Source organism: Lycorma delicatula, chromosome 13, assembly GCF_047948215.1.
Source record: "Lycorma delicatula isolate Av1 chromosome 13, ASM4794821v1, whole genome shotgun sequence".
Taxonomy (NCBI): Eukaryota; Metazoa; Arthropoda; class Insecta; order Hemiptera; family Fulgoridae; genus Lycorma; species Lycorma delicatula.
Window position 1 is genome coordinate 35,917,281 of NC_134467.1, and position 144,179 is coordinate 36,061,459.

The following is a 144,179-nucleotide window of genomic DNA, read 5'->3' on the forward strand; positions in this document are numbered from 1 at the left end:
TCTGCTTTATATAAAGCAGAAAAGAATAAACAGTTATAGGTAGTCAACTATAATGGAAATTAAAGTTAAAAACAGACAGAGAAAAAACATAAAAAATAAATATTTAAAGCTTCATCAATGAATGAAAAAACAAAAAATTAAAACAAATTGCTATGATGATTTTATTTTGAAAATTATTTTTTCTTGTTTTCTCTCTTCTGACTGGTTAATATTACATATTTTACTTTATACTACAAAAACTCTTTATTAACAAAGTTTCACTTAAAAAACCTACAACAACAGTTATGTGTTTAATTCAGCATCTTTCCGTTCTTTAATTGTTTTTTACCTTCAACATTTCCTAACAAAACCATAAATCTGAATACTTTAATTTGTGTTACACTAACTTGTTTTTCTTTTTTGTTACAAACTTTCTTGTTTCCAATTCTTTTTAAAACTTATTCATAATACAGTTCGATTAATTTCCAACAGCTTCTCAAAATATCACATTTCGTTTCCCTTCTACTTTATGAAGGGTATCTCAACAAAAACCGGTATTTATAATATAAAGTAAAATGTAGGAGAATAAATATGGAATAATATGTCAGGCTATTGACTGCTGTGGCTGCATCGGTAGGTGTCCGTCCACTCTTTTAATAAAATTTCCAAGTACATATTCACATGCCATAAGTCAATTTCTTCAGTACAGCGACGAATATTGTTCTTCAACTCTAAGAGTGTTAATGTATTATTATCAAACACCTTACTTTTCAAATAACCATAAGAAAAGTAATCAAAAGATGTTGAATCGTACAACCTTGTTGGTCAGTTCAGATCTCCAAAACAAGACCTGGAAATACGGTGTGCCATAATTGAATGGTTTCACGTAATGTTTGGCTTATCACAAATCATCATGATGGAAAATATATCTTTCCATATCATCTCGATAAAAAGAATTCTCGATCATCCCACGCTATCGATCAGTTTCACTGTAACAGTAATACCAATGTCGTTCTCGAAGAAATAGGGCCCAGTCACTCCCTTTTTTTCCTGTTTAGCCTCTGGGAATCACCGTCAGGTATTACTTCAGAGGATGAAGGAGGGTAATATGTATGAGTGAGTGGAAATGAAGTGTAGTCTTGTACAGTCTCAGGTCGAAAATGTTTCTGATATGTGTGGTTAATTGAAACCCAATTACCAAAGACCATCGGTATCTACGATCTAGTATTCAAATCCATTTTAAAATAACTGACTTTATTTGGACTTGAATACTGGAACTCTCAACTTTCAAACCAGGTTCACCGCTAGACCAACCTGGTGGGTTCATTTTGATTCTATCCGGATATTTTTAATTTATAAGGTGATCTTAACTTTTTCAAAACATCTCTGCTCCGTCAAAGGAGCCGTGTCACCTGGTAGAGCCGGGATTCTCTCGCCCTGTAAGGCCTTTGGGGAGGACCAACATATTCGGGTGAGGGCTGCCGGTGGCTCGGCAGAACAAATCCGTCAGGAGATCTCTATAAAGGTGGAAAGATCTCTATAAACTGTGCTGGCGGGGAGGGACGGTCGGAGGATCCACATCCTGGTCAAGGATGTGGACGTGCCGACGACAAAAGAAGAACTTATTGCGGAATTTCGCAATATGACAGTCGAGTAGGTTACGGTGGATATCATGTTCATGCGGCCGGCCTATGGGAGAACACAAGTGTCACAGTATCGGTGCCGCTCATTCTTGCGGAAAAATTGGTGTCAGATTAGCGGATCCGTATTGGCTGGGTGGCCTGTCATCGATGACGCACCTTCGATGACCTATGTTTCCGGTGCTGGAATCCGAGCTATAGGGCTCAATCTTGTTGCGGCCCGGACAGGAGTGACCACTGCTTTATCTGTAAAGACACTGGCCACTTGCGGAAGGACTGCAAACGCGAAGCTCGCTGTCCTTCTAGCAAGTTACATGGACATGCACTCGGGGGTCGAGGTTGTAAGGTCTGTGTAATGAGTCGGTATTGCTTGTATTAGCGTGGTTTTTGCGAGGGTCAGCCTCGTCTGGGGAACCCAGACGAGGCTGACCCTCGCAAAGAACTTCAGGGGAGATGGGAATAAAAGAAAAGACCGAGTCCCGGCCGGCGGTGTTTCTCCCTGCGAACGTCTAGGCGCTTTGTGGGATGGGTACCGTCGGTTAGAGGCATAGGCGTAAAGACCGAGACCCGGTTCCCTGCGGAGGGGCTGGGGGACGGCATCGCCGGACCTTGGCCCTAACGCGGGGAATTAGAGGCAGGCAAAAAGTAAAACAAAAGATCCAAGACCGGGGGGGTCAACCTGTCGTGCCAGATGTAAAGCCGGTGGGTGGGGGACGCCCCCTTTGAGTAGAAGGAGACTCTCCCCGACTGAGTATACTTAAATGGATATCCGGTCGGGGAGAATAGGGGGAAAAAAAAAGAAAAAAAAAAAGCCTCGTCTGGGTGGTGGGGGAGGTCCCGTCGTCCCATCATCTATGATCGGAAGGGGACTCCATTGCAGCAGCTTTGGGTGGGAAGGTAATACCGTAGTCCCGGTAGGAGATCCCTTTCCCCTTGGGGGAAAGGGATCTTCATTAGAAAAGTGTTTTTCATTAGAGGCAAGGCATAAAGACCGGAGTCCCAGAGGGGAGACCCCTCTGGAGGCTCATTATTACAGGCATGGCATGATAATAAATGACCCGGCTGCCTGGGTAGGGCTTTGTTCCCGCTGAGGTAATTTGAGGCGATGGCACCCCTCGGAGCTAAGTTTATTTATAATTACGTATCCCGCTTTGGGGACGGGGGAAATAAAGAAGCGGCGTAATAAAAAAAAAAAACAAAAAACAAAAAAAACCATCTCTGCAATTACTACATCACACCTGGATTGTATTTTTTTTTAATTATTATTCCTTCTAGAGTACTTAAGAAAACATTATTAAAACACTGAAAGATTTTTATTTTTTTTTATATTTTATAATTATATTTTACTTATTAAAATTTTATTTATAAATTATAATATTTTACCTAGAATTTTAATTTTATTGAAAACTGCAATTAAAAAAGAAAAATAAATTAATTATAAAAAATAAAAAGAAGAGGAAAAAGAAAATTACATACTTTTTTCTAATTATTAAAAAAAAAAATTAATATGTAGAAAAAGGGACTGTAACTGATGGATTTAAAAGTACTGGATAAAAAGTCAACTAGATGAGATGTCGTCAAGATGACAAGAAAATGATTTTAAAAAAGAGAATCTCAGACGTATACCAGTGAAGTAGTGATAGAAACAGGTCAACTCAAAACAAAATAAATAAATTTATCAAATAAAGAAAAAAAATATATATAAATAAAACGACATTCGTTTCTACCTCTAAAGAAATTTATAAATAAGAATATTTTGCCAGATTAAAGTGCAAGAATATATATATATATATATATATATATATATATAAAATTCAATAACAAAATATATTTGAAACTTTTTATCGAGGAAAAGTTTTTTATTCTTTATTTATGATACAATTATTTAAAATTAAAACAGCATTTTGAAATTTTTAGTTCTTTATTCAAAAATGAGGAAAAAATTCGTATAAAATTAATGTTCTTATAATTTTAGTTCATTAGAATATATAAATTTTAATTAAATTTCTCTTTTACAAAGGAAAACACTAAAAACATATTTAATTGAACACAAGAACACCCAGACAAAATAGCGATAAAAGATGTTTTTATCCGGTGCAACAAACATGACTATAATAAATAATAAACAGCAGAATGTTTTGAAAGATATAAATTGAAAATTTCTAAATTAAAAACTACACGGTTCGTAAATCTAAATTTAGAACGTGAAAAATACTACGTAGATTTTTTACGTTCCAGTTACTTTTACATCCACCTCGAAAAGATTTATTTTTTATTTTTTTTATCTAATTAAAAATATCTAAATATATACAGAGTGTATCACGAAGTTCTTCCGGGTTTTTCATAACATATTCTATTCGTGAAAATAATGGAAAATGTACATAAAAAACATGTCCTAAAATTCTTCGTTTGTGAGTTACGGCTAGTGAAAGATTTCACTCGGATTTCAGATATCCCGGTGAAATGAGGTCGTACCGAAATCTTAATATGATAATTTTTAAGGGTTTATAACCGGAAAAATCTAATAAAATAGGTCAGAGAACCGGGTTGGTCTAGTGGTGAACATGTCTTCCCAAATCAGCTGATTTGGAAGTCGAGAGACCCAGAGTTCAAATCCTAGTAAAGGCAGTTACTTTTATACGGATTTGAATATTCGATCATGGATACCGGTGTTCTTTGGTCATTGGATTTCAATTAACTACATATCTCAGAAATGGTGAAACTGTGACTGTACAAGACTACACTTAATTTACACTCATATATATCATCCTCTGAAGTAATACCTGAACGGTAATTCCCGGAAGCTAAACAGGACAAAACAAAGAAGATCAGAGAATCGTATTTGATATAGTTATTGAGAAATCTGGGATGAAAAAAACCCCTGTTATTTTTTAATGTTTGACCTACAATAACTTTTTTAAATGGGTAATAAACACATAGAAATTTTAAAAGAAAACTTGTAGAGAATTTAATGCTGAATAAAATTGGGTAAGAAAGTTGAATAAAACAAAGAAAAATTAGAATTTTATTTAGAAACAGTACCTTAATATGTTTTTCAGAAAATACTTATGTAATATAAACAAAAACAAAATTCTCTTTTTATGATGCGAAAGATTTGTAAAACATAAAATTTACAGTTAAAAATTGTAAAAATTGAAAATTACACACAATTGTAAAATAAAAATTACTTAGATAATAATTTATTTATTAATGATAGACATACAATAAATTATTTGAAAAATTATTGTTTTAATGTTGGCAATATAATAACAACAGTTGATTGATTTACAATGTGCAACTGTATTAGTGTTTAAATAATTTTATAAAGTTATTGGATACTGTTAAATGTGCTTCGTTGTCGAAGGATTTCTGTGAATTTTAATTTGAATGTGATCAGTTTTCCATTGAAGTAATGATGTACATATCTACAACAGAGAAATTTACTGATAAGGTATTCATTTTGGGCGTGTGTAATGGGAATGCTAAGTTGCTGCAGTAGGCCTCTGTGGCGCGAGTGGTAGCGTCTCGGCCTTTCATCCGGAGGTCCTGGGTTCGAATCCCGTTCAGGCAAGGCATTTTAACACACGCTGCAAATTTCGTGTTTAAAATTTTATTTGCTTTCTGTTGACATTATTTACATCAATCTTCTTATAATTAAATTCTCTACCATTTATGTTTAAAAAATGTATGATTTATTGCCAGTTTAACAAAGTCATTGTACGTCAAACGTAAAAAAATATGTTTTATGACCCTATTTTTGGCGTTTTACATGGGATATCTTAGAAACTAAGAGAGATAATGTTTTGGGACCTATTTTTTTCGATTTCCCAGCTCAAAAACCATAAGAAAAAATTGAATTTGCCCCTCAATTGATATTCCCAGAATTTCAGAAAGCCTTAATTTACCCGGAGGAACTGAAACTCGGGCGAAATCTTCCAACCTGTATAACTCGCTAACGAAGCGTTTTCGGACCTATGTTTATATGAACTTTTTTCTTATTTTTAGCCTCTACAATGAAAGTATTGCCCTATCCTCTTGAATCACTCTGTGCATATATATATTTGTGTGTGTGCACTCTATACAGAGTGATTCCTAATTACATGACACTATCTCGGTAGATGATTCTATAGGAAATAATAAGAAAAGAAGTACATATATACATAGGTCATAAAAAAATTTCTTAGCGAGTTTCGGCTTGTGAAATATTTAACTTGCTCTCTACTCCCTCTGTGAAATTAAACCGTAATAAAATTCTTGGGGGTACCTTTCGAGGGGTAAATTTGGTACCTGTTTATAAGTTTGATCTATGAAATTGAATAAAAATGGTGCTTCTATTGCAGCACCACTTGAACTACTGCAGCAATTTTTTTTTTTTACCTCAGGGACCACCGTTAGGTATTGCTTCAAAGGATGAGATGAATGATTTGCAGCGTGTGTTAAAATGCCTTGCATGAACGGGATTCGAACCCGGGACCTCCGGATGAAAGGCCGAGACGCTACCTCTCGCGCCACAGAGGCCGACTGCAGCAACTTAGCATTCCCATTACACACGCCCAAAATGAATACCTTATCAGTAAATTTCTCTGTTGTAGATATGTACATCATTACTTCAATGGAAAACTGATCACGTTCATATTAAAATTCACAGAAATCCTTCGACAACGAAGCACATTTAACAGTATCCAATAAACTTAATGTATCTTACAAAATGATTTAAACACTAATACAGTTGCACATTGTTAATCAATCAACTGTTGTTATTTACTCGGAGGAACGTTAAGAAAGCCTTAATTTACCCGGAGGAACTGAAACTCGGGAAAAATTTTTCACCCTTTATAACTCACTAACGAAGCGTTTTCGGACCTATGTTTATATGTACTTCTTTCTTATTTTTAGCCTCCTGAATGAGTTGTTAAAGTATTGCCCTATCCTCCTGAATCACCCTGTATATATATATATATAATTATTGGGAAAGGGCAAAAAAAACTAATATTAATCAAACACTTTGAGGACATTTAGTGTAAGACGTTACAGCTAGAAACAAAAGATAAAGAAATGTAAGACGCAAAAAACAAAAAACAGAGAAATCAGCATGGAAGAATAGGATAAGCGATAAAAGAAAATAATAAGGACTTCTGTGAACAACATAAAGAAAAATCTGAAGAAGAAAGAAAAGTAAGACACCAAGAATAAAAGGGAAAGAAAATAAAATAAATGAAGTCGAGGGTGAAAATTAAGAATAAACAGCAGGTTAAGAAGAAAGAATTAAGTATAGGAAAAGGAAGTAGAAGAAAGAAACCAATTGAGTAAGAAAAGAGAGAAAGAAAAATGTAAGGAGTAGAAGGGGTAAAATTTAATAGAATGAATAAGAAAGAGGTGGATGAAAGAAACGAAGAGTTATATTGGAAGTAAAAGAAAAAGGAAGAAGAGTTTACGTCGACTTAAAAGTACAAAAATTAATTATAAATTTTCAATTCCCTTTAATAGCAATACTTTATTAGATTTTGTTAAATCTGCTTTTATTAATATGTTTTTTTAACAAAAAAACATTCAATTACTTTCTATATAATTATATTTTCATGTGGTTCACAAATACATAGAATTTTTAAAGCGAGTTAGGTTAGGTTAGATTTAGTCTTCGTGATTAAACGAGATAAAGGATTCACATTTAAATGGTTATTTTTTTTTTTTTTTTTTTAAATATCGTAGAATTATAATAGCATCAATATCGTCTATGAAACTTTGGTATTAATTTAATTATTATTTTAATTTAAAAGCCATTAAAATACCATTAAGAGGTTTGTTAAACAATTACTCTCTTACATCCTAAATTCTTAATATATACCATTTAGATAGTAATTCTGTATATTATACATTTTCTTTAAGTTCTTTTACTTTATAGGACTCAATAACATTGCAATATTTTAACGTTCTACATTTGAGTACGTAGTAAAACTCGTATCGCGTTTACATTTATATATATTTTTTTACAATTTATAGTGTAGTAAATATAAATTACATTTTTTTTTTTTTTTTTTTAGTTAAAAGTCCTTTTATTTCAAGATTATATATTCTCATAATAACCGTAAACGTATCATTTATCTCCTTGACTCAGATTATATGAAATTCAACTAATACACCATGTCATGGATTCAATTCTCAATTTGTCATTAGTTTATTAATTAACAATTATCTCTTGTAAGAAATATTTTTTAAATAATCACCCATAAAAATACACAAAACAAATATATATTTCAGTTTTTATTTTCTTGTCTACTTGTTCAAAAATTTCTGATATACTAAACGGAAGCAATACGTAAGCGAAGACAAGTTTTATACGGATAAATCCACCGGGTTGGTCTAACGGTGAACGCGTCTTGGCAACTCAGCTAAATTCGAAGTCGAGAATTCCAACGTTCAAATTCTAGTAAAGGCAGTTACTTTTACACGGATTTGAATACTAGATCGTGGATACCAGTGTGCTTTGATGGTTGGGATTCAATTAACTACACATCTCAGGAATGGTCGACCTGAGACTGTACAAGACTACACTTAACTTACACATACATATCATCCTAACGTCATTCTTGACTACGATGCGGGACTACACACCGTATCCGAGGTGGGAGTGAGGCAGACACGCAGACAGTTCAGGAGAGCGGCCGTGTCCGAACATGGCCATTTCCGGGACATCTGATGAGAGGACCCTACTCCACTTGGTATAAGAAAACGGCCTCATGCCGTATTAAACGAACCAGAGTGAAGAGGCGGTACGGGAGTCAAAAAATGACGAAAAGGCTTAGGAGCATCTATATCGCGTAACTTATAAATGGAAACCGCGCGAAGATTCCGGCTGCGAAAGTGACAGTTTTCACAATTACATTTTTTTTAAACTATAATAATCTAAACAACACGAAGAGGAACTCTTCATGTTGTCACGAAGAGGACTCTTCGTGGAAAAGTGGTTCCACGAAGAGTCCATAATTTAATTCAGTCAGCATATGTAACTCCCTCCAGAGATGGGAACGCATTGCTCCCTCCAAATAACTAGGGCCGCAGTAGGCGTATTCCTGCTGGTACCGAAACCCACCGGGTTGGTCTAATGGTGAACGCGTCTTCGCAACTCAGCTAATTTCGAAGTCGAGAATTCCAACGTTCAAATTCTAGTAAAGGCAGTTACTTTTACACGGATTTGAATACTAGATCGTGGATACCAGTGTGCTTTGATGGTTGGGATTCAATTAACTACATATCTCAGGAATGGTCGACCTGAGACTGTACAAGACTACACTTAACTCACATATCATCCTAACGTCACTCTTCACTACGATGCGGGACTACACACCGCATCCCCGAGGAGGCCCCGGTAGGCGTATTCCTGCTAGTCCATAAGGTTCTGGTACCGAAACCCACCGGGTTGGTCTAGTGGTGAACGCGTCTTCCCAAATCTGCTGATTTGGAAGTCCAGAGTTCCAGTGTTCAAGTCCTAGTAAATTCCGTTATTTTTACACGGATTTGAATACTAGATCGTGCATACCAGTGTTATTTGGTGGTTGGGTTTCAATTAACCACATACATCTCAGGAATGGTCGAACTTAGAATGTACAAGACTACACTTCATTTACACTCATACATATCATCCTCATTTACCCTCTGAAGTATTATCTAAACGGTAGTTACCGGAGGCTAAACAGGAAAAAGAAAAAAGGTGCTGGTACCGAAAGGACATCAGCGGATGGACTGGATACAAATAATTTATTCATATTAAAAGACATCAAAAATTCGAATGATGAAAAAATACGTGTAATGAGATATTTATTAGTTAAATTTTTTTAAATATTTTATGACAGACGATATGTTACAGATTACGGATTAATTACTCTTTTTTGTATTGTACAAAGAGAAAGTAATGGTGGATTAAACAGACAGAACAATCCGATCGAATTCTTTTATTAATACTTGAATATAAACAAAAATCTATATATACATTTAAGCTTTAAAAATTATTTTCCTCTGAATTATTTCGCTTGGTTACTTATTTTCGTACTCTAAATAAACATTTAAAAAATCAATTCAGATGCAGGATTTACTATTGTTTTATTTATAAAAAAATTCATGAAATTTTAATTATATCTGTACATCTATACTTTTAGAGATTTTGCTAGCATTATTTTTTCATGACTGATAGATAGATTGTTCCATTTAGTTACGTTGAAAGACATTTCTAGAGTATATATATATATATATATATATACACTCTACAAATACGTTTTAATTTTTAATTTGGCAAGACTAATAATTTATTTAATCTAATAAATCAGGGGGTAATTTCATTAATTTTTATTAATCTTTCAAAGAATATTCCTACTAAATTACTTTTCTGGTTAATTCTACTTATGGTTATTAAAATATACGTAGTCTCATTTACAGAACTGAAAATTGACAGTGTTATATATATATGCGAAAGGCAGGTGGATTGATTGGGGATGTTGGTTGATGGGTCCGCAGAACCTATGGCTAGATGAATTTCAATTTAACGCAGCTTCTGTTTGGTCATAGGAACTTTAGAATCTATACATATATAGATTTGGGCTCGATTATACGGATAGTTGCCCTGTTTGTTGAACTGAAGAGATGACTTTTGAAATAGAACGTGGCGAAGTCTTGGACACGTTGAGCAGTAGGGATATAATCTTACCTGAAGACTTCGAGCAGATTACGTTAGCGAAAAAAGAAAACTGGAACGCAGTGATGAGATTTGCCAAAGTAGTTTAGACAAATGCGTGTCGCTGAAGAAGGCCGAAGGGGAACTACGAGCCGAATGGTTGCTATGCGGCGGACAGGGCTGTGGTCGACGGTCTATTAGACCCCTCGTCCCTGTGGGGGTTGACTGGATACAATGAAACCGAGGTAACTCCGTGGCACAGGCCCGTAGGTAACTTCCCCTCTTCTTAAACTTAGACTGTAGACGTCCTGGTAAGTTCTGTGTAAGAATGTGGTAAGTACCTCAGAATGTGCATGATGTTGGCTGTGTACGCGCGTGTATGTGAGTGGCATGTATGTGTACCACAATTTGTTTGACAGTTTTGTGTATGTGTGAGTGTAATTATGTTTTGCTGTGCTTTAGTGTTGCTTGTGTTTTATATCTTTGGTTGCGTTGTGATTGTGTGTCCCTTGATTGCGGTGTCCGATTGTGTGAGAGATCGTTTCCCACTTCCTGATGTAATGCTGCATAAGCGGTTTCAATGAGGGTTATATAGCCAGGGGTGGAGGTTTAGTCGGTAGTGCGCAGGAACACATAAGCACCTAATAAGATTTTGCGAAACCTGTTAGCGAGCCCGACACTGCCAAGGCGCTCGTAAATGGGGTTTCACCACCTCCATATAAAAAAGAGATTAGTTGTTTAAAATAAAAATGATTTAATTACTAGACAGTGGATAATGGTGGACTTTGGTGGTTTGGGTTCAATTAAATACACGTCTCAGGAATGGTCGGACTGAGTCTGTACAAGATTACAACTCATTTACATTCATCCTTATCTTATTGGGTCTTGGTAGAGGGAGGATTTATTGTTTACTACTTCAAGAAATTACAACGTAGACTTTAGGGAAAGAGTCTTAAAATAGTGAGTATTTTGACTCAAATCTTTATCTTTTACCAAGGATTTCTCGAAAACTATTAAAAATTCAGTTCTGGGACCTTTTTGTTTTTTTCAGTTTTTCAAGTCAAAAACATTAAATTTGGGTATATTGGATCTTAAGAATAGCCTAATTTTACCGTAGGCGAAATCTTTCGCCAGACAATGCTCGCTAACGAAGAGTTTCTAAACCTGTTTATATGAAATTTCTTCTTTATTTAATTCGTAGAACATGTCCTGGTAGTTTTTTACATTCTTCGTAAATTACGCTCTCTCTCTCTCTCTCTCTCTCTATATATATATATATATATATATATATATATATATATATATATATATATAATTTATTACATGCTATTCTGATATAAATCAGAATATAAGATTTATTTATTTGAAATATTTATTGCGAAATAAGAACAATTTTTATTAAAACGGTATGAGCCTATGCCACTTACTAGAGTACAGTCTCTTCAATTAAATGTTGAATAAAAAAAAAAAACGTAAAATATTACTTTCATCTCATTTTAATAGATACATTTAATAAAGTTCAGATGACAAGAATGCTTTTCCGTTGTAAAGAAGCCGTGTTATTATTTTATTAGGAAACCGAGATTTCCCGTAGATGTAATAAGGATTCTTTTTTGTACACAAACGTTTTTTCCTTCCCCTTGTTAATTAAAATTATTATCGTACCGCAACATTTCTGTAAAATATTACAGTATAAAATAAAAAAGAAAAATTTTACTTTACTGAAAGATGAAATACTAAATAATTAAAAAATTACACGTTACTGAATATCAGAAATTTTCTTTTCTTTTATAAATTAAATGTTTAAAATTGATACTTACAGTATGTATATTTTTTTATTTTATAATATTTCCTGTAAGATTATTCTGAATTTTAAAATTATTAGATAATTAGGTTTTCCAAAAAAAAATTCAAACACGTTTCGATAACCAGCCAACATCTTCAGAACTATTTTACATTGAAATAATAAAATTTTATTAAAAAGTTACAAACTTTAAAACAAATTTCATGCGTTGATTTAAAATAAATAAAACAAAAGATTAAATACTTTTTCTTTTACTTCCTTGTACGAATTAAAGGAAGTATTGTGATCGCGAAAAATTTTGATTTTCAAGATTCAACGGAAATATCCACTTTATCTCTGAATCCATTTTGACTAGTTTCAGCGTGACGTCTGTACGTACGTAATTATCTCCTCAAAAACGATTAGCCATAGAATATTGAAATTTTAGATTTAGGACTGTTGCAACATCTAGTTGTCCACCTACCCTTCTGATTGCAATCGACTGGACCAAAAGAGCCCAAAAAAGCCCAAAATTCAAACGTTACTGGATTTTACACTTTTTCTTAACTGTGAGAAAAATTACTTTTTCCTCATATTCAACAATATCATAAGTGGTATTTACACTCATTAGTTTCAGAGTTATAGCCAAATAAAACTTTAATTAATGAAATATTTGCGTCTTGCAAGAGGAAGGCACATCGGTTCAAATCCGACTTCATCTCCTTTTTTTAACTCTTTTTTTTAAATTTAATTATATTGATTTATAAACCTTCGATTAAAAAAAATCAGAAGTTATTAGTGAAATAAAATTTTATGTACTTATCATTTTAATTCAAACATTTTTACAGAGGTTAATAATTTAAATCAACAACATATTTAAATTGAAAAAAAAAAATAGTTAAAAAAAAAATATATATATATATACACATACCAAAAAGAAGGCCAATGGTGGATTATGCCAAATGAGGTGGTGTATCGAGAAATATAGCCTGTTACTGATACTATGCGGAAAAAAGTATATCTTTCTTCGGTCATCTCATAAGGACACCGGAAACAAGACTGTCAAGAAATATCATTGAAAAGCTCTGGTTCCAAAAGCTAGAAGTAGGATGGATCAAAGAAATTAGAGAAGATATGAAAGAATTAGTAATTTCCCTGACTGACCTACAGAATAAAACTGGAAAAATTACAAGGCTAAAAGACAAAAGCATTAGATTTAAACAAAAGACAGACAAACGACAAAATACAACGAAGAGGGTGTTTACGGATGAAGAAAAGAAAGCAAGATGAAGAAATACTGGGCAGCTCGAAAGAGTAAAATAACACGCTTTTTTCAGAAAAGATCCAACTAAAATTGACTTAAGTGGTCCCATGTTGGCCGTAAAAGCATAATAATAATAATAATAATATATATGAAGTCGAATTCAAACGTTCTCACTTGCATCACATAACTACTTGAGCGACGTGAAACAGAATTAATATATAAATTAATACAAAATACTGGCACGGATACTACAATAAAATGTGATTCAATGTGGTGTCCACCACAATACAAATTATTTAACTTTTTTTCCGATGTGTCAAAAGAATACAATTTATGTACTGAGTGTCGGGCTCGATAACAGGTTCCACAAGATATTATTAAGAGTGAGATGTGTTCCTGCGCTGTACCGACTAAATCTCCTATCTCACCGATCCTCCCCTCCCGGAGCCGGTCCAGCAATTAAGCATTACTCAGTCACGGGGGTGCCTTCGAGCTTAGGGGTTCAGGAATCCCCGTGCCTCACCACCGACACCCATCCTCGCAAGCGTGGACAAACGACGGCTCCGCAGAGGGCTGTTCTTTACCCCTTCGCTGTTCAGTTTGATCTTTTCATATTCAATCTTCAAAGTCAGCTAATCAGCACTCCATTCTCTATCCTCTGCTTCTTGGGTTTGGATGATCCTCAGAATGCATTTATCAACCGAATTCCATTATTCTGGTCCTGCAAGCATGTGTGCCCAGCTTCTGTCTTGATTTGTAACCACCTCGGGCAGACGAAAAATGTATATACAGGGGAGTCCTTCTCCCCACAGTATATAAAGTGTGGAGAAACGATTTAGATACACACCGAACTTCCCATGCCCGGACAAGAATTGTGTGAGGTGGTAATCCACCTCATCATACCGCCTACCAATCCACGGTTCTAATCTAGGTATCAGCTTTCTACTCCAACTACTCTTGGTTGTGGTTTCCCACTCATTCTGCCACTTCTGAATGAACAGGTTTTTTGCCTCTGTTTTGGAAAGAGTAGATGCTAGTTAACTGAGAGACTCTCAAGTGGATAGGTGAAAAAAAAAAAAAAAAAATTTATAAAATATGTATAAAAATGTATTAATATACTGAAAACTTACAAGAGGAAATTGTTTTTTGTTGAGGGGAAGCTGATGATGGAGCTCTGGTTTGTAGGTTTTATCGGATAAGTGGTGAAGGAACTTATAGATTCTTAAACTTTGTGTTTCTTATATTATAAGTTTATAAAAATTTGTTAAAAGATACTGGAAACTGTCATAAGGTAACTGTTTGTTGTTGACGGGTAATTTAAGGTGGTGCTCTTGCTCGTTCGTGCTTGCGTGGATGGGCAGAGAGGTGAAGAAACCTGAGGACTCCGTGGCTTAAGTTTTAAACTAATTGGTTGGGTTGGTATGATATTATATAAAAAAAAGAGAGAGATTAAAGAATAGGGGTGACTGTTGCTGAGAGAACAAGGGTGGTGGACTCTCAGTAATCAGTGTATGATGAATATCTATAAAAGAAATAAAAGAGCTAACCGGTGAACTGACCTGCCGTGCCGGACATACAGCCGGCGGGCGGGGAGGCAAGCTAGAGTAAAGGACACTCCTCTGGCGCGAGTCAAACTTGATTGTAGATCCGTTCCAGAGGAGTAGGTGGGAATATAAAAAAAAAAAAGTGGATAGGTGGTATTCCTGTCAAGACCTCAGGTGCTTCTCTGTAGTCGTCCTGTATGCCATCGTAATTTTAATCATAGCTCTCCGTTGGATTGAGACCAATTTACTTCTTATATTTTTCATCCTGTTTAGCAATTCCGAGCAAACGGGTACAGCACACAAAAGTACCGATGTGGCTGCTATCGTAATCAGTCGCCTCTTAATTTCTCTGGTACACCATATGCTTCCCATAAGTCTGCCCAGTATATATATCACCCCTTTCGTTTTTTGGTGACTTCCTCAATATGTTTATTATGGTGGAGGGCCTTTACAATCCACACCACCAGATATTTGGCATAACTAGACAAACTGACCGTAGCGTCTTCAACCCGAATATAAATATCTTTAATTTTTCTACCTCAGACCAGGGTGACCATTGTAGTTTTCTTAGGTGCAATTTTCATGTCTCTATCCTTGATCCAATCACTGACTCATTGTACTGCCTCTGTAGCTACTTGTTCAACTTCGCATTCGGTACGTCCTGAAATTAGCAGAGGTAGGTCGTCGCATACGCTATTAAGACAAATCTCCTTTGAACTCCAGCCTCAAGTGCTCGTCAAAGGTTATATCCCATAAGACAGAGCCCAGAACAGAGCCCTAGGGGCCCCACCACACATTTGGAATTTCTCACTCCCTTCCTCTGTCCGGACTTTCAGATTTCGTTCACATAGGTAATTGTTAATTACTGCTATGAGATATTCGCTTGTTCAGCGCCTTCAGTATTACTGGCCAGCGCACACTACTATGCATTGTGCACATCCAATAGAACAACAAGGGGAATATTCCTAGTCCGCCATGTCTCCGATACACGGGCACCAGCCCAGTCCATGACACGTTTAATGGCGTCAACCGTGGACCTGCCCCTGGTAAACCGGTACTGACAGGGCGAAAACTCCTTTCTTTCTTTTTCCTGTTTAGCCTCCGGTAACTACCGTTTAGATAATACTTCAGAGGATGAATGAGGATGATATGTATGAGTGTAAATGAAGTGTAGTCTTGTACATTCTCAGTTCGACCATTCCTGAGATGTGTGGTTAATTGAAACCCAACCACCAAAGAACACCGGTATCCACGATCTAGTATTCAAGTCCGTGTAAAAATAGCGATCTAGTATTCCAATCCGTATTTTACTAGGACTTGAACGCTGGAACTCTCGACTTCCAAATCAGCTGATTTGGGAAGACGCGTTCACCACTAGACCAACCCGGTGGGTCAGGACGAAAACTCCTAGTCGCATCTAAATCCTCACGTAGCTTCTCTGATAACATTCTTTCGTAAAGCTTTCGTAATGCGTTGAGCATGCATATGGGTCTGTATTGTACGTTACGCTCTAACGATCTTACTTTAGGAATTAGGGCCAACATAGCTTCCTTCCAAAGTTTAGGAAATCAACCCTCTCCTAAAGCCATTTTTAGAACGTCAAAGACATTCCATGGATATAATATCATTACCAATCTTTTCTTCAAGGAACCCAATACCCTATCTGGGCTCAAGCACTTACACTAATCCTACTCGCTGCTCATTGTAGTTCATTCATTGTAAACCTTCTGTCTTCATGATCTACAATGTCTGTATTTGTTTAATTTCCACCAATGGGAATAGGATTGCACATAATGTCTTAGCTCTTGATAGGGGCGGTAATAGCCTCCCAAAACTTTAGTAATAATGTGTACAAGGAAGTCACGTGGTGTTCATATAAGATTTTTTTATTTAACTTCTGGAACCCCCGTTAAGTATTCCTTCAAATGATAGTTTTTGTAGCATGAGAAAATGTCTGACCGGGATTCGAACCAGAGATCTTCCGGATGAAAAGCCAAGACGCTACTACTCGCACCACGGTGGCCAAAAAATATCATTTTATGTTTAATAATTCATAATATTATATATTCCTTAAAAATAATTACGAATGTTTTTGAAAATTAATTAACTTAAAATCAATTATACACAACTTAGTCATTTTATCTTACTTTTTTTTCTGTAAACCTGTGTAATACAATTTAATAATTAGGTGAAATCTTAAAGAGTTAAGTCTTACATAATTTATTATCGACGTTATGAAAAGTTTAACTTGGTATATCTTGAAAGTAGATGAAAACTTTATACTTTTTTTTACTTTATTTACTTTAATTTTTACAAGTTTTTTTTTTTTAATATCGATTTAAAACTTTAAAAAATAACTTTCATAAATTAACAAGACTTAATATAATATAAAAGTATATTTTTTTTTACATCAAGTATATATCTTTACGAAATAAAAAAAAATGTATTTATTCTATAATTCATATTAAAGTGATACTGAATCTTTTCTAATTATTAAAAAAAGTAATATTTAAGACCGAATTAAAACTGTATGTGGTGATAAATCAGATTTGAAACTATTTAGCCGATCTCGGCGTTTGGCCTTTCATTCAGAGGTCCTGGGTTCGGAGGAATCCCGGTAAGAAAAATGGAATTTTTCTTCAAAAAATCCCATTTACATATTCCCTATACGAATTTCGAAAATTCTCTGTAATTTTATCAACCAAAAAACCAAATATTTTTTGTTTTATTAAAAAGATTTCATCTCACTGATAGCAATTTTTCGAATCAATAACCGGCTTGGTTTAATTCCTCGGTTTAATTTAGTATTAATTATCTTAATTTCGCTGGTTTATAATTCAAATAAATAATAATCATTCACCCATGATAAATATAATATAAAATTTAAATTTTACACTATAAAATATTACATTGTTTAACGCGTCTTCAGTTGATTTGGAAGTCGAGAGTTCCAGCGTTGAAATCCTAGTAAAGGCAGTTACTTTTATACGAATTTAAATATTAGATCGTGAATACCGGTGTTCTTTGGTGGCTGGGTTTCAATTAACCATACACCTCAGAAATGGTCGATTTAAGACTGTACAAGACTACATATCACTTACACTCATACATATCATCCTCTTAAATAATAAGTGACGGTAATTCCCGAAGGCTAAACAGAAAAAAGGAAATTGAATATAAACAAATTTCTCTTACAAATGAATAAGAAGAGAGAGTTTATATATCTGTTTACATTTAAAAATGAATAAGAAGAAAAAGGGATATGATTCTGAACAGTAATGATGACAGTCGTAATTTATTCAGTATTCACCGATTAGCGCGTAAATCTTTCATCTATACTTTAAATTATTAAATACTATTACATTTGCTTTAAAAAAAATTGTGGATTGAAAGAGATGAGATAACAAATACAAGAACTTCAATTATTCGTTATTTTGTTTTGTATAACATTTTTTTTTTTAAATATTATTTTTGAGTGTATATACATGTGTTTAGAGTATCTATCTTTCAGTAGAAATGAAGATTAATCTGATTTTAATAATAAAAAAGTAAGAGAAATTAATATCGTTAACTGAGTAATAAAACGAGTTATGGAATTTTAAATAAGATTTTTGGAACTGATAATATAATATTTAATTGTTACTTATTACGTAAAATGAATAATAATTATAAAAAAACCATAGTAGATAATAAGTAATCGAAACTAATATCTAAAACTATCGATAATAAAAAAATATTTATAATAATAATAAAATTTAATCAAAAAAAAAGAAAATGTATTAAACATAAGACATAAGAAAGTGTTGTGTATTATTTTTATAAATATATATTTTCTTTAAAATTTATGTGAATATAAAAACAAATAATAAATTATATTTTTAATTACAAAAAGGAAAATAAGAAAAATATATTATTTTAGATAAATATAAAGAAGAAAATCAATAGAGGAAATGATACACGGTTAAATAATTAGAACCTTGTGTGAGTTTCAATTAAAACAAAATCCTTCTACAAAAGAAAAATAAACCAAATGGATTACAAAATAATAACAGTTTATATGAAAATAATCTTAAATAAATTTGGACTTACTCAAATATAATATTTATTATTAAAAATTAAAAATAAATAAACAATAATTAATTAGTAGTAATAATACAAAAACTACGTAAGATGATAAAGACATGAAAAAACTTATAGTGCTATTAATTGTACTGTTAATTGTAAATATTACAGCGCCACCACCATGTCAAGCGGCAAGAAATTTAGAGTGGAAAGAAGAAAAACGTCCAAAAATGGGCTGGGAATTTATAGGAAATGTGGTGGGTACAACTGTTTTTTATTTTAATTATTTACTATTATTATTATTATTATTATTTTTTAATTCATTATATTTTTATTCAAAACGAATTTTGATAATATTATAAATATCGTACTTGTTTGATTAATGATCTTTATTTCAAATTCTTTGTTCGTTTCTACGAATATATTTTTATTTAACATTTTTACAAAATAATAAAAATTATATTTTGAAACCTATAAAAACGTGCGTTACATTTTAAAAGAAAAACTGGTTTAAATATATGTAAATATGTTTAAAATACAATTGATATATTGTAATCTTTTAAAAATAATTTAATTATAACAGCACATTATTAATTTATACTTATTAATTATTATAAATAACATTATGATATACAGGAAAATTCGTTGAATAGGTTTTTTTCCCCCTGAGGGTCTAATATGAGTCACGATCAATTTTTATTGAGGGTCAATAATGTGTCACACTTTTAAATTGATCGACAAATTTTTACCTTTGTGTAAAACATTATTCGGAAGTATAATTACTATTAAAGGGAGAAAGAGAGAGAGAGAGAGAGACCTTTTAAAAAATTTATTTTTAAAAATTGTTACTTATATGATATTAAAAAAAAAAAATGTTTTACTTAACAATCTACTAAACTTTTCAATGAATTGGATGTAATTCACATTGAATCTTAATAGTAAAAAGGATAACTAAAATCGCAAAATTATAGCAAACGTACAATTAATTAAGGTTTAGAAATAAAGAAAATGTAAGGTAAGTAGCAATTTTAAGGGATTTTTGTTTCATGTTAACTCATGAAATTGTATATTTCGAGTCACCACTCAAAACTTCAATTTAAATATATCTCTTACATAAAAGATAATATCCTGACTGATTCACTGACTCATAATCAACGTACAACCAAAACTATTATAGGTAGAGACTTGAAATTTTCAGGGTACCTTTGTATCTTTAACTAGGCGTATACTAACAAAGGATTTTCCAAAATTTTGATTTTAAGGGGTATAAATCGATAAAAAACTAAATTTCGTGTTAACAGCGCTATCTATTTGGACGTAAAAGCAACATAAGATATACTAAATATTTTACGATTCCATTACAATACTTCCGATATTTGTGTCCGTTATAAACTAAAAAAATTACTGGACCGATTTACGCGCGGGGAAGAAGGGCGAAAGGGAAAAAGGAAATAGGGAAATTGAAAAAAAGAAAATAGGGAAAAACGGAGAAAAGTAAATGGAAAGGTAAAAGAGGAAAGAGGAAAGGGCAAGGAAATGGGGGAACAGAAAGGGAAAAGGAAAGGGAAATGGGAGAAAATGGGAAGGGAGAGCGAAGCGAGGCATGACCCTCTGATCGTGACGGGAAGCGCATTCCCATCGCGTGATTTCGGGATGGGAATGCTCGATTTGGGATTGTAATAAATTTTTTATTTATCATTATTGGAATTTTATATTGAACTATTTTAATTCGTTCATAAAATGGATCGGTCTAACAAATATTGTTCAATTTTCTTATCTTCCTTTTCCTTTATTTAAGTTTTGGGCAACAATTCATTGTTTATCGTATATTCCTTCAGTATTTTTCATAAAATTTTTTATTTACCGTTTTATCAGGATTTAATGAAAATCTAAATATAATATTGTTGATTAAATATTTTTTATTTATAAAAAAATAAGTTTGCTATTAAAAAAGCATTGCAAGTGAAGCTACATCTTATAGGCGAAGTCGCAACGGAGTACGCTTTAATATTTATTCAATGAAATTAATTTACGTTTAATTTTAATTTTTATATAGTACATCCTAAAAAAGTAAATTTTTTATAAAAAAAAAAATCAAGAGCATTTCTAGCTTAAATTTGAATAAAAAAATGAATGGTTTTTAAACAAAGTTCCAGCAAATTTAATTTCTTTCACCAACGAAAAATTTTTATTTTATTAAATGTAATTTAATCTTATCAATGAATGGAAAAAAATTAAAAACGTTTTTATTACCTTAATAAAATTTACGTCATCTTGCATCAAAAAAAAAAAAAAATTATCTATTAAATCTACGACAAAAATCTATAGAACGCCAACCCTCAATTTTATTAAATGAGACATTAAAAAAAATATATATATATTCAGACAATTATTAAATTTTTATATATGACAACCAAATAACTGAATCTATTTCTTACAATAAATTATTTATCAAGCTGTTAAAAAAAAAAAAAAATAAGCTAAAAAATTAATTAATTTTTTACATAAAAAAGCATTCGTAGTAGATTAGAAATATTTTGTCTTTCATATTTAAAGTTCAGGGTTCGAATCCCATTCAATTTAATAAATTTATCATATAAGATAAAAAATTATTATATTTGACTTTATACTTTTATTGGAAGTAAGAATAACTAACTAATTTTGAAATTATCAAGTTAAATTTGTACAACTTTTTTAAAATTAAAATACAATAAATGTAATTTATTTGGCGTAGATTAAAACATACTGACAAATATTATTATGTATATATTATGTTTTTATGTACTATATATATATATATATATATATATATATATATATATATATATATGAGTAATTAACACTATTGCAATTATATAAAATTTAACCAGTTGGTAATTTTAACATTCTGTTATTTTGTAGCAACTTGTAACATCAATACTTAGTAGGGAGAAAAAAAAGAACTCGTAATTAATCTTATAATAATAACAACGGTAATATGATATAAGACAGTAATTAAACGACATTGAATCTTAATAGAATCTGTTCATAAGTATTTTATTCTTCTTTCGTTTCTATTTCGTTTCTTTAAATTATTTATTTGAAGCATTAAACTAAATATAATAATTAGAATCGTGAAATTATAGTAAACGTACAATTAAGATTTAAAAATAAAGAAAATATAAGGTACGGGGTGATTTTAAGAGATTTTTGTTACTTGATGATTCATATATATTAATAAATTAATTATTCTGCTATAACTAATGAAAAATTTTCAGGATTTGATTTTTCGGGATTGAAAATGAATTAGTTAAACCTGAATGTTTTTTTGTCTTCAGTCATTGGACTGGATTGATGCAGCTCTCCAAGATTCCCTATCTAGTGTTAGTCGTTTCATTTCGATATACCCCCTACATCCTATATCCCTAAAAATTTGTTTTACATATTCCAAACGTTGCCCGCCTACATAATTTTTTCCATCTACCTTTCCCTCTAATATTAAAGCGACTATTCCAGGATGCCTTAATATGTGGCCTATAAGTCTGTCTCTTCTTTTAGCTATAATTTTCCAAATGCACCTTACTTCATCTATTTGCCGCAACACCTCTTTATTTGTCACTTTATCCAACCATCTGATTTTTAACGTTCTCCTATAGCACCACGTTTCAAAAGCTATTAATCTTTTCTTCTCAGATACTCCGATCGTTCAAGTTTTGCTTCCATATAAAGCGACGCTACAAATATATACTTTCAAAAATCTTTTCCTGACTTTTAAATTTATTTTTGATGTAAGCAAATTATGTTTCTGACTGAAGACTCGTTTCGCTTGTCCTATTCGGCATTTTATATCGCTCCTGCTTCGTCCATCTTTAGTAATTCTACTTCCCATAACCCTATAACCCTATTCTTCTACCTTCATAATCTTTTCTCTTCCTATTTTTACATTCAGTGGTCCATCTTTGTTATTTCTACTAGATTTCATTACTTTTGTTTTGTTCTTGTTTATTTTCACGCGATAGTTCTTGCGTAGGACTTCATCTATGCCGTTCATTGTTTCTTCTAAATCCTTTTTACTCTCGGCTAGAATTACTATATCATCAGCAAATCGTAGCATCTTTATCTTTTCACCTTGTACTGTCACTACGAATGTAAATTGTTCTTTAACATCATTAACTGCTAGTTCCATGTAAAGATTAAAAAGTAACGGAGACAGGGAATATCCTTGTCGGACTTCCTTTCTTATTACGGCTTCTTTCTTACGTTCTTCAATTATTACTGTTGCTGTTTGGTTTCTGTAAATGTTAGCAATTGTTTAGTAATATTTGCAACCTGAATTTGTAAAATATTATTAAAAAAACACCACGCCTCTTCTTTCGATAATAATACTTGACAAATGTCAAAGAATTTTCAAAATTTTTTTTTTAGATTTGGACAATTATTTATAATAAATAAATAATTAAGACTTTTGTACAAAGTTTCAGTTTTAAATATTTAAATTTTATATCTTGTGTCCCATGAAAAAGTATACCCATTTGATTTAGCATCACACGCCCATTCTCCCATCGATTTTATTGAAACTTTACAAATCATTTAATGAAGGTCTAAAAATATTTTTTGAATGTTTCAACCTTCTAAGATTTATACAAACAAAATGGCGGCTTAAAAAATATAAATTTCAAATAAACCACACTGTTTATTCACTACAAAATAACTGATAAAAATGATTAAAAAGAGATGATAATTAGAACAGTTAGATAATAATTAGTAATGGTTATGCCTAATTGGGAAGTAAAATTACTAAAGTTGGACAAAGCAGGAGCGATATAAAATGCCGAATAGCACAGGCGAAACGAGCCTTCAGTCAGAAATATAATTTGTTTACATCAAAAATTAATTTAAACGTCAGGAAAAGATTTTTGAAAGTATATCTTTGGAGCGTCGCTTTATATGGAAGTGAAACTTGGACGATCGGAGTATCTGAGAAGAAAAGATTAGAAGTTTTTGAAATGCGGTGCTATAGGAGAATGTTAAAAATTAGATGGGTGTTAAAGTGACAAATGAAGAGGTGCTGCATTTGGAAAGCAATTTAAAGAAGCATTTGGAAAAATATACCTAAAAGAAGAGATAGACTTATAGGCCATATATTAAGGCATCCTGGAATAGTCGCTTTAATATTGGAGGAACAGGTAGAAGGAAAAAATTGTGTAGGCAGGCAACGTTTGAAATATGTAAAACAAATTTTTAGGGATGTAGTATGTAGGGGGTATACCGAAATGAAACTACTAGCACTAGATAGGGAATCATGGAGAGCTGCATCAAACCAGTCAAATGACTGAAGACAAAAAATAAAATAATTAAACTAATATATTTTTACAGAATAGAATTAAATTACATTTCCCTATCTAATAATTTATATTTTATGTAATAATAAATACAATAAATCAATTTATTTCTTATTGATAAATCAAGGAATCCTAAATACTTGCATTTAATTAAAGCAACGGTATCTTAAATTACCCTTGCAAGTAGATAAAGTTTCAAACTTCATTGAACGAAAGTTTCTCAATAGCGTAGGAAGATAGAAGAAGCAACTATAAAGTTAGTTAGACTTCAAGCTTAATAAGAAACCTAATCAACATAGCTAGAAATAACAGTTAGTTTAGTTAATATTGACCAACTATAGTAAAAAAAAAATATATATATATATATATATATACATACATACAGAGTGTTTTAAAATGACGGGCTGGCTGTACTTTTTTTGATTCTGCTTATAAAATTAAACAAAAAATATCCTTAGGAAAAATGAAAATTTCTCCTTTGTTTAACCACTGTACGCCATTTTTTTTATTTTTATATAAAAATTTTCTGAATTTGAAAATAGGAGAAGGAAAGATTATGGAGGTAGAAGAATTTTGTTATTTGGGAAGTAGAATTACTAAAGATGGACGAAGCAGGAGCGTTATAAAAAGGCCGAATAGCACAAGTTAAACGAGCCTTCAGTAAGAAATATAATTTTTTTACATCAAAAATTAATTTAAATGTCAAGAAAAGATTTTTGAAAGTGTATGTTTGGAGTGTCGCTTTATATGGAAGTGAAACTTGGACGATCGGAGTATCTGAGAAGAAAAGATTAGAAGCTTTTGAAATGCGGTGCTATAGGAGAATGTTAAAAATCAGATGGGTGGTAAAGTGACTAATGAAGAGGTATTGCGGCAAATAGATGAAGAAAGAAGCATTTGGAAAAATATAGCTAAAAGAAGAGACAGACTTATTAGCCACATATAAAGGCATCCTGGAGTAGTCGCTTTAATATTGAAAGGACTAGAAGGCTAGAAGGGAAAAATTATGTAGGCAGGCCCCATTTAACCCACCGGGTTGGTCTAGTGGTTAACGCGTCTTCCCAAATCAGCTGATTTGGAAGTCGAGAGTTACAGCGTTCAAGTCCTAGTAAAGCCAGATATTTTTACATGGATTTGAATACTAGATCGTGGATACCGGTGTTCTTTGGTGGTTGGGTTTCAATTAACCACACATCTCAGGAATGGTCGAACTGAGAATGTACAAGACTACACTTCATTTACACTCATACATATCATCCTCATTCATCCTCTGAAGAATTATCTAAACGGTAGTTACCGGAGGCTAAACAGGAAAAAGAAAGAAGACGAAAAGAAAGAAAGGCAGGCCCCATTTGGAATATGTAAAACAAATTGTTAGGGATGTAGGATGTATAGGGTATACTGATATTAAACGACTAGCACTAGATAGGGAATCTTGGAGAGCTGCATCAAACCAGTCAAATGACTGAAGACAAAAAAAAAAATATAAAATTTTATATCTGAAGTTCGGATTGAAATTAAATTAATATTCGGTAATCCTCTTGGTAATAAAGTTTTAAAATTAGGAAAAAAGGAGGACTTAAATTCCTTTGCAAATTACAAAATGGCGGCCATGTTTATTTTTCAATTCGTTATATCTCCATAAATATTAGTTTTATAAAAATTTATGCTTTATTAAAATATTAAGCTTCTTATTTTGAACAAAATGGCATTTTACTTATGAAAATTGGTTAACAAATAGTAGAGTTATGACAGAAAATTAATGTTGTAATTATGTGTCTGTTTTCATGTCCTCCACTTTACGTTCAATTCGATAAAATATTAATTGTTTTTATTTATTGTTAATTCTAGTATTGTAAGTTAGTATCAAATTAAAGTAAATAATTTTCTCACAATAGTAGACTTAATAATTATGACTCAAAATAACGATCCTAAATTCTCTACAAGTTTTTTTATTAAATCTTCAGCATTTATTAGTTATTTAACGTATTGTATTATAAACCAGAAAAAAATTTGGTTTTTGACACAAACTTTTGTGTTTTATGTAGGATATCTTAAAAACTTAAGGAGTTACAGTTCTGGAACCTGTTTTATCCTATTTTCCAGCTCAAGTTACATAAGATACTACCATTTTAAATTGGGTCCGAAAAAGGTTTATTAGAAGAGCTGAAATTTGTGAACAATTTTTCGCTAGTCGTAACTCGAAAACAAAGCATTTTCAGAACTGTATTTAAATGAATTTTTTCCATTATTTTCACGAGTAGAACATGTTCTGAAAGTTTCTTCGTGGGACATTCTCTGCATATAAAAAAAAAATACAAAAAAATATATTATTATTATTATGCTTTTACGGCCAACATGAGACCACTTAAGTCAATTTTAGTTGGATCTTTTCTGAGAAAAGCGTGTTATTTTACTCTTCCGAGCTGCCCAGTATTTCTTCATCCGTTCAAATCTTGCTTTCATTTCTTCATCCGTAAACACCCTCTTCGTTGTATTTTGTCGTTTGTCTGTCTTTTGTTTAAATCTAATGCTTTTGTCTTTTAGCTTTGTAATTTTTCCAGTTTTATTCTGTAGGTCAGTCAGGGAAATTCCCAATTCTTTCATATCTACTCTAATTTCTTTGATCCATCCTACTTCTAGCTTTTGGAACCAGAGCTTTTCAACGATATTTCTTGACAGTCTTGTTTCCGGTGTCCTTATGAGATAACCAAAGAAAGAGATTCTTTTTTTCCGCATAGTATCAGTAACAGGCTCTATTTCTCGATACACCACCTCATTTGGCACAATCCACCATCGGCCTTTTTTTGGTGTTTTTTATTGATACACTTTCTGACAATTCTCCTCTCTATTTTCAGAATTTTATCAATTCGGTTTTTCTGAGGGATTTTGAAAAGGGTCTCGCTTCCGTAGGTGACTTCTGGCTGTACTACAGTTTTATAATGTTTAAGTTTTGTTTTAGCAGAAAGGCATTTTTTGTTATATGTTGACAGAGTTAATTTTTGGGATTTAATCATTTTATTTGTCTTGTTTTGCCATGTCACTTTTTCACTTAAATTATAAGTTATTATTTCCCCTGAAATAATAACAATTTTCTGATTGTTTACCGTAATGTGCTCTATTACCAGAGGATCTATGGCCATTAGTTCAGTTTTTTCGAAAGAGATATGAAGCTTTTGTGCTAGGTTTTAAAGACTCATGATTTGTGTTTTGGCTTCTTGAATATTATTTGCTAAAAGAGCGAGGTCATCTGCAAATCCTAGGCAATTTAGTTTGATGGAGTTTTTCTTAGTACCCATTTTTATATTTTTGGGATTTATTTCATACCATTTATCATGACAAATTCGAGGGCGCAATTAAAAAGGATTGGTGAGAGGCCGTCTCCTTGCCTCAATCTAGTTTTTATGTAGAAGGGTCGACAGAGTTCACCTCTGAATTTCACTCTGGACTGGGTATCGGTTAAAGTTAATTTTATCATGTTTACGAGTGTAGGGTGAAGGCCCAGGTTTCTCAGAATATTCAGCATAGATGGTCGGTTTATACAATCATAGGCCCTTTTAAAGTCGACGAAGGGGATTATTAGTTGTTTTTTTCGTCTTTTGTATAAGTCCATCATAAGTTTTAGGGATATTATTTGCTCCGGGCAACTTCTCCATGTCCTAAATTCTCCTTGGTACTACCCAAGTTCCAGTTCAAGTTGATCTTTGCTTCGGTTGTATATGATTCTCGACAGGATTTTGTATGTGCAATCCAGGAGAGATATGCATTTGTAGTTTTCCGGATTAGTTTTATCCCTTTTTTATGTAATGGATGAATTAGGGCTATGTTCCAGTGTTCTGGAAGTTTTTCTTCGTTTCATATTTTTACGAGGGATAGAGGTAGAGAAGTTTTGACTGAATAAACTGATGAGTGTTTCCAGAGTTCGGCGAAAAGCTGGTCTTCTCCGCTTGCTTTGTAGTTTTTTATTTCATTTAAGGCTGCGAGAACTTCTTGAATTGTTGGCGGGTTGATAGTTACCGGTGAAGTTTTAATTGGAGTTTCAGTGTCAATGTCAAAAAGGTGTGGGGGTCGTCACAGTTGAGGAGTCTATTGAAGGTTTCTGCCAAAATTTCAGCGTTTTCTTTATTGGTGTGGGCCATATCACCTCTCTGGATCACATCTAGGGTTGTAACTCGGGAATTTATTCACACCCAACGCTGACTTGCCTTTGAAAGTCAAATATGGAAGGTCTTTTAAGAAAAAAAAATATTATTAATACATTTTTTTTTTTTTTTTTTTTTATTTCCTTGAGGTTATTCGAATTTCAAACTACATTCGTTTGGATTATCAGATTTTATTGTATATCTATATAGATATTATTTGAATCTTTCAACAACATTGTGTAAAGCAAAATAACGAATCGTATAAATTTAAAAAAACACACGTAATAAAAAGTTTACCAATAACTTCGTTTTAATATCTAATTTTTAATAATGAATTTATGACAAACCAGTACAGTATGTTCCATATATAATAAGACTTGTAGTTACTTCGATAATAAAAATAAATAAAACATATTATAAATATTGTAAAAACAACTACAAACCCATAAGAAAAAGGTTAGACCTTTTTAAAGTTTAAAGTGAGAAGTTTTTAAAAGTTAAAGTTTTTAGAAGGATCTTTTTACTATTACTTTTAAGTTATATGTCTGAAAATATCATAAATGTAATAAAAGTTAAGAGAGTTTTGTGTATACTTTGTGAAAATTTGACATTCAATTTTTGATTAATTTAGCTTCAAACTAGAAAACACATAACTTATAATCATAAAGTAATTAATTCATTTGTTATTAATAATTATTTTCCAAACTAGAAATAAAAAAACATTTATAAAGTTACAATTAAAACAAATAAGTTAGATATAATAAAATTTAATTAGCTTCCCAGCTAACAAAAAAAAAAAAAAAAACATATAATAAAAAGTCTTTATCATGGAACACATAATTCTGATTCTATAAAATTGTGATAAAGTAGAAACGCTAAAACCGTGCAAAAAAGGTGTACTACAAAATCTAACAAAAAATATTTGTTGTGGACACCACATGACTTCTTTGTTCCCCTACTAAATTAGATATACTCGTTTTTTTTAAAAGAAAAGTACGTAAAAATTTATTTTATTAATAATTTCTGAATATTTTTTATATATAAGGGTGTCCCATGTAAAACGCAACCCTATCTTATATTGGTAGGTATTGAAATAATAAAAAGGTATGTGTAAATGTAAATGTAATTTTTATTATTACCATCCATTACCTTACATTTAGAGTAAATGTTGGAAGTGGACTCCATCTTCTTGAATACAAACTTCAATTGTTTTTACAGCGTTTCTTGCAACTTTTTTTCAAAATTTGTGGCTGGATATTTAATACAGCTTGTTCAATATTGACTTTCAATCGTCCAAGTGTTCGTGGTTTGTTGCTGTAGGCTTTTTCTTTGAGGTAACCTTGTAGAAAAAAATCCGCCGCAGTCAAATCTGGAGATCTTGGTGGCCACAAGCCTCGACCGATAACACGATTACCAAAGAATTCCTCGACGAAATCAGAAGTTGAACCTGCGTAGTGCGATGTCGCACCGTCATGTTGTAGCCGGCAGTGTCTGTCTTCCTCTTCCAAGATTCAAGATTCAATATACAGAGTGTCCCATATAAAACGCAACCCATCAATCACTCATCCAAGAAATTTCAAAAGTCAAGATTACTTTCCTACTCGTTACTGAAAAAGAGTCGTCCAACATCTGAACATCGAGGCGACACAGTAGAACACTACCGATAGTAACAACAATGCAATCATAACGTTCAGTTATGCTAGAGAGAAGACGGGGTTTTCGCTAGATGCACGTGTTTTCATTGTCGAGTCGTACTTCAGTACGAAATCAGTGGTTGTAGTGGAAGATTTGTTTCGCCATAAGTACCCAGATAAACCGGATCCTAACAAAACATCAGTATTAAGGTTAGTCGCAAAATTTCGAGAGACCGGTTCTGTTAATAACAAGGAACACAAAAGATCTGCGTCAGTGTTGAATACAGATACAGTCACTGAAATCAAAGACCGATTACTCGCCAAATAAATCGATCAGACGTTTGTCTGCTGAAATTAATTTGTCTAAATCTACTGTTCATCGGGCGACCAAACGATTACAATTACGACCTTATCGCATTCAAACGGTTAATCAACTTCTTGAGCCCGACAAAGAAAAACGGCTACAATATTGTCAACGGTTCCGTCGATTTCTGCGTGAGAGAGTTAATGTTATGGATTCGTTATTTTTCACAGATGAAGCACGGTTTCATTTTGATGGCTACGTAAACAGCCAAAACCGTAGAATTTGGAGCGCTGAAATTCCCCACGTTTATCACGAAAAACAATCACACCCGCAGAAGTCGGGCGTGTGGTGCGCGATATCGCGGAAGAAAATAATCTGTCCTATATTTTTCGAGTACACCATTAATGCAAAACGATATCAGGATATTTTATTTCAGTTCATCCCACTCTTGGAAGAGGAAGACAGACACTGCCGGACAATATGACGGTGCGATATCGCACTAAGCAGGTTCAACTTCTGATTTCGTCGAGGAATTCTTTGGTAATCGTGTTATCGGTCGAGACTTGTGGCCACCAAGATCTCCAGATTTGATTGCGGCGGATTTTTTTCTACGGGGTTACCTCAAAGAAAAAGCCTACAGCAGCAAACTACGAACACTTGGACGATAGAAAGTCAATATAGAACAAGTTGTATTAAATATCCAGCCACAAACTTTGAAAAAAGTTGCAGGAAACGCTGTAAAAAGAATTGAAGCTTGTATTCAAGAAGATGGCGGCCAGATCCAATATTTACTCTAAATGTAAGGTAATGGATGGTAATAATAAGAATTACATTTACACATACCTTTTTATTATTTCAATACCTACCAATATAAGATTGGGTTGCGTTTTATATGGGACACTCTGTATATATTTTATTATGTAAACGTCCTTTTTATTAGAAAAACGTTTTTTATTTATGTATTTTTTTATAACGAACATCTTATGTAAATGTATCATGTACTATCTAATTAACCTATATTAAAATTTCTCAGGGGAATTTGTGAATGAAGGAACATAATTTTACAAAAACGTTCAACAAATATTTAAATTTATGTAAATATTTAATTTTATTTTCAACGAAAGAAATAATTTTTTTTTTTATTATTATTATTATTAACACCTTATTATAAAAAATAAATTATTAACTTATCGCAGTGAAATGAATAATTTTTTTTTATAAAAAAAAACATTAAAACTTTTAGTTGAGTTCAAAAATCATTTAATATTAACAAAAAATTAAAGGGTTTTCCTCTCAAGTTAAATTTCTTTTTTATTTAACCCATTGATTCTCAAAGTTTTTCGTCCACATTGAGAAATAAAACTTTTCTAGCGCTCTCTAAAATTTTTAAATTTACCATCTGTTAAAAATAATTATTACAATCTCTGTTTTTAAAATGTGCTCTTAAAAACAGCAATTAAAGGGTTTTGATCTAGCTTTAATGACAAATTGTAAGGTCTTTTTTGTAGTTTTTTAATTTTATTCATTTTGTACCGAGGTATGGAAATCTTTAAAGATTGAGACTGTAACATGATTTTAGGTTATGCTGAGAGCGGTTGATACAAGTTGCAATCTCAATTTTAAAAGATTTCAATACCGCGGTACAAAATGAACAAAAGTCAAAAACTATGACGTTACATTAAAAACTTCACAATTTGTCATTAAATCTAGATCAGTTAGATCAAAAATTTTCAATTTCCATATTTATTTGTATCGATATGTTGCTTACATCGGAAAATATGCAGCATTACACAAAATTTTCATTTTCCGTTTAAAGTAGAATATTTCGGTTCAGAAAAATCGTAGAGAGACATATAAAAAAAGAAATTAAAACTAAAGTCTTAAGGTTTTAAAGGATTTTAATACAGTTTACTGAAAAAATTTCGTTTCTCCCATACGCTTCTCACTAATTTTTTTTAATTTGATGATTTTTGGAATTCTGTCAAAAAGTGGAGTATTGAAGCTGTAATTTTTTTATTCGTCTCTCTCAGCTTCTTTTGGTTCTAAAGTTAAAGTAGTTTGAATATAAACATTTTTATCATAAATAAATGTGCCTTTAATTTTTTGTACTAGTGTAGTAGATATTTAGTTTGAAATATCAGGAAAACATAATTTTTGCCATTTTTTTAATCAGCAATCGCCTTCCTAGACCGTCTGAACATCCCAAAATTTCTGTGGGTCTTCTACCTCCCCCCTGAAGGCCTCTAGCGCTCACAAGGGGGGGTTATCGCCCACTTTGAGAACGAATAATTTAATGCACAATGAAAATTACTGCAAATATTTTATTTCAATTAATTATATTGGTTAAATATAATTATTGTATGATATAGTTTCGAGTTCGATTCCCGGCAGATAGCACTAAAACAGATCTATAGCTCTTAAAGGAAAAGTATTGTAATCGGTCGAATTTGGGCATATGCGGTTTTCATCCGATCTTGACCTTTTGACATCTAAGGGACCTAAAAAACGGGATGGAAATTTTCCGCATGTTAATGTTCATATGTACGCACGCGCGCGCGCGTGTTTGGTCTTGCATTCCTTGTATCTCAAGAACTACTGGCCCGATTTTGACCAAACTTAATCAGATTACTTTTATACAAGACGCATTAATGCCATTAAAATTTCAATTTAAAAGGTTAAGGTGGTGCGGCTGTAAAGCAAAGTCATCCTCAGTATCACGAGAATTCGCCTAATTAAGGTCTTATTTTTCTTAAGCGTATTTTTTAATTAAAAATTAATAATATTTACAAAAAAAAAGTGAATACCGCACCACCACCCCAAAAATTATTCTAAATTAGTGTTTAAGTGGATGTACTGCATCAATAGTACCTCCTCTTACCACATGGAGAGCTAGTATAGCACTGACCTACAGCTGTTGTAGTTGTCCGATATGTCGTGACGTCACGGGTGAGCGGTAGAATTAAATGAACGAATAATAAGTGTAAAAATTATTTGACGTGGCCGCTATTTCCATCACACCCGCGGGAATCAAATAAGTTATGCGCGGGTGATTTAGTTAGAATAATTAAATGAAATAAACAAAAAATATTATATTTAAATAAACTTATAAATATTTTTAATTAAGTTTTGTGTGTGTAAGTCGTGCATCCGGAAAAAGCCTCGTGAAGGGAAAGTCCTACAACTCTGTTGTCAGCTTTTTGGTTAAAAAAAGTATATAAAAAAAATTGCTACTACATCGGGTTTTTAAAATACTGTCATAGTAAAAAAAAAAATATTAATATTTTTTAATTTGGTAAAATATTATTTGAATAATTTTTTTTGCGTAAGAAATATACAAAACATAAATTAAATGAGAAAAAAAGAGGCAGATTTCCACCTTAAAGTTAAGAAAAACTTCAAAGTTAGTCAATACGACAATGGTTGCTTGTAAAAAAGTTTTCATATATTTAGCATACGACAAGCCCCATTTTCTTACAATTCCAGCAATATTTTGGTCATCCCTTGCCGTAAGGGTTGATCAAATAAAAATTTGTTACAGACTGATATTAAGTATGTTTAGAAGACTAGAGACCATTTAAATCGATTCGATACTGTCCTTATTAATGGAGATATGATTTGTTTCGTCTTTGAAACCCCATTTTCTCTACATATGGCAAATTGATGATGTTATCAAAAAAATTTACTTACATAAGTTTTAGGCTCTTAGACAAAGAATATCGATTTCGTTTAAAGTTTACAACTTTAAACGAATTCGATATTTTACTTAATAAGAAAGTTATAGTGATATTTTTTTTCTTCAGAAAAGCCCCCCATTTCCACCCCCATGATCCGGTTTTGGCTATTAACGAACTCGATCGAGATTTTTGGTCGTTACATTTTATGTATAAATTTGAAAGTGATTGGCGCAAAATTACGGCAGTTATCGTGTTCACAAGAAAGTGAAATATATACTCGTGTATGTACGAGGGTTATATTTTTTCAAGGTTCGCGAAATAAAAACCATTGCAAAAATCGGATGAATCTGTGCGCATATGTGTTGCGCAGCGTCTCTAGTATGGCCTGAAATCACGCCGCGTCCCTTCGTTTAGTTCTGAACACGCAGCTAGCACGTAAACATATCTACAACAATAGAATCTCCCGCCAAGTGTGAAGTGCGTGCGGTAATTCGATTTCTTCAGGCTGAGGGATGTAATGCGGCTGAGATTCATCTATGAATAAGTAATGTGTACGGTGAAACTTCAATGAGTGACAGCAAAGTGCGACAATTGTGCAGGAACTTTAAATCAGGTCGTACGGATGTTCATGATGCAGGCGGTCAGGGAAGGAAGCGAGTGTCAATCGATGATCTCGTTGAGCGAGTGGATGAGGCGATTCGAGAAAATCGTCGGTTCACAATTTCTGTATTGCGTGATTCTTTTCCTGAAATTTCAAGGTCAGCTCTCTACACCGTTGTGATTGAGAGACTTGAGTACCGCAAACTGTGTGCGAGATGGGTTCCCAAGATGCTGTCCGACTATCGCAAAGCAATGAGAATGGACGCCTCCCTAACGTTTCTCCAGCGCTACCACAATGAAGGAGAAGATTTTTTGAACAAAATTGTCACAGGGGACAAGACGTGGGTCCATTTTGAAACTGAAGAAACAAAAGAACAATCCAAACAGTGGATGCATTCTCATTCACCCAGTAAATCAAAGAAGTTCAAGCGAACCTTCTCCAACAGAAAGTGTATGACTACTGTGTTCTGGGACCGGAATGGAGTTCTCTTGGTGGAATTCATGGAACGTGGCACGACCATCACTGCAGCCTCATACTGTGTGACTCTTCAACGTCTACGAAGGGAAATTCAGAATAAGCGGAGAGGAATGTTGTCATCAGGCATTGTCTTTCTCCATGACAATGCTCGGCCGCACACTGCAGCTGTAACAAAGAAACTCCTGCAGCGTTTTCGTTGGGAATTGTTTGATCACCCATTATGCAGCTCGGACTTGGCTCCATCCGATTTTCACCTTTTTGCTTACATGAAACGCTGGCTAGGAGGACAACATTTTGGCACAGATATCGAGCTAAAGACCAACGTAGAAACATGGCTGAAAACACAGGCGGCTCAGTTCTATGACGAGGGTATTAGAAAGTTGGTACCACGCTACGACAAATGCCTAAACCGGAGTGGTGACTATGTAGAGAAATAGCGTAACTATGTAAGTACTTGTTACAAATAAACAATTTTTTATTTTCACTGTGGTTTTAATTTCGTGACCGACCGGACCCTGAAAAAAAATAACCCTTGTATATGTATATGTAAACTTTTGAACTGACGGTGGTTTTGGGATCTGGAGGATGTGAAACACCAAGATATGTCGAAATTTTCCGGAATTCGAATCATGGTATCCATTCCAATAGGTATAGCCAATAGTGTTGAAAAAGCACCCTGGATTTCACCTACAAATCTTTGTTTCACACAGCTCATGTAACTTAAGAAATTATCGAGAAACTTCATCGGCAAGTACTACCTCACTCCTCATTTAATTCTTACTTGATACCATCAGATTTCCATTTGTTTGATCAACTCAAGAAACCGCTATGTGGCATGAATGACAATGACGGTAGTTTAATAACAATGACGTCAATAAAGATATGTTAAATTGGCTCCGATATCAGGACAAAGATTTCTTTGCAACGGATGTAAATTAGCTTATTCATAAATGCGATAATTGTTTTAATATTCCTGAAGATTATGTTGAAAAGTAAAAAAATGACAATTGATTATAAAAAGTGTTCAAAAACTGACGCAACCTTATGGGAAAATAAGTTACATGGTTGTTGAAAAAACCTCCATTATGCGAATCACATAATTGAAGACAACGTTGCATACTTTAAACACATTTTGTAACGTTTGTTAAAGAACTGCAGTGTCACATCGTTGAATTTCGCTCTGAAATTCGGGAACGGTGTGAGGATAAGTTTTGTAAACGAAATTTTTAAGGTACTCCCACTAGAAAAAATCAGGGAAGGGATAAATCAGGAGACCAAGGGAGCCACAATCTCTTCAAAATCACTTGTCTATGAAAACACAGATCCAAGAAAGTCATGGTGTTTTTGGCTGTATGAGCCGTAGCATTATCCTATTTAAATCTAGTAACATGTAATCTAGTCGGTCTGCGGGTATTGTGTTTACAAATTGTTGCACCATCTGTGTAAGTAGCACTCACCGTTCATTGTCTCATGAAATAATGTCATAAAAATTCGCCTACGTGAAATTGCAAACCAAATACCCACCTTTTGTCCGTGCAGCTGATGATGATGTGGATTTTCCCGTCACCAAATGCGTGAATTCTTTGCATTTCCGTATCCATAGAGGTGGAACCATACCTTGGCTGACCGAAACTAATCGTTGAGTTCTTCCCCATCTGTCATTACAGATGAAGAAAGCTACATAATTTCCATTGTCTGCAGATGATAACTCATGAACAAAACAAATCTTTACGGATGCATCTTTAAACATTTGTGCAATTCCATGTGGGGACTATCATCAACAAAAAAGAATTGGCTAGATAGGCGTCACAAAGACTTCTTGGGACTAATAGAATATGTAGCTTGCACGTCTGTCAACGTTTCTAGTGTTAGCACTTTCGATCGACCACTTTTGGCTTCATGTGGTTCATTCCGTTTCTTGGAAATTGTCATAGAGTCGCTTGATGGAGGGCTTGTTTGGAGCATCAACACCATACATTTCCGTGAAGGGATTCTGTATCTGTGCGTAATTGGCACATCTAATATATTGGGAGACAATGAATATTCTCTGCTGCATTTTGTAACCCATTTTTCCTCAATTAAATTAGCAATAAAAGAAGGAAACAATCTTAAATATGGTTGCGTCATTTTTGAACATTTCTTTTTTATCTCTACAAACAAATATATCATTTTTTTATTGTAATCATGTAGATTATATTAAATAAAATTTATTGTTATTTTATTTATTTTTTTTTTGTCTTCAGTCATTTGACTGGTTTGATGCAGCTCTCCAAGATTCCTTATCCAGTGCTAGTCGTTTCATTTCAGTATACCCTCTACATCCTACATCCCCAACAATTTGTTTTACATACTCCAAACGTGGCCTGCCTACACAATTTTTCCCTTCTACCTGTCCTTCCAATATTAAAGCGACTATTCCAGGATGCCTTAGTATGTGGCCTATAAGTCTGTCTCTTCTTTTAACTATATTTTTCCAAATGCTTCTTTCTTCATCTATTTGCCGCAATACCTCTTCATTTGTCACTTTATCCACCCATCTGATTTTTAACATTCTCCTATAGCACCGCATTTCAAAAGCTTCTGATCTTTTCTTCTCAGATACTCCGATCGTCCAAGTTTCACTTCCATATAAAGCGACACAACAAACATACACTTTCAAAAATCTTTTCCTGACATTTAAATTAATTTTTGATGTAAACAAATTATATTTCTTACTGAAGGCTCGTTTAGCTTGTGCTATTCGGCATTTTATATGCGCCTGCTTCGTCCATCTTTAGTAATTCTACTTCCCAAATAACAAAATTCTTCTACCTCCATAATCTTTTCTCCTCCTATTTTCACGTTCAGTGGTCCATCTTTGTTATTTCTACTACATTTCATTACCTATGTTTTGTAATTGTTTATTTTCATGCGATAGATCTTGCGTAGGACTTCATCTATGCCGTTCATTGTTTCTTCTAAATCCTTTTTACTCTCGGCTAGAATTACTATATCATCAGCAAATCGTAGCATCTTTATCTTTTCACCTTGTACTGTTACTCCGAATCTAAATTGTTCTTTAACATCATTAACTGCTAGTTCTATGTAAAGATTCAAAAGTAACGTTGATAGGGAACGTCCTTGTCGGACTCCCTTTCTTATTACGACTTCTTTCTTATGCTCTTCAATTATTACTGTTGCTGTTTGGTTCCTGTAAATGATAGCAGTAGTTCTTCTATCTTTTGAACCCTAATTTTTTTTAAAATGCTGAACTTTTTATTCCAGTCTACGTTATCGAATGCCTTTTCTAGGTCTATAAACGCCAAGTATGTCGGTTTGTTTTTCTTTAATCTTCCTTCTACTATTAATCTGAGGCCTAAAATTGCTTCCCTTGTCCCTATACTTTTCCTGAAACCAAATTGGTCTTCTCCTAACACTTCTTCCACTCTCCTCTCAATTCTTCTGTATAGAATTCTAGTTAACATTTTTGATGCATGACTAGTTAAACTAATTGTTCTGTATTCTTCACATTTATCTGCCCCTGCTTTCTTTGGTATCATGAATATAACACTTTTTTTGATGTCTGACGGAAATTCCCCTTTGTAATAAATATTACACACCAGTTTGTATAATCTATCAATCGCTTCCTCACCTGCACTGCGCAGTAATTCTACAGGTATTCCGTCTATTCCAATAGCCTTTCTGCCATTTAAATCATTTAATGGTCTCTTAAATTCAGATCTCAGTATTGTTTCTCCCATTTCATCCTCCTCAACTTCCTCTATAACACCATTTTCTAATTCATTTCCTCCGTATAACTCTTCAATATATTCCACCCATCTATCGACTTTACCTTTCGTATTATATATTCGTGTTATTTTATTAATACTATTAATGTATATATGTGCTCGCGCGCGTGCACATGTTTGTGGATGTGTTCTATAATGTTAATCGTTATTTTAATAATAGAAATAATTTTATTTAACATTTTTAATAAAGATAATCTGAATTACTTACTTGTTTTACGTAAAAAAGAGGGAGTAGTTTACTGTTACACCTTTGCTAATAATGATCATAAAAGAAAAAAGAAAGTGTTGAAAGTATATAGTGAGTAATACATAAAGAAGAAGGGTTTATAAAAACCCTTTACCCTATTGACTTTCTTCACTTGAATCTTTTGCTCCAAAGGAATTTTTATCTTTAATTATTGATATAAGGTACTAATATTAATAAATAGGTCTATATTTGTTTAAATTAAAATACTTTTAAAAAATACATATATTCTTAAATAATAATAAATTTTACAGGGAAGTATTATTTTTATTACAGGGAAATTCAGGAAAAACCTTTTTCAAGAATAATAAAGTATTGGTTACAAGAAACGGTAGAATATTTACAAAGTTTTTTAATATTTATAAAACAAATCTATTTTTTAAAGAATTCAAAAATAATACAATTAAAAATATTAAGAAATTCAAAACTGAAATAAGTTGTAATAAATTAAACAGAAAAGAAACACAAATTTTATTTAAAATAAACAATAAAATTAAAATAAATTTAATAAAAAATAATAATAATAATAGTATTATAAATTTTCAAAATTATAAAAGTACTAATATTAGACTGAAAAATAAAAAAATTACAATAAAAAATAATAAAACAATGGATTATAAAAGAAAATTGTCTTTATTACACTTTAATAAAATTAAAAATAATAATAAAACAAATAAAACAATTATAAACAAAAGTGAAATAAATATAAAAAGATTAATAAAAAAAGAAATGATATTACATAAATTATATAGGATATTTACAAAAATTGAAAAGAAATTATTAAAAAAACGAGAAAATTATAATAAAATATTAAAAAAAAAAAAAAGATTAATTATTGAAAATAAATTAAGAAATATTATAAAACACAATGATTACAACGATGATATATATTTATATTTAAAAGATTACTTAATAATTCAACAAAAATTATTTAACGATACAAAAAATTATTTAAAGAACAATTTATTTTTCAATCATGATAGAGAAAAAATAAAATTAAAATTAGATTTTATTTCAAAACATAATTTAATAGAAAAAATATACCGCGTTATGAACTTTAAAAAGCAAAAATTAAAAAGAAATCGCGGTTACGTAAGGTGGAAATTGTCAAAAATATTAAATAATAAAAACCAATACGGTCTCGTAATAAAAAATATCAATAAAAACTATAAATTAATACCTAGATATATAACAACAACAAAATTTAATTCTCGAGACAAAAAATATACTAAAAAATTTAAAACAAGAAAAAGAATTACTAGATTATATAAATTTTTTTCTAGAAAATTTAAAAAAAGAAAAAGAATTACTAGATTAAAAAAGTTTACTAGAAAATTTAAAACAAGAAAAGGAATTACTAGATTAAAAAAGTTTACTAGAAAACGTAAATCAAGAAAAAGAATTACTAGATTAAAAAAATTTACTAGAAAAAAACACACGTGTCACCGAATAACAATATATTACAACAGAATCAGAAAAATTACCCGAAAAAAATTTACTCGTCGCAAACAAAAATCATTTTATTCTACAAAAATCATTAAAAAAAAATTAAATTTTTTTAATAGTTATAAGAAATTTGGAAGAAAAATTACAAGGAAAAGACAAAAAACAAATCTAAAAAGAAGAACGCATAATTTTTTTCCAAAAATTAAATTGAAAAATTTATTTAAAAGAAAAATTAGCCATCGAGTAGCAATTACAAGGAAACCCTATACTCTTCGGAAAAATGAAAAAACAAGATATAAAATAATTACGCGTAAATTTGCAACAAGAAAAAAACATACACGTAAAAGACCAACAGGTGTCACCCGAAAAAGAAGACGGCTAGGAAAAAGAACAATAAATTTTACAAGGATTAGAAAAAACCCAACAATTATCTCAAGAAAAACCCAATTATATAAATAATACATAAAAGAAAAACCGACGTTTTTCGGTATATTAAAATAAGAAATTTATTTAAGAATAAATTTGGTACAATAAACATTACAAGGAAAAACTATATAAGACGTAAAAGACCAACAGATTTCTACGTAAAAATCCTTAGAAAAAAATATAAAATTTGTAAAAAAAGAAAAAAAAAACGTATTAAATTCACAAATAAAACAATAAATACGAGAAAATCTGTTATAAAAGTAAAACAAGCCGGTCATCTAAGAATTATAACAAGAAAACCCCTAAATACTTTGGTGTGTTAAACCAAAAACTGTTAAAAAATTAAAGGATAAATATGGGAGAATAATTACAAGAAGAAAACATACACCTCGTAAAACACCCAAAAGATTTATATATAAAAATCTCTAGAAAAAAATACACTCTTGGTAGAAGAAGAACAAAAGAAATATACAGATTTTGAACAATATTAATTATAAAAAACAACATTCTCGTATACAAACACAAACAATAATTTATAGCAAAATACAGTGGCGGCTCGTACCAAAAATTAGTGGGGGTGGTGCTCTACAAATTTTTTGTGGATCTTTTCAAGTCCATGGTTAAAGTTTTTTGTAAAATATAAGAACCAAAAAAAAAAAGAATCAAATAGAATAGCTGGAAGCAGAGTGATAATTTAATTCTACACTTTATCAGGTTCAAGAATATGGTGTTTTTAAGCACATTGTGTTTAAAAATCGTATTCAGTTTAACCGAAGGAATAATAAAATGTCAATACAGATGTTATTTTTTTGGTATTATTAGATAATAACTTAAAAAAAGGACCGCTTAAAAACCCTATAGATCGATGGTGCTTAATTTCTATGTACACAGAAACAAATACATAATTAGTTTTTACTAATTGACTTTTCTTTCGTCCTTCCAGCGTAATTTTGGATAGATTTGGAAATCAAAAAACCCTTGCTTTCCGTCATCTTCTGATAACTGCTGAAAAAAACAACTTTCATATTCCTTCCACCGACTAAACTAGAAAAGGAAAACGAACAAGGAACGTTCCATACATACGCGGAGTAAAAAAAAAAAACTACCTTCCACTAGCACGCCAGGGGTTGGAACTGCGGGAGCGACAGTGCTCTTTCTCCCTCTCAGCTTCGCTTACAGTTTCCTATGTACGCATGCGCACAACAACCTAACATCACGCCGTTAGAAAGCAAATAATTCCATACAAAGATTTTTTAACTTTTTCATAAACTAAGGGATGGTTACCGATATTAAGCTTAAGGATTATATATTGTATAAATATGAAGAAAGAATTAAAACAAAAATAACTTATTATATTAAATGTTATCGATAATATCAAGTAGAAGTAGGGGGTGCTGCCATTCCACAGTACCTATACGCGAGCCGCCACTGGCAGAATAACCAAACAAAAATAAATATAAGGTTAGCTTTAATTGGAAAAAATTAATTTTGAGAAATAAAGTAATTTTAACGAAATTCATCCTCCAACAAAAATGTAAATTTACAAATTACAATAATAAAAATTACACGGTTAATAATTAAAAAAACAATGACTGAAACAAGAGATAAACATTAAAACATAAATAAATGACTGCCTAAAACTATTACTCATTAATATAATAAAATTAAAAATATAGAATAATTAACAAGCGCGCGGGTGATAATTATGTATATCGTATATTTTAACGTTTGTTAAAAAATTATTTAAATATATATACGAGGTGTGATCAAAAAATACGGTGAATAGGTTTTTATTAAAAAAAGGAATAAGGTAACATAGAATTCGATTTAATCTCCTTCAAAGTACTGACCTTGGCTAGCAATGTACTTATCCCAACGTTGACTCCATGACTGGAGGCATTTCTGGAAGGCGTCTTTCAGCTGCTCGGTCGTGGCCCTCTCAATATCAGCAATGGTGTCAAAACGTTTTCCTTTAAGCACAGTTTTAATTTTTGGGAAGAACCAAAAGTCGCATGGTGCTAAAAAAAATCCGGTGAGTATGGCGGATGTGGACAGACAGGAACACTTTTTTCGGCCAAAAACTCGCGAATGAGAAGCGAGGTGTGACACGGCGCGTTGTCGTGGTGAAGAAGGAAGCCATTGGTCCATTTTTCTGTTCGCTTTCTTCGTACGTCGTTAAAAGTTAAAATGCTTTGAACGGATACGAACGAGATGTTAAGGTCTTCCGATAGCTCTCGAATAGTAATTCGCCTGTTTGAACGAACCATTGTTTCCACTTTTTGAACATTTTCAATGTTTTTGAGATTACTGGACGTCCCGCACGCTGCTCGTCTTCAACAGACTTATTTCCGTTTTTAAATCGGTCATACCACTTGTACAAAGTCTTCAAAGTTACCACATTATCGCCGTACACCGATTCTAACATTTCGTGAGCTTCTTTGGCAACTTAAAACAAAACTTAATGTTAATGCGTTGTTCAAAATCCATGTTGCGCGATAGACACGATAAACACAACCTCACTCTAGCGGCTCTGGCAGCTGACTGGCAAGCTCGAACGTATTACAACTTGTCCCTGCCTGTCTCAGTTGATCACCCTATTGCAGAAATTACAGCATATGGATGTAGCGTCGGCAGTTGCCGCTATAAAAATTCATTCACCGTATTTTTTGATCACACCTCGTATATGCATATTTATATAGACTGTGACAATCCTCATAACGTAAGGATTACAATTCGGGGTTATACAACTAAATTGCTTCAACTGTTGACGTGCCACGGTGGAACAAACAAACACAGATACATCCTAAATATATTATACTCATTTTCGGGTAGTTGAGGCAAAAAGTTAATAGAGTATAAACCACAGTGAGTATTTTTTTAAGTGAATTAAGAATATATTATATTTTCAAAGATCTAATTATATTGTGCTAAAAAAAAAACAGCTGTATTTAATTTTTACATATTCATAAGATTTTTTGTTAAAATTGTTATTAATAAAAGTTTATTTTTCTTTATTTTTCATAAACTTTATTGAATTAATTTTCTCAAAATAAAATAATCTACACGTTTTGATAATAACATTTTAACATAGTAGTTTAACAAAGTTATTGTATTTCAAACCTAAAAATATATTTATTGTCACCGAATTTTTATGTCTACGATCGATATCATGAAAATTACTGGAAATAGAGTTATGTTTTATTCATCTTATCAGGTCAAAAAACATAAAAGATCATCAAGTTTACCACTAATAACTGAAATTTCACCGGGGAAACTGAAATGTACGCGAAATATTTCGCTAGCCGTAACTCAATAACAAAGCGTTTTCCGACATATGTTTTGTATGAACATTTATACTTGTTTCAAGTTCTAGACTCAATGTCCAGATAATTTGGATCCCTTTCCTTTTGGATGTCCTTCGCATGTATATATATATATAAGACAATCTTCGTTTTATATGAGCCCTAATAAATAAAAAAACTACTGAACCGATTTCGCTAAAAATTTCAAATTTTTTTTTTTCCGGTAATGTTTACGTATTATTAGTTTCATAATATTTAATCACGTAATAATTGTCTGAGGAAGTCGATATTAACATAGACAACGAACGATATCTACAGAGTGTCCCATATAAAACGCAACCCAACCTTATATTGGTAGGTAATGAAATAATAAAAAGGCATGTGTAAATGTAAATGTAATTTTTATTATTACCATCCATTACCTTACATTTAGAGTAAATGTTAGAAGTGGTTCTTCTTGATTAAAAGCTTCAATTCTTTTTACAGCGTTTCTTGCAACTTTTTTCAAAGTTTGTGGCTGGATATTTAATACAGTTTGTTCAATATTGAATTTCAAGTGTTCGTGGTTTGTTGCCTACAGCAACAAACCACGTAACACTTCTCACTTATTTTTCTTTGAGGTAACCCCGTAGAAAAAAATCCCCGCAGTCAAAACTGGAGATCTTGGTAGCCACAAGCCTCGACCGATAACACGATTACCAAAGAATTCCTCGACGAACCTGCGTAGTGCGATGTCGCACCGTCATGTTGTAGCCAGCAGTGTCTGTCTTCCTCTTCCAAGAGTGCGATGAACTGAAATAAAATATCTTGATATCGTTCTGCATTAATGGTGTACTCAAAAAAAATAGGACCGATTATTTTCTTCCGCGATATCGCGCACCACACGTCCGACTTCTGCGGGTGGGTGTAATTGTTTTTCGTGATAAACGTGGGGATTTTCAGCGCTCCAAATTCTACTGTTTTGACTGTTTACGTAGCCATCCAAATGAAACCGTACTTCATCTGTGAAAAATAACGAATCCATAACATTAACTCTCTCACGCAGAAATCGACGGAACCGTTGACAATATTGTAGTCGTTTTTTCTTTGTCGGGCTCAAGAAGTCGATGAACAGTTTGAATGCGATAAGGTCGTAATTGTAATTGTTAGGTCGACCGATGAACAGTCGATTTAGACAAATTAATTTCAGCGGACAAACGTCTGATCGATTTATTTGGCGAGTAATCGGTCTTAGATTTCAGTGACAGTATCTGTATTCAACACCGACGCAGATCTTTTGCGTTCCTTGTTATTAACAGAACCGGTCTTTCTAAATTTTGCGACTGACCTTAATACTGATGTTTTGTTAGGGGCTGGTTTATCTGGGTACTTATGGCGAAACAAATCTTGCACTGCAACCACTGATTTCGTACTGAAGTACGACTCGACAATAAAAATACGTTCATCTAGCGAAAACACCATCTTGTCTCTAGCGATACACTGAACGTTATGATTGAATTGTTGTTACTATCGGTAGTGTTCTACTGCGTCGCCGCGATGTTTAGATGTTGGACGAGTCCATTTCAGTAACAAGTAGGGGAGTAAGCTTGACTTTTGAAATTTCATGGATGAGTAATTGATGGGTTGCGTTTTATATGGGACCCCCTGTATATAGACGATATCCTAAATATATATATATAGACGATATCTCTCAGTATATACAAGCAATTCGTACTTTAACTTCCTGACCATACTTCGTCTGAACCCCAGGATGCCTGATGAAGGTACTTGCGCAATTATATTTCCCACAATCCTAATCGTTGCCCTTTTGGTTTATCAGCTAATTATCATGCATTTTATCTTTTTTATATATATCTTCATCCCATATTCCTCGCAGATTTGATTTATTCTTCACAACATTTCATTCATCATGTACTCACTGTCTGCCAACACTGCCATGTCATCAGCGAATTTAACGCACTCTATCCTCTTTTCTCCAATATTTACACCCTTATTACCAGCTAGACTCTCTTTAATTATCGCTTCTTGGTAACAGTTGAACAGAGTCGGTGACATGCAATATCCCTGCGGCACCCCTCTCACAAGTCTGCTTTTCTCCGATAACTCATTCCCAATACTTATTTTTACTTTCTGTGACAAATACAGATTTCTTATTAATTTCCTTTCTCTCCAAGGGACTCCTTTTTCCTTTAAGATTCTCAGTAATTTATCCTGTTCCATCCCGTCAAATCCCTTCTTCAGATCTTTGAAGACCAGATATAAATCTCTTTGCTTTTCAATATATCTTTCTCCGATCACTCTTATTAATCCTATGTCATCCCTTTTCCCCTCCATCTTCTAAACCCGAACTGATCTTCCCCAATTGATCTCTATAGTCTTCTATAAAGTCTTCCATTCAACACTCTAAGCAGTATGTTATCTGCATGCGTTATAAGGCTAATAGTACTATATTCCTCACATTTCAATATATTAATCTTCTTTACAATTGGGAACATAATAATAGTCACAAAATCTTCCGATCACCATTAACAGTAATGTATTGATTATTTAAATAATAAATTTATTAATTACTGCTTATAGTCGAATTGTTATTTTAATATATAAAATGTCCGGCATATTTAATAAAGAGAATATTTATTAAATTCTCCAACAATGGAGGCGGTAAATTCACCGGTAATTATTCATAATTACCGGATTAATCAAATATATCATAATATAAAAATTAATTAACATTTAAACCCTGTTGGAATATTTTGTGATTTATTTATTTTTTTTATATCGTAAGTTCGGGGATTCGAACCCCAAACCTACGGATTAATTTATTTCGCGTTTTTTTCTGAATTAATTGATACTTTTATTATGTTGTATTATTTTTTATATATTTATTAAAAAAATAAATATATATATATATAAGTAAATAAAAATTTTATTACAACTGGACGCGTTAAAAATCATTGAGGTCAGAAATTTAAATTTTTCAGGAAACGATAACAAGAAAAAAGAAAGGAATTATTATAGTAAGAAAAATTATAAAACGAAAATATGAAAACAGAATAGAACCATTTCATTTTGGAAAAGTATTTTATTATAGAAAAAAATTATTAAAAAATTCATCTTTATCAAGAAGAGACATATATTTAAAAGTTCGTGATATGAGAAGAAGAATTAGGTTAGGTTTAAAAAAACCAGTTAAAAGTCGTAAACCGGCTTCATTAAAAAGGATAAGGTCATTTAGAAAGAGAAAGAAACTATATTTCTATACACGTAGAAAACGTTACCGTGGAAAAAGAGTTACATATTATTTGAAATCTATATTATATTTAGAATCAAGAAGAAAAAGATTAAGCTATAAACCTTACACAAGAAGAAGAAGAATAATAACTATTTTTTTTACAAAACGTAAATGCAAATGGAAAGTTACAAGAAGATTCCCATATTATAGAACACGTAAAATTTATAATACTGAAAATATATATATTTCAAATCGAATCACAAAACCATCGTTACAAGGTCTAAAAAAAAGGAAACATACTAGGAAACGCCCAACAGGATTTACTCTGATTAGATCACCTAGACGGCAATATACACATAGACATAAAACGCCTATCTTCATTAAAACGAGAAAAAAAAGAAAGTTTACGTTAAAAAAATACACGCACCGTCCAAAACTGACAAGAAAATACTATATTTTTCGAAGTCCAAGATATACAAGAAGAAAAGGATATACATTTACAAGAATAAAAAATACTAAATCGTAAAATAATTATGGTACGTTATTAGAAAAAACGTGAATCAAGACATGATGATGTTCTCATATTTTTTACAAGGAAATATTATTTTTTAAAAATGCGTTTTATCATAGTAATAATTTTTTTAAATCTAAAAAATAAAATAAACACATATAGGCTTAAACAAAATAAATATAAATATATGAAAGTATACTTATACGTAACATAATATATATTATTGTTATAATAACAATGAAAGTTTTTTTGATACATACAATTATTTATTGTCTTCAATCAATTGACTGGTTTGATGCAGCTCTCCAAGATTCCATATCTAGTACCAATCGTTTCATTTCGATATACTACGTGCACCCTACATCCCTAACAATTTGTTTTACATATTCCGAACGTTACCTGCCTGCGCAATGTTTCCCTTCTACCTGTCCCTCGAATATCAAAGCAAATATTCCAGGTGGCCAATAAGTCTTTCTCTTCTTTTAACTATATTTTTCCAAATGTTTCTTTCTTCATCAATTTGCCGAAACATCTTGTGATTATTCACTTTATCTACACATCTGATTTTTAACATTCTCCTATAGTACCGCATTTTAAAAGCTTCTAATCGTTTCTTCTCAGGTGCTCCGATCGTCCAAATTTCACTTCCATTTAAAGCTACGCTCCAAACATATACTTTCAAAAATCTTTACCTGACATTTTAATTAATTTTTGATGAAACTAAACTTTCTAAGAAAGCTACCTTTCTGTAGTATGTACACTTATCAACGCACTCATTTTAATGTTTTTGGTCTAGATAAAATAGTTGGATTCTAAAAGGTAAAGATTTTCAGAAAATCCGATACCCCATTTTTCACATGATCACAACATGTTCCCTTTAATTCTATCCTGTATACGCCGGGAAAAATAAAAAATCTTTACAGTCTTTTGTATTTCAAAATTTACATAACCTTTAATATTTTTTTTTTTTTTTTTTTTTTTGTCTTCAGTCATTTGACTGGTTTGATGCAGCTCTCCAAGATTCCCTATCTAGTGCTAGTCGTTTCATTTCAGTATACCCTCTACATCCTACATCCCCAACAATTTGTTTTACATACTCCAAACGTGGCCTGCCTACACAATTATTCCCTTCTACCTGTCCTTCCAATATTAAAGCGATTATTCCAGGATGCCTTAGTATGTGGCCTATAAGTCTGTCTCTTCTTTTAACTATATTTTTCCAAATGCTTCTTTCTTCATATATTTGCCGCAATACCTCTTCATTTGTCACTTTATCCACCCATCTGATTTTTAACATTCTCCTATAGCACCACATTTCAAAAGCTTCTAATCTTTTCTTCTCAGATACTCCGATCGTCCAAGTTTCACTTCCATATAAAGCGACACTCCAAACATACACTTTCAAAAATCTTTTCCTGACATTTAAATTAATTTTTGATGTAAACAAATTATATTTCTTACTGAAGGCTCGTTTAGCTTGTGCTATTCGACATTTTATATCGCTCCTGCTTCGTCCATCTTTAGTAATTTTACTTCCCAAATAACAAAATTCTTCTACCTCCATAATTTTTTCTCCTCCTATTTTCACATTCAGTGGTTCATCTACATTATTTCTGCAACATTTCATTACTTTTCTTTTGTTCCTGTTTATTTTCATGCTGTAGTTCTTGCGTAGGACTTCATCCATGCCATTTATTGTTTCTTTTAAATCCATTTTACTCTCAGCCAGAATTACTATATCATCAGCAAATCGTAGAATTTTTATTTTTTTCACCTTGCACCAGTAAAAAGTTTTTAAAATGTGAAAATTTAAATTATTAAATAATGATATAGTTTACGCGAAATGCTAATATAATAAGTAACATTTCGAAAGAGAAAAAAAAGCTGACAACACAGTTGTAGGACTTTTCCAGAACTCGGCTTTTCCAGGAAAGTACTAGAACTGTAGGTTGTTTCTAGCTTACACATAAATACATTATTTAAATATAATATTTTTTCCGTTTATTTAATTCGAGCGAGTGTATCGATACTAGCAGTGACGGTCGGCACTTAATTAATGTAATTTTACACATACAAAAAATTTCGCTTGTACGGTTGGGAGACTGAAGTAGCTGTAGGGGTTAACGCACCAGTTACCGATTCAAACCACCGGTTTTACCACCGGGTTGGTGTAATGACGCGTCTTACCAAATCAGCTGATTTGGAAGTCAAGAATTCCAGCGTTCAAGTCCTAGTAAAGTCAGTTATTTTTACACGGATTTGAATACTAAATCGTGAATACTGGTGTTCTTTGGTGGTTGGGTTTCAATTAACCACACATGTCAGGATTGGTCGAACTGAGAATGGACAAGACTACACTTCATTTACACTCATACATATTATCCTCATTCATCCTCTGAAGTTTAATTATCTGAAAGGTAAATAATTACCGGAGTCTAAATAGGAAAAAGAAAGAAAGGTACTGATTCAACCTTGCCATCGAGTTCCAAGACCCAGCCAGACCGAAATTACTGTTTATACTTAATAAATTATTAATTTACTTAATTCTACCGTTCACTTATGACATCACAAAATAGCAGACGACTACAATAGTTGTACTTCAGTGCTACCAACCTTTGAAATATTAACTAAATTATAATTAATATTTAAAATGTAAAAAAAATCGGAGGGAACACTGTGGAATTTCAATTTTCCCGGACGAGGGATAAGGGAATTTTCTACAGAGAAATTCCCTTATGGCGACTGCAACACTAGTGCACCTTATGGTGACATGGGGTACTATTGACGCAGTATGGAATTTTTTTGGTGCGTGGTGCAATTTAGCTTAGCAAATATTGTTATTTTTTAATTGTCAGTAAATACTCCTAAGAAAAATTTCGAGGTACTGAGGGTAACCTTTGCTCTACAGCCTCACCCAGTTAACCTTTTAAGTAAAACATTTAACGGCATCAATGCCCCATATATAGTAGTAATCTGACGAAATTTGGTCAAAATCGGTCCAGTAGTTCTAGAGATATAAAGTGAGGTCAACATCCAACATATGTACATACCAACATTAACATTCGGAATATTTTCATCCGGTATCTTTGGATTCCTTAGGTATCAAAACGTAACCCACCGGGTTGGTCTAGTGGTGAACGCGTCTTCCCAAATCAGCTGATTTGGAAGTCGAGAGTTCCAGCGTTCAAGTCCTAGTAAAGCCAGTTATTTTTTTACACGGATTTGAATACTAGATCGTGGATACCGGTGTTCTTTGGTGGTTGGGTTTCAATTAACCATACATCTCAGGAATGGTCGAACTGAGAATGTACAAGTGTAGTCTTGTACATTCAACTGAGACTGTACAGACTACACTTCATTTACACTCATAAATATCGTCCTCATTCATCCTCTGAAGTATTATCTTAACGGTAGTTACCGAAGGCTAAACAGGAAAACAAAGAAAAGGAAAGGTATCAAAACGTATGACCCACCGTACGTATGTATGTAGTAGTAATGTAGTAAACGTATGTGTGGTCTAGTAGTGAACGCGTCTTCCCAAATCAGCTTATTAGGAAGTCGAGAGTTCCACCGTTCAAGTCCCAGTAAAATACGGATTTGAATACTAGATCGCGGATACCGGTGTTCTTTGGTGGTTGAGTTTCAATTAACCACACATCTCAAAAATGATCACCACCTGAGTTACGTCGTGACCTATACGCAGTAACGTATAAACGTAACGTGCCTTTACTAGGATTTGAATGTTGGAACTCTCAAATTCGAAATCAGCTGATTTGCGGAGAGGCGTTCACCACTAGGCTAACCCAGTGGGTTAAATTGGCCTCCTAGATCATCAGACTTTACAAGCAAAAAGTAGACACATATGATGATGATGAACTGATCACTTACATTCTCATTTATGTTGCCCTCATCAAGGAACGCGAACATATAATTAGGTTGGTGACAGACTGTGAGGAAATCGAGTTGAAAATTTCATCAATTGTGAATAATTGACAATAGTGAATTTTCGAAAATTTATTGTAAATTAACACAGTATAAAAGCTTTGTTTGTTTATTAAGACTAAAAAAAAGTAAAAATATTTCTTTTTACACATCGAAGTTACATACGTGTACCAAATTTCAATCATTTTTATACGATAGTTCATGAAAATCGAAAATTTTCAACTAAATGCATGAATTTAGCGTAGAGGTAGTGCGTGGTGGCGTGGGGGTGGGTCATATCAAATTCAGACACCGTAGTGCTGTATTATCATCGATTTTACATACGTGTACCAAATTTCATTGATTTTCATACGATAGATCAAAAGATATAGCAGTTGTAAGATTTGATTATTCCTATAGCGGAAATTTTGTTCCGCGATATCGCGATATGTGGACCTTTTACCTGCTGATCTTGTTGAGAGCCATGAATTTCAAATTTGGCCAGACTTGCAGACTACAGTCTGGAATGAAAACGATTTCATGTCGCATGTATATCGCAAAAAAAATGGAAGCAATATCAATCAAAGTGAATGTTTGGTTTAAAAACTTCATGTGTTTTTCTATGAAATGAGACCTCAACTGAATCTGTAAATTATCTCAATAAATTTTTATATACTTTTAAAGTTGTGAAGTGCTTTTTGAATGACCCTTCTATTTGTAACTTGCAGATCCGGCAATGCTACGCTATTGCTAGATTTCAGTGTGACTGGGTGTATATACAGAGTGTCCCATATAAAACGCAACCCATCAATCACTCATCCATGAAATTTCAAACGTCAAGTACGAAATCAGTGGTTGCAGTGCAAGATTTGTTTCGCCATAAGAACCCAGATAAACCGGCTCTTAACAAAACATCAGTATTAAGGTTAGTCGCAAAATTTAGAGAGACCGGTTCTGTTAATAACAAGGAACACAAAAGATCTGCGTCAGTGTTCAATAAAGATACAGTCACTGAAATCAAAGACCGATTACTCGCCTCGCCAAATAAATCAATCAGTAGTTTGTCTGCTGAAATTAATTTGTCTAAATCGACTGTTCATCGGGCGACCAAACAATTACAATTACGACCTTATCGCATTCAAACGGTTTATCGACTTCTTGAGCCCGACAAAGAAAAATGGCTACAATATTGTCAAAGGTTCCATCGATTTCTGCGTGAGGGAATTATTGTTATGGATTCGTTATTTTTCACACATGAAGCACGGTTTCATTTGGACGGCTACGTAAATAGCCAAAACAGTAGAATTTGGAGCGCTGAAAATCTCCACGTTTATCACGAAAAACAATTACACCCGCAAAAGTCGGGCGTATGGTGCGCGATATCGCGGAAGAAAATAATCGGTCCTATTTTTTTCGAGTACACCATTAATGCAGAACGATATCAGGATATTTTATTTCAGTTTATCGCACTCTTGGAAGAGGAAGACAGACACTGCTGGCTACAACATGACGGTGCGACATCGCACTACGCAGGTTCAACCTCTGATTTCGTCGAGTAATTCTTTGTTAATCGTTTTATCGGTCGAGGCTTGTGGCCACCAAGATCTCCAGTTTTGACTGCGACGGATTTTTTTGTACGGGGTTACCTCAAAGAAAAACCCTAAAGCAACAAACCACGAACATTTGAACGATTGAAAATCAATATTGAATAAGCTGTATTAAATATCCAGCCACAAACTTTGAAAAAAGTTTCAAGAAACGCTGTAAAAAGAATTCAAGCTTGTATTCAAGAAGATGGCGGCCACTTCCAACATTAACTCTAAATGTAAGGTAATGGATGGTAATAATAAAAATTACATTTACATTTACACATGCCTTTTTATTATTTCAATACCTACCAATACAAGGTTGGGTTGCGTTTTATATGGGATACTCTGTATATTGCTGATGTACGCAATCTGGATAGTTAAACTTCAGGGAAATCGATGTTCGGACAATTAACATCTCATGTTATATGGTATGTTAATTAAAAATTTACAAGTTAAATAATTCAACTAATAAAATAACCAATTGAATTTAAAAACAAACTAAATATATTAATTAAATAAAAATTAAGAAGAAAAAACATGTAATTGATTTAGTAAGAAATCATATATTTAAACCAACAAAAGCCGAATACCTTTTCTCTTCGCAAAATAATTTAGGGATGGAACGGAAGCTTTATAATAAATAATGAAAAATATAAAAAAAAAATTATATTGAATAAGCAAGAGATTAAACAGAAAGCAAAATTAATGAAGAGAACATTGCAAAACCAGGTTAAATAACGATAATATAAAATATTAAACGGACGCGTTTTTCTCTACTAAATTCATCATGAATTATTATCTTTATTAAATATACGTAAAACAAAAAGAAAAATAACACAAAGATTTTTGCAGTAAATTATCTATACCAGCGTTTTCATTTTTAAATATCTTATTCCTTGCTAATTAATACCCGGTCAGACCTTGCTTCACGCTGCCTTTCTATATAGCCAAAGACTCCGCCCCTTGATCTCATACTATATTTATTATTTTCATGCTTTTCTTTTGTTATCGAAAACTCGGGGAATTTACAAAACCCCCATAAAAAGGAGAGATATTATTAAGAGCCTATATGTACTCGCACCCTACCGACTAAAACTCCCATCTTACCGTTTCTCCCCCACCAGGGCTGGTCCTGCAGTTAAGCATTGCGCAGCCCGAGGAGGTGCCCTAGGGTTCAAGGGATCTGCAAAGGTGCAGACGCGGGACGGCTCCACAAGGATATATTTTGCCCCTTCCTCCTCAGGTCCCTTTCTTCTCCTGAAACTCAGGTCTTTTATACGCAACTCTGATTCCTTGCTGGTTCATCTTTAATCCTCTTATAGATCTGGGTTCTAAATCATGCTCCAACCCATTCTCAAGTTTCTCTCGATTTAGTTTTCTAGATACTTGTTGCTAGCTTTACTACCTTACCTTATTCTCCTCTTCGTGTCAACATGCTTGTGAGCATAGTAATGATAAATAACAATTAAAGTCTCTTTCTTTCTTTCTCCTGTTTAGCCTCCGGTAACTACTATTTAGATAATTCTTCAGAAGATGAATGAGGATGATATGTATGACTGTAAATGAAGTGTAGTCTTGTACATTCTCAGTTCGACCATTCCTGAGATGTGTGGTTAATTGAAACCCAACCATTAAAGAACACCGGTATCCGCGATCTAGAATTCAAATCCGTGTAAAAATAACTGGCTTTACTAGGACTTGAACGCTGGAACTCTCAACTTCCAAATCAGCTGATTTGGGTTAACCTGATTGTTACCACAAGCAATTAAAATGACCATCATCTTGAAACGGTAATACATTTCGTAACGACAATAGCCCTACGTTCTTTTCAGATATAAAAAGTATTTTCATGCAAAATTTAAACTCAATCAATTGGGAATATTTTACGTGAAAATATAACAGACTTTCTGATAACACGAGATTTATTAATATACGAGAAGTTTTCTCTAAAATAGATAAAAATTGAAAAAGTATTTATTCTGAAAACTTTATAAATATTTCTTTTAAACTACATACCTTTAACTACTTTTCTATATAATCGCCACATGAATTAAGATATTTATCGTAGCGATACACCAGCTTCAATATACTCTCGTCGTATTCTTCTACCGCCAGACCACTTAGCTACTGATTAACAGAATTTTTAATTTCATCGTCACCGGCGAATTGCTTACCACTCAAAAATTCTTTCAATTTCCAAAACAAATGGTAATCAGAAAGTCCGGACTATATGGTGAGTGTAACCATCTGACCACTTATTTGTAATCTTATCGTTCACCCATGCAGTTAACATAGTATGTATATACCGATCGCCCCTTTCAATTTATAAAATGCTGAAAATTTGATTAAACTATTTTTTTTTATAAATGCTGTGAATTTCATTAATCACCTCCAGTGTTGGAGAATAGTGTACATAAATTGTATATTAACGTTGATTAGAACGAGGTTATCGAGCGAAGCGAGCATAGGATATGTTTCGCTTAAACTTCCTTTTTTCACGAGGGTTTCTCGTAACCTATTTACCTTAGAGATTAATTGAGTGATTCTTTTTTTTTGATTTCTAGTTATCGTTTCGACGCTCACCAATGTTAATCGATATATACCGGTTAAGGTCCGAATAAGCAAATATTTCGGTGACTGTAGACATTCACTGAAGATTACTGACATACTCCAATTTCAGTATTTACGGTAACATACATGTATAAAAGTTTGTTCTTGTTTTATTTTTGATTAATATTGTGGTATATAGAAAGAAATACTCTAGAAAAATATTATTTTTTTTTATATTTATTTATCCGGTTTCGTATTTACGTTCAAAAAAGTATTACTTTTTAAATTAAACAAAATGACATTTTTTTTAAATGAATTTCGATTAATCGAGATGGATGCAGTATTAAAACAAATAATACTCTTTCGATTTAATTTAAAAAAAATAAACGTTTTTACTAGCAGAAAGGATCGGCAAACTTTGTTTAAATTTCTTTCTGATGTAATAAATTTAGAAATTTAAACAAAGTAATTAACCAGGAAGTTGATGTACGAGTCTATATATTTATGAGATGTTGTCCTTACTATTAAAGATTAATTTCAGGCCATTAAATTCATCTGAACAAATATCATATCTCGCTTCATTTTTCTTTTACCCGCCGGTTTGTATTTTGTTAATAAAAAATTATATCATCGCAAACAACGATCCATTTTATAATATCTTAATATTTTAATGAAATTGAGTGTGGATTTACTCAAAAACATTTATAAAATAAGTTAAAAATTTTACCTTTGTTGCTAATAATTAAAAGTATTTAATCATTTATATTACGTAAATACAAGGGTTATTTTTTTTCCAAGGTCCGATCGGTCGCGAAATAAAAACCCGTGCAAAAATCGGATGAACATTTGCGCATATGTGTTGCGCAGCGTCTCTAGTATGGCCTTCAATCACGCCGTGTCACTTCGTTTAGTTCTGAACACGCAGCTTGCACGTAAACATGTCTACAACAATAACATCTCCCGCCAAGTGTGAAGTGCGTGCGGTAATTCGATTTCTTCAGGCTGAGGGGTGTAATGCAGCTAAAATTTATCGATGAATAAGTAATGTGTACGGTGAAACTTCAATGAGCGACAGCAAAGTGCGACAATTATGCAGGAACTTTAAAGCAGGACGTTCAGATGTTCATGATGCAGGCGATCAGGGAAGACCGATGATCTCGTTGAGCGAGTGAATGAGGCAATTCGAGATAATCATAGGTTCACAATTTCTGTATCGAGTAATTCGTTTCCTGAAATTCCAAGGTCAGCTCTCTACACCATTGTGACTGAGAGACTTCAGTACCGCAAACTGTGTGTGAGATGGGTTCCCAAGATGCTCTCCGACCATCACAAAACAATGAGAATGGACATCTCCCTAACGTTTCTCCAGCTCGTTGGCTCTATCCGATCTTCACCTCTTTGCTCACATGAAACGCTGGCTAGGAGGACAACATTTTGGCACAGACATCGAGCTGCAGACCAGCACGGAAACATGGCTGAAAACACAGGCGGCTCCGTTTTATGACAAGGGTATTGGAAAGTTGGTATCACGCTACGACAAATGTATAAATCGGTGTGGCGACTATATAGAGAAATAGCGTAATTATGTAAGTATTTGTTACAAATGAAAAAAATTTATTTTCACTGTGGTTTTAATTTCGTGACCGATCGGACCTTGAAAAAAAAATAACCCTCGTATTAGATTTATTGAATTACGTTTCATAAGGTAAAGTGTTAAGTCTTTTATTATAACACCTGTTTAGTTCAAATCGGTTGATAAACAAGTGAAATGTAGTTGAAAATATTAAAGTTTATTGCAAAAATTATGCTGAAAATTTTATACTAGTTCTCTTATTACCTCTGCTAATAATAGAAATTATCTTCAATTCAAACATGAAGGAAGTGAAATCAGACACAAAATTGTAAGACCGTAAAATTGTTTTCCCGAAACACTTTTTAAATCATTCAACCAAATCTTAGGTGTTTATTAACTGATTTTAACAATTATGGAATCATTTTATTCACAATAAAAGACTTAAAATGTTATTTTACAAAAATAAAATTTGTTTAAATTCTGTTTGGTTAATTGAAAAAGCCCAACTACCAAAGATCACCGGTATCCACGATCTAGTATTCAAATCCGTATAAAACTAACTGACTTTACTAGGACTTGAACGCTGGAACTCACGGCTTTCAAATCAGCTGATTTGGGAAGATGCGTTCACCACTAGACCAACCCGGTGGGTTAGCCTCTAAGACCTTTCTCTTCCCATCCCGCTATACGTCCCCCACAAGGTACGTATGGGGTCTGGGGTGATTGTAAGTGGGGTGAGGAGAAAATTCAAATAATTATTATTATTAATTTCTTTAGGAAAAATTTAATACGAAAACATTTACTGAATTTAAAATTAAGTTAATTTTAGTATATAGAATATAAAAAGTTAACTTTTTTTTAAAGAAATTTATATGTTTAACATTAATATATAAACATTAACATTTTAAAGTTATACACATCAACATAATTATTATTATCATATAACAGAATAACTTTTATTCGACTACGTATATATAAAATAATTTTATAACCCCATTTCAACAATGTATAAACTCTTTTTTATCTGACAAATGATTAAAATATGTAAATTTACTTTATATATTTAAAAAGAAACATTGTTTGACTGTATACTGCATCATGTAATATATATACATTTTTTCCCCCTTAAAATGCTATCCCTAATGGATTTACTGAGTTGTTTCTTTTTTCTAAAGTTTTTATTGTTTAATTATTTAGACTTATGGCACTAAGAATAATTTTTATTATTGTAAAAATGTATTATATCATAATAATAAACTAAGCTCGAGTTTAAGTTGATGAAATGAAAAGGTTCATAACATTTTTTTTTTTAACATATACATAGTATGAGAAGGATATATGTTTATGTTAGTAAGAAACAAAAAAATAAATATTCAAAAAAAAAAACTAGTAAAATACTGCATGACGTTACCGGCTACGTTGGTCAAACATTTCATAAAATAACCACAAAAAAAAATTGCTTCACATTTTGGAGCAGAAATATATAATATAGATATCAAAACTACTTTAATTTCAATAGTCCTTTACGTGATTAGAAAAAAAACAATTTTTCTAATCAGAAAAACCTTTCGGCAAGCAGGAAGGCGGAGGTAAATTTCACCGATACGAAGTAGTAGATAAAAAAGATTTCCACCTTAAAGTTAAGAAAAACTTCAAATTTACTCAATACGACAATGGTTGCTTGTAAAAAAAAAAAAATTTCACACGTTTATACGACAAGCCCCATCTTCCTACAATACTAGCAATATTTTGGCCATCCCTTGTCTTAAGGGTTAGTCATATCAAAAATTGTTTCAGACAAAAGTTTTAGGTAATTTTTTGAGGACTTATGACCATTTTAAACTTATTCGATAATGTAATAATTCTTATTAAGGGTGGTATGATTTTTTGTCATCAAAACCCCATTTTTCCATCCCTGGACCAATGGTTGGTGATATATAAAAACTTTATTTTGATAAGTTTTAGGCCCTTATTTAAAGAATAGTAGGAACTTTCGATATTCGATATTTTACTTAATAAGAAAGTTATAGGGATATTTTGTTTTTTTTTTCGAAAAAAAAACCCCATTAACACTCACACGGTCCAATTTTGGCCCTTACAAACTCTACTGCTATTTTTGGACGAGTTATTTTTAAGGAACAATTTGAAAGTTATTGACGTAAAATTACGGCAGTTATCGTGTCCACAAGAAAGTGAAATATATATATAAACTTTTGAACTGACAGTGGTTTTGGGATCTGGGGGAAGTGAAACGCGAAGACATGTCGAAATTTTCCTGAAATCAAATCATGGTACCCATTACAATAGGTAGCTTTTTTATGAAATCTACCTAATTAAAAGAGTCCGAAAAGAATATATATATATATATATATATATATATATATATTTATTTATTTATTTTTTATAGGTGGGAATAAATTTTAAGACATTTTTTTTTGTAAAAATATTCATATACCAAATCTGATTAAGTAATTTGTTTCTAAATCTAACATCACCTCGTATAAAGGCTAAAATAAGAAAAAGAAAAATTTTAAAAACTTTTTCCACATTTTAGGTCCAGTTTCTGCAATTGAGAAACTCTTTTAGACTTAGTTCTATATATAAGATATAAACTTTCAAAAAAATGTTTCAATAATATTTAAACCAAAAGGAGATGAAATAAAGGAACAAAAATTATATAATTCAATTTTAAAAGATGAGTGTTGATTTCTTGAGAATAAATTTTCGGATTATTTATTATGCACTGAAGGTAACAAATCTGATTTAATCAAGTTTTTTTCTAACCTGCCTCTAAAGAAAATTAAATTGTTTTTCGTAATATTCCTCAATCTGATAACAAATTAAAATAGAAGCGACAACCCAGCTGTTTATGATGCATGGTGCACGGTTTACACACACACACACACACACACACACACAGAGAGAGAGAGTGCGAGAGATTGAGTGAGAGGGGGGAGTGAGAGAAAGACAGACAGACACACACAAAAATACACACACTCCACACACACATACACACACACACACACACACACAGAGAGAGAGAGAGAGAGAGAGAGAGAGAGAGAGAGAGAGAGAGAGAGAGAGAGAGAGAGAGAGAGAGAGAGAGAGAGAGAGAGATTGAGAGAGAGAGAGAGAGAGATTGAGAGAGAGAGAGAGAGTGAGAAAGAGAGATTGAGAGAGAGAGTGTGAGAGATTGAGAGAGAGAGACAGAGGGGGGAGTGAAAGAAAGACAGACAGACACACACAAAAATACACACACTCCACACACACACACACACACACACACACACACACACACACACACACACACAGAGAGAGAGAGAGAGAGAGAGAGAGAGAGAGAGAGAGAGAGAGAGAGACAGAGAGGGGGGAGTGAGAGAAAGACAGACACACACACACACACACACACACACACACATACACACACACACACACAACTCAATTTAAAATATATATCATTTCATTTAAATATAATATTATTTAATTCAATGATTCTAACTAAATCACGCGCGCATACCGTATTTAATTCGCGCGGTTGTGGCGTTACTAGCGGTGACGTTCGGCACTAACTAAACTAATGTAATTTCACAACTCATATAGAAAAAATTTCGTTTGTACGGTCAGCGAACCGGTGTAGCCGCGAGGCTTAACGCACCAAGTACCCAGTCAACCGGCCGATTGAGTTTTAGACTTACCCAGACCGATTTAATTTTTTACACTTTAAATATTATTCAGTTATTTAATTCTATCGCTCACCTGTGACTTCATAACATAGCAGACGAACTCAAAAATATTTTTTGTTTTGGGGGTGCGATTTTTTAAAAATATTTTTTGAAAATATTGTTATTTTTTAATTGTTAATAAATTTGCCTAAAAAAAATATGACCTTAATTAGAAGAAATCTCGAGATACTGAGGATGACCTTGCTCTACAACCTCTCGTGAGGCGAAGCGAAATCTTCATTAAGGTTAATTAGTGAACAGATTTAAAACCATGAGAAATTGAATAAAAAATAAATAAAATATTTTTTATAAAGTATTTTTACTTCCTTGTACGAAGTAAAAGAAGTAATGTGATCGCGAAAAATTTCGGTTTTCAAATTTCAACAGAAATATTCATTTTAACTATCCCTAAATCCATTTTGACTAGTTTCGGCGTGACGTCTTTACGTACATATGTCGCATAACTCAAAAACGATTAGCCGTAGGATGTTAAAATTTTGGATTTAGGACTATTGTAAAATCTAGTTGTGCACCTCCTCCCCTTTTGATTGCAATCGACTGAATCAAAAGTGTTCAAAAAGCCAAAAATTCAAAAAACTTTGAATTTTTTACAGCAGTAACAAGTGTTTTCATTGTGGCTTTTCAACGATATATCATAATGATACTTTTGTCATCGGTTCCAGAGTTATAGCCAAATGAAATTTTAATTAATCAAATATTTGCACCTAACAAGGGTAAGGCTCATCGGTTCGAATCAGACTTCAATTCCCTTTCTTTTTTTTAATTTAAATATATTGATTTATTAATAATTATTAACATCTGATTATAAAAAAAAAATTACGATAAATTATAATTCAATAAACAATATATATATATATATATATATATATATATATATATGAAAAGAAATCAAATGTTATTAATAAAATAAAATTGTATGTACTTTTCATTTTAAAAAAAGGGGTACATGTAATTTAATAGCGTACAAGGAAGTCATTTGATGTCCACATCAGAATTTTTAAACGTATTATTTATTATAACAAGATACATTATTTTTAAATAATATCTACATAAAAAAATTATATATTAAATTATCCGTGGTAGAGTGGTAGCGTTTCGGTTTTTCATCCGGAGATCCCGGGTTTGAATCCCGGTCGGTATGTTATTTTTTATACGCTAAATAAATTTCATTTCACATCCTATGAACAAGCTTCAAACTTATGTGGTGATATCAAGGTTTTTTTTTTTTTTTTTTACTAGCGAATATAATTAGTATATATAAAAGGATCAGTTTGTGATCATATCAGAAATTGGGTACCGAATTCGTTTTTATTTTTACAAATCTTTACGTTCTAGATTATAACTAGTTCATTTAGAACTATATAATAAAGGTTAATATATGGTTCAAAAAACCATATAATATATATTTTTGTCGCAATGTTTTTGGTCTTATTTCTGCGAATTGACCAAACCGATTTTCTTCAAATTTGGATCAAATATCTCTATTTATGGAGCATTGATCATATTATTATTTTTTTCAAAATTTCTTAATGGGTTGAGTGATATCACGAAAAAAACAATTTCGAGTTTCTTTAGAGATATTTTAGAGAAAATTTTATTAAAGCAAATTTGTTACCTAAGAGGCATAAACTACAAATAATCCAAAATCTTCTTTTTTTTTCAAAAAAATCAACTCCAATTTCTTAAATTTTTTGAAATATATATTTTTTGCTCTAATTCCCTTTGGTTTAAATATTTTTTTTTATTTTTTAAAAAGTTTTTTTCTGTATATAAAAAGCTAATAAATAAATTTTTACAATTATTTATTTTTTTTAAATTATTTATATATATTTTTTTTTGTTTGGGGGCGAAAAACGCCTGAGCGTTATCATCCCCCGGAATTTCTATTAATAAAAGGGTAAAATAGCTCCAAAATAATAAAACTTATAAGATGTAAAATTAATATTAATTATATAATAAAAATTTATTAAAACAAAAGTCAAAACTCAAAACTAATTTGTAACTCAAAAATTTTTAATTATAGACCTCGTACCTACAATAGAGACAATGATTTTGCAATGAAAAAGCTACACAAATTGTTCAACTTTCCTGGGCTAACAACTACTTTGCCATTAGTTTTAACCATCATTTACGTTACAAAAAATATTTTTTTTTACAAACAATATCAATATTTAAAAATATATAAATATTATACCCACCGGGATGGTCTAGTGATGAACGCGTCTTCGCAAATCAGCTGATTTCGAAGTCGAGAGTTCCAGCGTTCAAGTCCTTGTAAAGGCAGTTGAATACTAGATCGTGGATACCGGGGTTCTTTGTTGGTTGGGTTTCAATTAACCATACAACTCAGAAATGATCGACCTGAGACTGTACAAGACTATACTTCACTTACACTCATACATATCATCCTCATCTATCCTCTGAAGTAATACCTGACGGCGATTCCCGGAGGCTAAACAGGAAAAAAAAGGAAGCATTTAACAATAATTTACTTATGCACACACCTAGACCCGGCTACTGGTGGGAGAAATATATATATAAATAATTAATTATCAATACGTCCTTAAACTCAACAGCAATATATACAGCTATTATATTAATAACCTCTTAATAAATGTGTTATATGAGTGGCGAATAATAAGTTGACATATTTAAATTTTGGATTACATATTTATTTTTAAATACGAATACAACTTTACATACCCAATACAGTATTTTTAAAAAGTTCTTTTACTCCAAGACATGTTCAAAAAGACTGCCGTTACATCTAACCACCTCTACAAGGCCAGTTTGTACGTTTTTTATGATTCTGCGACACAAGTCCTCTTTAATCTCGTCACTCGTATTCCACGAACGCATTATCCAAGAATTAATTTCCATAAGATTAGAGAAACTTTTCCTTAACAGGAATAGTTTCTCTTTTAAATTTCCTCATAAAATAAATTCATAAGGATTTAAATCCGGGCACAAAGGTAGCCAAAGGAAACCTCCATTGTAGCGGTCCGGATAGCGATTTGAAATTACGCAATTACCAAAAACTGAATTTAAAAAATCCAGCGGTGTAAAGGGTTGCACTATTTACCATAAACCATAGTGTATCTATAAGCAACTCAGTCGCAAGCAGTTTGGGTAGAAAATCATTCCTTATATCCAAATAGGGTTGAGAATTAACTGTATTATCGAAAAACACTGGTCCTATTAATCTCTGATAGGATAAAACGTCCCAGACGGTTACTTTTAACCCATGTTTTTTGTTTTTTACACGATTTATGGTGCTGCTTCCCTAAACGCGGAAATTTTGTTTTTAAGTCCCATCAGTATGAAAATAGGCCTCTTCTGAAAACTAGCTGTTGAATATTACATTATCTTTCTCTTCCGATCGTGTGCAAACACCAACCTTTTTTGTTTGTTAGATTATATTAACGAATGCAGAATAGTCAATTTATATGGAAACAGGTTGAGAATACTATGTAACATTATTTTTACTGTATTTCGAGATTATTCCTATTTATCTTGAAGCTCACCGTGTAAACTTCCCGGAGTACGTTGCACGAGAATTCAAATTGCTTTAATATTTACCGGAGAACGACCGGGAGCTGCTTTAGATCATTTCTCTACTTTTAAGCTATCTTCTTTCTCAAATTTACAGTATAAATTGAGCAATCTAAGTCTTTCATCCGGAGGTTCCGGGTTTGGATCCCGGTCAGGCATGGAATTTTCACACACGTTAAAAATCATTCACTTCATTCTCTGAAGCAATAACTAACGGTGGACCCGGACGTTAAACAAAAAAAAAACGTACCACGGTTTTTTTTTTTTTGCTAAAGTCCAACAAATATTAAAATGAACTCGAAATTGTCGCCGAGTCACTGTAACACTTTTTGATTCAACACAAAGAAGCGCAACTTTATTGCGCTGTGAATAGGACAAATATACTTAATCGACCATTGCTCAATAATAACCGATGTGTTGCAGAATCAGAAGCGAATATGCCGCCTATCGGTAGACGAGGCGACATCTTTTAACGCACCGGGTTAGTCTAGTGGTGAACGCGTCTTCCCAAATCAGCTGATTTGGAAGTCGAGAGTTCCAGCGTTCAAGTCCTAGTAAAGCCAGTTATTTTTACACGGATTTTAATACTAAATCGTGGATACCGGTGTCTTTGGTGGTTGGGTTTCAATTAACCACACATCTCAGGAATGGTCGAACTGAGAATGTATAAAAGATTACACTTCATTTATATTCATACATATCATCCTCTGAATTATTATCTAAACGGTAGTTACCGGAGGATAAACAAGAAAAAGAAAGTAAAGACTCGGCGACATCTATCCGTATTTAAAAGAAACAGAGATTACGCATGCGCAATATGAAACGCCAACTAAAAAAATATTTATTTATGTGTTAACTTATCGTGTGTAAATTTCCTGGTAATAATAATTTTTCAAAAGTTATAAATATTTTTTATTACAGGAAAATGACTTTTGGAAAAGTAAAATAATAAATGAAGAAAATGATATCAAGGAAAAAAATAAAGAAGATTATTTATTAAAAAATAAAAAATATTTTAAAAGAAATATAAATTCAGAAAATTATAGTCCGTATGAATTAGATAAAATAGTACAACAAGAAATATTAGATAAATATGAAAAAGCAAAAATAAATTTATTAAAAAGTAATATAAATAAAAATATTAATAATAACACCAAAAGACTAAGGAAAAAGAAAATTATTTCAAATGAAATAAGTGATAATTCTATTACAAATACTGAAACGAATACTAATTCTGAGTCTGGTTCATTTAAATTGGATAAATTAATCCAAAGAGATATTTTAAATAAATATAAAATGGTTAAAAATAATCATTTAAAAAATAAAAATAATAATCAAATTAAAAAAAAATTAAATTCAAAAAAATATCAAAGGCCGAATCGAACATTTAAATTACTTCATATTTTTACAAAAAAGCTAACAACAGTAACGTATACAATAGAAAAATACACTCGTAGATATAGACGTACAATAAATATTCTTTCCAGGAACAGGACATTTAAACGTAAAAGAAGTCCAAGGAAAGGATTTACTAAAAAAGTACGAACAATAAAAATAACACATAAGCACCATTTTTATCCAAAAGGTGTAACAAAATTTCGTAGAACAGGATACACCGTAAAACATTATAAAAAAATAAATAAACAATTTAAATGGAAAAAGAAACCATAAACAGGTAAAATTAACCATTAATATCCTGAGGGAGACCCAAAATGAACTGATACTTTAAATTTGCCGCCATATTTTTCGCCGTAAAACCAAAATTGAGATTTTTATAAGCTGTTATAAGAAAAGATTAAGGTTAAATTATACAAAAGTACTACATACTTAAACAAATTGTAAAAATTCATCGTAAAAATGGTGGAAATTTTACAGAAACTGTTTGAAAATTCCGTACGTTTTTTGGTCATCATAAACCACCTTCTTGTAACAACTTAATAAATTTTAGTCAACTGGTTCAGTTCTAAACAAAAAAAAAAACAGTGGCTATTCCCGTACAGCTCGTTCGATTGAGATCATAGCGCCGAAGAGTTAAAGAAAATACTTCCATATAAATCCATCATTGGAGTCAAGTATTAAGCATTTCCAGAAACTTTCTTCAACGAATTTTGACGAAAGAATTGCATTTGTTCGCTTATAAGCTTCAGTTGATACTAGAACTGAAACCAGAAGATTATGCAAATCGTAGGAAATTCTCAAATTTGGTTTTGGAACATCAACAAGTTGATAACCAGTTCATCTTTTGCGATGAGGAACATTTTCTTCTTATTGCCTTTGTCAATAAAAAAAATTGTCGAATTCAGGGATCCGAATATCCAAAAAAGATAAAAGAACTTCGTATGTATCCTCGATAGGTCACGGTTTGGTACGTATTTTGGGTTGGAGGATCAGAAAATCCAAAAATAGATAAAAAGAACTTCGTATGTATACTCAACGGATCACGGTTGGTGCGTATTTTTGGTTGGAGGATCATAAAATCCAAAAAAAGATTAAAGAACTTCGTATGTATAATCGATAGATCACGGTTTGGTGCAGATTTTGGCTGGAGGATCAGAAAAGTCCAAAAAAAGATAAAATAATTTCGTATGTATCCTCGACGGGTTACGGTTTGGTGCGTATTTTGGGTTGGAGGATCAGAAAATCCAAAAAAAAGATAAAAGAACTTCGTACGTATCATCAATAGGTCACGGTTTAGTGCGTATTTTGGGTTGGAGGATCAGAAAAACCAAAAAAGATAAAAAAAATTCGTATGTATCCTCGACGGATCACGGTTTGGTGCGTATTTTTGGTTGGAGGATCATAAAATCCAAAAAAAGATTAAAGAACTTCGTATGTATCATCGATAGGATACAGTTTCGTGCAAATTTTGGGCTGGAGGATCAGAAAATCCAAAAAAAGATTAAAGAACTTCGTATGTATCATCGATAGGTCACGGTTTGGTGCAGATTTTGGCTGGAGGATCAGAAAAGTCCAAAAAAAGATAAAATAATTTCGTATGTATCCTCGACGGGTTACGGTTTGGTGCGTATTTTGGGTTGGAGGATCAGAAAATCCAAAAAAAAGATAAAAGAACTTCGTACGTATCATCAATAGGTCACGGTTTAGTGCGTATTTTGGGTTGGAGGATCAGAAAAACCAAAAAAAAAGATAAAAGAACTTCGTACGTATCATCAATAGGTCACGGTTTGGTGCGTATTTTGGGTTGGAGGATCAGAAAATCCAAAAAAAAGATAAAAGAACTTCGTATGTATCCTGGATAGTTCACACAATTTGGTGCGGATTTTGGACATTACTGGACCTTACTTCTTCGAAAATTAAAATAGAGAAGCCATTACCTTCAATGGATTTCCATATCGTGAGATGAACTTTTTATGGCCTAAAATTAATGATACGGATGTGGAAGGTATGTGGTTTCAACAAGACTGTACAACATGTCACTTTGCCAATAAAACGATGCAAGAAAATTTAATGGTCGATTTTACTTGCACTGAGGTGATGTGAATTGGCCGCTAAGATCATAATGTGACTTGAAATCGTTGGACTCTTTTCTTTGAGGTTATCTTAAACATAAACTGTTCATTAATAAGACACAAACAATTAAAGACTTCAAAGAAGAAATTCGACCAAATTGCTAACATTTCCCAGCAAATATATCAACATGAGAATTTTATCAAAAGAGTGAACATGTCCAGCGAAGGTCGGTGTTCTCATTTGTCAGATACTTGGTGTCACATTCTAATAAAGCAAAAATATTATCAATTACCAAATAAAAAATGCGTTTAATTAAAAAATTAAAATGTCAGGTCATTTTGGGACACCTTTTATTAAAAGATAACGACATTTTACTTATTCATATAGAAGTACATACAAAATATGTAAACCCACAGTGATTTCCAAACTGTGCGCCACGGCGCCCCGGGGACCGCATGCTCTTCACAGGGGCGCCACAAAATATTGTAAAAGCTTCATAATTAATTGAACCAAAACATTTATAGTTATTAATTTAATGTTAATAAAGTAAAAATATAATGAAGATACACGAGTTTTATTTATTTTTATCTCTCTTTTTTTTTAACGGCCAATTTAACATTGGCTTTTATGGAGAAAAAAAATGTTGCAACAGAAAAAAGTAATTACAGCGCAGTCCGGTTACAAAAATTCACAAAATTTAACACAACTGTCCGTTATCTTTACTTCAAAATGATTTACTACTTGTCCAATAAAAAAGCCACAAAAAACGCAGAGCTAGAAATACACGTCCACTCAGGCTAAGTATCCAAACTCGACTTATTTTTATCTCTTACTTACGAGTAGTCATACTTTTACTTAGGATCGGACGCCATGAAAAAATTTTAATTGAAAAAGGGCGCCGTGACTTGGAAAAGTTTGGGAACCGCTAGATTAATAATAATTTTTTTTAATTTACTATTAACATGAAGTATTTTTTTCAGCAACAGTTTTAATTTTACTTTCAAATTATAACCGTTCTATTTGGCTTGATCTTAAAGAAAATAAATTTTGGTCTTTAAACTTTATTAGAAGGTTTATATTGATAATGATTTATTTTTTAAAAATATTTATTGGTTGCATAACATTTTTTTTGGTTGTGAAACCTTCGGTGCTGGTGGAAGGCAGAGGGATCGCGTTTCCGCGAATCGGTTAATTTGATAGTTGAAGGTTGTTAAATTTTGTTAGATGGTCGTGGTTATGACGCCAGGCCAGCAGGTTAGTCTAGTGGTTAAACTCGTCATCGTAAATCAGCAGATTTAGAAGTCTAGAGTTCTAAGGTAAAAATCCTAATGAAGGCTACTTTTATACGGATTTGAATACTAGATCGTGGATATCGCTGTTCTTTGGTGTTTTTTTTTTGTTTTTGACTGTTTAACCTCCAGGTCTACCGTTAGTATTGCTTCAGAGGATGAGATGATTGATTTGTAACGTATGTGAAAATGCCTGACCGGGAATCGAACCCAGGACCTCTGGATGAAAGGCTGAGACGCTACCATTCGGGCTAGGGAGACCGGCGTTCTTTGGTGGTATGTTATCAATTAACCACAAATCTCAGGAATGGTGGACCTGAAACTGTACAAGACTACACTTCACTTACACTCACACATATAATCCTTATTCAATCTCGGAAGTAATATCTGACGGTGATTCCCGGAGGTTAAACAGAAAAATATAAAGTCGATATAAAGCCATACGAAGTCGATAGTCGGTTGTGTAGATACACTGATGGCTACCGAGGCATTTGAATCGGCGACATCCTGACAGAGCCCAAACTTATGTCTGTGTTGTGTTATCCATTTTAGATGGTCTAAAAGACGATATCCGGTAAAACCCATCAAGGATAGGAACGGAGGGAGTGGTGTATCGATCGGGGTCGTCCCAAGGGAGGTGTCTTCCCCTACGGGGGTCAGATTGTATAAGAAACTAGCATCCATATTGCAGCTTCACCCATGCTATATGCGTATAAAACTTTAAATAGTTTTTTTAATTATTGTGTAGGATGTTACTCTTAAAGTTGACAATTTATTGGACAAAATAAAATGTTTAGATAAAGAATGTACACAAATTAAAATCTTTTAAGAAACTCGAGAATGTTAAGGTTATTCAAGAACTATTTCGCTCACATTACAGCAAAGTACAGAAGTTTCATTACAGCAAAATCCAGAAAATTAAAATACGTAACTATTACAATGGTTACGTATTTTAATCACGTTACATATTTGATTATCTTAAAAAAATTCATATAAATTTCAAAGTGTTAATCATATTTGAATTGAAAATTCAGATACTTCTCAAAAGTTCAACTTGATTTTGAGCGGAGTTTTCACGATGCTCTTTCACAGAAAACGCTATGACGTAAATTTATATTATCTACGATCAAAATTGTAATAACCCGAATAGTTCTCCCTATATGTGATCTTGCTGATCTAACCGTTATGAAAATATTAATACAAATTTAAAGTCGAATCTATGCAAATTATTTATAAGGCTTACTCTGTTGATACTTCAGGTTATAAAAATCTAGAGAGTGCTATATTGCACTCTCAATTGTCGGATGTGTGAGGATTACTTCTCCCGGTTGACCACCAGATTATACAATAATATTATTTAGTAAAACACATAATCAATTTCTGAAAAAAATAAATACCGATATCTACATCAAAATTCAATATTCTTCAAATTACCAAGACTTTTCTGAACTTAAAAAATTGTAATTCCATTTAATTTTATTATGAAAACTATCTTTTTTACGGTCAGAGCCCGCTTCGCTTGCTCGTCTATCTAGCCAGGATGTCTACCCCTGGACCCTCGACCCGTTCGTATCCTCATGTTTGTGAGAATATTAAATATTCTAAGAAAAGAAATATTAGTATTTAAATTTTTTTTTTTGAACATGTAGTGTTTTTATTTTTAAAATATGTTTAAGGAGCGAGTAGATATAGAATTTAATGGTTTTTAACAGAAATATAACGGTAGGCATAATAATAAGAACCGGTCGGGTTAATCTAGTAGTTAAACTCGTCATCGAAAAATCAGCATATTTTTGAAATCAAGAGTTCTCATGTTCGATTCCTTGTAAAGGCAGTTGCTTTTACCGGTATATAGATTTGAATGCTAAACTGTGTGTACCGGTGTGCTTTGGTAGTTGAGTTTCAATTAACCACACATCTCAGGAATGGTTGACCAGAGAATGTACAAGACTACACATCATTTACACTCGTACATATCCTCATTCATCCTCTGAAGCAATACCTTACGGCTAAACAGAAAAGAGAAAGAGAGACATATTAATAACAGGGAGTTGGCTTGGGGACTCCATCTTCATCGTTTAGTCTTGTATGTATTAGTATGAGGTTGTGTTAATTACCAATCCAGCTGCTGCTATTAGCGCAGAGCGGACTACGTGATGCGCCGGTCGGATGCGCACAAACGTCTCACTTACGTTGAACAATGAATTCTTTTTTCACTCCTAAATATTAACTAATAATCCCTTTCTTTTATTAATAAAAAGAAATAAATAAATATAATCTACGCTTAGAAATTAAATTAAATAATCTGTAAATTAATTGAAAACAGACTGGTTGTAGCGAGAGAAAGTAGGCTGAGAGAGAGTCGAAGTGTGCAGCCGCCCGGGGCACCACTATTGGTCCGCTCTGCGCCAATAGCAGCTAAAATAAAAATGTGAACACATACGACAAACAAAAAAAAAAAACTAAATGTTCATAAAGAAAAAAAAATTATATCAGCTGATTATAAAACAACAATAATAGGTAGTGCTGCCAACCGTTTCATCCGAAATTATTGGATTAACATTTCTAAAAAGTATTTTCCTTGAGTTACGTTTTAAAACAAACACCCATTATCTTTATATATAAAAATGTTAAGTTCGTTTGTGTACGCTTCAAAAACTCAAAATGTTCGGCACCGATTGAGCTGAAATTTTAGCACGATATATAACCCGCATCAAAGATTGTTTTTATCTATTTTTCGCATCAGTCACATAGTTTTTTAACGGTCAGCTGAACGCGACTGGGTGAGGATAGCTGAAACACTAACCCAAAGAACAGCTGATCTGAATCAGCAATACAATCGTCTTGCGTTCCGGTACAATCCAGCTGTTGATTTCAGTTCAAGTCGGCATGTTGTCATTGGCCAGATGAGTCATGTCTGTACCTACTGCCAGACTCTAAAGTTTAATAATGAAGCGAAAGGGATGTGTTGCGCCGGCGGAAAAATCAAATTGCCTCAACTTGATGCACCACCAGAGCCATTGAAAACTCTACTTGCTGGATCTACCGCGGAATCGAAGCATTTCCTATCGAACATCAGGAAATATAACTCTTGCTTCCAAATGACGTCATTTGGTGCGGAAATCGTGACTACTCAATTCATGCCAACTTTTAAAATCAAAGGGAAAATATATCAGAAACCTGGCTCCCTGCTCCTGTTCCCAGATAGTGACCATAAATTCCTTCAAATGTACTTCATTGGTGATGATGGAGATGAAGTCGATGCACGTTGTGGAATACATACTTCGCTAAGAAGATCCATTATTTCACAGCTACAGAAGCTCCTTCACGAAAGGAACAATTTGGTGCGTTTTTTCAAAACGGCAATTGATATGATGCCATCAGATACCCACAAGATTGTCATTGACGCAGACAAAACGCCCGCTGGAGAACATCTCCGGAGATATAATGCTCCAACTATAGACGAAGTAGTAATTTTCATAGTCGGAGGTCAGTTCCAACCTAGAGATATTGTTCTCCATCGAAGAAACGATCAATTGATAAACGTCGCAGAAACTTTGCTGTGCCACAGCGAAGCGTGCCAGGGTACAGCTAGTTTTGTATAAAATAATATTTCCACTTCCCAACAATTTTTAATTTATGTATCTGAGCGCTTTCGGAGTTATTTCTACATCATCAGGGATTATATGAACATAAAAATTTAATATTCATGTATGTAGTTTCTTTTTGTATAATTATAATTAAACTGAAGTTAAAATTTTTATGTTCATAATAGTCAATTCCATCCATTAATAAAATAATTATACGTTAACAAAAATTTAACGTCATATCTGTATGATGTTTACAATTATTATCAACCTTAGAAAATGCTAAGAAAATTAAATCTAAACACCCACTATTTTCTTACTTTTTGCCTTATATTTCTTCTTTTACTTATCTATATTATATCATTTATTAATTTCATTCAAAAATAGAATATTTCATTGTCAAAATTAAAAATTTTTTTTTTTTTTCATTTACATATATATTTTTGTTTATAATCTCTGAATGATAATGGAAATAATATTAATTCTTTTCCAATAAAATTTTTGGGGATTAGTAAAATATATTTACAACGATTTATTTTAAATATTTAATTTTTAATATAATATAGAAAAAATCTATTTAAAAATACATAAATAAAATCACATTATAAATTACATACACGTCGTATGAAATCCGATAAAAATATTGATATTTCCTTCCTTCCAGGTAAATAGTCATGAAGGTGATGAAAGAAGAAACGAGCTGAATGTTAAAAGAGTTAAAAAAAATATTTTCCAAAAATTATATTATAATGGTAAACACAACGAAAAACCAATTAATTTTAATAAAAAAAATGTATATAATACGTTAGAGAATATAAATTTTAGAAAATTATTAAGTTATTGGGGTTTAGGGGGAGAAAAATCAGAATGGTTATTATCAAAACAAAAATTACAAATTATATCTAAAAATGATAATGAAAAAATGACAACACTTGAAAGATTATACGAACTAAAAAAAAAAATAATGGATAAAAGATTAAAATTAAATAAATCGTATTTTTGGAACTGGAGATATAAGAACTGGACTATTAAGAAAACTAGAAAACCATTACCACTACAATATAAAGCTACATATAAAATAAAATTGGGTACTTTACGCTTTGTGCATGTACATCATATAACAAATATGAAAAAAAGAAATTTGGGTATAAGAGTTATGAAAAGAATTAGATTTAGACGACTTAAATTAAAACGAAAAAAATTTGGATTACAAAATAAAGGAAGAAGAAAAAATAATTATTGGTCAAATTTTCCACGATTAAAAATAAATAGATGTAGGAATTTTACTATTAAATATGGTCAAAATTTTAAAATAAAATCAAATTTTACTATAAATTATTACAAAAATGTTACTTTATATATAAATACAACACGTATAATAAATAGGATATAAAAATTATAATAAATACATAAAATGTAACGATCGTTATTTATAAGCTTTTACTTAACTTTTTTTAGTTATAATCAAATCTTGCAACTGCTATATCTTTTGATCTATCGTATGAAAATCAATGAAATTTTGGTACACGTATGTAAATTTGATGTGTAAAAATAAATATTTTTATTTTTTAGTCTTAATAAACAAACAATAATATTCAGATATAAATATTATTAAGAATATTTTTTTTGGATGTAAAAGTATATTGTTCATTAAGACTAAAAAGTAAAAAAAAAAAAAATAATAAAAAAAATTACAAAAATATATTTGATTACATATAAGAAATTATTTGTTTAAAAAAGCTTTTATTTAACTAATATTAATATTAACACTAAGAAAAAATGAAAAAAAAAAAAAAAAAAATAGAAAACCCCTCTAAAAAGTAATAAATAAGAATTAAATGAAATTTAGAATTTGAAATAAAAAAATATAATATATTAACAAATATAAAAATACAGTGATAAGTAAAATATAAATTATGTAAATATGTAATAAATAACCAATAAATAAATGTAATAATTATTACATTTTTAAATTAAAAGAAATGAAAATATTTACTTAAATAAAATCGTGGCGCAGTTTTTATAACAATCTTTTCGAATAAGTATTTATAAACATTTGTTGTATATTTTAATGAGGTTGTTTAGTATATGTATATACTTTATTTATCTGTAATAAAATAACTAAAGTTTTAATTTTTTGACGGTTCAAATTTGCACTGAGTAGACCTTAATGGGTTAATAAGATTAAAAATAAAAATTAAATTTACAAATCTTGCATAAAGTTATTACATTTTGACGGTAATCTGAAAAATTATTAATTATTATCATTATTATAATTGTAATCGTAATTATGAATTCATTAAATAAAAATTCATAATTAATTAAAATGAAACTTTTAACGGAAAGAGTGCATTAAATTTGGCTTAGATTACAAGAATAATTCGAAGAAGAACTTCTATTATGCGAGAACACGTACAAAGAAAGCGAGTGGTTGCATTTTTCCAGATTGTTACTTGTAGCTAGTCAGTCTCAACTCGAGAGGTTCCAGCAATCCTTTCCGTCACCTCTCGTCGTTATTGAAAATGAAAATGAAGATTAATTGTTGTAAAAATAAATGTGTTGTTTTAAATAAATTATAAAAAAACTGCGCCATAATTTTATTTAACTAAATATTTACTACTTTTAATTTTAAAATGTAATAATTATTATATTTATTTATTTTTTATTTATTAGATATTTATATAATTTATTTTTTACTTTTCAGTGCATTTTTTATATTTGTTAATATATTATATTTTTGGTTTAAAATTCTCAATTTGATTTAATTCTTATTTTATACTTTTTAGAAGGGTTTTCTAATTTGATTCCTTTTTTTTATTAATGTTAATATTAATATTAGTTAAATAAAAGCTTTTTTAAAAAATATTTTTTTTTATAATCAAAAATGTTTCATTAAATAATAAGAATTGGTAGTTGCTACAAAAATGTATATAATAATTGCAATATACGGGTATACTAATAATTATTGTATAAGTTTAATCTTAAAAAAATAATTAGAAATTTCTTCTATACTACATATATTTATGATGAAATATGTAACCTGTTGAAATAAAATAGTTACTAACATATCAAGGTTCATGTTACGTTAATCAGACTATAATAATTTTTTTTTAAATCCATTACTATTTTGTAGAATCAAATGAAATTATTTTAGTTTTAATCCTCTATTACAAAAACAACAACAAAAAGAACTGTATAAACCCACCGAATTGGTCTAACGGTAAACTTTTAAATCAGCTGATTTCGAAGTCAAAGTTCTCAGATTCAAATCCTTTTTTTTTTTGTTTGTTTTAACCTCTGAGACTGCCGGTAGGTATTGCTTCAGAGGATGAGATGAATAATTTGTAGCGTGTGTGAAAATACCATGCCTGGTCGGGATTCGAACCCGAGACCTCCGGATGAAAGGCCGAGACACTACCACTCGCGCCACGGAGGCCAGCTCAGGTTCAAATCCTAACAAGAATTGTTGTTTTATTCGGATTAAATCGTGGATAATGATGATCTTTGGTGGTTGGGATTCAATTAACAACACGTCTCAAAAATTGTTGGCCTGAGTTGTTCAACATTACATACTTACCGGTACATATACATAACACTGATATTCGCTAATAATTTTAATTGTTAATGCGACTATAAATATTAATATTTAAAAAAAAAAAAAACTGCGTAACTTTATATTTTATAAGAAATGTCTAATTATATTTCATTACTTATAACAATGTAAATTTATTCACATAAGTAATCTTAGAATGATTTAGATGTAATAAAATAAATGTAATAATATTCTGAAGTAAAATTGGGTATAAAAATAGAAACAGTTAGTACAATTAATAAGCGAATTTTTGAGATAAAATATTTTATTTGATAGATAACTTAAAATTTTTGGTAATTATATATTTTTCAAGAAATAAACTTTATTTGAAAATTTTGATATTATCTCTGCTTTTTTAATAACTTCTTACGTCATTTCTCCTTGATAAATATGCAATATTCTTCAAATTTAAATAAATAACGTACATCTTAAAATACATAAAATACATTGTTTTTTTGTTTTTTTTTAGCAATAAATAATTATTTAAAATATATAAAATTAATTAAATATAAATTTAAGGAAAGAGTGGCAAGATGACAAATTAAATTAATTAATTAAAAATCCTTTAATCTGTTTAATTAGTACTACGGTATTATATACTTCAAAAAACTTTATATCCTTTTCCTTAGGAGATAGATAAAAAAGTCCTTTTCTTTCAATTTTTATCTTATTTTCAAGAATTAAATAAATTATTACTCAAGAAACACAGGATGTAAAAAAAAATTAACCAACATATTTTACTAATTAATTAAATAAATTTATATAAGGATTTTAATTGAAAAAAATATATTTCTTAAATATTTCTTGTTTTTCTTTTATATAAGTTTACTGACAATATTAAAAATCTTATCTATAGATGTTTTTTTTTTAAATAATATTTAAAAGTAAAACAACATGAAGTGATAAAAATGCCCCAAATTTCCAATTTTTTTTTAAATTTGTTACAATAGAAAACAAAAAAATTAATTAATCTAATGGAGAAAAAATTCATAAGAGATTGTGTTTACTTGTAAAGATTAGTGATTGATCTATACTAAAAAAAAAAGGCGTGTAAGGGGTTAAATATCAACTAATCTTTTCACAGTTTCAAAAAATATCCGTAAAAAGCTAACATCACAGTTGTAGAACTGTGGGTTATTTATGATGCATCGCTTACACACACAACTTAATTAAAAATTTTTGTCATTTTATTTAAATTTAATATTATATATGAATTTAATTTCAATGATTCTAACTAAAGCGCACGAGCCTACCGTATTTAATTCCCGCGGGTAAGGCGATACTAGAGGCGACAGTCGGCACTAATTATACTAATGAAATTTCATAACTAACATATAACAAATTTTGCTTGTTCGGTCAAGAGATAGATGTAGTCGCGATACTTAACGTACCAGAGTAAACCGGGGGATCTAGTTCGAGACCCGACCAGAGCAAGTTACACTTTAAATACTATTAATTTATTTAATTCTACCGTTTACCTGTGACGTCACAACAAAGCAGACGACAACAATAGCATGTCAGTACTACCAATCTTTGAAATATTAACTAAATAAAACAAATAATTTATGTTTAAAGTGAAAAAAATAATTTGGTTGGCAACCCTGAGAAATTTCAAATTTCCCGGTCCAAGTGAAAAGGGAATTACCAAGATGGCGACTGTTACACTAGTGCTCCTTGTGGTAAGAGAAGGTACTATTAACGCAGTATGTTCACTTAGCATTTTAGAGCGTTTTTTGTTTTTTTCGGGAGAGATGGGCTGTGATTTTTTAACAATATGTTTTTCTGCAGATATTGTTTTCTATTAATTTATTTATATAATAGTTTCCACTTACCAACAATTTTAATAGTATTTTCGAGCGCTTTCAGATTACTAATACATCCTCAGGAACATTTATGTGTTATATAATTATAATTATTTACTTCAGATATCATTAATTATACTAACATGAATTTCAAGAACAAAAATTATAAATATAACAATTGATTGTAAAAAGTTAAAATAATGTAAACGTAATACGTCATGTTAGTATAAAGGTCAATTTGACCTTCATACTGATATGACGGATAACGTTTACATTATTTTACGTTCTGATGATCAATTGTTATATCTATATATATATATTTTTAAATTCAAGTTAATAAAATTAATGATATATGAAGTAAATAATTATAATTATAACATCAATGTTCCTGAGGATGGATTACTAATCCGAAAGCCCTCGAACATGCCATTAAATAATGTTGGTAAGTGCAAACGAATATATAAATATATTATATATCAATACCAATGGGCCATGATTAATAAAATTATCTTTTAATTAGTAAAACTTTCAATTGTGTTTATTTAATATATATATATATATATATATATATATATATATATATATATATATATACTCAAATCTAGCAATTGTGAAGTACTGCTAAAGTCTGATAAAAAATATACAAAATAAATAATAATCTATTCATCGATTTCTGTGACAAAATAGTAACGTTTATTAACATTTCATCTGGAGATTCAGAATTCGATTTCCAATCAGATATGACGTATTTCACAAACTATAAAATTATTATCATACATTCATAATTATTATTCATCAATGTTGCTGTATAAAAATGTATAAATTTATTTATATATTATATATAAAACTTATAAAAATTAATAATGAAATTAGTTAGGATCTTTTTAAAAAAGGAAGTTTCTACCCTGAAATAGAATGTTTGAATTTAATTTCAGATTAAAAATGATGATGAAGAAATAAAGAAGAAACATCGACTACCACGAAATTATAAAAATGACATCTATCAAAATAATTATAGAACTACATTAATCACGAAATGGATTAAAGCAATTAGATTAAATCAAAAAACAAATATGAAAAAAATTAAATTGAAATACGTAATAACTAGACCGAAATATAATATTAATAAAAACAACCGACATTTATTAATGAATGAAGATATAAAACGGAATAATCAAAATTTTTTTAATTATATTCATAATTATTACATGTTATATAATAGATATTATAACGAATTATATAGAAAAAAGCAATCGGAAACAACACAAAATATAATAACAACAAGAAAAAGAATTATAAGAACCAGATTAGGAACTTATAGATATTGGTATGTTAAAAATATATCCGATCCATATAAAAGAAAATTAGGGGAAAGACTATTATATCGTTTAAAAAGAAGAAAATTAAGAAAAATACGACTGAAATACAGCATTGTACCAAAATATAAACGGAAAGATGAATTTTGGTTTGAATATTATATAGGTAAAGAAATAATTACCCCTAGAATAAGAACAGATAAAAATGATTTCACAGGATTACGTAGACGTAGAAGATATACAAGAGAAAAACTATTATACGATTTTTGACTAATATTATTGACTTTTATTCGATTATTGACTAATTGTGATTAATTCTAAAAAAGATTATTGACTATTATGTTATTGTAATATGAAATAAAAGTTAATTATTTTGGAATTTCTTGGTATACTTAATCAATCTAATTAATATAGATAAATTATTAATTCTTTAGGGATTATGGTTTAGTTAATTTCTAAATATAATCGTATAAATTAAGTTTCTTCATTGAATGTAGAAACGTAGGTATATATATATATATATATATATATATATATACGAGGTGCGACAATAAAGTAATGAGACTGATGTGAAAAAAAAAATTTTGCTTACCGTTAAAGTCATGTTTAGTGTTGTCTCCTTCAAAGTAGTTCCCCTCTGATTTATTCCAGCGCTTCTGCGATTGATGGTAACATTTCTGGAACTCATCTTCTGCAATATCCTCCAAGACCCTCGACACAGCTTTTTGGACATCTTGTGTAGATTGAAAATGGTGTCCCTTGACCGCCATTTTGACTCTTGGAAATAGAAAAAAGTCACACGGAGCGATATCTGGTGAATAAGGTGGCTGTGGTAGTACTGAAATTTGTTTTGAGGTTAAAAATTGCTGTACTAACAGAGCAGTATGGGATGGCGCATTATCGTGATGCAGAATCCAATTATCAGCAATGTTGGCACGGACACGAAGAATTCGTTTACGAAGTCTTTCTAAAATTTCTTTGTAGAAATATCGGTTAACTGTTTGTCCAGGAAGCACCCACTCTTTATGAACAATTCCCTTGGAATCGAAGAAGCACACAAGCGTGCATTTCATTTTTGACTTTGACATGCAAGCTTTTTTTGGTCTGGGTGATCCCTTTGAGCACCATTGCGAACTTTGGCGTTTTGTCTCTGGATCGTATTGAAAAAACCAACCTTCATCACCAGTGATAACGGCTCAACAAATCTGGATTGATTTCCGTCTGCTCTAACAGATCGGCTGCCACATTTTTTCGTGTTTCTCACTGATGTTTTGTAAAATTTTTGGGGACCATTTTTGCAAAAATCTTTCTCATACCATTCAGTTAATATTAGACGAACCGTTTCTCGATCTATGTTGAGTTCTTCTGCAATTATTTTCACGGATAATCTTTGATCAAATCGTACGGTTTTATGCACCCTGGTCAACTTGACATCTGTCCGTGAGGTTGATGGTCGTCCACTGTGGTCTTCAAATTCAACATTCGTTCTGCCTTCACTAAAAATTTTATGCCACCGAAAAACTTGAGCTCTTGACATAACCTCTTCTCCAAAAGCCTTCTGAAGCTTACCGTAAGTTTTCGTAGCGTTTTCACCCGATTTAACGCAAAAAGAAATGGCATACCGTTGCGCAATATTTTGCGGTTTCATTTCTGTGACGAGAGACACAAACACGTGTTCACTTATTACAGCAAAACTCACGACTGAGCAGTTGCATCAATGTGCCGCTTGGACTAGAAGTAGCTTATCTACACCATCTTTGACCAAGGTCAAAGATGGTGTGGCTACGCAAGCTGCAGGGTTGCCACATCTTGCAAAGAAAAATCAGTGTCATTACTTTATTATCGCACCTCGTGTATTTAACGCTCCAGGCGATTTTATCGTAAACTACGCATATACAAAAAAAATTTCTAAACAAAATTACTCAGATTGGATGAACAATCTGAGGTTACCCAGGAGTAGTAACCTCATGAAGTTATGGTGATCTGATGTCACTTAATGGTGACCTTGGATTTGACCTTGACCTTATTTCAAATTTAACACGATTTTTTCAAATGGATTTACCTATTTTTCACCTCACCAATGAAAACAGCAAAATAATTACATTGAAATATATAGTTACACTTATATTTAGAAGGTCATACGGCTAGCAGAGATAGTGTTATACAATAGTGTAGTCATTTTTATGTTCTTTCCCACAGTTTGCGAGTTAAATGGCCTCGAATATAAATATTGCAGGAATATTGTATGAACTTCAAAAATGTGTAACTCGTGTAACACTATTTCGGTATAAAACTATCTTTGATGGTTAACCGTATGACCTTCAAAAAAATATCCAAGGTCATATATGTGACTACATATTCCAATGTAATATTTCTGTTCTTTTCATTGGTGTGATCAAAAAAAGGTTATACCATTTAAAAAAATCGTGTTAACCTTGAAATAAAGTCAAGGTAAATTTCAGGGTCAAATATAAGGTAGATGAGATGTTCTCCTCTAATCTGAATAACTTTATTTCAGTACCTTTTTAGTATTGTGAGTAAATAACGAGAATACATTACGAATGTTTCATTCACTATATATATTTATACATTCAATTGTGTCCCACGAAGAGCTGTAAGCTTTTAATTTAGTATAAATCGCTCATTCTCCTACCGATTTTATTGAAATTTCAAAGATATTTTAATGAAGATTCTAAAAATGTTCTGCAAAAATTTCAATCTTCTAGAATTGATAGAAACAAAATGGCGGATTTTCAGTTAAAAAAAAAAAAAACAATTTCGGATAAACCACATTTTTTATTTATTAAAAAATAACGTGTAAAAATGATTAAAAAGATATTATTCTAAAGAAATAGAATAATTCGAAACAGTTAGATAATTATTTACGGTTATTACTAATTATTAACTTGTTTTATTCAATTCGAACAGTTTTTTCCAACAAACATACATCATCTTTATCATTTATATTTTTACGAGCTATTTTGTAATGAATAAAAATGTGATTTATTTGAAATTGAGGTTTTTTTTTAAGCCGCCATCTTGTTTCTATAAATTCTAGAGGGTTAAAATTTTTACAGAACATTTTTAAGAATCTTTGTTAAAAGATCTGTAAAGTATCAATAGAATTGGTAAGAAAATGGACGAGTGATACTAAATCAAACGCGTAAATCACTTCGTGGGACACTCTGTATATATATTTACATTTATATCTGTTTTAAACTCTTATATAAGCTGTTTTTATTAAAATTATTGTATTTTAATTATAAAAAATAGTTTCAAACAAAAATAAATTTGTTTATTTTATATCTAAAATTGTTTTTAAAAACGAATTGATAATTAAAAAACCCAATTACCAACAATTCTTTTATATATGCGTTCAAGCGCTTTCAAAATAATATTCCATCATCAGGAACTAAAAAACGTTTTATCGATTTTAAATCGATAAAAACTTCCTCCACCACCGAACGGCGGAGACATTCATGACATGACGTTAAGTCGACGTAATTTTAAACTATGACATCCACTGTTATATCATATTATCATGTAAATTTAACATATACATGACGAAGAAGTATTAGTTTAAAAAGATTACAACAAAACCTTTTTTACTTCCTGATGATGGAATTTAATTCTGAAAATACTTTAACGTATATATAAAAGAATTGTTGGTAAGTAGGATTTTTTAATTAGTAATTATATAATAAAAGCAACGGGCCATGTTTGATAAAATTATACATATTTATAGATCGGGAGTACAAATAGTTGAACGTTTGATGTTACAAATATTAAAAAGTCTAGATATAAAGAAATATATATCTAATATTTAAAGTTTTACGAATTGTGGTAATATGTTTTATCAAAGTTTGTCTTTTAGTAGTGTAAAGTCTGGGATATTTTACTTTATTTGATTATTTTGTGGTAAAAGGTTTTACTTTGTGGTATATAAATTATTTGCAAAATTTTGTTACAAGAATTGCTTATAACAAACTTATTTAAGTTAATTAAAAATTAATTATTATTTATATTTATCATATATATTATATTATTACTAACTTCTACCGTCGCAGCTTCGTTTGCGCTATATTTATTTACAACTTCAAAAACTGGAATGGGTTTTTAGTAATTCTATAAGAGTTATGACTGTCATGAAAAAGCCAATTATTTATTTGATTTTTAAACAGAATCAAGAAGCGTTTTCATAATCCATTTTTAGCATTGCAATGGTTATATCATATTCCCCATTTAAATCCCTTTAAAATTCAGATGGTAAATCTCAGGATGATAATTAGAAGCTGCTGATTTGAAACCTAATATATTTCTCGAAGTTTAAACTCGCTTTTAAATCGAGCATATTCGTTATTCTTTAAAATCTTTGAGAACGTTCTAGGATAGATTTTCTTAATCTAAGATTATAAACTCTTATAATTTTAGAAATACTTCTACCTATCTATGACCTGGCTTACTTAGGAGTAATGAAAATATTATTACCGAATTGAAAGTTGAACCTATAGAAATTATTTTTATGGTTTACCCTGATGGGTCTTTTTAGTTCAAGATATAAAAATTTACAATGTGTTACTTTTTCTTTTTCCTATTTAGCCTCCGGTAACTACCGTTTAGATAATATTTCAGATGATGAATGAGGATGATATGTATGAGTGTAAATGAAGTGTAGTCGTGTACATTCTCAGTTCGAATATTCCTGAGAACAATGTGCTACTTGCGAAAGGATAAGTTTACGTGGGTCGTTGTAATACAACCAACTGGGTTGGTATAGTGCTGAATTTTTCATCGCAAATGAGCTGATTTCAAAGTCGAGAGATTTCTATGGTTTAAATCCTAGTAAAGTCAGTGAGTTTTATATGGATTTGAATACTATATCGTGGTTACCAGTGTTATTTGATGATTGAGTTTCAATTAACCACACATCTTAGGAATGGTCAAACTGAGACTATACAAGACTATAGACAGTTATTTTACGTCTCATCCTCATTCATCCTGGGAAGTAATACGTAACGGTGGTTCCAAATGCTAAACAGAAAAATAAAGAAGGGTCATCAGATTGGACAATGAAATTAAATTTAGTAAAACACAGAATAAATTTCTTTAGAATTACATATTGATATCGAAATTAAATATTTCTCTAACCATCAAACCTTAAAATATATATTTATAAAATAAAAATGTAAATTTTCGTTTGTTCAGAAACTTAAATCTCCGTAAGTTGTTCACCGATTGCTTTGAAATTTTGACACAACGGTGTTTTCGAATGTGCGCATTTTTATATACCTAAGATGTCACACCTGTTACAGGTAAAACAGGCTTTTTTTTTTAAAACAGCGCTATCTGTTGACGTAAAAAGAAACACACGCTATACTAAATATTTTACGATTCCAATTCAACGTTTCCGATATGCGTTTCTAATTTAGACTAAAATAAAAACACTGAACCGATTTACGCGCGGGGGAAAAAATGGGAGAAAGGGAAAAGTCGGAAAACAGAAAAATCTAAAAAGCTAAAAGTGTTGAGAAGGTAAAAGGTGAAGAAGGGGGAAAAAAGGGAAAAGGAAATGGAACGGGGAGAGGAGAAAATGGTAAGGGGGAAAGAGAATGGTGAATAAAGGGGAAAAGGGGGTGAAAAGCGGAAATATGAGAAAGGGAATCAGTTAAAACTAAAATGGGAAAAGTGAAAACGGAAAAGGAAAAGGGGGAAGGGTACTGGGAAAAGAGAAAGTGGGTGGAAAAGGGTGAGGGGTGAAAAGTGGAAAGTGGAGAGGGTAAAAAGAGGGAAAACGGAAAAAGGGGAAGGTTATATTTTGTGAAGTTCCGTAATATGCATTTTGTTAATGTTTTATCAAACTTTCAATTGTGTTCATTTAATCTATATATATATACTCAAATCTAGCATTTGCCAAGCATTGCCGGGCCTGCTAAAAAATATATAAATAAATAACTTGCTAAACCAAGTACAGAATAAAATTAAATTTAATAAGATGACACTTATCTTTCATCATTATATATACACAAAGTACTTTCACGATTATCTCGTCGCAACTTCAGTTGAAATTATATTTTTAATTGTTCACGTTAAATTACATATTACCGAAAAATTCGATATGACACATCGATTACATATTACGTGAACTATTAAAAAAATTATGTACATTTCGTTAAATACAGTATATAATTATTCGTTATTCATTTAATTTTGTTATGATAATATTACAAATTGATTTTTTATAAACAACGAGGTTAAAATTATTAAATTACATAATAAATTTCTGAACAAATCGATTTTGACATAAATAATATCTATCGATATAAACAACGGTATTAAATTTACTAAAAGAAATTTCAATTTATTTATTTATACAGGGTCATTCACGGGACCCAGGTGTTTTTAAAATAATTGAATATTTGCTTTAAAAAAGTTTTATTGGTACTGAAACACTTGTTAAATCAAAGCATTTGTTACTTACTCATTAACGAAAACTTATCTCGGGCAATGTACGCGGTTTATTTCTGTACACACGCGATTTCAGAAACCCCCACAGAAAAAAATCACAACTACTCAAGTCGGGGTACCGAGAGGGCCAAGGAATGTCGCCGAATCTGGATACGATCCATCCCGGAAACAAGTTACGGAGAACAGCCATCGTTGCCCTCGACAACCGATTCCCCGGTTTCGTAACTCAGGGATGAAAAACGTATTCAACATCGCAATGTAACGATCAGCTGTTACAGTTACGGCAGCGTCATTTCCTGAAAAAAAAATACGGTCCAATAACACCGACCTTTCCTATTGCACACCAGACAGTCACCTTTGGGCTATGAGGTGGTCTCTCGTGAAGCCGATGTGGGTTTCTTTCTGCCCGATACCGGCAATTCTGTTTGTTGACGAAGCCATTCAGATGAAAATGGACTTCGTCACAAACGATAACAAACAAATAACGATAACAGATTTTCATTTTCTTCAAAAACGGTAAGCGTTTGTCGACAAAATTGTAATCGCTGGTAGAAATCTTGCTCGTTTAACTGCTGAACAACGGCTATCTTGTAAGGATAGAAATGCAGGTCTGTATGCAGAATTCGTCTTGCCGTACTTGTGCTCGTTTGATGCGCTGCTGAATGCCTCTGAATAGAGCGACGTGGGCTTCTGACAATGGCTTCCCTTACTCGTTCGATGTTCTCCGGAGTGCTAGTGGTTCGTCGGGGACCCGGCGGTGGTTTTTTCTTCAATATTGAACCGCTTGTTCGAAGGTTGTTTAACCCGTCGCAATATTGTGTTACGAGAAGGGACGCTTGCATTACGATGGATATTAAACTGACGGCGGAAATCTCGCTGAACAGCAGTTACGGATTCGTCGTTTCGCACAAAACTGTCATACGCGTACAGGCGTTGGTCTAGCGTCCACGGCTCCATCTCAACGACTAAAATGTAAATTCTATGAACAAAGGAAACGTCAAACACCAGCCACGTGCCCCTCCCTCGCGAACGCCCTAGTACAACCCACTTCAAAAACATCCGGTTCCCGTGAATGACCCTGTATATATATTTTTTGTAATTATAATTTATACATTAGTGAGATTGATGAGGGATGAACTGTAGTAAATATTTCGGGAAGAGTAAATAATAAAGCTACAGTTAATATTTCGTAATTATTCGTTAACGAAAACCTTTTATCTCTTTGTATAACATTAATATGTAAAAATCTATCAATTTTGTAATAAAATAGATGCCATAATTTATATCGATTAAATTTATTTAGGGTATGGCAGCACCAAGACCCAACACCAGTTACAGTCAAAAATTACAAACAAATTATTATAAGCTATTAATTCAGGAGTCGACATAAGGAAATCTTCAGGAGTCCCTTCATGAACCTGTTCTAGGGAAAACTTCTGTGATGTGTTTAACAGTTTGATTTTCAACAAATTCACAAAGGGGCGTCGGTGTTTTACCCCATTTATATAGGAAATAGGTGCACCTACCATGCTGAGTTCGTATTCTGTTTAGCGTTGACCATCTCTTACGTGGCAAATCAAAACCCGGCGGCTTTTGAGTAATACATGGGATTTGGTTATTCTGCTTTGTGGTTCATTCTTGACCCCAGGCGTCAGTTAGGTTAAATCAGTCCTCTGTGGCAGCAATTTCTGTTTTGATAGGTGGCTTTCTAGATCGAAGGCGACTACGATTGTCATCTTTAATGTCCTCATTTATCGGTTGGTTTCGATTGTCCATAATCTTCTTGTAAATAAGAGCGTTCATACGACCTAGATTTCGGGGTGATATGTAACTCGATACTGGGAGCCATTCCACAGAAGTAGACCTGATAACTCCGGCAATTGTTCTTGTAGTGTTATTAAGTTGAGCATCAATTCTATGAATATGAGGGCTGTTAAGCCACACTGGTGCACAATATTCGATTAAATATTACAATTCAAATATAAAAATCTCAATATCTTAATACATCATAAAAGAAAAATACGATTTTTACTATGTAATGGTTGGGGAGAAATATTGGTACTTGAATCAACATTTGAATGTATACAAATTTCAATAATATAATAATTTATTCATCGAACTCGGTGACAAAATAGTAGCGTCTATTAACATTTCATCTGGAGATTCAGAATTCGATTCCCAATCAGATATGACGTATTTCACAAACTATAAAATTATTACCATACATTCATAATTATTATTCATCAATGTTGCTGTATAAAAATGTATAAATTTATTTATATATTATATATAATACTTCTAAAAATTAAAAAAAAAAAAATTAATAATGAAATCAGTTAGGATCGTTAAAAAAAAGGACGTTCCTAACCTGAACAGAATGTTTTAATTTAATTTCAGATGAAAAATGACGATGAAGAAATAAAGAAGAAACATCGACTACCACGAAATCATAAAAATGACATCTATCAAAATAATTATAGAACTACATTAATCACGAAATGGATTAAAGCAATTAGATTAAATCAAAAAACAAATATGAAAAAAATTAAATTGAAATACGTAATAACTAGACCGAAATATAATATTAATAAAAACAACCGACGTTTATTAATGGATGAAGATATAAAATGGAGAATTAATAATCAAAATTTTTTAAATTATATTTATAATTATTATATGTTATATAACAGATATTATTACGAATTATATAGCAAAAAGGAATCGGAAACAACACAAAATATAATAACAACAACAAAAAGAATTATTAGAACCAGGTTAGGAACTTATAGATTTTGGTATGTTAAAAATATATCCGATCCTAATAAAAGGAAATTAAGAGAAAAAATTTTAAAGCGTATAAAAAGAAGAAAATTAAGAAAAATACGAATGAAATACAGCATTGTACCAAAATACAGACGTAAAGATGAATTTTGGTTTGAATATTATATAGGTAAAGAAGTAATTATACCTAGAAAAAAAACAGATAAAAATTATTTCACAAGAATACGTAAACATAGAAAACATACAAGACAAAAACATAATCGAATTCCGTATTGGATTGATAATTCAGGTAGAAAAGGTGAAAAAAGATTATATTTTTCAAGACGCTCTATTACAAGAAGAACATGGACTTGTAAAACATTATTTTTAAGAAATAAAATGTCATCGAAACGTAATTATTTATATTTAAATTCAAGAAAAAAATGGACGTTAAAACTAGCAAGAAAAACAAGATTGAAATATACATGGAAAAATAATTCACAATTATTATCAACCAAAAAATTACGAAAAACACGCGTAAATGTTACATTTACAAGAATTAAATATTTTTCTAGAAGAACACATCTTTCACATAAAAAATGGAAAAGAAAAGCAACAAAAAATGAAAATTATAAAAGAACATTTTCTATTGATCCGAATAAAGTTAAATCTAGAAAATCACGTGGTACTTATAAATATCGTACAAATAAAATATATAAAAAAAATACAAATAATATTATTCATATACCGGAAGAAACAGAAAAAAGATGGCATCTATATAACGATGGTTGGGCATTATTTTGATAACTAATTTAAAAAAAGAATTTAAATTACATTCGAAAAATAGCTAAGGTTTTTTAAATCAAAATAAATCTTTAAACACATCTAAATTTTAATTGTTAAAACCACAAAACCAATACATTAACATATATTCTCTCTAAAAATTATTATCTCTTAATTGTTTAGTCTATATAAGATAATATAATTTATCTCTGGTTTTGGCGATTTTATATCATTTTAGGTAGATTTCATAAGAAAGATAAGCTATTGTAATAGGTACCACGATTTAACTTCCGGAAAATTCCGACGTATTATCGCGTTTCACATCCTCAGACCCCAAAACCACCGTCAGTTCAAAAGTTTATATAAAAATTTATATATCTATATATTTCATTTTCTTGTACACAGGATAACTGCCGTAATATTACACCATTCATACATAAAATATAACGACAAAAAATCTCGGTCGAGTTCGTTAACCATGGAGGTGGAAATAGGAGGGTTTTTCGAGAAAAAAAAATCGTTATAACTTTCTTATTAAGTAAAATAACAAATTAGTTTAACGATCGTACTATTCTTTGGATAAGAGCCTAAAACTTATTTAGGTAAAGTTTTTTGATATCACAAACTATTGTACCAGAAGGCTGGAAAAATTGGGGTTTCGAAGACAAAAAATATCATACCTCCCTTAATAGATACAGTATCGAATCGGTTTAAAGTGGTCGTTAGTCCTATAAACATTACCTAAATCTTTTGTCTGTAATAATTTTTGATGTGACCAACCCTTACGGCAAGGGATGACAAAAAATTTTTTTTTAAATATTACTATAACTTTAGATGAAGTTATAGTATATATAACACGGGATAGATGAAGTCCTACGCAAGAACTATCGCATGATAATAAACAAGAACAAAACAAAAGTAATGAAATGTAGAAGAAATAACAAAGATGGACCACTGAATGTGAAAATAGGAGGAGAAAAGATTATGGAGGTAGAAGAATTTTGTTTTTTAGGAAGTAGAATTAGTAAAGATGGACGAAGCAGGAGCGATATAAAATGTCGAATAGCACAAGCGAAACGAGTCTTCAGTAAGAAATATAATTTGGTTACATCAAAAATTAATTTAAATGTCAGGCTTTATATGGCGAGTCTCGCTTTATATGGAAGTGAAACTTGGACGATCGGAGTATCTGAGAAGAAAAGATTAGAAGCTTTTGAAATGCGGTGCTATAGGAGAATGTTAAAAATCAGATTGGTGGATAAAGTAACAAATGAAGAGGTATTGCGGCAAATAGATGAAGAAAGAAGCATTTGGAAAAATATAGTTAAAAGAAGAGAAAGACTTATAGGCCACATACTAAGGCATCCTGGAATAGTCGCTTTAATATTGGAAGGACAGGTAGAAGGAAAAAATTGTGTAGGCAGGCCACGTTTGGAATATGTAAAACAAATTGTTAGGGATGTAGGATGTAGAGGGTATACTGAAATGAAACGACTAGCACTAGATAGGGAATCTTGGAGAGCTGCACCAAACCAGTCAAACGACTGAAGAAAAAAAAAAAAAAAGCTAGTCATATTGCTCAAGCTTGGACACCGTCTTCTTTGTTTAGTTCTATATGTGTAACTGATAGTAGAGTGGGAGGGAATAGTGTAACTTAAGAAGACGTTGTAAGCAAGAAGGAGCCAATTGGTTGTTAGGATCGCATTTGTTAACGTGTGGGTGGGAGAAAATCCCCTCCCACCTTTGTGTAAATAATATTTTTTTTTATTATTATTATTACTTTCTTGTACGTAGTAAAAGAAGTATTGTAATCGCGAATAAAATCAGTTTTTAAATTTCAATGGAAATATCCATTTTAACCATTCCTGAATCCATTTTGATTAGTCTAGGCTAATTATCTAGCTAATAGTCTAGGATTATGTCGTATAAGTCAAAAACGATTACCTGTAGAATGTTGAATTTTTTTATTTAAAACTGTTGTAACATCTAGTTGTGCATCTTCCCTTTTTATTTTAATCGACTGGACCAGAAGTGTTCAAAAAAGCCCAAAATCCAAAAAAGATTGATTTTGGACTTTTTCTTAACTGCAGTAATGAGCTCTTATTATGAACTTTTCACCGATATATCATAAGTGATATTTGTTTTAATTAGTTCCAGAGTTATAGATAAATAAAATTCTAATTAATGAACTGTTTGGATTTTACAAGGGGAAGGTACACCGGTTCGAATCCGACTTCATTTCCTTGTTTTTAACTTGTTTTTTTTAATTTAAATATATCAATTTATTAATTAAATTAAATTATATCAATTTATTAACCTCTGATTGAAAAAAAAAAAATGAAAAAATCAGAAGTTATTAGCGAAATAAAATTTTATGTAATTTTCATTGTAATTCAAAGATTTTTACAGAGGTTAATAATTTATTATTACATCAAAATGTTTAAATTAAAAACAAAAAAAAAATATTTAAAAAAGTATACGTATATGAACTCGAATTCTATCCGATCGATGTATGCATAGTTACAGATCTGATACGTTCTCACTTACACCACGTAACTAATTGAGCGACATGAAACAAAATAAATAAATAAAATAATATAAAATGCTGATACGGACACCACAAAAAAATGTGTTGTCCACCACGGTGTAATTGTGTAATAATTGGAGGATATTATCTCAATTTTAAATGAAGTGCCACAAAAAATGTGTCCATATCAGATTTTTTTTAAATGTTTAACTTCTTTTGTATTTATTTTATTTTAATGTATAAATTAAATTTTTTTGTTTATAATGTATTTTTAAAGACTTTTATTTTTTTTTAAATATAATAATATATATTATATTACTTTACTTAAAGCAAGTTTCTAAAAGAAAAATTAATATTCGTACAAAATAAAGGCATTAATTTCATATTTTATATTATTTTTTTAAAAAATCAGCTTTATACATTTTTTTTTCTTCAGTCATTTGACTGGTTTGATGCAGCTCTCCGAGATTCCCTATCTAGTTTTAATCGTTTCATTTCGGTATACCACCTACATCCTACATCCCTAACAATTTGTTTTACATACTCCAAACGTCGCCTGCCGACACAATTTTTTCCTTCTACCTGTCCGCCGAATATCAAAGCGACTATTCCAGGTGGCCTATAATTCTGTCTCTTCTTTTAAATATAGTTTTCCAAATGCTTCTTTCTTCATTTATTTGCCCCAATACCTCTTCATTTATCACTTTATCAACCCGTCTGATTTTTAACATTCTCCTATAGCACCGCAATTCAAAAGCTTCTAATCTTTTCTTCTCAGATACTCCGATCGTCCAAGTTTCACTTCCATATAAAGCGACACTCCAAACATATACTTTCAAAAATCGTTTCCTGACATTTAAATTAATTTTTGATGTAAACAAATTATATTTCTTACTAAAGGCTCGTTTAGCTTGTGCTATTCGGTATTTTATATCGCTCCTGCTTCGTCCATCTTTAGTAATTCTACTTCCCAAATAACAAAATTCTCTCCTGCTATTTTCACATTCAGTGGTCCATCTTTGCTATTTCTACTACATTTCATTACTTTCGTTTTGTTCTTGTTTATTTTCGTGCGGTAGTTCTTGCGTAGCATTTCATCCATGCCGTTCATTGTTTCATCTAAATCCTTTTTACTCTCGGCTAGAATTACAATATCATCAGCAAATCGTAGCATATTTATCTTTTCACCTTGTACTGTTACTCCGGATCTAAATTTTTCTTTAACATCATTAATGGCTAGTTCTATGTAAAGATTAAAATATAACGGGGATAGGGAACATCCTTGTCGGACTCCCTTTCTTATTACATCTTATTTCTTCTGTTTTTCAATTATTACTGTTGCTTATTAGTTCCTGTACATGTTAGCAATTGTTCTTCTATCTCTGTATTTGAACCCTAATTTTTTTAAAATGCTGAACATTTTATTCCAGTCTACGTTATCGAATGCCTTTTCTAGGTCTATAAATGCCAAGTCATATTATCATATTATTTCATTACTTTCGTTTTGTTCTTTTATACATATTACCATTATCATATATTGTATTTTAAATTAATTTTCTTTTAATGGCTTTAAAAATTTAATTGTAGTTTTTCCTTGAGATGTTTAGATATTAAGTAAATTGCGGTAGATTCTCTATTTCTCTAATAATTCAGAAGTGGCCAGGAAAAATATTTTTATAACAAATTTAGTAGATTTGTCTGGAAATAATCGTACATTTCTCGGAATATATCTAAAAAAAAAATGACTGGTCTGGTGAAAAACGTTGGTTTATTATTTTCTTGTAACGAGAATACAGGCGTTCTTTTCTTTTCACAAAATTTTACCGATGTATATATACATATATAATTTATTTCAAATGTAAATAGAATAGATATCGTCCAGCTATCAATGTATGAATTTTGAAGGAGTCTTTTTACTCTTTCTTAGCACAGTTCTAACGATTTTTCTTTAAAAAACCGTAAGCATGTGTATCCCTAGTATATTATAAAAATTCATGACTAATTATACAAAACTGAATAATTGAAAAAATTCACATTTTTAAATTTAATTGATTAAACAAAACTTTTGTTGCGACAATTATAGAAAATATTTATTATTCTGAATAACATAAACGGAATTACTACATCAATTTCTGTTATTTCAATTGAACTGCATAAAACAACAATGGAATGTACTGTTAAGGTTATGATATAGAAATAATAAAAATTAATGTAGATACCACAAACATTGGCGATTGTACAATCGAGGAAGCGGTATTAAATTTAAACATAATTTTAGAAATGCTGGCAACCGTAAAATGACTACACTAAAAAACAAAATTATTGATTACTAATACATGAAAAAAGGATAATTTTTATAACACCTTATATTTTTTTATTTTTTACTTAGAATTTATAAAAGATCGCACTATATAAAAAAAAAAGGGTTCGTTGGTTTCGACAATAAATAAAAAAATTTGTAAATGCCAATTTCTTATATAAAAGAGAATGTACTGACTGATTCACTGACTCATTATCAACATAACATCCAAAACTATTATAGGTAGAGACTTGAAATTTTCAGGGTACCTTCGTATCTTTAAGCAGGCGTGCACTAAGAAAGGATTTTGATTTTAAGGGGTTCAAATCGATAAAAAACTATATTTCGTGTTAACAGCGCTATCTGTTGGACGTAAAAGCAACATACGCTATACTAAATACTTTACGATTCCATTGCAGTGTTTCCGATATGTGTGTCCGCTATAGACTGAAGAACTACTGAACCGATTTACACGCGGGAGAAAGGGAAAAATCGAAAAAGGTAAAAGGGATGAAAGGGAAATGAGAGAAAGGGAAACAGGAGAAAACGGGAAGGGAGAGTGAAGTGAGCCATGCATGACCCTCTGATCATTACGGGTAGCGCAAGTAACCATAGAGCACGGGCGAAGCCGCGATGCGGATGCTAGATTTGGGATTGTAATATTTTTTTTTTTTATCTTTACTGGAATTTTATATTTAACTATTTTAATTTATTCATAAAATAGATTGGTCTAACAAATATTGTTCTATTTTCTTGTCTTCCTTTATTTAAGTTTTGGGCAACAATTCATTGTTTATTGTATATTCATTCAGTATTTTTCATAAAAATTTTTATTTACTGTTTTATCAGGATTTAATGAAAATCTAAATATAATATTGTTGTTATTTATATAAAAATTAAGTTTGATATTAAAAAAGCATTGCGAGTGAAGCTACATCTATAATGTCGGCGAAGTCGCGACGGGGTACGTTAGTAAATCATAATTTAATTAGTAAATCTTGCAATATTATTATAAATAATAGATAATATTAAGGTCTCTTTCCTTTTAATTACTTTCCTGGCATCATAGTTCCAGAAACTACGCTGCGAGAAGGGAAGTTTGGTAATCAATCAAAAAGTACAGATTTTCTTTTATTTCTTGACGATTCAGGACCCAAGGCCCCAAAAAAAAGAAAAAAAAGGTGGAGGTAATGTTCTTACGTATATATATATGTATGGATGTTCTCATATTGAAAGCTTAATAACCTTTGATTGGATTAACTGATTTTGATGAAACTTTGCACAGAGAATCGTGTGTAGAATAACAGGTCTTCTTTTCAGATTGAAATCGTGCCTAACACAACTGTACTTTTTAATTCTACACAGCTATCTAGATCGTCGCTTCTTGCGTGTTAATTACAATCAAGAGATGTCTACGTTTTTCGATAACAATTCGGGGGTTCCTCAGAGCTCAGTTCTGAGGCCGGTTCTGTTCTAGATCTACACTTCTGACCTGTCTACTCCAGCCAATGTCACGGTTGCGTTGTACGCGGTTAACACGGCATTGTTTCGGTTGATCCGACTACTACCTTTCAGAAATGGCAATCTGCAATGGATGCAATCAGCGTTTAGTTGTATACATAGAGGATAAAGGTTAATCCGGTGAAGTCCAGCCACGCGAGGTTCATGAAGAGAAGAGAAGATTTCCCTGCGGTTCAGTTAAACGGTGTCATGGTATCTCAAGTCATTATCGTACAGTACCTAGGATTTTACCTTTATCGTGGAACGATCACGTTAAAGAGAAGAGGAAGTTGTTCGAAATTAAGCTTAAGAAGATATACCGAATTTTGGGTAAGAAATAACAACTTTCTTTGTCCAAAAATATTCTGCTTTACAAGACTTTCTTAAAGCCAATATGGATGTACGGAATTGAACTCTGTAGAACGATCAGTTACAATAACGTGGAGGTCATTCAACAGTTTCAGAACAAACGTCTACGGAATATTCTCATAATTTTTTTCTTTTATTTTCTTTGTTTTGTTTTTTTCTTTTTAGTGTTGATTTTTCCGTTATTCTTCTGGATTTTTTGTGGTTTTAATTATTCTTTCTCATTTTTTTTTTCGTTTATTCTGCTATTAGGACCCTCTCCTTTTACATTCCTTCTTTCTCCTATATATATTATTATTTAGAACACGATTTTATAGTTTTTGATATTTTATTGAAAAAATATAGAAAAATTCTTTAAACATGAAATTGTACATTGCGTCCAACATAAATTTAACAGATGTAATAATCTATGAGGAGTTTTCTGTTTTGTAACTCTCGGATGGATTTTATGTACTATTTATGAATTTTTGTTGGGTTTTCTTCAAATTCTCTAAATTTAAATCCACTCAAAAACAATACCACATTTCTACTAGATCCCAACGAGTTTATTGTAAAGCAGAACAATTCTTATTTCATATATTCGTGTCATCCATAACAACCGATTTCAATAACGGCTTTACAGCGCAAATTATTATACGGCCCTTAACTTCACAATGAAACATACGATATTAACAAAAAGCAGACTTTCATATAACCAATTTGTTGTTAGGTCATCCAAAAACAGATATGTCGTACGGGGAACAGTAACTTAAAAAGTAATTTTAAAAATTACGTATTCTACACATATTTAACATATTCTATTCACCTAAATAATAAAAATTAATCCAAACAATGAAACATTATTCTTTTCCTACAAATAGGAAATACCAGATTACTAGCTTAACTGTAAGTAATCTGTACATCCCATACCGGTAAAAATATAATGATGTAAACGATTTTACATCATAATTTTATAAAAATCGACGAGAGAAAAAGAAAACGTTGCGGGTTATAAAACAAAAAAGACATCAATCTATGTTTCAAAAGCAATCCGCAATACTTGAAAAACTCTCCATTGATCTTATCAGAAAAACAAATTTTACATTAGTTTTTTGTTATGAGAAAGCGGGCATCAACAGTTATGGATATTAGCTCATTGGGAATTTGGTAGCGTATAAAAAGATGGCAAACCCCACCAGGATTCAAACCGGGGACCTCCGCATAAAATACTACCTAATCAGCCACGAAGGTCGGCACTAATTAAATATTATAATTTAAATAATAAATTAAATTATTAAAATAAATGTAGAAGAAAATTAAAAATATTATATGTATACAACAGTAAATAAAATATCTCAACATAAAATTAAAATTAAAAATCTTTGGATTTCAGGACGAATCTATTATGAATATGAAGATTATAAATAAAAAAAAGATGATGGATATTTTAACAATTAAAAAAGAGAAAGAAATCGGTGAAAATATGAAAACTTCAATAATACGTGATTATAAAATAAATAATATTGGTTTAAAATATGGAGATAATAAAATAATAAGTAATATTGATCAGGTTAAAGAATATATAAAATTACTTTTATTACTATATAAAAAAAATAAAAACAAAAAAAATATAAACGAAAGCAACTTCAATAATTTATTAAAGGAAAACGATATAGAAAATGACGATATAAAGTCTTTATTTAAAATTTATTTAAAACAAATAAGACATAACAGACGTGTTTTACATTTGAAAAAAAAATTATATAAGAAATCTATACCAAAAGGGTTAATAAAAAGACCTAAAAGAAATATAAAACTATTTAAATCAGATAAAATAAAAGAAAAATTTAAAAAATTTAAAGATAAAATGAACAAAAATAAAAATTTTAATTTGAAAAATTTTCGAACAAATAATATAAAAATAAAAAATATTTTAAAAAATAAATTCAATAAAATTTCAAAAAATCATAAAATGGAGGAAATAACAGAATATAAATATATTGACAGTTTAGAAAAAAAAATGAATATAAATAATAAAAAAATTAAAAATAATAAATCATTATCTAAAAAACAAATAACGTTAAAATTAACTACAAAAAATTTCAAAAATAATAATAATAAATCAAAAAATAATAAAAAAATATATAAAAATAAAAAGTATTTAAAAAATATAGATAAATTTTTAAAACATGAAAAAATTATTATAAATAAAGATATTAAAAATAAATTTATAAATAAAATCTATAAAAATAATAAAATAAAAAATACAAATAAATATTTTAATAAAAAACCTACAATTAAAAATTTTATAAATAAATTTTTTTTTACAAAAAAATTATATACTAATAAACATAATACAAACAAAAACGGTTATAAAATAAATAATTTTAATAAATTTCAATACAGCAATAATTCTATTGAACAAATGACATTAAAATTAATTACAAAAAATTTCAAAAAAAATAATAATAATTCAAAAAATAATAAAGAAATATATAAAAATAAAAAATATTTAAAAGATATAAATAAATTTTTAAAACATGAAAAAATTATTATAAATAAAGATATTAAAAATAAATTTATAAATAAAATCTATAAAAATAATAAAATAAAAAAAACAAATAAATATTTTAATAATACAATTAAAAATTTTATAAATAAATTTTTTTTTACAAAAATATTATATACTAATAAACATAATACAAACAAAAACGGTTATAAAATAAATAATTTTAATAAATTTCAATACAACAATAATTCTATTGAACAAATAACGTTAAAATTAATTACAAAAAATTTCAAAAAAAATAATAATAATACAAAAAATAATAAAGAAATATATAAAAATAAAAAATATTTAAAAAATATAAATAAATTTTTAAAACATGAAAATTTTATTATAAATAAAGATATTAAAAATAAATTTATAAATAAAATCTATAAAAATAATAAAATAAAAAAAACAAATAAATATTTTAATAATACAATTAAAAATTTTATAAATAAATTTTTTTTTACAAAAATATTATATACTAATAAACATAATACAAACAAAAACGGTTATAAAATAAATAATTTTAATAAATTTCAATACAACAATAATTCTATTGAACAAATAACGTTAAAATTAATTACAAAAAATTTCAAAAAAAATAATAATAATACAAAAAATAATAAAGAAATATATAAAAATAAAAAATATTTAAAAAATATAAATAAATTTTTAAAACATGAAAATTTTATTATAAATAAAGATATTAAAAATAAATTTATAAATAAAATCTATAAAAATAATAAAATAAAAAAAACAAATAAATATTTTAATAATACAATTAAAAATTTTATAAATAAATTTTTTTTTACAAAAATATTATATACTAATCAATATAATACAAACAAAAACGGTTATAAAATAAAATTTTTTAATCTACAAAAAAATATTTTATATAATAATAAAACAAAAATAAATTTTCCATTTATAAATAATAATTTAAAAATTAATAAAACTTATAAAATAAATAATTTTATTAAATTTCAATATAATAATAATTATACTAGTAATAATAAAAACGATTATAATAAAACAATTACAATCGATGAAAGTTTTAATTTATTTCGTTTTGAAATATTAAAAGCATTAGGTGTAATTAAAAAAAATGAAAATATAACCAATATTAATTGGAATGATACAAATTTACAAAAAAAATTTAATATACATTATAAAAACTATTTAAATTACGAAAAACAAAACGAAAAAGAAAAATTATTATTAAAAAATAAGAAGAATAAAAAATTTAAAATAGGAGATATAAAAGAGGAATATATTGTTATAACACCCAGTACAATTTCAGATCATGATGATAGTTGGCCATATGCCGATGCAATCGATCGTGGTGACGCGGCGCAAAGTTATTCATATACATTGAAATGTTTACATATAACACCGCATTCGTTTGTTAATTCAGAACAAAGAAAACGACAAGATTTGTATTATGATATTAGCTATATAAGTAGCGCTTTAAACGAAATATTAGATTATTACAAAGATTATTATGATAAATTGCATCTAAAAAACTGGACGATCGGACAAAATATATCTAGTGATTATAGATTTGATCTTAAAAGTAAAGGAGTATTTGAAGATCCAGATAAAATATATAAAAGATTACATAATATAACTGATTTTAACGATACAGAAGAATTAGAAAAAAGTATAAGAGTGATACATGCTGATGAAGATACCACAGTTTTTGCACATAAATCATCTGAAGGAGCGAAAAAATTTCATATCTTTCATACACCTGTCTATAGTAAACCTGAGGACGAACTCGAGGAAGATCTTTATCAAAGATACTACGATTACTATAATAATAAAGATTTAACAGAGTATTCATAGTTAAATTTACTTTTATAAACTCTTTTATATATATATATATAACAAATACATAAATATTTAATAAAATATATTATTATTTTGTTATAAATAATATTACCAATAATTAAATCTAATTGTTATAAAAGGAAAAAAATAATAAACGGTAAGGTAAACAAGTGTGTGATGTACTACTATTATTAATACTATTCTAATCATAAATATATAGCAATTATAGTAATTGACTTAATTATTTTTAATAGAAGAAAAAACAACAACAAATATATTACCAATAAAATATAACTAAAACAAATATATACGCTAATAAAACAACTTAGAACATTATTTCAAACTTTAACAGCTTGAAGTTGACTTTTTTTTTGTCTTCCGTCATTTGACTGGTTTGATACAGCTCTCCAAGATTCCCTATCTAGTGCTAGTCGTTTCATTTCAGTATACCCTCTACATCCAACATCCCTAACAATTTGTTTTAAATATTCCAAACGTGGCCTGTCTACACAATTTTTTCCTTCTACCTGTCCTTCCAATATTAAAGCGACTATTCCAGGATGCCTTAATATGTGGCCTATAAGTCTGTCTCTTCTTTAAACTATATTTTTCCAAATGCTTCTTTCTTCATCTATTTGTCGCAATACCTCTTCATTTGTCACTTTATCCACCCATCTGATTTTTAACATTCTCCTATAGCACCGAAATTCAAAAGCTTCTAATCTTTTCTTCTCAGATCCTCCGATTGTCCAAGTTTCACTTCCATATAAAGCGACACTCCAAACATATATTTTCAAAAATCGTTTCCTGAGATTTAAATTAATTTTTGATGTAAAAAAATTATATTTCTTACTGAAGGTTCTTTTAGCTTGTGCTATTCGGCATTTTATATCGTTCCTGGTTCGTCCATCTTTAGTAATTCTACTTCACAAATAACAAAATTCTTCTACCTCCATAAAAAAAAAGCTAGTCATATTGATAAAAGGAAATTAGCTTTGGGACACCGGCTTCTTTGTTTAGTTCTATACGTGTTAGTGTAAGGTTGCGTTAGTTGTCAGTCCAGCTGCTGCTATTGGCTCAGAGGGACCACGTGATGCGCCGGCCGGATGCGCGCTGATTCTCTCCTGCTAAGTAAAGAATCCATTTTTTACTGCTAAATATTCACTAATATCTCTTTAATTTATTAATAAATTTAATAGATAATAATTATAATTAAATAAAAATAATCTACGCATAGAAATTAAATTAATTGACAAGGGACTGCTTCTAGAGGAAGAAAATCGATGTGCGCAGCCGAGCGGTGCACCATCATTGGTCTGCTCTACGCCAATAGCAGCTAAAATAAAAATGTGAACACCGATCTCTCTAAATTTTGCGACTAACCTTAATACTGATGTTTTGTTAGGAGCCGGTTTATCTGGGTACTTATGGCGAAACAAATCTTGCACTGCAACCGCTGATTTCGTACTGAAGTACGACTCGACAATGAAAACACGTTGATCTAGCGAAAACACCATCTTGTCTCTAGCAATACACTGAACGTTATGATTGCATTGTTGTTACTATCGGTAGTGTTCTACTGCGTCGCCGCAATGTTCAGATGTTGGACGAGTCCATTTCAGTAAGGGAGTTAGCTTGACTTTTGAAATTTCATGGATGAGCGATTGATGGGTTCCGTTTTATATGGGACACCCTATAGAAGTAATCTGACCAAGTTTTATCAATATCGGTCCAGTAGTTCTGGATATATAAGGTGATTTATAGGCCACCACACAGGTACATAAGAACATTAACATCTGGAAAATTTCTATTCTCCCTTTAATAAAACACATATACATAAGACAACAGATCATTCTTATAAATGCAATTTAAAAGATTCACTTCATAAAAAGTACAAAAATAACTTTTTAAAATAAAAATTTTAAATTTTATCATGAATTTGAAATTTTAATATTTCCAAAAATTTATATTTTTAAAATTAACATCATTGCTGAAAAAGAGGAAATTTTGTTAAACTCTTTTGTTAAAAGTTGTTCTACATTTGGATCGGAAGTATGGACTTTCCCTCTTAAACTTAAAAGATAAATTCCCGCTATGGAGATTAATTTTTTAGGAAAGTTGCCTTGGAGTAAAAAAATTACGATATCGTAAAGAAATCAGACAGAAAATGATTTTTTAGTGGATGAAGAGGAAGAAAGATTACTGATTCAGTACGGTCATCCTTACACTACGGATTAGAGTAGGATACCTATTTTTTTATTTTCCATATGGGAAGGAAAAAGCTCTGCCAGTCGCCGCCAGGACCGCTCTGATGGCAATTGCGGTGGTCTCACCCGCTAAAAAGCTTCCCCTCTAGTCAGGCAGAGGACAGACTTAATCCACATGTTATGTACACAGCCTCTGCGCTATCACCAGGGCGCTCTTGTCACGGAATTAGAATAATCACAGCGAAATCCCCAGGGGATTATCGGTGAACGACGTTCCGAAGAGCCCTCACCGCCCACAGCCGTCCGGCATCGGTCGCTCCGCCTTAGGTCAACTGCAGTTTTCTAGCCTATCTGCCCCTTTCCGCTACTGCCTTGTTTCGAATTATAGCTGACACCGCAATCGTTACTCTCGTCCATTCATCTCTGTCACCCAACATCACACTTATGATATTATTCACATTTACTGCACCGTGGCTCACCATGGCGGTCCTTAAGTCTCTCCACTTCATGCAAAAAAACATTACATGTTCTGCCGTATCTTGCTTCCCACAATCATAGCAGCATCTTGTGGTACCCTACTCATACGGTACAGGTAATCTTGAAAGTATCCGTGCTCTGATAGAAACTGGGTGAACTCATGAGTCTCCACCGCATTCCATCTGTCGTTCCAAGCTCTGAACATCTCGTCGATAGCCACTTTCCTCTCACTCCCCGAAGCAAAACGAAAGAATAGAATACCTCAAAAAACTTCTCCTCTTAGAATGAGAAAGAAGGGTCAGTCAAAAAGGGCTGGATTAGTACGGTTTTGATCGCTATGAGAAAACGAGGACTGCAAAATAAAGGTATTTACAATAGGCTGTTAGTTTTTTGAGTTACGATAAACGACCTTAAGATATACTATAAACCACTATAAAAAAGAGGAAAAGAATATTATTGCCAGCCGTCACGAAGAAAAATGTAGCATATAATTTTTATTTTATTATAGTTAAATCATAGTTGTACACAGATTATATTTTCTGTGTTTATTTATATTTAAAATTTGTTTTTATTTAATTACAATTACCATAAATTTTTAAGATTTAAGATTTTCTACAATGATCCTAAATTTGTTTTATGAATGAGCGGGCGTCAATAGCTATATCATTGAAAAAATGCCATGCCAAACCGGGATTCGAACCCGGGACCTCCTACTCAATCGCGAGGTTCATCATCTTAAACTTTTCTTTCATTATTTAAATAATTTATTTATACAGGCATACTAAACATAATGACATTATTTTTTTTCACCGTAGTTTAAAGGTTTTTTTTTTTTTTAAACTAACGTTAGATGTTTTATTACGTAATTTTGAACTGCTTATAAACAAATACGTGTAACTCAATTCCTCCAACTGTACAGTCTCAGGTGGACGATTGCTTCCGCTGTAATACGCATCTACTCTTCTCATTCTTCACTGTCTTTCATTAATTTTAGACATATAAGACTTTCAAATGCTCAAAACATCTCAACAGCAATCTCCTTTTTGGTCTCTTAAGTGCTTTTATTATTACCATTTCTGTTTTCCACAATTCCACCATTCTCTGTACACCTCTTAAGATTATTAATATTTAATCATGCTCACTGTATGTATTTTCATTACAAAGAAATCCAAATTTTTTTGTATTATCTCATAATATATTCACTTGTATTCTACTTTGATATATTTTATAAAAATTTCGAATTATATATACATCGTGAAAAAGTTTCATTCGCTTAAATTGTCGGAAGAAGCGAATCTAGTGAAGAAATAACAAAAAAAAATCAACAACAGAAATTCTATGGAAATTGTTTCGTTATTTATGAACACAATATGAACATATAACATTCTATACATTAACTAGCTGTACCCGCCACGCTTTGCTGTGGCACATTGTGATACCATGGATGAGAAATAAGAAACAAAACAAAGCATACATTTCATAGAATTTTAATTTTGCAATACTTGTGGATATACAATATTTTTTTTTTGTTTTTCATTGTCTGCGTAGATATAAGACTATCTGGTTTGCCGACTCTGAACACACAACATACAGTTCCCCTTGTGAGAAGCAATCCGCATGTAAATCTAAACCACACAATTCTAAAGACTGACCTTGAGCTTTATCGATTGTGATTGCAAATGCTAATCGAATTGGGAATTGCAATCTTTTAAATTGAAATGGTGTATCGGTCGGGATTATGGGTATTCGAGGAATGAGGACATCTTCACCTTTGAAAGGCCCTGTTAAAATCGTTGCTTCCACTACGTTATTCATCAATTTCTTAACTGCAAGTCGCATGCCGTTGCAGAGTTTTGGCCGATTAATATTCCGCAACAGGATAATTGTCATTTTTTTATCGAACCGTTGCTAGAATCAATCTAATGAGGAATGTTTTCCCAGTTCCTCCTGGCGCATCCAAAAAGAAGGTCCCCCCAACTCCGTCATTTATCATTTGCTTTATGCGATCATAAATGCCTTTCTGTTCACGCGTCAATTTGGGAATGTTTGATTGGACATATGACTGAAGATCACCAATGTTGTAACTCTGTTCACGGCGTAAATCCCGAAGCGATCGCAGCTCGGGTGGGTGCTGGCATTCCCAATTGACTAAGAACTTTATTTGCAATAGCTAAGCACTTGTCTTCAATATTTATCAATGCTTCGTTGTAAATGCCATAGTCATATTGGTATTTTCTAGGCGTACTCTATACAAAATATCCTCAGCCATATGCGATCGATATCTTTCCCATAACTCTATGGGAGATGAAGGGAAGCAAGCGGTCAATATAATTGCGAATAATACGCGAATTTGGTTTGGATGTGCAGTGTTGCACGCGTCATTAATACATATATCCCGCTGTTGGTCGTTTTCTAATAAATTCAGAGCTTGGTGAAAAGCGCAGCTCAATCACGACACGATCACACAAAAGTAACTCGATTAAAGTGAATATTTAATTCAGATAATAATCTGAGTCAGATGCAAGTGGATACGTTTTTTTTTGTTAATAAACAATGTAATTGGGAACAGGTATTGTTTCACATGTGACTGCGGTTGTCGTTAGCTAGTATGGCGAGTGTTCCCCTCGCTTCCGGCAGATGGCGCGGTCACTGGTACACAGCTGACTGTTAAAAAAACTGTTTTCTCGCGGTCGCGGGTATGTGACTGATGCGAAAAATAGATAAAAACAATCTTTGATGCGGGTTTTATATCGTGCTAAAATTTGAGCACAATCGGTGTAGAACATTTTGAGTTTTTGAAGCCGTACACAAACGAACTTAACATTTTTATATATACAGATGTAGTGGAGATATGCCAGTTGAAGCAAAGCTTTAATGAACTGTGAATAGGGTTTGAATAGAATGATTCGAGTAATTTAATGATTAATACTATATAACAATAGAATTAAATTTAAATTAAATAAATTAATCTCTCTATATCTATAATAATATAGGATGAGCAACATAAAACCGAACCCGTAATAAAACCGCTATCCAACACTATTTATGAAAAATTATCATCCAACTAGCGCGACTAGTGGGTGTATATGTTACTAATGATTGTTGCTGCCGTTTGTCAGGAGCTTACGTATCAGTGCAGTATACGTTTTATTGTGTGCAATATTGTGAGTGCACTTCTGTTTGTGTAAAATTCCTCATTAAATCAAGGAGAAGATAACTATAGTTAAGGCCTATATTCGTTCTGGATCGTTTGAAGAATCAGATAAAGTACTGATAGAAAAATTTCCGAATGTCTTATCCGAAAATCAGTATAGTAGTATACCAAAATCTATAGTATAAAGATTTAGTTAAAAAATGGAGTACAACAGGTTCGGTTTCAAATGCAGAAAGAAACAGGCAACCTTCCGTTAGAACTCCAAGGTCGTTGCCGATATTGAATAAGTAAGCTACCCAAAAATCTGGCTTTAAGTACACATCTTATCATAAAATTCTTCACGAATTAAAATTGAAACCATACCGGGTTACAACGTGTAACAACTGAAGGGGACAGACAAATCGAAACGACTTGTTTCAATTGACTTCTGGAAAACATTGTTGGTGGAAGATAGACCCGATGTCGTATATCATTTAAGACGACATGGTTTCATTTATATAGCCATGTTAATTCGGACAACACCAGTTATTAGATGGTAAGAAATCCTCACGAAATATTCGAGCGTCCACTTTACGATGAGAAAATTGGTGTTTGGTGTGCCGTTTCCGGTAATCGTGTAGTGGGACTAATATTTTTTCACCAGACAGCCAATACAAAAGTTTACCTCACAATTTTTGAAGGGTTAACCGATAATGAAAAATAATACAGGTTCTTCCTACAAGACGGAGCAACGTGTCACACATCAAACGTTTACTGAATCGCTTTCATAAATGAATGAGTTGTCAGCAGAGAACGGTGGCATCTTCGTTCCCCAGAATTGTCTACTTGCAATTTTTCTTTGGGGTTACTTAAAGGAAAGAATTTACGCATCTAATCCCCACAATATTGATACACTGAAATTGAACATTCAACGAGAAATTAACGAACGCAATTGACAACAACATTTTGCGTCAGTTAACTCTCATTAATATGATCAGTCGTGCATTAAAGTGCTCAAAGTGGTCATTTTGAATATCTTTTGTAACAATAAGGTAAACAAATGCAACATTTAAATTAGGTTTTATATTTTTCTTGTTGAATTTATCCGTATCATTATTTTAATTTTTTTAAACCTCTGAGACCACCGTTAGGTAATACTTCAGATGATGAGATGAATGACAATTTTTTTAGCGTGTGAAAATACCATGCCTGACCAGGATTCGAACCCAGGACCTCAGGATGAAAGGCCGAGACGCTACCATTCGCGCCACGTAGCCCGCCAAATAAGGCACCTTTTTTCCCTTTTTTAACCTCCAGGATCACCGTTAGGTATTGCTTCAAAGGATGAGATGAACGATTTGTAGCGTGTGTAAAAATGTCATGTCTGACCAAGATTAGAACCCCCGGGACCTCCAGATGAAAAGCCGAGATACTATCTCTAAAATAAGGCATTTTTCACAAACGCAACTGCAATCATAATACTGTACTGCAACAAAACGTATACTGCACTGACACGTAACCACCTTCTTTCTTTCTTTTTCTTGTTTACCGTCCGGTAACTACCGTTTAGATAATACCTTAGAGGATGAATGAGGATGATATTGTATGAGTGTAAATGAAGTGTAGTCTTGTACATTCTCAGTTCGACCATTTCTGAGATGTGTAATTAATTGAAACCCAACCACCAAAGAACACCGGTATCCATGATCTAGTATTCAAATCCGTGTAAAAATAACTGGCTTTACTAGGACTTGAACGCTGGAACTCTCGGCTTCCAAATCAGCTGATTTGGGAAGACGCGTTCACCACTAGACCAACCGGGTGGGTTGACAAGTAACCACCTGATAAATGGTAACAACAATCAGTAGTAACATATATATCCACTAGTCGAGCTAGTTGTGTGATAGTCTTTCATAAATAGTGTTGGATAGCGGTTACATTATAGGTTCGGTTGCATATTGCTCACACTGTATAAATAAGGTGATGCATAACCTTGCTGAAATCAGAATTTATTTAATTTTCCAAATTTTCCTGGATATTTGGTAAATTTTTATTGGATAACAAATTGCAATAAGTTAATCATTAACTAATTAAACTTTAAATACAAATAATAAATGAATTAAATATCAGTTGACCAAGCCTTATAATTTTTAGTAATATTGTAAATGATTTTATTAACTATATAAAACTTACCTAATTCCGATAGGTTGTGTAAAAGGCGCCCTTCTCGGATAATAAAATTAAAGACATAGAACCAAAAAAAATCAATATTGAAAGTAAAGGAAAAAAAATTATCAAAATCTCTTCTAGCATAAATATATATATACATGATAATATTACATTTTTTGCAGTAACCTGGTACTTTCAAAAACAGAAAAATTCGGTTCAAAATTTCGTTATTATTGTATAAGATATCACGGATGTTTCCGGGTAGATCAAATTTACGACGCAACGCTTCATAACATATACAGTCTACGAGAATGTGGTTCACAGTCATGCGGCAGTTGCATCGTGTGCAAAGGGGAGCGATCCTCCTGACATTGTGGGATACTCGTATGTCCTATCCGTAACCGGCAGAGGACCACTTCCTCACGACGAGTTTTTCTGCAAGAGGAGCCCCATGATAACACTGAATCTTTAATCCGTCGGAGTTTATTATTGACGGTAGTCGCCCAGTCACTTTGCCACCTTACTCTCATTGTATTTATTATTTTGAAGGCTATTATTATTATTATTATTAGTGTTTAGTCATTAATTCCAACATTAACTTTTTAAAGTTTATTAGATGTAATTCTGATGGTAAAACGAAATAAATAAAAAGTTGCTTTGGGGCGTTTAACTTAATTTTATTATTTCCGCAATTTTTTTCAGTTTTTTCAATTTTGTCAGGTTATAACTGAATAAAACGAAGGTTTTTATAAAGTAAAGGTTTTCACAAACATTTCTCATAAAATTAAACATTAAAATCGTGTAACAAATATCCACCTTTCTTATAAAAAAAAAAGGTTGACTGAATATATAGGACACAAAATGGCAGACAAAAATTTCAAACATAACATAAAATATAATTTTGTGTATGTACATCCGTACTTATTTCTATCTCATAATATTCCTCAATTTTGAAATATAAAACTGTGTTTTTACTTTAATAATCAACCCAGATATATTTAAGGTACCAGTTTTGTTATTAATATTATTTACTTTATAGATATATTTAAAATGAACAGATTTATTTAAAAAGTAACAAATAATTTATCTTTAAAATTAAATGAAACATTTATTTAGTAAACTAAATTAACAGAATTATTTTTAATTAAATTGCTAAAAAGAAATAAAACTGTAAACTACTAAATTTTAGTAATCTGTAATTTAATTACTGTACAATTATTATGTAGTTAATTAATTAATTTTCCATCATGATAAGATGAAATTTGTTAGATATAATTAGGTCGTGGATTTAACTGTCCAATATTACGATATATGTAATTACATGTTCAAAACACAAACCGTAAACAACAATATCCTATTATTGATTTATATACGACCTTCCAAAATAAAATTTAATTAATTAATTAAATCTAATTAATAAGTAATCATACACATAATTTAATCTTTTGAAAAAATCTGACAACAAAGTTATAGGACGCGATTTTTTTTCTGATGCACGGCTTACACACACATATACGGACAACTTAATTAAAAATATTTATCATCTTCAGTAAATATTTTTTGTTTATTTAATTCATTGATTCTAATTAAATCGGGCGCGTATTTCACTCGCGCGGGTCTGGCGGTACTAGGGACCACTTAAAATACTTTTTTACACTTTATTCATTTATTTAATTCTACCGCTCACCTGTGACATTACAACATAGAAAACGACTACGGAACTTATATATCAGTGCTACACTAGCTCTCCTTGTGGTGAGAGGAGTTAATATTGAGACAGTATACCCACTTATCCACTAGTTCATTTAGAGCATTTTTTGGGGCGGATGAAATTTTTCAAAACTTTTTTTGGAAATATTATTCTATTATAATTTTTAATAAATTTGCCTAAGAAAAATAAGACCTTAATTAGAAAAAATCTGGAGATAGTGAGGGTACCAGTGCAGTTATCAAGGAGAGATTATTGTCTCGTCTAGGATTCTTCCGAACAGCTTTCACAGCTCTCGTGGAGGGTTTTGAAAAAGTTCAGAAACCAGCCCCGGCCTTAATGCAGCCGCGTAGGTATGCTGAGGTGGTTAGGGGTAGACGTGAAACTTGCCAGTCCAAGATACCTGAGATTGCTTTGTCAGCAAAGCGGAGGGTACGACTGTGTCCAGCTGTCAGCTGAAGAAAGACCTCCAGGTTGCCCTTCGGGGTGACCAAAAGGGACTCAAAATGAGAAACATCAAAGAAACCAATAACGGATTAGTTGTCGTAGTGGATGATAAAGAGACCATTAAGGCAATTTGACATTCCACTACGGTTAAGCGATTCAATCTAAAAATAGACCCGAAGAGAATGCATTATAGTCCTCGCATTATAATCTATGATATTGACCGCAGTCTTACCGAGGAGAATGTCTTGTCCCTGATTAGGGAGCAGAACACTGATTTGAATGAAGCCGTCTTCCAGCGGGACTGCTGGCTGGTCTTTAAAACGGGTAGGCGTGATACCCTGAAATATCACGGAGTCTTTGAAGTGGGTTCTGATCTCTTTCAAAAATTTACGTCTGCAGGCAGACTATTTATAAATTATCAGATATTGAGGGTGACCTTGCTTTACAGTCTCACCTTTTTGACCTTTTAAGTTGAAACTTTATTGGCATCAACGTTCCCATAGGTAGAAGTAATCTGACAAAGTTGGGTCAAAATCGGAAAATTAACAAATGTAACAAGGAGATCTATCGAAATGAAGAAACAGCAAAACAGTAAAGGTTAAATTTCATGAAGTACATGATTAGAAAGGCCCAAAAAATTAAATAAATAAATTTTTGACAAGCTTTACAGTATGAAAAATAAATCGAATTAGGTTAACTAGATGAAATAGGACGTCCAAAGGATATGCTAACAGAAGAGATGACTGTTGCGATAGAGATAACTTCCGAAGAATTTACGATATAAAAGTTTCTTCTGTGGCAAAAGAAATAGGGTCAGGAAAAAAGGAAAGAGAGACAAAAATGAAACCAAGCCGAAAAAATTAGAAACGGCATGGAAAATAAGCTAGAAAGAAGTGATGTTTGGTTTTAAGTTGGACTTTTCGCACAATATACATATATATAGGTAAAAAAATAATAAAATTACCAACGATATACTTTAAAATATTTAATTATAAGATTATTTATAAAAAAAAGAGAAAAAAAAGAGTTTGGTAAAATATTTTAAAAAAGTAGCTGTGAACAGTTGAACGTTTAAGTTTAGGTTAACTGTTAACTAGAATAGTTCTCTCGCTGGACGGGGGCGTCCCATGTGTAGAAGTAGGACGGGAAGAGCAGTCCTTTTGCGGAGGAAGTTTTATCGGGCCCTCCAGAAGCGGAAGATCAGGGGGGGCAAACGCTCCGGGGGGTACCGCAATGGGGGAGCCTGCAAGGGCTCCAAGCCCTTGGAGGTTGGTTGGGCGGGCTTCAACCCACTTTTTTTAACAGACTTCATTTTTATGCACTGTAAAATGAATACAAGATTACACTACTTAACAGTTTTCTGAAATTTTTACGATAAGAAATCGACGTAATACTGCAAACACGATTGATCAGTGAAAGGTTATTTAACACATTACCGCAATTAATAATGAGGAGTATTTAAACAAATTATGATGAAAAAAATCAGTGTTGCCAACTTGTTTTCCGTAGGTCTAAAATTATTGTACCTAATAGACACATGTTTAAAATGTTATTTGTTTTCTGTTGACATTATTTATATCAATCTTCTTATAATTAAATTCTCTACAATTTATGTTTAAAGAATGTATGATTTATTGCCAATTTAACAACGTTATTGTACGTCAAAAGTAAAAAAAAATGTGTTTTTGACCCTATTTTTGGCGTTTTACATGGGATATATTAAAAACTAAAAGAGATACAGTTCTGGGACCTATTTTCTTCGATTTCCCAGCTGAAAAACCATAAGAAACAATTGAATTTGTCCCTTAATTGACCTTCCCAGAATTTCAGAAAGCCTTAATTTACCCGGAGGAACTGAAACTCGGGCGAAATCTTTCATCCTGTATAACTCGCTAACGAAGCGTTTTCGGACCTATGTTTATATGAACTTTTTTCTTATTTTTAGCCTCTAGAATGAGTTGTCAAAGTATGGGCAATACTTTGACAAGTGATTCAGGAGGATAGGGCATGTCCTCCTGATTCACTCTCTATACATAAATATATATATATATATAAAATTTTGAGCGGACTGTGGTTTTGGGACCTGGGGGGGGGATATAAAACGCGAAGATATATCGAAATTTTCCGAAGTCGTATCATGGTACCCATTACATGAGGAAGCTTTCTTATTAAATCTACCTAACAATCGACACTTCCGGACAAATTTTATTCTAATTTAATGAATTATTTTTATTATTAATTTTGAAATTCTGTAAAATCCTAAATTCACAATTAACAAAGTATTTTTACACCAAACCTAAAATATTGTGTTTTTCGATCCCAACCTTTTTGTGCGTTTAACCAAAATTTCTCGAAACAATAAAAATTCAGTTCTGGGATCTAACTTTTTTATTCAGGAAAGAATTTATATAATACCATTAAATTTATCCTTTATTTTGAGTTCCAAGGAGGATAAGATGTATGAATTTAAATGAAGTGTAGTCTTGTACCGTCTCAGGTCATTTCTGAGATGTGTGGTTAATTGAAACCCAATCACCAAAGAACATATCCACTTTATAGTATTCAAATCCGTATAAATGTAATTGCCTTTACTAGGATTTGAAACTTAAAATTCTCGACTTCGAAGTTAGCTGATTTTCGATGAATAGATCACCAATAGACCAACCCGGTGGGTTAGCAAGATTTAATAATATTATGGCTTAATATTATTAAAGGCGCAAAAATCGGAGAGTAAACTTTCCCCAGTTGACACGAGTTAAACGTTTCTCCACTTATGTTTATATGAACACACTGGTTATTCTAGAGGTGAATTCGTCACCACAAGTAAGTTACCTTTATATTTATTTGTATACTAGATCGTGGATAGCGGTATGTTTAGTGGTTGGGTTTCAATTAACTACACATCTCAGGAATGGTCAACCTATTTCTTTTTATATTTAGTCTCCGGTAAGGTGTTACTTTAGAGAATGAATGAAGACGATTTGTATGAATGTAAATGAAGTATAGTCTTGTACAGTCTCAGGTAGATCATTCCTGAGATATGTAGTTAATTGAAACCAAACCACTAAAGAACACCGGTATCCACGATCTAGTATTCAAATCCGTATAAAAGTAAACTGCCTTTACTAGGATTTGAACCTTAGAACTCTCGACTTCGAAATTAGCTGATTTGCGATAACGAGTTTACCGTTAGACCAACTCGGTAGGTTAGAAATGGTAGACCTGTTTTTTTCTTCAGAGAAATGTATGAGTGTAGTCTTGTACATTCTCAGTTCGACCATTCCGGAGATGTGTGGTTAATTGAAACCAAACCACTAAAGAACACCGGTATCCACGATCTAGTATTCAAATCCGTGTTAAAATATCTGACTTTACTAGGACTTGAACGCTGGAACTCTCGAATTCCATATCAGCTGATTTGGGAAGACGCATTCACCACTAGACCAACTCGGTAGGTTAGAAATTATCGATCTGAGAATCTAAAATAATACACTTCATTTACATTCAGACATACCATCCTCATTAATTCCTGAAGTAAATATCTTACGACTGTTATGGAGGCTAAACAGAAAAACGGGAGAAGTTATATTTATATGAACATTCTTCTTTATTTCCATTAATAAAATGTGTCCTGAGAGTTTGTTACATTCTTCGTGAATCCTTCTGTTGTAATAATTTTTAAACATACTTATGATACGATAATGTAAACCTTAGTATCTAGTATAAGTCAAATGTTGGGATTTAATTAACGGATTTTTTATGAGACAAGTAATATGTATTATTGAACCAATTTTTAGGTCTTATTTGGCAGAATACTTTTACAAATAAAAATTTAAAAAAATAAAAATTTAATTTAATAAATTTTAAAAATGAAAATATTTATTAAATTAAAAAAATAAATAAATAAATAAATTACTTATTTATGATTAGAATGATTTGATGTATTTCAGGAAACAGAATCTAAAATTGGAATAATAAATATAGAGAAGGACACTGAGAAATTCCATGGTGATAAAAATAAAAATATAATAATATCTGATGACGAAGACAACTTTTGGAGTATGAGAAAATTACAAATAAAAAGGGGTAAAGAGAGAATTTATAAAAGATGGAGAAAAAAAATGAAATTTCATAGACGGGAAGATCCAAAAGCTCGTAAATATTTACAACCAAGAAAACCTTATAAAAATAAAAGAAAATTGTACACTAGGGTCGGTGATAACGAATTCCATGATAAATTAAAAGCGTGGAATTCGATACCTGATTATATAAGACTTGAAAATTTTACGGCTAAATTTATAACGTTAGAACCGATAAACGTAACGACAATCCGAAGAACCAGATTTACGACTACAAAAAAAATTATATTAATAAACTATAAAATTTATGGTAAAAATCACACAGCATTACCAACTGTAAGAAAAACAAGAAGAAAAAGAACTAAACGAAGTGGTTATAGCCGAATACCAGGTCGAGTACCAACTAAAAAGCTGAGGACTACGCCAACATATGCAACATATAAATTAGATTATAGAAATATATATAAACTCTTATAAAAAAATTTTTAATAATGTACTTATCTGAAGAAGGAAAATACAAAAGATAAGAATTTTACTATTGAATAAATTCATAATTTTTTTTATGTTCTTGTCCATATCAGGGATGACAATAAATTGAAATATTTTTTAAATTACACATCGAACCAAGTTATATAATATACATGAGGCTCGGCTGATAAATTTATCAAAGGTATATGCGTAGCATGGGAATGAATAAAAAATGAATACAACACCTTAACTACAAAATGCAGTATTTAGTTTTCAATATAATCCCCGTTTACATTGATACATTTTTCTCAGCGTGTGACAAGTTTTCCATTCTGTCACTGAAATATTCTTTCTTGAATCCAAGTGACCTTCCTTCACATCATCTTCGGTGGTATAGTGATTACCTCTGAAATCCCTCTTGTGATGAGGGAAGAAGTAGCACGGAGCTAAATCCGGCGAGTATGGCGGATTCCGGGTAGGCTCAAACATCGGAAAGCTATCAAAGAGTTTGCACGGTACCGTCGTTCACAGATTTTACGGAAACCCAATTCCTCGACAATATGGTATACTCGTTTTTTAGATATGCCTCAATAGGGTTGCGTTGCTGTGTGATTGGCCAGTCACTTTGAAGCAAATCGTCCACCTCCTTTCGATGTTTCTCTTTAGTCACAGAAACTGGTCGTCCGCTGCGTGATGCGTCTTCAATTGTCGTTTTACCAGATTCACATTCGCGAAACATTCGCGAAATTTCAACGCTCACCTATTCACACTATTCCTATCAACAGTTTCACTACCGTAAACCGCTTTTGAATGATGAAAAATATTTGTAGGATTCACATTTTCTGCTGTTAAAAATTCGATCACTGAGCAGTGTTTTAATCGTGTTGATATATTAGCCGTACTCCATTCCATTTTACCTGCTATTTTTAATCCGTTTACCGATAAACGGATTTCAACGCATTATCGCAGGTTTGTAGAGGGGGATTTTAGCTATCATGTGCTACCATCCCAAACTCGGTAGTACCTTTTGTCTCAGTGTAGCACGCTAGTGTGCAAAATTTATCAGCCGAGCCTCGTATATGTATTATATATATATATATTATTCTTTTAAATAACTTCAAAATATTTGTCTTCTATTCGATTAATCTCAGTGATGCTATTGTTTTCCTATATCAGGGTACCCTTCGAATTGTTTTACCTGACTTTTACTGACTTTTCCTGACCAATTTACTAAAACTTTTCTGATGCTTATAATTTTATGCTACTGCTGTATACTCTGCAAAATATATAAATTTTTTTTGCAGCCTCCATCATCCCCATAGTGCCCAACTCACGCCTTTTTTTATATTATTTATTATTACATTCATTTTTAAAATTTAGTTTTTAAAGAATTCTTTTACAAAATATATTTAAAATTAGGCTATTTTTTGAGATAAATTATAACAGTAAATTACATTGCAAAGTACAAAAAAAAAAAATATTATTATTTTTTTAAACTAGCCTATAATTATTTTCTAAGTAAGGAAAAAAATATTTAATAACTTTTTTTCTCTTCGAAACCTCCAAAGTTCACCCTTAGGTATTGCTTTAGAGGATGAGCTGAATGATTTGTAGCGTGTGTGAAAATGCCATGCGTCACCGGGATTCGAACCCGGGACCTCCAGATAAAAGGCTGAGACGTTGCCATGTAGGCTAAGTTAGCAAAAAAAAAAAGTTTAATAACTTGGATTGCATTAAAATGCTAACAAACGGATTTAAATTTGACAAACAATATATGTATTATCACAACTTCAAGAAAACTAATATCATTGTGACTAAAAGTAATACAGATAGGACAACTACAACCTAACACCTTATATTGTACAGAAAACAAACATTATTAACATTTCCTTGAAAAATATTTTGTCATTATTATTCTAATATATATATATGTATATATATATATATATATATATATATATATATAAATATTAAAGACGATATTATTGCGAGATCTCATCACATAAAAATTGTTACGTATGTATAAAACACAGGGCAACTTCTCTTCAATATATTAGGCATTAAGACCCTAAAGAGCATACCATTTGCTCTTTTCTAAAAGTTTAATTTTTACGGCTATCTGTTCTTCTTCTGCCAAGTTTTTAGCTCTCAACGTTTTTTTCTCTTCCTCTAGTTTTTTTTTTAATTTTTCTAGCCTTTTCCTTTCAGGGTTTTATTCTGTTCTTCTTCAAAGATTTTTTTTCTTTTTTCTACAAGTCCTTCATATAGTGTTGTAGAGCATCTCACTACAGTCAACGTTTTAAGAAAATTTCATAAGAAAGCTACCTCTTATAATGGGTACCATGATTCAACTTCCGGACAATTTCAACATATCTTTGCGTTTCACATCACCCAGACCCCAAAACCACAGTCAGTTCAAAGGTTTATATATATATTTATTTCACTTTCTTATGTACACTATAACTGCCGTATTTGGGGCCAATCACTTTAAAATTGATAAATAAAATATAACGATCCAAAATCTGGGTCAAATTCGTTAATGGGAAATGTTGGACCAATGGGAAGGAAGCGGGGGGAGCTTTTTCGATAAAACAAAATATCGAATTTGTTTAAAGTTCTTACTATTCTTTGAACAAGGCCCTAAATCTTATCTAAGTAAAGTTTTTTGATATCACTAACTATTGGCCCAGGGGAAGGAAAAAATTGGATTTTGAAAATAAAATAAAATCATACCTTCCTTAATAGGCACAGTATCGAAACGGTTTAAAATGTTCGTTAGTCCTCTAAAAATTACCTAAAACTTGAAAAAAACAATTTTGAATATGACCAACCCTTACGGCAAGGGATGACAAAAATATTTCTGGGGCTTGTCGAACGCTAAATATATGAAGTTTTTTTTTCACGACACCAATGTCGTATTGAGTAAATTTTTTCATAATTTTAAAGTGGAAATCTTTTTTATTCCCTACTTAGCACCTGTGAAATCTAAGTCCGCTTCCAGCGAGTCGAAAGTAATTTTTTTTTTTTTTTTTTTGTTATAAAAACATTCTCTTTGCCCCAATCATCTACAATTGCATCGAAATTTTTTCGTTAAAAATTCTCTTCGTGAAAATTTTCCACAAGTCTAAAACGTTTTTGGATTTTTTCCTGAATTTTTCTAAAACTTCCTGACTTTTCCTGACTAAGTATATTTTCTGAAATTCCTTGACTTTTCCTACCTTTGGAAACCATGTATAACTTGCAATGAAAACATATATACTAAATATGTGCAGAAAACTAACAAGCATATTTTACTTTCATCATCATGAGCTATTGGCATGTCACTGACACCAAGATGTCTTCAGTTTTTTCTGTACCAGACAAGCTCTTTGGTATCTTTGTAACATCTGATCTTGATATCATTTATCATCTTCAATTTTCTTCAATTTTGACCTACCTTCTTAATTGTTTCCAACAGTGTTCTATCTTCCTTTACCCTTTTCAATAGGTCTTTGTGACTAATTCTTTTAGTAAAACTTCAAAATACCCAACCTTACATAAATTCTACGCGCACAAATTAAATATAATTTTTATATTTAACCTTAATTAGACGATATTCGAAGGGAGCATAGGTTATGTTTAGCTTAAATTTAAATTTCATCTTTTTATGAGGATTTCTCGTAACGTATTTACCTTACATATTAATTGGACGATTTTTTTAAAATTTATAATTATCGTTTCAATCTCTATCACTGTTAATCGACATTTACCGGCGACAATCCGAATAAGCAAATATTTCGGTCTATCACCTACGTATTTGGTATGTGTCAACATTCAAATGAGAATATCAATATCTGTCAGTAGTCGGACTTTTATGGTAAAATGGACTTTTATTAAATGTTTTTTTTTTTTTTTTTTGTGGGCGAAAAACGCCTAGGCGTTATCATCGCCCGGAATTTTATTAATAAAATGGTAATATAACTCCAAAATAATAAAACTTATAAGGTCAAAACTTATAAAATCAATATTAATCATATAATAAACATTTATTAAAACAAGAACCAAGAAGGAAAAATAAAACTACGAACTCTTTAAAATACAAAAGTTAAAATAATCGAATAAAGAAACTATATAAAACTTACCTAATTCCGATGGATTGTGCAAAAGGCTTCCTTCCCGGGTAATAAAATTATGGACATAGAACCAAAAAAATGAAATTGGAAGTAAAGGTTAAAAATGATCAACAACTCTTCTAGCATAAAAATATATATGATATTATTAAATTTTTTGCAGTAGTCTGGTACTATTCAAAAACAGAAACATCCGGCCCAAAATTCCGCTATTTATTGTACAAGATACCACGGATGTTTCTAGGTAGATTAAACTTACGACGCAACGCCGCATAACATATGCAGTCCACGAGAATATATCAAATATAGGTGTGTGTGAGCGCGAACAGAAAGGTCTTTAAAATAAAACTATTTTCCTAAAAATTAAAAAAAATGTGCTAAAAAATTATAGTATGCGCTGTATAAGTTAAAATGTTGATTGTTACTTCTGAGTGTGTTTATCTGTTTCTTTGTGTTTTTTTTGTACAAGAATAATTAGGTAACACCTTGTAAAATTCGTAAAATAAAACTACGAACTCTTTAAAATACAAAAGTTAAAATAATCGAATAAAGAAACTATATAAAACTTACCTAATTCCGATGGATTGTGCAAAAGGCTTCCTTCCCGGGTAATAAAATTATGGACATAGAACCAAAAAAATGAAATTGGAAGTAAAGGTTAAAAATGATCAACAACTCTTCTAGCATAAAAATATATATGATATTATTAAATTTTTTGCAGTAGTCTGGTACTATTCAAAAACAGAAACATCCGGCCCAAAATTCCGCTATTTATTGTACAAGATACCACGGATGTTTCTAGGTAGATTAAACTTACGACGCAACGCCGCATAACATATGCAGTCCACGAGAATATATCAAATATAGGTGTGTGTGAGCGCGAACAGAAAGGTCTTTAAAATAAAACTATTTTCCTAAAAATTAAAAAAAATGTGCTAAAAAATTATAGTATGCGCTGTATAAGTTAAAATGTTGATTGTTACTTCTGAGTGTGTTTATCTGTTTCTTTGTGTTTTTTTTGTACAAGAATAATTAGGTAACACCTTGTAAAATTCGTAAAATAAAACTACGAACTCTTTAAAATACAAAAGTTAAAATAATCGAATAAAGAAACTATATAAAACTTACCTAATTCCGATGGATTGTGCAAAAGGCTTCCTTCCCGGGTAATAAAATTATGGACATAGAACCAAAAAAATAAAATTGGAAGTAAAGGTTAAAAATTATCAACAACTCTTCTAGCATAAAAATATATATGATATTATTAAATTTTTTGCAGTAGCCTGGTACTATTCAAAAACAGAAACATCCGGTCCAAAATTCCGCTATTATTGTACAAGATACCACGGATGTTTCTAGGTAGATTAAACTTACGACGCAACGCCGCATAACATATGCAGTCCACGAGAATATATCAAATATAGGTGTGTGTGAGCGCGAACAGAAAGGTCTTTAAAATAAAACTATTTTCCTAAAAATTAAAAAAATGTGCTAAAAAATTATAGTATGCGCTGTATAAGTTAAAATGTTGATTGTTACTTCTGAGTGTGTTTATCTGTTTCTTTGTGTTTTTTTTTATACAAGAATAATTAGGTAACACCTTGTCTTAGTCAAAAAATATCCCCTATTATGTTTACTATTGGTAGATGATAATATAAATAAACCCACCGGGTTGGTCTAGTGGTGAACGCGTCTTCCCAAATCAGCTGATTTGGAAGCCGAGAGTTCCAGCGTTCAAGTCCTAGTAAAGACAGTTACTTTTATATGGATTTGAATATTAGATCGTGGATACCGGTGTTGTTTGGTGGTTGGATTTCAATTAAGTACACATCTCAGGATTGGTCGAACTGAGACTGTACTTCACTTCATTTACATTCATACATATCCTCATTCATCCTCTTAAGTAATACCTGGACGGTAATTCCTGGAGGCTAAACAGGAAGAAAAAGATGATAATACCACTCCGTGGTACGAGTGGTAGCGTCTCGGCCTTTCATCCAGAGGTTCTACATTCGAATCCCGGTTAGGCATGCATTTTCATCCATGATACAAATCATTCATCTCATCCTATACAGCAATACCTGACAGTATTGCTGTTAGTGGTCCTTCGGGACCACCTAACTGTCGTACCGGAGGTTAAACAAAAAATAAAAATGATAAACCACTGGGCTGGTCTAGTGGTAAACGCGTCTTCCCAAATCAGCTGATTTGGAATACGAGAGTTCCAACGTTCAAGTCCTAGTAAAGGCAATTATTTTTATACGGATTTGAGTATTAGATCGTGGATAACAGTGTTCTTTGGTGATTACGTTTTGATTAACCACCCATCTCCGAAATGGTCGACCTATGACTGTACAAGACCACACTTCACTTACACTTATATATATCATCCTCTGAAGTAATACCTGACAGTAATTCCCGGAGGCTAAACAGGAAAAAGAAAGGAAAGATGATAATATATAGAGGTAAGATAATTTTTTTACACCTATTTTCCCAAGCAACATTTAATTATAATTTAAAAAAAAAAAAACTAAATTTTCCTAAATTATATACATTATTATTTACGAAAAAATAAATTATTCATATATATATATATTTGATATACACCATTAATATAGAGAGAGAGAAAGAAAAACAAACGATGCCTAGTCAAAACTGTCCGCATCTTTTAGTTGAGTCAACCATTCCAAATATATTCTAATAACCACTTGGTAAAACAGTTATTCTGTTCCGTATAATTAAAATGAAATTATTTGCATATGTATGTAATAATACAAATGTTACTCCTTTATAAAAAAATTCATCAGCATAAAATTCTGGTTAAATTAAATCTCTGGAATTAATTTTAAACTAATTTATTTAAACTCGGTTAGATGTAATATTATAAAATGATAAATTTAACAACAAAATTAAAACTTACTTTTAATTATCCTATATAAAAATCCTCTTTCTTTAACGATCTAATGAATATCAGAGATAATTTCTAACTACTACATTTTTATAATAAATAAAAGATACTTGTTCTATTTACATAATTACATATAAATTCATAGTTATTTATAAATTATTAATAAATTCTGGGTATTTATTTTAAAACGCAACCCTAACAAAATACTTTTTAAAAAAGTTAGTACAATAATTTCGGATGAAAAGGTTGGCAGAACTACCTATAATTTTTATTTTATAGTCAGCTATTATAATTCTTTATTTATTTGTGAACAGTTATTTTATTTTTCTGTTTAGCCTACGGAACTACTGTTAGGTATAACTTCAGAGGATGATATGTATGAATGTAAATGAAGTGTAATCTTGAACAGTCTCAGGTCGACCATTCCTGACCCATCGGGTTGGTCTAGTGGTTAACGCGTCTTCCCAAATCAGCTGATTTGGAAAGTCGGGAGTTACAGTGTTCAAGTCCTAGTAAAGCCAGTTATTTTTACACGGATTTGAATACTAGATCGTGGATACCGGTGTTCTTTGGTGGTTGGGTTTCAATTAACCACACATCTCAGGAACGGTCGAACTGAGAATGTACAAGACTACACTTCATTTACACTCATACATATCATCCTCATTCATCCTCTGAAGAATTATCTAAACGGTAGTTACCGGAGGCTAAACAGGAAAAAGAGAGGTCGACCATTCCTGAGATATTTGGTTAATTGAAACCCAACCACTAAAAAATACCGATAATAACGATCTAGTATTCAAATCCATATAAAAGTAATTGTTTTTACTTCGAACCGTAGAAACGTCAACTTTGAAATCAGCTGATTTGCGATGACGAGTTCACCACTAGACCAACCCAGTGGATTAATTATTTATTTATTTCTGTGTTTTTTTTTTACTAAGAAGAAATGTTTTTTTTTTATCACGGAACAAAGGATTTTTATTGTAGAAAATTATTAAACAAATAAATTTTTTGTTTTGTGCCAATTAGTTTTTCAATGCGATTTCCGGATATGAATGTACCAAATAGATCTTCAATTCATCGTTTCATGAAGAGATATAGTGGAACCGGTACTGTTTGCAATTACAGATATAACACCAAAAGTTCATTATTTAATGACTGAAACATTGGAAAATGTTATGGTAAACTTTTTAAACTCACCTACGAAAACATTCGCAGGAAAAAAAATAAAGTGTGCCTTTAAACCTACCAGGCTGCTTAACTTAAAGTCATATTGAAATCATATCTCATATGAATTACTCCCAGTTAATTATGCTTCTAGGCTCTACTACTATCAATGGGAATAATCAGTTTGTTTGGGAGCTTATTAAAGTGTTACATAAAATATTTTTTACAGATGAGGTTTGTTTTTATTTGAATGATTACGTTAATAATTGATCGCTATTATAGCTCAAACAATTCTTACATCATCCATTTACAAACTAAAAACTCAAAGAAAACTTAAACTCAAAGAAAACTGGTGTGTTGTGTGAAATTTCCAATAGAAGAATGACTGACCCCACCGGATTGATCTACTGGTTAATTAGTCATCGCAAATCAGCTGATTTCGAAGTCGAGAGTTAAAAGGTTCAAATCCTAGTAAAGACAGTTACTTTTATACGGATTTGAATACTAGATCGTAGATACTTTTTTTTTATTAACACACATCTCAGAAATGGTCGATCTGAGACTGTACAATACTACACTTCATTTACATTCATAGATATCATCCTCTAAAGTAATTCTTTACGGTAGTTCCAGAAGCTAAATAGGAAAAAGAGAGACGAAGAATGATTAGTACGATATTCTTTGAATATACTCTTAATGTAGACCTCTACTAAGAAATTTTAATGCAATTTTAGAATTAAATCCGCCGATCTCCTCGGCGAAGTGTGATCTCCGGTCTTTCATCCGGAGATCCAGGGTTCAAATCCCGGTCAGGCATGGCATTTTTCATACCTACCAAATTCCATTCCCACGCATAATCTTTAAGCTTATGTGGTGATACAATCAAGCCAAAAAAAAAAGAGAATGATTCATGGTTTTAACAGTGTACACGGTAAGAGAAATTTTTTTGGTGAAGAAGTAATATTGACTGGTATATGGCCTGCTAAGTCACCTTAACTTACTTCTGCAGATTTTTTTTTCTGGTGATATCTAAAAGGTCGTGTATTCAAAAATAATCCACACACCATTAAAGAACTGAAAGTTAACATAACTTAAAAATTACGAGAAAATGGAAGAGGTATACTTCTAAAGGTTGCACGTAATATTAAAAAGAGGGTAAAGACTTGCTTTAATGAAATTGATGAACACTTTAAATATTTGTTATAAAAAATGTGATTTCAATTTTGTTTTGAACAAATAATTGTAATATTTATAACCAATAGGATTTAATACAGTTTACATTATTTTTCTTTAAACTGGGTTTGGGTTTTAAAACAAACACCTGCATAAAATTTCAATATTTTTAAATAAATTAGATTATAAAATTTAAAAAAATTGTCATTTAAAAAATAATTTCTTTAATATTATAATTAAGTACATGTCACCCGAATAATATTTATATATTTTAGTATTATATAAAGAGACGTTGTCTTTTTAATATGTTCCCGACAACCGAAAAAAACTATTGAACCAGTCATAACGAAATTTTAACTGTAGCTTTCTTACGACCCCCAAATATTCACCAAAGTTTAAACCACACCAATCTCACTACTATATAAAACTTACATTAAAAATTACTTTGCAGTTCTGCACAATAAAACAGACTTTTCGTTTCTGACGTCATCCCCATTTCGTAGACAGAATCAAAACTGATTTTCAAAGTATAACGTATTACATATTTCTACTAACGAAAAGATCCTACACACAAGCAAGTTTTCACTTTCTCATCAATGTGACTTGCAACATAATTGTGCATGAAAAATACACCAATATAAAGTCAAGGTAACCTGAAATTAAGGCTATATTGACTTTGTCGACAACATAACCTTAATTTGAAGTTATGTTCTGGACATTACATTGAGCATAACTGAAGAACGAATCAACAAATCTTCATAAAATTATTACATATACAATTTCAGATGTACTAGCAAATCCTATCTAAATTTCAATGAAATTGATCGGATAGTTTTGAAAATGTTATACATTATTTTATTTGGAGCCAAAATTTTTATACATGAATGATATTTTCGTACTTCCCATACCTAAAAATTTAAAGATAATTCAATTTCACTAACCAATTCATCAAGCGATAGAAAGTAATACCGAACGTTTCTTTGAAATATCGGGAAAAAAACGTAAAAATAAAATAACCTAAAAGTTCTTTTACAAAATTTAATATTGTCTATATCGATAGATATTTTCGGTATCGATCACTGTCAATGTCATTATCGATTTCTACATTAAATTATTTGATTTTTTTCACCTACTGCCCTGATCCGGATCCTGCAGTTAAGTATAACACTGCCCAGGGACTTTCCTGTACTCTCCCCGTCTCGGCTCGCCGATCGGATCTTACTTTGCGCCCGCCTCAAATCTCCAGAGTAGGATCCATCAGGCTCGGCTAAGCCGTCCGTGGGTCCCCAATCCGGGAATCGGGACTCGGTGATTTTTGCTCGGGAATTCAACAGTCCCCGAGCCTCATCGTTACCGCTCACTCGTGCAAGCACGGGCGAAAAGCAGCTCCGCAAAGAATCCCTTATCCCAGATTCCCCCGATCCTTCACCTGAAGAACCCTCGTCACAAATCCTGTGATGGTATCAAAATTCTTGAAGCTCTCCAACATGGTGATTATGAAGGTCTTCACGCTGGTAATTTATGGAGCAAGCTAGGCGGTATTCATCCCACTACAAGCAACAGAACACCATGTTTTCCGGGGTATCTAGGTTACCACAGTAAGGACAATAGGATTCATCCGCCCTCCTCCTATCGCACAGGTTGGCGCGGAAGACCCCCATGGCCGGTAAGGAATTGCGTGAGCCAGTAGTTAAGTTCCCCAAACTTCCGACCGATCTACGACTCTATATCTTTTTCTAAGACGGTGTACCGACCTAATCTTGGTTGACGCATAGCTTGCCAATCTTGGAACAGTTATGTGATTTACTAAATTTAATTTCCACGTCTATAAAAGATCAATTTATATTACTATCAGAATATACATGAACACAAATTAGTTTTATAATAAAATTAAAGGAAACAACGACAACTGTTTTACATATTTAACAAAACTTTTGTGGTTTGAGTAATATTAAATTTTTATATTAATATTGACTTCTTCAGAAAGTTTAATGTTTTACCAAATTTAATGTCGTTATATAATCTAAGCAGCAATCAATTAGAACGCATCCTAATGCGAGTAAATTATAACTGTGTAGATTTTTATATACTGAACTAAGAAATTCCATCAGCGTAAGCTATAAACATAAATAGTACAGATCCAACTTCCAATCCGATATAAATATTTTCATAACGCCTAAGTTGACAAGATTCGAGATATGAAGAAAGAAAAATTTCTTCCAGTACTAAAATTTTAGACAGAACGTTCTCAAAGACGATCAATATATACACGCTCAGCTGAAAATCTAGTTCAACGTTTGAGAAATAACTTATATCTTAAACTAGCTTTTGATTATCACGATAAAATTGATTGAATTTAAAAGGTATTCAAATAGATAACACGATTTAACCATTGCAATTCCAAAAAGTGGAATCATAAACTCCTTGACTTTGTTGTATTGGGGCACAGAAATTTTTGAACAACTTTTTATATTTTCCTTATTTCATTAAAAATTTGATTTTTGGGAATCATCTTTAATTTAAACATTATTCTGTTTTATCCAGTAATTTGTGTCGTGATAATTCTGGAAGCAACATATATCATATTAAAAAAACTATTTCCAATCTTTAAAGTTCTATATTTATATATAACGCGAGCAAAGCCGCGATAGAGATGTTAGTTTTATTATAAATGTTATGTCATCAGATAGATTAGACGAATAGAAATATGTTAATTATATTATTAAAAGAAGAAAGAAAATATTAATTATAAATACATTGTGTTACTCGTATGGAGAAGGGATAAACTTGATAAATCCAATTTTACATGAAAAAATATTAATTTTTTATTTAAACATTTTTAACAATACTTAATTTTTTTATTTAAATAAAAAGTTTATGATTTATAAATAATAATGTTCTTATTAGTCAAAAAATCAATTTCAGGTATTACGCCGATTTTGGGATGGATCTATAAAAGATAGGACTGAAATAAGTAATTATAAATTACGTAGAAGACGTAAAAGTATATCAGTTAAAAGACGTAGAACAAAATTACCGAAATGGTTTTTAAAATTAAAACGTCGTAGAAGAAAATTAACAAAATTACGTAAAAAAAAATTTAGAAAAAATTTGAATATAAAATTTATTAAAAGAACGTTAGATATATATAAAAAAAAATTTATAAAAAATTATTATATAATGAAAAGACTTAGACGTAAAGCATATATTAAAAAAATGATTGCTGTACCACCCACTCCAAAAATGTGGAAATTTATATTTACTCAACCGAAAACATTACGTATACGTAGTACGTTTACGACTAAATTTATTACAAAAACTAGAAAAAAATACTGTCGTACAAATACAGTAAAAAAAGGATTCACGAAGAGGATTTTAAAGAAAAGATCTAAACATACAAGAAAGAGACGTTTATCGATAAAAAGAATACTATCAACTTATAAGAAATACACAAGAAAAATGCGTTCACCATATACAAAACGACCACGAACTGGAAAATATCGTAAAAAAACAAATTGTTTAAATAAAAGTAGATTGTTAACAAAAATATTTAAAACCCGAAGAAAATTAACATATTTTCGTACGTATTCATATAGGTATACAAAAAAAAGATGTCATTTAAGAACGTATTTAAATAAAAGGACCCGTGGAAAATATAAAATATTAGCGAAAAAAACCAAATTATTTAAAAGAAGAAAACAAATACTGTATAAAAGAAGAGGAGCTATAAAGAAATTTAAGTTATTCAGTAAATTACGTAGAAAACATCGAATACGTAAAACAAGAGGGAAAATCGGTACTTATAAAAGAATAAAAACTATTAAACGACGTTTAAATATTAAAAAAACACGAATACATGTAAGAAAATCATTTACAAAAATTTTTTATAGAAAAAAATTATATAGAACAGTATTAAAACGAAAAAAATTTGCTACTTTAAAAGGACGAAATAAAAAACAAAAATTTTCATATAAAAATAAACGAAAAAAAATTTCATATATTTATTTCATATATAGAAATAAAAGAACTAAAAATAAAAGAAAATTTATTAGTAAATACAATAAATTTACTAAAAAACCTTATACAAAAAAAAAATTTACAAACTCAATACGTAAAACGTATCGTAGATTTAACAGTTACAGAAAAGATAAAAAAAAATTTATTAGTAAATACAATAAATTTACTAAAAAACCTTATACAAAAAAAAAATTTACAAACTCAATACGTAAAACGTATCGTAGATTTAACAGTTACAGAAAAGATAAAGGAAAATCACATAAACGTCACATTACAAAAATTAAAACTATAAAAACAAAAATTACTAAAAAAATTTTATATTATAAATATATAACAAAATTTAATAAACGATATTATTATTATTATTACTATTATAAAAATAAATCGCGTATATATAAAATAAATTATACAAGAATCACATTAAAAAATATATTTAATACTGAAAATCGTCATACTAGAAAACATTATTACACTCGAAGTCTTTATACAAAAGGATCGTACACATATACGAAAAATAATAAAAATAAAACTGATAAAAAACGAACAAAAGCAACAAGAATAAAAAAAAAACGAATTACAAGAACATATAGAAATATTAGAAAAGATTACGGCAAAACACATCAACGTAGAAAAAATATAACTCGTAAAAAAATTACATTAAAAAAAATTATAAAAATAATTTTAAAAAGAAAAAATAAAAAAAAAATTAAACCTAAAAAAACAATAAAATATCACGAAAAATTAACTACTAAAGTTAATAAAAGAGAAATAAATAAACATATACGTAAAAATTTAACCATAAAATTAAAAAAACAAACAAGAAAATCATTTACACGTAAAAAAATTATAAGATATATAACTGGAAAAACACGTAGAAAATGTGGTACATATTTCATAAATAAAAATAGAAATACTTGGAGATTTACGATGAGTTACGATATTCGTTTACGTATAAAATCGATTAGAAAAGCTAAAACAAGAATTAATCCGACAAAATATAATACACGTAACAGAAAAACCGGTTATACTGCGAGATCAAAATTTTCTAAAAAACAAAAAACTTTAAAAACTAAAACTTATGGAAGAAATATAACTAAAAATAAATGTACTTATGTTATAAAACGTAACAGAAGAAAAGGATTTACACGTAATTCTTACATTATGCGAGTATCAAAACGGAAAACATGTAAAGGAAAATTAAAAAAACAAAATGTAGGTCTAATATTGTAACAAATACTCAAATAGGTAAATTTATTAATAAATAAAACTTACAGGGTTAATGTATTATAATTATATAATATTATAATAAACAGTTATAATTTTATACATAATTTTATCGTTTTATATATGGTATACTTGCAGTCCCGGCAATGCTTCTCTATTGCTAGATTTGTAAGTTTTAGATTGCTAAAACTTACAGGGTTAATGTATTATAATTATATAATATTATAATAAACAGTTATAATTTTATACATAATTTTATCGTTTTATATATGGTATACTTGCAGTCCCGGCAATGCTTCTCTATTACTAGATTTGAGCATATATGTAGATTAAATGAACACAATTGAAGTTTGATAAAACATTAACAAAATGAACATTACGGAACTTCACAAAATTTTACCTTTCTCCCTTTTCCCTTTCCTTTTTCCCCTTCTCATTTTCCTTTTCCCGTTTTAATTTTTTACCATATTCACTTTCCCCATTAATCCCTTTTCCTTTCCCCTTTTCCTCATCTATTCCTTTCTTTCTCACATTTCTATTCCCTTTGTTTCCTTTCCCCGTTTTCCTTTTTTTTTCTTTTTTCCATTTTCCCCTTCTTCCCTTTTTACCTTCTTCATTTTTCAAGTTTTCAATTTCCCCTATTTTCCTTTTCCCATTTTCATTTTTACCATATTCCCTTTCCCACCATTAACCCCTTTCCCTTTTCCTCCTCAATTCCCTTTCTTTCTTCCATTTCTATTCCCCATTGTTTCCTTTTTCCCTTCCTCTTTCCTCCTTTACCCTTTTCCTTCAAAAAATTTGACCTTCTCCTTTTTCCTTTTCCCTTTTTCATTTTCCACCATTATTTTTCCCTTTTCCCCTTTTAACCTCTTTCCTTTCATTTTCCCCTTTTCCTTTTCAATTTTCTTCCTAATTTATCTTTTCTCCGTTTTATTTTTCCTCCTTTCACCTCTCCATTTCCTTTTCCCCGTTTCCCCCTTTTTATTTTCCCTTTTCCCCCTTCTATCCTTTTTCGACTTTTCCCTTTTCTAATTTTCCCTTTCTCCCTTCTTCCCCGCGCGTAAATCGGTCCAGTAGTTTTTTAGTCTATAGCGGATATACATTTCGGAAACATTGAAATGGAATCGTAAAATATTTAGTATAGCGGGTGTTGCTTTTACGTCCAACAGATAGTGCTGTTTTTAATAAAAAGCCTGTTTTTAACTGTCGCGGATGTGGTATCTTAGTTATATAAATATTACGTATATAAAAAAACACGCGTATTCGAATGCAACGTTGTGTCAAAATTTCAAACCAATCGTTGAAGAACTTTCGGAGATTTAAGATTTAAAAAAAACGATAATTTACATTTTTATCTATATAGAAGATGTTGTGGGAGGGGTCAAAATAATACATTACTATTGGATGTGTATTTAACCAATAAAAAATATCCACGTCAAATACCAACATAGAGATAAAGGGATAAAAATTTTATTATTGGGTGATTTTAATACACGTTGATCAATAATAAGAAATATTTTTATATTTAAAAAAAAAACATTTTTAAAAATTTTAAAAAATAAATAAAACCATACGAGTTGCATAATTTTTCAAATTATAATAAAATTAAATGTTAAATAAATACGTATCGTATTCCAAATACGTAGTATTATATAAAATATAAATTAAATCAATCCTATGTAAATAGCAATCATAACATTAAATTCAGAGAAGTAAAGAAAAAATGTAAAACAACATAAAAACTAATATATATATATATATATATATATATATATTTTTTTTTTTTAAGGGTGGGGTTAATCTTTCTTTGGCCATTATTCCCGCTAATTATCAATCTTCTGATTGGTGCAGAGATTGTGATAAAAAAGTATTTTTCTCAACTTTTACGTAAATCCTTTACCAAATTATTTTATCTCAGCCTCTAACGCCTTTTTAAAATTTAAAAGAATTAATTTCCCGTACAAATAAGGAAATTTTTAATTTAAAGTTTAAGAAAATTTACAAACAAAAAACTGGGAGGCATTTTAGGGGTGGAATGGATTTTTTAAACATTTTTTTGACTAATATTTTTACAATAAGTAAGCTGAAAGTTTGCCCCCCGTCATTGTCAACCGAACTATCGGCTGACTTCGGCGGGACAGTTGAGCGGGGTTTGTTGTACTCTAACGTGATGATGACATTTGTATATAAAATATAAATACAACAGACTAGTACAATACAATGACTAGAAGACTAGACACAGAAGTTGTCGTGGGGCAATCTTTTAGTTTACGTATTGTATTTGAGTAAAAGTTTTTCAAAGAGGCCTTATTAACAAAATTTACACACCACAAGAAATACCAGCCTCATAAAATATAAGCCTTAAATATAATGGCATCAATGATTCATTTATACCGAAGGAATCCTGACAAATTTAACTTTTTTTTTTAAACCTAATGCTTAGATATAAAGGGAATTATGGTGAGACGCAAATACAGAATTTTTATGAAAAATTCTAATTTTAAAGTTGTAGTAAAATTTCTAATTTTTATCTTCTCTGAGTTGAAGGACTTTTCCCTCCGTTATACGTAATTGCCTGGAAAATAAAATTACGTTAAGACAATTAAGTTTAATTAAATTATATTTTGTAATAAAAAGATTTTAACATAAAATACAGGGTTATCATAAAAGAATGGTGCGGTTTTGAACATGGTTTAAATTAAAACAGAATTACTTACAGTTTATGTTTTTTATTTTTCAAATCTGTCGTCACAAACTTTTTTTACATAATTAATAAACTTCAATATGTGCGCCCTTAGTCGCTCAACAAATGTCCAAACGATACTCAACTTCTCTCCAAACATTAGTTAACATTTCTTCGTTAATGTCATTGCTTCATTAATCCTGTTTTTTAAGCGGTTTAGGTCGCGAATTTTTTGTGTATAAACAACGCATTTGATGTACCCCCACAAGAAAAAATCGTAAGGTGTCAGGTCTGGACTCCTTGGAGGCGAAAGTATGGGTTCTAGCCGGCCTATCCTAATTTCCAAATGTTTCGTTCAAAGCGTCCGTGACCAATGCATTGAAGTACGGGGGAGCACCAGCTTGTTAAAAATGAAGTCGATGAATGTTTTCGTGTTCATCCGGCTGAGGAAAGCGATAATCGGTTAACATGTCAAGATACACGACTCCATTAATTGTTTTTTCAGCAAAGAAGAAAGGCCCTATTACAAGATTTTTCATCGCACCACACCAAACATTAAGTTTAGGAGAATCGCGTTGTTTCTCAATTATTGCGTGTGGGTTTTCAGAGCCCCATATTCGTGAATTGTGTCTGTTAACACATCCGTTCACACGGAATGTAGCTTCGTCTGTAGAAATTATATCGTCTAAAAATGATTCGTTTTCACTTATTCTGTCCGACATTTCAACAGCGAAATTGTAACGTTTTACACCATCATCGGGTTTCAATTCCTGCAGTATCTGGATTTTATAAGAATGTAATTTCAGTTTTTTTAATGTAAAACTTTTAGAACTGTTGATTTTGGAATACCTATTTCGACGCTTCGACGGGGGATGGACTTCCCAAGAGTTCTAATTGCCGATCGTCTAATTAGTTCAACCGTTTCGTCTGGTACACTTGGTCTGCCGGTTGATTTCTGTTTCTTAACCGATCCAGTTTCTTCTAATCGTTTGAACCAACGTGTAATGTCATTTTTGTGTGGTGGATCTCTTCCGAATTCTCGGCAGTGCAGTCGCCATCCCGCCGACAGTGACAGTTTGCTTAATTAAAAACCGCCGCGGGTCAAAACCACGAAAGAACACCGGTATCGACGATCAAATATTCAATTCCGTATAAAAGCCTTTAAGATTTGAACCTTAAAACTCTCGACAACGAAATCAGCAGCTGATTTATGATCTGGTCATCATTAGATCAACCCGGTAGGTTTTAACCATTACCTTTTTTTTTTTTTAAGACGGAAAACATTTCATAATTTATTTAGAGTAGATCCTTTTAAATTATTGAATGACCTATTTTTAAACAACTAGAACTTTACTGGTCACTTGGTATTTACTTATTATTTGTTGAAATTTATTTTAAATTGTCAGAAATGTTGAATCACATACCGTTAATTTAATACTCTACCCTCGCGTTACTCTGTTTGCATTTACCTATGTTCGTCCCCCTCCAACCATCTATTTCAATCATTCACTCTCTTTCTCTCTCTCTCTCTCATATGTAATCCTCTCAATCCCTTTTCTCTAGGTTACAAACTTTGCCAAATCTAATATAAAATTCTAGGATCGTGTAGGATATGGTCAGCTCTTTTTACACTTTAAATTATTCTAACAAAATTTTTGAGCTACATAAATGTGTGTGTGTGTGTCTTGCGTGCGCGTGTATTAGGAAGAGTAACATGTGAATGAATGGGTGTGTTTATATATAGAATCATTTATGTTATATAACATCTTTTATGATATTTAGAGAAATGTTTTTTACATCAGATTTTAATAATTTTACATCAATCATTATAATTAAAAAAAAACAAAAAAAAACAGCATGAATTAAAAAAAAAAACATGAAAACCATGTTAAGCTGTCAGGTTTACACGCGCCGTTGAACTGAGAATTATATATATATATATATATATATATATATATATATATATATATATATATAAATATATATATATCATGGAGTATTAATTCATTATAACTTATATATTATAATATTTTCTTATGAAGAGTTTTTTTTTTTTTCAAATAATTGATTATAAATAATAAAAATAACAAAGTTAAATGAATATATTACTAACAGTTCACAATTTTTTTTTTTTTTAACTAGAAAGTCTAATAAAATTCAAATAAAAACAAGGACTATTCGAATAGTAAAGAGATATTTTTAATTTTTTAATAAAAAAGTTGGCAACACTTACTTACATCTCTAGAAAAATTAAATGACACAACTGTCTCAACCCCTAAGTGCAACTCTCTTCGTTATGTGAGCACATTTCTCCCTACATTAAATCCACCAGCCCCATTCCTACCAACTAAAAACTACTGGAACGGAAGAGCCTCCAGAAGAAGGAGTAAAGGCGAATTGAAGCAATATATTTATTTTTTTTTCAATTATTCAAAAGATAATTTCAGTATAATATCATAGATTCGCAATCTAAAAGGACCGGAAGCAATAAAATTTGACTATATCAACATATTTAATATATACTTGTCAACAAAAGTAAATTATTTTTTACATAATAAGAATATTCAATCCGCAAGGTAATAATGACCAGGTTCTGCAAAATATTAATGGATAAGTCTTCCCGCAATATGCTTTCCGTTCCTTAAAAAATTAAATATTAACTATTATTTAGAATAAAAACCATACAACTAGTGTATGTGGTAAGTAGATGGTAAATATCACATTAATTATGCGATACTATATTCTACAAATTAAAGAGGACAACTATATCCTCATCATTTCCATAACCTGGCATGGGATGCTTATCATTATTGCTTAATTTTTTTCAGGTTGAAAAATATAGAAATTAAAAATAAAATGTATACTAATTTTTTTAAATATGTTTTTAATAAATCTATAAAAAAAATTGTTTTTTGTTGTTTTTTTTTTGCTACAAATTTTATTTCCCGTTTGTTTTTACTTTCCAGGAAAATATATTCAGGAATAATAGGTATATTAAAGGAAAACGTATGATGAACATATTAAAAATGTTTGTTTTTTTAGCTTCCGGACCAGCGTGCTGGAGTATGAGATAATATGATGGCAATCTTTTAGCGTTTGAAAATGTCATGCCTGACCGGGATTCAAACCCGGAATCTCCAGATGATAGGCAGAGACGTTACCACTAGCGCCATGGAAGCCAGCCCAACTAGTTCATATAAAAACAAAACATGACTTCCTTGTACGCCTATTAAATTACATATACACATGCTTTTAAAATAAAAAGTACATAAAATGTTATTTCATTAATAAATTCTGATTTTTTTATTGTTGTTATTGAATTATTATTTATAGTATTTTTTTTTTACAATCAGAGGTTAATAATTATTAATAAATCAATAAATTAAAATAAAAAAAAAAATGTTAAAAAAAAGAAGATGAAATCTGATTCTAACCGATGTGCCTTCCCCTTGTAAATATTCCAATAATTAAACTTTTACTTGGCTATAACTGTGGAACCAATGAAAATAAGTATATGATATATCGTTGAAAAGCTCTCAAATAGAGCTTATTACAGCAGTTAACGAAAAGTCCGAATCCAATTTATTTTGGATTTTGTACTTTTTGAACACCTTTGATCCAGTCGATTGCAATGAAAATGGTAGATTCACAACTAGATGTTACAATAGTCCTAATTCCAAAATTTCAAAATTCTATGACTAATCGTTTTTTAATTATGCGAGATACATACGTACGTACAGATGACACGCGGTAGCTAGTCAAAATGGCTGGGAGACTAATCAATAACATGTTAAACAGTGAAGAAACTTGGAAAAAAGTTGAGTTGGTCATCAAAAGAATACTTACGCAGAAAAACAATGATGAGAGGAGACTAAGTTTTTAAAGTTTAGCATAGGGCAGGGTGGACAGCCTCAGTGGTGAGGGCTGACATGCCGAGGTGTGTCGGTTCCGATGATCCACTGGGGACTCCTAAGGGTTTTTTCGTTGGGTTAATATCAAGATCTGAGAAGTCCCAATCGCCACGTCGCGACAATGCATTGTATTGTCGTGACGTGGCGATATACGGATGGGGCAAAACAACTGACCGATGGGCCGACCTGCCATGCCGGACTTATAGCCGGTAGGTGGGAAGGCCCATTAGAGTAGAACAGGCACTCCCCTGGGTGGCGCAATACCAACCAGTCGGACCGGCCCAGGGGAGTAGAGTTCAAAAAAAAAAAAAGCTAGTCAAAATGGATTCAAGGATGGTCAATATGGATATTACCGTTGAAATCTGAAAACCGAAATTTTTCGCGATCATATTACTTCCTTTATTTTGTACAAGGAAATAATAATATACAGAGTGTTTCTAAAATCGTGGGCTGGTTATACTTTTTCCAATTCTACTTGTAAAACTACACAAAAAATATATTTAGGAAAAATGGCAATTTCTCCTTCGCTCTCACCCTGTCCGCCATTTTATTATTTTTATATAATAATTTATATCTCAAGTTTGGACAAATGAATCACATATTAATATTTAGTAAGCGTCTGGTAATAAAAAGTTTAAATTATCAAAAAATCAGGACTTAAATACCTTTCAAAATTACAATATGGCGGCCATGTTTATTTTCCAATTCGTTCTATCTTCGTAAATATTAGTTTAATCAAAATTTATGACATTGACTAAAATATTAAGTCTTTTATTTTGAACAAAATTACATTTTATTTTTTTTAAATCGGTTATTAAATAGTCGAGTTATGGCAGAAAATTAATGTTGTAATTTTGTGTCTGTTTTCATGTCCACCACTTTACGTTCAATTCGATTAAATATTAATTGTTTTTATTCATTGTTAATTCTAGTATTGTAAATTAGTATCAAATTAAGTAATAATTTTCTCACAATAGAAGATCTAATAACTATGACACAAAATTACAACAACAGTTTTCTCCAATACCTCGACTATTTATGAAACGATTGAAAAAAATGTAATTCTGTTCAAAATAAAAGGTTTAATATTTTACCAAATAACATAAATTTTAATAAAACTAATATGTATGGAGATATAACGGATTGAAAAATAAACAAGGTCGCCAAGTCCAACGCAAGAACTATCGCATGAAAATAAACAAGAACAAAACAAAAGTAATGAAATGTAGTAGAAATAACAAAGATGGACCACTTAATGTGAAAATAGGAGGAGAAAAGATTATGGAGGTAGACGAATTTTGTTATTTGGGAAGTAGAATTAATAAAGATGGACAAAGCAGCAGCGATATAAAATGCCAAGTAACACAGATGAAACGAGTTTTCAGTCAGAAATATAATTAGTTTACATCAAAAATTAATTTAAACGTCAGGAAAATATTTTTAAAAGTATAAGTTTTTGAAATGTGGTGCTATAGGAGAATTTTAAAAAATCCGATGCGTAGATAAAGTGACAAATAAAGAGGTGTTGCGACAAATAGATGAAGAAAGAAGCGTTTGAAAAAATATAATTAAAAGAAGAGACAGACTTATAGGCCACATATTAAGGCATCCTGGAATAGTCGCTTTAATATTAGAGGGACAGGTAGAAGGGAAAGATTTTGCAGGCAAGCAACGTTTCGAATATGTAAAACAAATTGTTAGAGGGTTATAGGATGTAGAGGGTATACCGAAATGAAACGACTAGCACTAGATAGGGAATCTTGGAGAGCTGCATCAAACTAGTCAAATGACTGAAGACAAAAAGATATAGAACTATTAAGAATGTCTACTATTTTTTTTAAATTATACAACCCGGACCTAAATTATATTTTTCTTATTTTTTCATTTATTAACGATGGGTTTTAGATTTAGAGAAAACTTTAGTTAAACAAATTTGTTAAGCTTAACCTGTATACGATACGAATATTTAGAGAAAATTTATTTTTTTAGATTTATTCCCCACCTCTAAAAAAATATATCTTCTTTTTTTCGACTGTAACACTTTTTCAAATTTATTAATAATAGATGGGATAATCATGGAATACTTTACAAACTTTTTTTAATGAGTAAAAATACTTATCAATCTGTAATCTCTAATTACACTTTTTTTTTAATTTAAGTTTTTTAAATATCATATTATATTTGAATATTAATTAAAAAAATATATTAAAAGAATTTAAAACTGTTAAAAATGATTTACATATATTCTTGTTATAAAAAAGAAAAAAATAATACTTTCTCATTAAAGATCAAGTGAACACAATTTCTAAGCAGTTAACAGAATTTTAATAAAAAAATAAACGTTAATAATATATCAAAAAATGATATTAATTAGTTTTACTTGAAGAATATTTTTTACAAAAAAAATTATTTCATAATTTAAAAAAAAATTCTGTCGAGTAAATAAATAATATTTTATTTCCATTTTTGACGGCAGTTGGTATTTATATCTCGTTGATTACACCATAGTGCGCATTCCTTTACTGCAGATTAATCATATAATAAAACTTGAATTAATAGAAGCTTCCTCTCGTTTTCACATTTTTTATTTAATTTGTATAATAAATATTTTTTTTATGAAAAAGCTATATGGAATAGAAAACAAAATAATTTTTCATTTTCAACCATTTTTAAGTAAATACGACTAATATTTTTTTAAATATTTTTTTTTAGATAATTGAATTTTTTTAAATTAATATAAAAAAAAATTAAATTCCAAAATTTCATTCCTTCGTACTTGATTTGATTTTATATAAGACAACCAAGATGTCATTATAAAAAGGTTTCAAAGAAAACAACTTTATTTTATTCATTGTAACTTTTTTCCGAGAAATCTAAACGTTTCGCTAACATTTATAAAAGAATTTAAAACTCGCTACGAACCCATTTTTTCATATAAATATCCTCAAGTTATTTCATAATATAATGACGTCACAGTCATATTTATTTAGTTTTATTTTCAGAATTGGTTTTAAGCAAGGAGATGAAAAATAATTAACAGTAAATAAATTGTAAAAATTATGTGTTAAAAATGAAACGTCGCATTATATCTATGTTAAACGTGTTTAAAATTATCAAACGCCTGCGAGAGAGTGAAACGCATCATGGTAAATCCAAAAAGCATAAAATGATCAGCTACTTCATTCATCATACATCCTGTTCGATCATGGAAGTCCAGGTCGTCCCATATAAAACGCAACCCACCAATCACTCATCATGAAATTTCAAAAGTCAAGCTTACTCCCCTATTCGTTACCGAAATGGACTCGTCCAACATCTGAACATCGCGGCGATACAGTAGAACACTACCGATAGTAACAATATAATCATAACGTTCAGTGTATTGCTAGAGACAAGATGGTGTTTTCGCTAGATGAACGTGTTTTCATTGTCGAGTCGTACTTCAGTACGAAATAGTGGTTGCAGTGCAAGATTTGTTTCGCCATAAGTATCCAGATAAACCAGCTCCTAACAAAACAACAGTATTAAGGTTAGTTGCAAAATTTAGAGAGACCGGTTCTATTAATAACAAGGAACACAAAAGATCTGCGGCAGTGTTGAATACAGATACAGTCGCTGAAATCAAAGACCGATTACTCGCCTCACCAAATAAATCGATCAGACGTTTGTCTGATCGATTATTACGACCAATCGTAATTCAAACGGTTCATCAACTTCTTGAGCCCGACAAAGAAAAACGGCTACAATATTGTCAACGGTTCCGTCGATTTCTGCGTGAGGGAATTAATGTTATGGATTCGTTATTTTTCACAGATTGAGCACGGTTTCATTTGGATGGCTACGTAAACAGCCAAAACAGTAGAATTTGGAGCGCTGAAAATCTCCACGTTTATCACGAAAAAACAATTACATCCGCAGAAGTTGGGCGTGTGGTGCGCAATATCGCGCAAGAAAATAATCGGTCCTATTTTTTTCGAGTACACCATTAATGCAGAACGATATCAGGATATTTTATTTCAGTTCATCGCACTCTTGGAAGAGGAAGACAAACACTGCCGGCTACAACATGATGGTGCGACATCGCACTACGCAGGTTCAACTTCTGATTTCGTCGAGGAATTCTTTGGTAATCGTGTTATCGGTCGAGGCTTATGGCCACCAAGATCTCCATATTTGACTGCGGCGGATTTTTTTCTACGGGGTTACCTTAAAGAAAAAGCCTACAGCAACAAACCACGAACACTTGAAATTCAATATTGAGCAAACTGTATTAAATATCCAGCCACAAACTTTGAAAAAAATTGCAAGAAACGCTGTAAAAAGAATTGAAGCTTGTATTCAATAAGATGGCGGCCACTTCCAACATTTACTCTAAATGTAAGGTAATGGATGGTAATAATAAAAATTACATTTACATTTACAAATGCCTTATTCTTATTTCAATACCTACCAATGTAAGGTTGGGTTGCGTTTTATATGGGACAACCTGTATATGTTTTTATTTTTTCTGCTTCGTTTATTTTTATTTTTTAATAACCTGTTTCTACTTAGCTGCAAAAAAAAATATTTTGTCTACTTTGTACAAATTTTAAGTCCTTTAAATTAATATAAAATTAATGAACAATAAACTAAATTATATATTTAATATATTTAAAATTAAATAAGAATAAAAAATTAATAATTAAAATAGTAAAATAAACCATAAACTAATTATATAAGTGTTTCTACATTTATTTTGATAATCCGGCACCTCTTTTATGCGATGTATTAATCTCTAAATACACCGAGAGACAAGATTCACAAGTAAAGAGATCAGTCATAACGTTTTTCTAGAACCAATTGTATAACTTTTATGATGATTTTGCCAATTAAATTTTCTACTTTTTAAAACTAAATCTGTCATTATTCACTTTTTTCGTAGCATATTAGCATACCTATACTAAACGCGACGTATTCTTCGTTCTTATAATTTCCGACCATTAGTCTGATACAACCCCCGGGGATTTTTTCTCAAAAATAAGGTGTATATCAAGCGACAATAAACATTAGCAGAATTAAAATTTCAAGAAGGTCCACTTATTATACGGGCCATGTCAAGGTAATTAATAAAAAATTTTCAAATTAAGTCTACAAAAGTGCGTAAATGGTAAGAGTTACAATCTATCAAACGTTATTTTTACTTGATAGAAAACTCTAGAAACGTCATGTAAAAATGAAAGCTTATGTTAATACAAGAGTTTTAAATTTTCCAGCTTTAATAACATACCATGTATTAAACTTCAACATATTGAAGTTTCTTGAAGGATGAAAAAAAAGTTTTTTTTTAAAATCGATAAAAGTAAACTTTATTTTAAGATGAAAAAAGTTACGGTAAGATAAACATTATATGTTCCTGGGCTAGATTTTACTTTAAGCTTAAAGGTTACAGTTTGGAGTCTGAATGATGAAATTGCATTGGATTTGTCGTTACTTTCTGGACTTAGTTTTAAAAGACCTTATTTTTTTATAATGTGTGTGTGTGTGTGTGTGTGTGTGTGTGTGTGTGTGTGTGTGTGTGTGTGTGTGTGTGTGTGTGTGTGTGTGTGTGTGTGTGTGTGTGTGTTAAATTGTATTTACTCATGTTCAATACATGAATACATACAGATACTACACTATGTTAAATACATACAGCACAGTATGTATTGATTAGATATATTTCGAGTTGACATTATTTTGGCTTAAGTTAGAAAACATAGATACATAAACGACTTGAAATAAGTAAACATTTAAACTTAGTATTAGAAATGAATAAAACAAATTATATTATATACACTTTATACTTCAAATACATCATTGATAAAGAATAAAAATAAAATCACTCTAAGCCAGATTAAAACACTAGTGGTATATCAAACAGGACTGGAATACACTTCCATTAACTAGATCAAATTAAGGTTTTATAGTTCTTAGTTAACAATAAATTTTATTGAAACTGATTACTAAAACCGTATTCAATTTTAAAATAAAATATATAATGGATTTTAACATTTTATTCAACCAGGAAAAATAATAAATATTTTACCGATAAATTGGAAAAAAAGAGAAATTTTTAGAAATATTTTACCAAAAATCTAAGCCTCTGATGGACATTTCAATTTCAAACAATCATGCATCATAAGTAGAAAATGAAGTAATATAAATAATTTTTTTTGTCTTCAGTCATTTGAATGGTTTCATGCAGCTCTCCAATAAAGCCTATCTAGTGACAGTCGTTTAATTTCGGTATACATCCTACATCCCTAACAATTTGTTTTACATATTCTAAACATTGCCTGCCTACACAATTTTTTTCCTTCTACCTGTACCTCCAATATTAAAGCGACTATTCCAGGATGGCTTAATATGTGGCCTCTAAGTCTCTTTTTTTAGGTATATTTTTCCAAATGCTTCTTTCTTCATCTATTTGCTGCAATACCTCTTCATTTGTCACATTATCCACCCGTTTGATTTTTAACACTCTCCTACAGCACCGTATTTCAAAAGCTTCTAATCTTTTCTTCTCAGATACTCCGATCGTCCAAGTTTTTTTACTTCAATATAAAGCAACACTCCAAACATATACTTTTTTCACTCTTTTCCTGACTTTTAAATTAATTTTTGATGTGAACAAATTATATTTCTGACTGAAGGCTAGTTTCATCTGTGCTATTCGGCATTTTATATCGCTCCTGCTTCGTCATTGTTTAGTAATTCTACTTCCTAAATAACAAAATTCTCCTACCTCCATAATCTTTACTCCTCCTATTTTCACGTTCAGTGGTCCATCTTTGTTATTTCTACTACATTTCATTACTTTCGTTTTGTTCTTGTTTATATTCATGCGGTAGTTCTTGCGTAGGACTTCATCCATGCCGTTTATTGTTTCTTCTAAATCCTTTTTACTCTCAGCTGGAATTACTATATCATCAGCATATCGTAGCATCTTTATCTTTTCACCTTGTACTGTTACTCCGAATCTAAATTGTTCTTTAACATCATAACAAGAATAAAAAGTAACGGAGATAGGGAACATCCTTGTCGGACTCCCTTTCTTATTAGGGCTTCTTTCTTATGTTCTTCAATTGCTACTGTTGCTGTTTGGTTCCTGTAAATGTTAGCAATAGTTCTTCTATCTCTGTATTTGAACCCTAATTTTTTTTAAATGCTGAACATTTTATTGCAGTCTACGTTATC

General features: G+C 31.2%; 1 protein-coding gene across 1 annotated transcript; it reads left to right on the forward strand.

Annotated features, from left to right (window-relative positions):
• Positions 1-18,601: 18,601 nt before the first annotated feature.
• Positions 18,602-115,781, forward strand: LOC142334055 (uncharacterized). Its single transcript, XM_075381722.1, has 2 exons — positions 18,602-19,194; positions 115,176-115,781. The coding sequence occupies exons 1-2, from the start codon at positions 19,057-19,059 to the stop codon at positions 115,779-115,781; spliced, it is 744 nt and encodes a 247-aa protein (XP_075237837.1). The 5' UTR covers positions 18,602-19,056.
• Positions 115,782-144,179: the final 28,398 nt, after the last annotated feature.

Coding starts and splice junctions, on each gene's coding strand:
- LOC142334055 (XM_075381722.1), top strand. CDS start 19,057: ATGAAAAAACTTATAGTGCTATTAATTGTACTGTTAATTGTAAATATT. Junction 19,195..115,175: donor GGGAATTTATAGGAAATGTG/GTGGGTACAACT, acceptor GATGTATTTCAG/GAAACAGAATCTAAAATTGG.